At 37.4% G+C, this 144,179-nt stretch overlaps 6 protein-coding genes across 11 annotated transcripts; 3 read left to right on the plus strand and 3 right to left on the minus strand.

The window, feature by feature from the left end:
* The first annotated feature begins 1,785 nt into the window (after nucleotides 1-1,785).
* On the plus strand, nucleotides 1,786-19,507 carry LOC105443856 (alpha-N-acetyl-neuraminyl-2,3-beta-galactosyl-1,3-N-acetyl-galactosaminide alpha-2,6-sialyltransferase). The gene is given in 9 exon segments (XM_030973963.1): nucleotides 1,786-2,018; nucleotides 2,237-2,289; nucleotides 12,808-13,134; nucleotides 13,609-13,726; nucleotides 13,729-13,889; nucleotides 14,578-14,723; nucleotides 15,542-15,658; nucleotides 16,111-16,272; nucleotides 18,293-19,507. Coding segments are annotated over 8 exon segments (1,485 nt in total). The 5' UTR covers nucleotides 1,786-2,018; nucleotides 2,237-2,277; the 3' UTR covers nucleotides 18,735-19,507.
* A 4,621-nt stretch (nucleotides 19,508-24,128) lies between these two features.
* LOC588336 (protein FAM133) lies at nucleotides 24,129-33,006 on the plus strand. The gene is made up of 8 exons (XM_788026.5): nucleotides 24,129-24,260; nucleotides 25,606-25,703; nucleotides 26,423-26,501; nucleotides 26,934-26,999; nucleotides 27,372-27,413; nucleotides 28,820-28,888; nucleotides 29,623-29,715; nucleotides 30,722-33,006. Exons 1-8 carry the CDS (start codon nucleotides 24,237-24,239, stop codon nucleotides 30,806-30,808), a joined length of 558 nt encoding a protein of 185 aa, XP_793119.3. The 5' UTR covers nucleotides 24,129-24,236; the 3' UTR covers nucleotides 30,809-33,006.
* A 2,168-nt stretch (nucleotides 33,007-35,174) lies between these two features.
* LOC105441385 (sodium-coupled monocarboxylate transporter 2-like) lies at nucleotides 35,175-55,674 on the minus strand. The gene is made up of 15 exons (XM_030974515.1): nucleotides 55,088-55,674; nucleotides 47,809-47,874; nucleotides 47,213-47,264; nucleotides 46,244-46,311; nucleotides 45,176-45,330; nucleotides 43,416-43,553; nucleotides 42,678-42,807; nucleotides 41,914-42,002; nucleotides 40,435-40,547; nucleotides 39,623-39,693; nucleotides 39,119-39,205; nucleotides 38,002-38,243; nucleotides 36,902-37,002; nucleotides 36,134-36,261; nucleotides 35,175-35,321 (listed from the first exon to the last, which is right to left on the minus strand). The coding sequence occupies exons 1-15, from the start codon at nucleotides 55,445-55,447 to the stop codon at nucleotides 35,175-35,177; spliced, it is 1,947 nt and encodes a 648-aa protein (XP_030830375.1). The 5' UTR covers nucleotides 55,448-55,674.
* Nucleotides 55,675-58,134: 2,460 nt separating this feature from the next.
* LOC100892294 lies at nucleotides 58,135-61,360 on the minus strand. Its single transcript, XM_003724511.3, has 3 exons — nucleotides 60,906-61,360; nucleotides 59,670-59,785; nucleotides 58,135-58,643 (listed from the first exon to the last, which is right to left on the minus strand). The coding sequence occupies exons 2-3, from the start codon at nucleotides 59,748-59,750 to the stop codon at nucleotides 58,185-58,187; spliced, it is 540 nt and encodes a 179-aa protein (XP_003724559.1). The 5' UTR covers nucleotides 59,751-59,785; nucleotides 60,906-61,360; the 3' UTR covers nucleotides 58,135-58,184.
* A 2,653-nt stretch (nucleotides 61,361-64,013) lies between these two features.
* LOC105443873 lies at nucleotides 64,014-66,873 on the plus strand. The gene is made up of 2 exons (XM_030974702.1): nucleotides 64,014-64,172; nucleotides 64,999-66,873. Exon 2 carries the CDS (start codon nucleotides 65,084-65,086, stop codon nucleotides 66,854-66,856), a length of 1,773 nt encoding a protein of 590 aa, XP_030830562.1. The 5' UTR covers nucleotides 64,014-64,172; nucleotides 64,999-65,083; the 3' UTR covers nucleotides 66,857-66,873.
* Nucleotides 66,874-67,682: 809 nt separating this feature from the next.
* LOC100893512 (titin homolog) lies at nucleotides 67,683-113,013 on the minus strand. 6 transcript variants are annotated; one of them, XM_030973811.1, is made up of 27 exons: nucleotides 112,380-112,994; nucleotides 111,396-111,677; nucleotides 109,450-109,633; nucleotides 108,604-108,786; nucleotides 105,127-105,320; nucleotides 104,272-104,433; nucleotides 103,525-103,629; nucleotides 102,699-102,849; nucleotides 101,515-101,793; nucleotides 100,570-100,764; nucleotides 99,595-99,870; nucleotides 98,386-98,592; nucleotides 93,892-94,092; nucleotides 91,018-91,124; nucleotides 89,791-90,099; nucleotides 89,041-89,251; nucleotides 86,793-86,852; nucleotides 83,194-83,598; nucleotides 80,638-80,790; nucleotides 79,605-79,817; nucleotides 78,321-78,398; nucleotides 77,597-77,910; nucleotides 76,436-76,465; nucleotides 72,825-72,887; nucleotides 72,016-72,227; nucleotides 71,259-71,431; nucleotides 67,683-70,739 (listed from the first exon to the last, which is right to left on the minus strand). In XM_030973811.1, the coding sequence occupies exons 1-27, from the start codon at nucleotides 112,506-112,508 to the stop codon at nucleotides 70,321-70,323; spliced, it is 5,295 nt and encodes a 1,764-aa protein (XP_030829671.1). In that variant the 5' UTR covers nucleotides 112,509-112,994; the 3' UTR covers nucleotides 67,683-70,320. The 6 variants fall into 6 exon arrangements, with proteins under 6 accessions (XP_030829671.1, XP_030829669.1, XP_030829668.1 ...); XM_030973809.1 differs by having other exon boundaries at nucleotides 72,825-72,929; nucleotides 89,791-90,096; nucleotides 112,380-112,993; XM_030973808.1 differs by having other exon boundaries at nucleotides 72,825-72,929; nucleotides 112,380-112,992.
* Between the last annotated feature and the right edge of the window lie 31,166 nt (nucleotides 113,014-144,179).

The raw sequence follows: 144,179 nt of genomic DNA on the forward strand, positions 1-144,179 counted from the left end.
AAGAAGATGAGAGTGACAGACTAGTACAATGCATCTACCTCCAGTTCAAATTGCCAGGTATTTGGCAAAAGACGAATTCTTTCAGATAAGGCGTTGAATAATTGAACACTTGAATAGATAAATCCCTTTCGTTTAAAGTTTGTTTGGGGTTTTTCTAAAGTGAGCTTATTATCAGAATTCCGGAGCCCGTAATTAAAGTGTATTCTTTTAGAGAAATGCGTTCGCATAATGACTTAGGAAGTAAATTGTTTACTAGTTTAAAGATCAGTGGTAGGGTGTGTTTTGTCCAACGTATTTCAACCGTGACGGTCAACTTTTAGGCACACTCCCGTCCAAACCAAATCTGAGCCCCCCCCCCCCCCCCGGGGGGGGGGGGGAGTAACACCTCCATCATGTGATATAGGGAAAGGGGATCAAATTATTAGTGGTAATTATGCGAGCGCATTGTTTTGTAATATATAACTAATTATACGATGTGAGGTTGCGATATCGTCAGTATATTAATCACTGTATATACCTGAAATAACTTGACCTCTGTACGGATGCTTAATTAAGCCTCTTCCCTCATTAATTAAAACCCCCTTGGACAAGAACCTTTTTTCACATCATCTTCGCCTTCATTTTCAAGTGCAATTTCTTTCCCATGTTCAAAAAAAAAATATTCTAACCACTTTTAGTTTTTCTTTTTTCAAAATTTCAAAATGGCGGGCCTTCTTTTTACAAAGGAAGAAATCATAGATTTGCCCCACAGCATCACCATTGTTTGCCCTGTTTAATGATTGCGTGTGTGTTTTACCTCGATTCTTATACTTCTAATTGTGCTATCATGATCAAACGTTGTCATGATCCGTATTCAGTATTCGTGCTAACAGTATCAACCTCGCCTGGCTTCCATGCCGGGGAACCCATGGGGAGGGCAAATTAACCATTCCCGGGATCACTAACTCGAATGATCTAACCATGATCTAACCTACGCCCCACGAGACGAGGGCTATCTGTTTTCCCCCAAAAAAGAGAGATGAAAAGGGGAAAGGAAGAAGAAAGGAAAACCATATGAGAAGGAGACGCTATCGGAGTACCTTTTATCCGGATTTTCAAAGTAATTGGAAACGCGAAACATTCATGAACACGAGATATTTTTGTGCACGATTGAGGAAAGATTGAGGAAAGATATACCGCCGATGGATGTTTGTTTTGGCGAGGAGTCGATACCGAAAGCCCGCCGCTCATTTAGCGCGAAGTCTGGTGACTAAATCCACACGAATGTTGCCGACTTTTTCGTGCTTTTTGTGTCTGGCTGAATGAATGTGGCGCCTAGGTGTGAAATGGAATGTTTATGGTAGCGGTTATGGTCATTGCAATGAATTGGGAAAAGGTAATGGGATATAAAGGCGCTGTGTGCTTTGATGCGTTGATCGCTTGGGTTCAAAGGCTGTGAAGATCATTCCTGCAGCCGAGTCATGGATAAACGACACAGCTCAAATGTATTGCAAGGATATTGTAAGGATGTAGTACGATCTTGGAAATGTTATTCCCCGCATGGATAATAATGAATTCTCTTTTTACCAAATGACGATGTCGGCTCCGCTTTCGGGTATGAATAATAAGGATTGCAACTGGGGATAATCAAACTGGCTAGCTGGATAATGACGTCATTGGACAATATATAGGCTGATCGGTCCAATTCTAAGACATGATTGTAAAGATGGCCTTCGCATGAGACATTGGATGAACAATGATCTTCCTGGACAGACTTTGATGTTAGACCACGTGTGTACGGTAAGATCATACTGGATACAGAATGGTCTCTGAACCATGAAGCCTGCCTGGTAAAAAAAAATGTGTCTGCTGATTTTACTAGCTTTATACGATGCGACTTGCTTGACGTGCTTCAGGAATCCATGTTGTGATCGAGAAGTTAGAGAAATGCAGGATTAAATGATTTCCCGAATGTTTTGGACGATTGTTTCGTTCCCGTCACCCATTTTGAGTGTGGTCATCCTTAACATGCTGAATTGGTGATTGAAATTATACTTTTTCTTACAAAATATTCTTCAAACTGTTTTCAGAAATGAACGTTCTTAGTGGGTGAACGTTCTAAATCTTGAATGATTTAAATGAAGAAAAAATGATCGGATATTTATACCGTAATTGTATAAGGAATTGTGATGAAAAATGTTGATAAACTTCAACTTGCGTCAAACTGGTAGAATAATGGATTCTATTTTCATTGCAGAAACTATCATCCTCATGAACATCGGCATCTGAACCTACATCATGTTCTGGAAGGTATGGAAAATGATTTTAATTATTTTTTAATTACTTCTACGTTTTGCCCTATTTCCATGTAAAATTAAACCTAGGATTTAACATTCGTGTAAAATATATAAACGGTATATTTTTATTGTTATAAGCACGATATCAGTAGGCATACTTCTTTACATGCAGATGTTCATGGAACTCATGATTATTGTAAGTTTACAACAGCAATGATGTAGTATGATTGATTGGAAAAATACGAGATAGTTGAGAGATGTTATTGGTATGTATCGGCCTACTTAAAAGTCTTCTACTCGTGCATTTTTGCATTACGGTATTAGAACGAATGTACATTTCAGTTATTCCGTTACCATATCATTATGCATGTAGAACTTGATGCTTAAAATAAATACGCTATAACCTTTAAAAGTATGTGCACTGAGGCTTTAAGAGTAGGGCCATGAATTTTACCCTTGAATAATCATTGAATTATAAGTTAAAGGTACTATGTCCCTTTTGCAGCCAACATCAAATTCTGTAAAGTTTGCAGGAATTATGAATATATCATGTATGTCCTATTTGTGAAATTTAAACGTTAGCAGTGTCCTAATATTCAAATTATGCAAGGAAACCCGTTTACTTGCTAGACTTCACTGTCAGACACTATTGAGTGACTGACTGGCTTTTCTTCTTCTTTGGTAATAACATACATAAAATGAGCTGTATAAAGGGTACATTAGCATTTGTCTACATCAATAACCCACTTCTTGTGATGGCCAAAATTAAACTGATTGAATCTTTGCACAGCATAAAACGTATGACCATTCGGTACAATGGTCTGGAAATCAAGACTATTACTTATTGGCTCTATAGCTCCTAAGTCGAGTTGACAACTAATAATCGTTATTTTCCAATTTGAAGACATTTTTCAAGCCCCGCCTTGTTTAGGGAAGTTCTAAATTAGTATCATTTTTCAAATGCTGTTGGAATTTAACTTTTTTTTGGGGGGGGGGGCCTGCAAATGGGACATAGTACCTTTAAGTGAGAGAATGGAAGAATAAGACATATATACTAGGAGACGGAAAGGGAAAGGCGGAGAAAGGGAGAGATAGAGAGAATGATGAAGGGAGGGAAAACGGAGAGATAATACTAGAGGCAGAGAGAGAGAGAGAGAGAGAGAGAGAGAGAGGAGAGAGAGGGGAGGGGGGGGGGGGGGGGGCATGCAGACATAGAGAGAAATAATGTTTTCATGATGTCCCGTTAGGCAAGGCTCTTCGACAAATTTGCCCATGCCGAGTCGGTGCGCTGGCAAACACATGAAGAAACCAGCCGGCGTGTCAATGCCAATTTGTCCCCCTGTCTGGCCTGTGATGAAACTGTTGCCTGGAAGTGATCGACAACCTCACACCAGGTTCATGTTCATGTTCATACTTTAAGGGGGAATTGGAGAAGATTGGAACAACAACTGCCTGGAACAGGCCAGGAAGTGAATGTTCACACTATTGATTAAAAAAAGGAAAATATTAGAAAAACAATAGTCTGGGAAAAGCCAGAAAGGGTATCGTCAAACCACAGTAGAACAACTGGCCACGCTTGCACGCAAAGAAGTCGGATAACATTAATGAAAACGATGAACGGGCCAGGAAGAGCATATGTTCAGATTCACAGGAGTATATTAGAACATCATCGTCAATAATTAACATGCCAGGAAGTGCAGGTACATGAATTCGGAGAGACCCAACTTGGAACCGCTCCTCTGTGTCTGTGGTAGTGATGTATGTGTAGCTACGAGGAGGAATGGTACCGTCACCCCACCTCCACCCCTCTCTCGATCAAGAAAGGGGTAAAAGAGAAAAGGAACGAGATGAAGGAACGGGAGGAGAGGGGGCTTGAAAAGAAGATGGAGCCCCTTCCACCCCCCTCCTTTGATTGGCTTTATTGGTTCTCTTATGATGCAAGGATGCCAGTTCCCCCTCAATGGCTGGAATCACGCTACCCCAATCGTCTGTAGAGTAACGAGAAACAATTCCAATCATTATCAATTTCATATGTCTAAATAACAGTTAGCCTAGGTTAATAAAAAATTGTTAGTTTTTTTTTTTTTTTGGGGGGGGGCATTATTATGACCAGAAATTCCAGAATTCATACGATCAACTATTGTTGTCTCAAATCTGTTCAAAGAAATTGTGCACATTTACCAAACGTTTACTTGATAGCAACCTTCGTTTATCTGTTGAAGTAAGCTTCACGAAATTCAGATTTTGATTTGAAGTCGGTCAACGGGGGTCTTAATATTGATACCAACATGACCAATGTATGTAGATGTATGACGTTAGTCATATCCGAGATCCATTACGATTTTTTAAAACGTACGATTAGATTGATGACGGTTATTACATGCTAAAACGCTAATCACACCACACCCATAACGCCAAATGGACTAGAAGCATGACTCTCATTTATGTGATCAAACATATAGAAATAACTATGTCTGGATATGGTCATGGACAGGTCACAAGTCAGACACAACATGCGTTGACTGGGATAAGAAATGTCCCGCTATTAAAGGTGATGGGACATTAAAGGTATGAAACTGTATTTTGAAAACAACTAAATTACAACCATCCCGACTAATACAGCAAGTGGGTTCATTGTTAAACAAGCAAAATATATGCCTTCAATACCAGAAATCAAAATTAGCTTAAATAAATATAGAAATAAGAGAGGAACAAGGGAGGGGAGAGGGATGGAAAGAAAGAAGGAGAGCGGTGGAGAAAGAGAGATGGAGATGGAGAGAAAGAGAGATGGAGAGAGAAAAGAGATGGAGAGAGAAAGAGAGTGAAAGAGATGGAGAGAGAAAGAGAGAGAGAGTGAGAGACAGACGGGACGTAACTAAGGTGAACAAGGGGTTTGTACTTTTGTTTACAAGCATGAATGTTATAGTTCGCAGCCTTGCTCTGATCTTTTCCGTCATAATGCAATTCATTTATTGAGAGATATATTATTATATTGGAGAGTATAGACCTACATTTATTGCTTTATAATTGCTTATATACGGAACGTTCAATTGGTTACAAGGAAATGTAAAGAGATACATTAGGAGATACCTTAATTGGCGTGTAATGTTTGTTATATTTTTGTACCGAGTTCCGAAAGCATTTGATTTTCCCCCTAAGAATCCATTTCATAATACATGTGTGCATTAATTTTGCAAACTAATTATCGGTTTAATAGTTCTCTGTTTGTATATCGCGTCTCACATAGTTAAGCATTTTGTATGCGTGCTTCCTAATAAGCTCTGCATGTCGACTATTATGATTAGCCAAGCCCTAGCCTATAGCTACCACGTGGAAGGGCGTAAAGCGTTCAAGGAGTTTCTATCTACCGGTACCTATTTACCGTACCTGGGTCGAGTGTGGCAATTGTAGATGTGAATGCCAGGCGCGGATCCAGGGGGGGGGGCGAGCGGGCCTTGGCCCCCCCCCCCCCCCCCCCGCAAAAAAAAAAAAAAAAAAAAAAGAGAGAAGAAAGGAAAAGAAGGGAAAGGGAAAGAGGAGAGAAAGGGAAAGAAAGAAGAGGAAGAAGAAAAGAAAAGGGGGGAAAAGGAGATCGGGGGGGGGCGAAAGGGCCTTGCCTCCCAGGCTGTTGACCCCCCCCCCCCCCCCCCCAATCAAAAAAATAAGAGAGAAGGAAGGAAAGGGAAAGAAAAAAGGAAAAGAGGAGATACTGGCGTACCGATGGGGGGGGGGGCTTGGTGGAAATCAAATTCAAACGTGGTTTATTTCTAATTCCACAACGGTGGATTACAAATAATGCTGATATGACATAATTTCCGAGATTTTTCCTCACTTTTTAGCACCGAGCTCCCCCCCCCCCCCCCCCCCACTTTTTTGAAAAAGTATATTAAAGAGAAATAATATAGAATGAGAGCAAGAATGAAAGAATAGTTAACTGCCAGTGTTAAAAAATAATGAGGCATCAAAATACGCCCATCTGACCGTGATTAATGCCTAAAACCCCTAAGCCTCCGGGGGCTCTGCCCCCTGGATTCCACCTAGGGCCCTACGGCGGGCCCTTAGATGATCATCTGACGGTAATTTAATGCCTCAAACCCCTGATTTTTGGCGGCTCCGCCCCCTGGACCCCACGCCAAATAGTGACCTGCCAGTGTCACAAAATAATAAGGTATACAAAAAAAATGCTCATCTGACCTTAATTAAACGCCTAAAACCCCTGAGCTTCCAGTGCCGGCTCCGCCGCCTCGACCCCACCAGGGGCCCTAAGACGGGCCCCTGAATGCTTATCTGACCGCTTGCGGGGTTAGACAAGGTATCAAAATGTGTTATCTGACCGCAGACGCGTAGCCAGGGGGGGGGGGGGGGGGGGGCGGTCCCCCCAAATCGGAAGAGGACGTAGGAAGAAAAAGGAGCAGACAAAGAACATCTTTGAAATTCAGACAAGGATTAACAGTATAGAGAACGGTACAACGCATCGGCTTCTTTCTCTCATAATCTTATGAAACGCCAAAGCGTCGCGCAGGAGGGGAGGGGGGGGGGGGGGACTGAATTCAGACAAGGATTAAAAATCGAGAACGGTACAACGAATCATCTTCTTTCTCTCATAATCTTATGAAACGCCAAAGCTTCCGCGCTTCGCGCGGGAGGGGGGGAACCTGAATTCAGACGAGGATTCAGAGGCGAGAACGGTAATACGAATCTTAAATGGCTTAATGAAACGTAAAAGCTTCCGCGCTTCGCGCGGGATGGAGGGGGAACTAAATTCCGATGAGGATTATTTTCGAGAACGGTACAACGAATCGTCTTCTTTCTCTAATGATTTAATGAAAATTAAAAGCTTCCGCGCTTCGCGCGAGAGGGGGGAACCTGAATCTAGACGAGGATTAAGAGTCGAGAACTGAACAATGAATCGTCTTCTTTCTTTAATAGTTTAATGAAGCGTCAAAGCTTCCGCGCTTCGCGCAAGAGGGGGAGGGGGGAGACTGAATTAAGACAAGGATTAAGAGTCGAGAACGGTACAACGAATCGTCTTCTTTCTCTAATGATTTAATGAATCGTAAAAGTTTCCACGCTTCGCGCAGAAGGGGGAAAACTGAATTCAGACGAGGATTAAGAGTCGAGAACTGTACAACGAATCGTCTTGTTTTTCTAATGATTTAATGAAACTTAAAAGCTTCCGCGCTTCGCGCGGGAGGAGGGGGGAGGGAGAATCTAAATTCAGATGAGGATTATTTTCGAAAACGGTACAACGAATCGTCTTCTTTCTCTAATGATTTAAGGAAATTTAAAAGCTTCCGCGCTTCGCGCGGGAGGGGGGGGGGGGAGGGGGAAACCCAAATTCAGACGAGGATTAAGAGGCGAGAACGGTAATACGAATCTTTAATGGCTTAATGAAACGTAAAAGCTTCCGCGCTTCGCGCGGGATGGAGGGGGAACTAAATTCCGATGAGAATTATTTTCGAGAACGGTACAACGAATCGTCTTCTTTCTCTAATGATTTAAGGAAATTTAAAAGCTTCCGCGCTTCGCGCGGGAAGGGGGGGGGGAACCTAAATTTAGACGAGGATTAAGAGGCGAGAACGGTAATACGAATCTTTAATGGCTTAATGAAACGTAAAAGCTTCCGCGCTTCGCGCAAGAGGGGGAGGGGGGAGACTGAATTTAGACAAGGATTAAGAGTCGAGAACGGTACAACGAATCGTCTTCTTTCTCTAATGATTTAATGAATCGTAAAAGCTTCCACGCTTCACGAGGAAGGGGGAAAACTGAATTCAGACGAGGATTAAGAGTCGAGAACTCGACAACGAATCGTCTTCTCTCTCTAATAGTTTAATAAATCGTAAATTTTTTCCGCGCTCTGCGCGGGAGGGGAAAAATTAAATTCAGACGAGAATTATTTTCGAGAATGGTACAACGAATCGTCTTCTTTCTCTAATAATTTAATAAAACGTCAAAGCTTCCGCGTTTCGCGGAGGAGGGAGGGGGGAAATCGCCCCTCCCTGCACCGACCCCCCCCCCGCATTACGTCACTGTTGGTCACTATTACGTACCAATATTTGGCTCGCATAATTTCAAATTTGGGCCCCCCCCCCTAAGAAATCCTGGATCCGCGCCTGGTGAATGCTTTCCTCATAATGCTCATTAATGACTACCGAACACTACATTAGGATAAAAGTTGTTCTTATGATGTTCACCATGAGGAAGAGGATTTGTTGTATTACAGGTAAAAAAGACAGTAATACAAATAACAAGAATCTCCCGGGACATTTCCGGATTGGCAACGTAGCTGTCAAACTGTCAAAAAAATTGAGTATTGTCTAAAATGTTTATCCATGTTCTGTCCCGATACATCAACACTCCCTTGACATATTTACCCTTTCATTGTGGAATAGGAAAGTGCAAGAGAGGGTGAACCAATTCACATACCTTCTACAGCTTAAAGGGCATACTAATGAGAGCAAGGGGTGTGGGAATTGTGGTCATGGTTTTCAGTATAATATATCGAGAGAAACTGACTCAAAGTAGTTCATATTTGTTTATGAAACGATTTACAAAGTAATGAAGCTTGCTGGAAATTGTATTCACTGAAAATCACATATCCCATAATTGTTCAGACATGGGACCGCACGTGTCGTGTGTCGGGACATTTTCATTCATTTTCTTACTTTTCATTGTCCATTACTCAGTCATTATATTTTTTCTACTCAAATCGAAACCCTTCATTTATACTTGTGAATATTTAAAGTATGTTTAATTAGTTATTGTTTATTCATTTGTTTGTTATTTATAACCATAATGTAAGCTTAACTTTAAATAAAATTGAGAAGAGAACAACGTCTGTCAGTGTCTGTTGTAACCGCATGGAAAACATAGTTGTATGATGAAACCCCTTGTTATTAACGCCATTTGATATCAATGTAGTCTTGATTATGACTATGCACGTAATTTGGAAAGGCACCTAACCCTCAGCGTAAGGGTGTACAACATTTGAAATCGATTAAATTTTTAATGCGGTGATTAAATGATAATTCCCTTCTAAAAACGGAATGTTTCAATTAATTGTAATTAATTAAGAGCTGATGAACGTCATGCACCATTATCTAAATGAAAAGATAGTCGGTAACCCTTATGGAAATGAATAGAAGAACTGCCACAGACCGGAAAATAACATTAAAACTAAGGGCGCTGGCGCAGTTATGGGGGGCAAGGGGCACGTGCCCATCCTCACCCCTCTTTTAACTGGCAAGCAGAAGGCAAAGGCAAAACGAAAAGGAAGTGGAGGCAACTTAAAACGGAGACGATATAACCCCTCCCACACAAAGCCCCTGATCGACGACGTTGTTAATTCACCGTTTAATTCAAATAAAAGACTGCAGCCCCCCCCCCCCCCCCAGACGCCAGTGGCCCTCAATAGCTGAGCCTATACTCCAATGTCATTTTTAATACATCCTCAATTCACTGTTCGTTTCAATACCTTATTGACCGAGGCATATGCCCTATTTGCTTTGATATTAACATAAAACTGGCCATCTCCCCTACCAAAATATTTTCGAGAATGAATTAAACTGCAGCAGGACAATAGCATCTTTTAAAAGCATTCATTCTGTGACATCATTATCCAACGCCCTCTTCTTTCACTACTTTCACTTACTGCTTCCTCCGATCCCACGAATAACAAATTCGACTTGAACAGTTCATTCGTTTCGGAAACACTTCAGTTTCACTCCTGCTATGCCTCTGCATGTCAAAACAAAGTTTAGCTTGAGTGGTTTGACGGAAGGATACAGTTGGGGCGTAATTTTCCTTGAACAAGTCATAAAGCATTTATTAGCAACAAAGTGCTTGTAGGAGCTTATACACCGTGGCTCATGTGGCATATAATGCAAGATGAACTTGAAAATGAGTTGTTTGTTTACACTCTGTAAAACTGATACCTTTTTTCAGTAAGCTTTTACTTTTTCATGTTCTTCAAGAGTATTTTGCCTGGTCTGAAGAAGCGTCAAGCAGTTACAAATGAAAGCTTGCCGAAACAGGCTATTTCCCACTGATTATGAAGAAAAAACAATGTACCCGTTACATCACCGATCAAAATGAATCTCTTCAATTATGTAGTTGAAGATTAATCTATTTTTACGTTTAGACTTCATTAGTTGCATCATTTTCCGTAGCCATTTCGTCGGAATTTTGATTTCAATAATTTAAATTTGTATGGAATGAAAAAATTGATGCTCGGTGTTCCAGATAAAAAGTCTACGCCAGGTTTTTACCTAGTTCGCTTTTTTTGTACAACCACCAAAAGTGGCGCAGCAGTGGGGCTTGGGTTCAGCCACGGAGGGAATATCATAAGGGTGGGTGTGTGTGTGGGAGGGGGCACCTGTCTTACTAGGTAAATTAAATTCGAAATAACCTGGTCTTTGAGAGGGTCAAGGGGTGGAAAGGGTTTCAACCACACTTTTGACTTTGCTTACCCCACTACCCTCCCCCACTCCCCCTTCTCTCTCTCTCTCTGTCTCTCTCTGTCTCTCTGTCTCTCTCTCTCTCTCTCCTCTTTTTGGCGCCAATTATGACTGGGAGGGGTGGTATTGAGCACGTGTCTCCAATCAGTAGCTATGCAAATTAATGAACAGTTGCAGTGACAGCTTATATCCATGGTCTGATGAATGACATCACCTAATATGCTGTACGATTCGTCACTCTAATCTCCCAGATCTCTTAACTCTATCCAAGTCTCTTAACAACGTCACGATCACGCTCCTGTCTAATTGGCACACGCAGGAAAATTCAAATTACCATCCAATTTGTCCGAATGACATCACGGACAATATGAAGGACATCGCGCACCTTGCGTCCCAAATATGACTAAATATGAGTTTTAAAAATAAAAGGAATACAGATCATTAAAAACTGCTTTGATATTGTACATTGGCATTGAAAGAGTACGTAATGTAAATTTATTTGGTAACACTGTCTTTCCGTTTTGTCGGTTTAATTGTATAAATTTGTTACGTTTTCATGTAATATTGTTGAATGTGTATTTTTAAAAAAAGAGACTACGACAAACACCTGAAGAAAAAGAAATTTGAAAAAAGAAAGAAAAGTTTTTTTACAGTGATAAAGAAAGAAACTTGTGATCAGAGTGTGGACTCTTTAGAAGAAAAAAAAACTGTATCTGGCTGGGATCCTGATCATCCCGAAAGTATAGTAGCCTAATATCGAAATCGCAGCTCACACCTTCTTATCGGAGAGAGGGTCAGATCGGCTTCCAGTTGGAGACAGGTCGTGCGACATATACGCGATTCGCAGCCGATCGGAACTTTTCTTATGGAATGAAAGGGATCACATCCACCTGTCATTTCGAAATTACTATTCATCATCATGACGACTCGAGACCTCACAAAAAATTGCATTTAGAAGTTTCATATCTCATGCCTTTTCAGTTTATTTACAACTCCAGTCGTAGTCTCACTGGTCTGTTCTTAATTTCAGTAAACTGTGGGGTAATTTAGACAATCATTGATTCATTGAAATTGTCTCAATACGAATTTCCATTATTTATGTTCTTTGAGATGTTTGTGTGGATTTTTAGGGGATTTATTCAGTTTCTTCAAATAAAGCTGAGGTCCCTCACAGACGTTCATTTTAGCTCCCAATAGTTGACTATACAGTCATAGTAGAAAAATAATCAGAAATATATTCAGAACATGATGTGAAAATAAATATAATCAGTTGCAAAGAATAATACTGATAAAAATATAAAACATGCCAAGTTTTGCCAACAAAAAATACGTGCATAGGGCTATATTTTTTTTATGGTAATTCATTCAAATTCTGATATGCGTTAATCTAAATTCCAATATTATGAGTTTCACATCTCAACGCGCTCTATCAAAGACGGTAAACCGACTCCATTATTGGCCAGCATGGCCATGCATGCATTGCGGACAGAGAAAACAAATTATGAAATTTCAGAAGACGGAGGTTCGGGTATCCATGAAGCTTGTGATTACAATTTTCTCGAAAGATGCATCCTTTGATAGGAACTGGGAAGGAACGTCAATATCATAATTGAATTTATAAAAACATACAGCTTAGCGCGGAGCCATCGGTCGTTACCCCAGCTTATAACGGCGTATTACCAATATTTGACTGAAAATGTGCAAAGGGTCACTTTTTTACTGGGGAAGCAGGACCAACTCTCCCCCCCCCCCCCCCCCGGCCCGTCTCTTTCTCTCTCTCTCTCTCTCTTCTCTCTCTCTCCCAGTCTCCCTCTCTATAATATTCCCTCATGCAGTTTCCAACCACTCGGAATTGTAAAGGCCATATGTACGGTAGTGTATAATAATAAAAGATCGAGCACTCGTCGATCATTTTCACAATACCTTCATTATCATTTTAATAAACGGTCGACGTGGTTCAATGCGATTGGATGGGAAGCCGGCGCCTTATGAGACTCTGGAAAAAATTTGAGATTTGATCGAATGGCTTTGTTTTAATGTTCTATCTGTTTATTTTTCTTCCCGTATCCTTTCAGCGTCCTTTTCAGTTCTTGGTTGTCACGGCAGCCTATTCTTTCATCCTCTCTCTCGTCTACGTCACACTCATTTACAAACCTACCGGAGTATTGACCGAGCCCACCTCCAACGACCACCCGCGTACCATGCGACAAAAGCTGGAGTCGCGACGAACACATAGGAGCAACACTCCCGTATTGCAGACGGATTCGACGCCGAAATCAACACCGAAATCAACACCGAATTCAACACCGAATTCAAAACCACACCTGCCTACAGTCAAACCTGCTCCTCCAGTCGTTCGCAGGGTCCAACACGAGGGGTATATTGACATATTATCAGGGGAGGTAAGGATATAAACACTGGAAGAAGTAAAGTTAACACCCTATCAACCATCCAAATGACAGTATCCTTTCAAACTTCTCGCTTCCAAGACAAAAGAAAGAAAAAAATATAAAAACATAGAATATTGTATACCTAAGTCTAGTTGTCGAACCAATTTGAGAGCCAGACAGGTACTCTTAATTATCCATTTTATTTGATTAGGCACTTGCGAGTTAGGTTTGAAATGATTAATTAGATTTTATGTCAAACATTGAAAAGAAAATTCAAATTACACCATCTACGGGGATATTTAAAAAATGGATTTGTTATTTTGCTAATTTTTCATTCTAACAAAATTATAAAATTACTGATTTCTGCATTGATCCTCATTATACAATTATTGTAATGAAATCAGTATGATTAATGAGTTTTCCACAGTGATCTGCTTAATAACAATTTGTGCACCCCCCCCCCCCCCCCTCCTCCCTCTTCCACAGCCCCTCCGACTATTCTGCAGCTCATGCGCCGTGGTGTCCAGCTCAGGGCATCTGCTCAACACGAGCTCGGGGGCCGAGATCGACGCGACCGAGTGCGTCTTCCGAATGAACAACGCTCCCGTGAGGGTTTCAAAAACGACGTCGGCACGCGGACCACGCTGAGGTCGATCGCCCACGTCAACCTTGCGAGGTCGTTCGAGAAGACGGAAAAAGCGCGCAGGGAACTGCTCCAGGATGTGGACACGAGGAGTGAATATCTGCTGATAAATTGGATGAACAGGGTAGGTGTGCAGTAAATGGTTAATTTTTAATTCAGACTCCAACAAAGTAAGGCTTACTTAAAGCCTATTTGCACTCGTTTGGCCAGGAGGGGTTAGACCTCCCTGCATGGTCACTGGCAGGTGGTCATCTCATCAAATCAGCTCTCAATTAACACAAGAAAAAATGGACCATGGGGGACCAACGGGTAACGCTTAGATATTGTTGGCCATATAGAGGGCCCAAGTAGCTACAAGAAGCGCAGTCCCGCTTTAAAATGGATTTGTCTGCCCAATGGATTGTTCATGGTTTCTGTGCCTGCTGACATCTTTTTGAATATCCATCCCCAGTCCAGAGCTCCGTCAAATTAAGATGAAAATTCCAACTTATTAAGATTAAGAAGGAGAATTTCTAACAAATTCAAGTTTCAAATCAACGATCCTTTGTTGCTAGATTGGGGGTTGATGCTTCATTGCACATATAAGATTCGTTTTTCACAAGTACGTAAAAACTTTAGGTAAGACAAGCAACACCAAAATCACTAGAAAGTCGAAAGGACATTATTTTTTCATTGATTTGATATTCTATAATAACACTGAAGAGCAGTAAATAAAAGCCAGAGGTTTCAAGTGCAAATATGGAAAGATATATAAGAATCCTTAAGAAACTTGTAAAATCACACTGTTTATGAATTATTTGCCATTTTTACAGGTTAATGTTAGGAAACTACAAGACCGTGAGTACCGCTATGCAGTTCTTCTTGCGCACCTCTACCCGGGGGTGAAGTTCTATGCTTTCAACTCGGATCAGATGAGGTACGCGGAAAAGGTCTTCAGAGACGAGACGGGCCTCACAAGGTAACATCTTCTGGCAGACATTTGTTTTAATCTTTTCACCATTCGAATCCCATTGTATTAAAATAAGTTTGCGAATGAAAAGGGTTTGTGGTGCAGAATCGAAACCTTTGCATGTGAGCCTCTTTCTGTTGTGTATAAGTCAAAATCCATTTCCCCTTTCACTGTTGCCAAACAAATAATTTGTCGCTATTGTCGGATCACTGCCGATACAAATCACGTACCATGACGATGAATATGTGGGTTTAGGTGAAAGTTAAAGATGTTCAAAGAGATCAGACAAAGAATTATTGAACTAGAACTCTGAGATAAGTTGGAATGATCTAGCACCAGCATTGTCAACAAATGATTTATATCCCATCAAAATGATCATTGCTAGTGCTACGACGAAGAAGTATACTCGTCATAAAATTTACTATAGTAATTAACATATTCAAATGTATGGGTTTTTATTTTCCTGAGGCCCTTACAACAGTCAGCATACAATTCAAATATGTTAGTAAACTGGGCTGTTGACTTCGAGTTTTTTGCTTGTTTGTTTTTTCCTCTCATTTTGTTATATCATTCTGCTTCAATAGACAGGACAAACATATTCAAATGCATGGATGTTCTTTTGGGGGGAGCTAGTGACGAGTTATTCCATTAACCTGTTATTAATACATGAACTACAATACTAGGAATCCAGTCTGTATACATTACTTTTCGCTATGTCGGGCAAGCCTCGGCAAGCTTGCATGTTGTCAAGAACAAGCTTTGTTTAAAAAGTATGCATCAATTTGAATATGTTAGTAAACGGTTCTATTCAATGTATGTTCTTTCAGACAGCAAGCCAACACCTGGCTCAGTACTGGCTGGTTCACCATGCTTGCCGCTATGGATATCTGCAATGAAATCACAGTCTACGGAATGGCAAATGATGACTACTGTTCGTCTACCAGGTAGTAGAAGTAGTAACAAGAGTTTTAGGTAGCTAGGGGAGGTGTGAAGGCATAATGATTCGCCTATTATTTCAATATCAGCACGATCGGAAAGACTTTTGAGAACTCACCTTAAGGGCAATGTCAATACTGTATTGTATATCCCATGCAAATCATGTTCAGCTGAGATTACACAATACATCATTTTAAGTTGATATTTGAAAGTCTGTTTATCATGAATTGCATACATTATAAAAAGACATACGACTCTGTAAATCATTATTGAATATCAATATAATTATATCAATGTATGGATGGTCAAAGGACGTTTGTGACGTCGCAGAATTCGAAGAACTCCTCATGTCACACATAATCCATCTACTTATCCCCTTTACCACCACACCTCAACTATACTCCTTGTTTAACGTTTTTCTGTGATCATTTTTTGTTTTGTATTATGTTCTTGTATTTAGCAATGAATCCCGCAGAATACCATACCATTATTACGAACCGAATGGCATGAAAGAGTGCGCCTACTACAACATCAGTGAAACACGCCTAGATGGGGGTCATCTCTTCATCACGGAGAAAGCTGTGTTCAGACGTTGGGCCTCGAAACATCGAATCACTTTCAAGTAAATGATTATCAATTATCTTAGATGTATTTTGAAACGAAATACATCGGTTAATTCCCTATATCACAACCCTTGAAAATAATGTAGATCGGAACGTCTTCTAAAACTGGGATGGAATAAATGACCCTTTATGAATACAGTGTGGCGTGTGGAAACATTTTGGAAAAACTGAAAATTGTGTGGAAAAACTGTGAACGAAAACAGTGTGATGAATTACTACTACCGTTATACATGATGACCCTGTATTAAAATAGTTTATAAAAATCTGTGAATACAGCATGGGAAAATGTCCGATGGCAGTGTGAAAAAATAAATGAACACAGTGTTGAAAATTGGGAACAAAAGTATGAAAAGAGTGTGAACATATTGTGGGAGAGTGTGATCACAGTATGGAAAGAGTGTGAACATATTGTGGGAGAGTGTGATCACAGTATGGAAAGAGTGTGAACATATTGTGGGAGAGTGTGATCACAGTATGGAAAGAGTGTGAACATATTGTGGGAGAGTGTGATCACAGTATGGAAAGAGTGTGAACATATTGTGGGAGAGTGTGATCACAGTATGGAAAGAGTGTGAACATATTGTGGAAGAGAGTGATCACAGTATGGAAAGAGTGTGAACATATTGTGGAAGAAAGTGATCACAGTGTGGAAAGAGTGTGAACATATTGTGGAAGAGAGTGATCACAGTGTGGAAAGAGTGTGAACATATTGTGGAAGAGAGTGATCACAGTGTGGAAAGAGTGTGAACATATTGTGGAAGAGAGTGATCACAGTATGGAAAGAGTGTGAACATATTGTGGAAGAGAGTGATCACAGTATGGAAAGAGTGTGAACATATTGTGGAAGAGAGTGATCACAGTGTGGAAAGAGTGTGAACATATTGTGGAAGAGTGTGATCACAGTATGGAAAGAGTGTGAACATATTGTGGGAGAGTGTGATCACAGTATGGAAAGAGTGTGAACATATTGTGGAAGAGTGTGATCACAGTATGGAAAGAGTGTGAACATATTGTGGAAGAGAGTGATCACAGTGTGGAAAGAGTGTGAACATATTGTGGAAGAGAGCGGTCACAGTGTGGAAAGAGTGTGAACATATTGTGGAAGAGTGTGATCTCAGTTTGGAAAGAGTGTGAACATATTGTGGGAGAGTGTGATCACAGTATGGAAAGAGTGTGAACATATTGTGGAAGAGAGTGATCACAGTGTGGAAAGAGTGTGAACACAGTTTGGAAAAAGTGTGAACACGTTGTGGAAAGAGTGTGGAAGAGTGTGATCACAATGTGGAAGAAATGAACACAATGTGGAACACTGAAGACATTGTAGACAGAGTGTAAACACATTGTGGAAGGTTGTGAACAGATTGTAGAATGAGTGTGAACACTGTGTGGAAGAGTAAACACAATGCGAAAGAGTGTGAACACATTGTGGAAGATTTGCACATATGGTGGAATGGTGGAATAAGTGTGATCACAGTGTGGAAGAAGTGAACAGGAAGACTGTGAAGACATTGGGGAATGCGTGTGAACACTGTATGGAAGAGATGAAAGCAATGTGGAAGTCTGTTAAGATATTGTGGAAAGATTGTGAACACATTGTGGAATTAGTGTGAACACGGGAAGAAGTGAACACAATGTGAAAGAGTAATCACAGTTTGGAATAGTGCGAACACTTTGTGTAAAGAGTATAAACATTTGGTGGTATGTGTGTGAACATATTTATTGTGGAAGAGTGTGATCACAGTGTGGAAAGAAAGAGTGTGAACACAGTGTGGAAAGAGTGTGAACACATTGTGGACGACTGTGAACACATTGTGGAATGAGTGTAAATACTGTGGAAGAAGTGAAAACAATGTGGAAGACTGTGAAAATATTGTGGAAAGAGTGTGAGCGCAATGGGAAGAAGTGTGAATACAGTCATGTGTTGAAGGGTATGTTCACAGTATGGAAAGAGTGTGAAGACAATTTGGAAAGAATATTTCCAATCACTATTTCTTTTCCCCTTTTTCCCTTTTTTCCCAGGCATCCATCATGGGACATTGGACCGGAATCAGCCGAACCACTCGATTCTCCCTTTCTACGAAGATATCGTCAGTTGATGAACGAAACAAATTACGCCATCCGGAGCGTACGGGACTATGTCAGGTTAGAGCGGGAAGCTCGGCGTAGAGTCCAAGCCGAGGAACGCACGATCGAGCTGAAACACGGAAATGAAACCTTCATCATTGAAAAGAAACAGTTGATGCAGAAAGTCCTAGAACTTGTTCCCGGGGCCAGGCCCATCACAGGCAAAAAGCCCCAGCCAAGAGCGGGGGCGAAGACCCGGAAAGAAGAGGTCATAGTTCACAAGGGACGACCCAGAGATAAGAGAAATAACTCGAGGAAAAAACAGAAACAGAAACTGAAGACAAACCGAAAAGTACGGAACATTATGCGCAATAATAATGAAAAAGTAAAAAGATGATAGCAGGACAAGCTAATATCCTACGATTGATACCGTCCAACAGTTTATTATTCTATATTCTTATAGATATCTTTAATGCTCTCTCGCGAAATATTGGACATTCTTCAAAACATTTGCTGCAGAGATGAGAGACAACCGTGGTGTTGTGGTTCATTAAACTGACTTTTGATTGAGAGGTTGTAGGATCGACTTCCTATCCGATGTTGTATGTTGTTATACTGTATAATAAAATATTAGGGCAATGACCTAGAAAGTACTTTGAACATAATCGTTAAGACTTTCAAAAATCAGCTCATAGCAATTTGTAATAGATAAAAATGTTGCGTCATATTTTGTTGTTGAAATGTGCAAAGATGAAATCGAACATACTTTTTATATAGGCAATACCGATAGGCTATATAATAGCCGTTGAATTGATTCTTGAAAGTGTTTGTGATTGGGTTTTTGTGTGTGGAAAGTACAGAGAACATGATGGGCTGTTGAGCAGAAATATATTAATATTTTGAGCCAAGGCGCTTTTGTAAAAGAACATAACTACGACAAGCAAAATATTAATTTCAGCCATGCGCAAGTGCAAAGATATTTTAACCATGTTTTTGTTTTCTTCCATTTTTTTTACTGTGTGTTCCGAACTCAACTAAGATGTAATTAAATGCGTATAATTATCATGGAGACCAATTATTTCACGAATTCACATAGTTTCCTGGAAATTGTCTATTTTGTCAAACACAGTGGCGGATCCAGGGGGGCCCGGGCCCCCCCCCCTTGAGAAAAAAAATCATGTAAAATCACGTGATTTTTACCTTTTTGGGGGTTGGGCCCCCCCCCCCTGGCGCTCAAGTGGGGGGTGCAAATTGAATTTGTTTTGAGGATCAAAAAAAAAAAATGTGCTCACTACCCCCCCCCCCCCCCCCCCCCCCCCCCCCCCCCCCCCCCCCCCACTGAGCGAATTTTTGGCCGGCGCGATTTTCAAATTTTCGGGAGCAAAAAAAAGAAAAAAGTTGGGCCCCCTCCCCTAAGAAATCCTGGATCCGCGCCTGGTCAAACAAGTTTATGATTACGTCCTATCGCTGGCTCATTATAATGCATATTCAAAGGTTATCCATTAGATAGACTTTAACTTTTACCTACATGTTTGTAACTTGATATCGACAAAATAGAGTTACATTTTTTGTTATACTGTTAAGAATAATGAAATTATTAACAACATTAAATGCGATGACAATGTGCTATCAAATGTTCCTAGCAAGGTAAAGTAAGATTGGTTTCAAAGTTTTCGAATATGGGCTTATCATTTCAGATTAGTGATTACTTTCAGAATATCTTAATTCATAGTTCGGTCATGAGTGTTAATTCATGATCTATACAAGGGCATTTGAAATAATTGATTTTAGCTGCATTTTTAAAAACAATATTTGTTGGTGGCACGGAGTTTTTTCTTTGCAAATAATAGATTTTTTTTTTTAAATAAATATAATGCTTCCTGGGAGAAAAATCAATTTTTTAAACATATTTGTGGCTTACACACAGTAAATCAATCGATCTTATTTACTGGGTGTAAGCCACAAAATTATGTTTAGATAATAGATTTTTGAAGCATAATGCATGTATAAATTGCAGCTGGCGTACAGACGATATTCCTTACAATACAGCAATGTTTTTTAATGCACCTTTATTCAATAAAACACGATTACTGCTTGTAATTGACTGGTTCACATACACTTTAAAATGAATTTAAGATTTTTCATGAGCGAGATAGGCCCTTTTCTCTTAAAAGTGTTTTAACGTACTTGAAATGTTTTTTTTGTATATTACTGAAAACCTGACCCCAAAGAATAAGTGTACTGTGAATATAAAATGTATTCCTGCCCTTTGATGTACAAAATTCCTTTTTTTAAACGAAAGTGTACAGGAAATTGTGTGAACGGAAATATTCGTGGCATGATGTAATGCCTTTTAGCAAGACATGGGTGCATGCAACCATATTCTTGATAATGTGACATACCAGGCGAACTTGCACATGACTGTATCATGCACCAAGCTTTAGTTGGAAAGAATGTTAACTTAATTACAAAACATATACTTTTCATTGAGGGAAATCAGAGCTGAGAAGGATCAATTGTAATTTGTAAAATATGTATTACGGGAAATAATATTGTAATCATTTTTTTTTATAATACTGAAATATACATGAAGCAGTGGGTAAATCTATTTCATTCGTGCGAACCTTCATCCCAGAAGAGCGCCAACTTAATTTGTGTGCAATTTGCGTTCTGAAAATTGTAGTACAAAGAACAGTAGCAGGTGAATGAAATACTTCATCATACATTTACTTGATAACCGACTTCGCATTGTACGTCAGGTTATCAAGAATATGGCGACGCACATGTCGTGCTGAGAAACCATACATTAGGCTTGCTAATATAACTCTCTCATATACACTTTAGTGGGGAATCATGTATAATTGGCAATAAAGCTATTTCTTTGCGGAGGTTTCCTTTAAGGGCCTTTAAGCTGTCTGAGTTGTGCAAATTATACATTATCCTTTCTCATTAACATAGCATTGTAATCAGATCTCGTCAGAACTTAATTTGTCACTAATCAATCGCTCGTCTGTCCCTCAATTTTGTACATGAAGTGAAAATATATCAAGTTAATGTTAAATAATGTTTACACGGTGCGATCTTGCATTAAATTCCGCAGTTCGAATAGAAATTTGCTATATATCTTTCTTTTCTTTTTGTTTTCTTTATTTGTTGAGTTGTTTTGCTGTCTGGAATCAGGTTTGTGCTGAAAAAATCAGCTGGGCTTCGCCGCACTGACGAGAGATGGGGCTCTAATATGTAATCCGAAGTTTCTTTCAGCCGAAACGGAAATGAAATCTAATTTACCTAAAATTCAATAAGTTTGATTACATAAAAATTTATAATTCCTAAAATGAGATAATTGATGTTCCTTGTTTGACTTTTGGCAACGTGACAAAAACAGGGTTTTGAATTGATCTAGCGGCCAACCAACAACTCTCTGTCTCGCTCACAAACCAATTCTGAAATGTATGAAAGAACCCCGCCCAGGTTTGAAGTTTTGAGTCTTTCAATTGTATTGTATACAACTATTTTGTCAAAGAAAATTTGGTTCTATATAGAAACACTATCATGTCTAGAAAACTTGAAGATGGTTATTGCAAGCAAAAGTGTTCGCATAATTTCTCGTCATCTTTAACATTATACTACTTCATATTTTTATAATTAACATATTATGCGTACTACCTTCTCTTTATGTTTATATTTAAACGAAATCAAACTATCGACATACCACACTCTACAAACTATGTTTTGCTATTCTCTAAACACAATAAACATGTAAATAATGATAATTATTTTTTATGTTTTGATTATTATATTTCTCTTCATGTTCTTCCCAAAGTTACAAACTAATTACAACACAGTCATAATAATACAAAAGTGATATAATATATAGATCATCAACGTAAAATACTTAAATTGTTAAACTAAGTAAAACTAAGTTAAGCTTAAAGGCGTGGTAATCCTTTATATAACTTAATGATTCCTATATTCACAAATGTTGGGGATGGGATTAAAAAAGATGTATGAGGAGATGACAGGAGGAGATGGTAAATAGAGTGATAAGGTGATGGCTGTTATTTTCTTATTTATTTCATATTATAATTACTGTTCATAAATAATCAGTTGGGTACCGGTCATGCGATTACATTCAGAAACTGTCTGGAAGAAGTTGAGACAGGTTAATTATGTACAATTCTATATCATTGATGTTCATTTGTAGTTTAAAGATTTGAAACGATAAAAATGAAAAGAATTTGGCTCCGTCGATCGAATAACACATGGACTAATATACACTACTACATTGGACTACACACAAATATTGTTTGGTCCGAACTGTTCAGCCATTTCTCGTCATATTTCAAATAATATTAGGGCATTTGAAGAGCAATTCTTTTCAGGGGACATTTTTACTATGCTTTTTGCCAAATGGACGTACAAAGAATGAGAAAGCTTACGAATTAAACTTTTCTTCTGTACTAAGTCAACTTTCCTTTTAAGATTCGATGAAATACATGAGTATTTCTTTGGTCTTAGCTTGGGTCTTATCGCCATCGCTCTTGTCGGTTCGTACGTGTCTCTTTCTTCAAAATCTCCGCCGGATCTCCATTTAGGTACCATTTTTCATGTCCAGATGAAGTTTAAGTAGATTAAAGTCGTTAGTTTAAACGACTTCCACTTCATCTACTCCGGGCTAATTGTTCATGAGGGGGTAGGAGAGTGAGTGGATAGAAAACAGGTTGTGATTGTCATAGGGAGAGACATAAAGAGAGGAGACAGCATACAAGTGATTTTAAGAGAGAGATACATAGAGAGGGAGAAGAAAAGAGAGGGAGTGAGATGGTGCTAAAAGAGAAGGATAATAAGAAAGAGTTGGTGCACTCATATTAACGAAATGTTTCAAACATTATGCAATGAGTGAAAACGAAGGATGCACTTTATGGGTACGGAATATAAATTTAAAAGTAATAATATTTACCTACCCATTTTCAACTAAATATGCAACGACGGAAAACGGTGTTCGATTTATAGTTTTCTTGCAAAAGAAAAAAATATTTTGCAAAAGTTCCCTTTGGGAGGGCAAGTCAGTCATTGGAGTTTAGTGATTTAGAGCGAGCAACGCCCCTGCTCATACATTGTTAGATTTTGAAATTAAAAAAAATGTTTTATTGCATGACCATGTGACGCTTCTAGAAGGTTGACGTCAGTTTGAACCAGGGAGGTGAGACAAATATGACTTTTCCAGTTGCAAACGATAATAATCTTTGAGACTTCGGTTAAGCAACAAAAGAGAAGTTGACAGCGAAACCTTGTTGAGAGCTAGACATACAAAACTGTGGGATTCGAATATAGCTTTGGAGGGGCACTATTCGGTGAATGAAATTATACCACAGTTGGGACACTTTCTCATCGAAGAAGGGGCACTGTTCTTGATTTTAGGGGGAGATGGTAAAAAGCGGCCCCTTTCATCCTTTGACCCACCTACTTGTATTAGGGCTCCACAGGGCAGAGTAACTGATAGAGCATGCATACCTGGCAGGCATACTATAGTTTTTAAAGTAGTATTGGTATTTGTGATATCAAGGGGGTCAATATTTGCATACCTCAGGGTCGGATCTAGGATTTTGGAAGGGGAGGAAACCATCCTTTAAAAATATGCGACAAAGAAATAATATTTTCCCCTATTAATGGAAAAAGTTTCAGAGAGAAAGAGAAGGCACTGTAAATTGATTCATGATCTCACCACGTCTGAACCGGTATGGGTATCCGTTTATGATATAAAGAGCGATCGACCGGATATTCGAAATCCGAAATCCGAAATCCACACGGTTTTTGTAAAGCCCTTTCGGAGCAAAGGTACGTCCACGGAGTGGCAAGACTTTTCTGCTAAATTTCAGCAAGATCTGTCGACTGAACCATGGGGAAGAGAGATACAAGAGTTGTAAGATAATAATTTTTTCAATGATGTTCTTTTTATCCTTTTCAAATCATTACGAATTGTCTAACATGGCCACAGTGCGCATTCGTGGGCTTGCAACTGCAAGTTCCATTGGCATTTGCACTGCACTCGGCATTCTGCATGAATGTGCATTTAGGTCTAATGTTAATAAATTACTGGCGATGGCGCTGTGGCGTAGAACGCGTCCAAGGCAAGGACCAGTCCAAGCTGTGCACGTCCTGTCATGTTTGCTGATTGAATTTTAGTAATAATTTGTGAGTGTGAATAAGTCTAGCCCTGGGTTAAACAGTTGTATACACTATACTATCAGTACAGTAGGGGCGCTGGTCCGAGAATAAGGATCGTCTCCATAAACCAGGATGCCTCCTCAAATAGATAAGGTTTCATATTTTTTGATCGGTTCGTTGATGCATTTTTTATTGACTTTGTACAGAGACTTTCACATTATGAGCGATAATCCTCGGGGAGACGGACAACCCATAAAAGTTGACCGTGATGTAGGGTTATTTTCTTACGCGGAATCCATTTTTAGCATCGCCAGCGGGTGGTTAGGTAACCCGAGACCCGCAGAGCGCCGATGAAAAAAAAGTCTGCGAAAATGCAGGTGATCCTTATTTCTGAGGACGTATTTTTTCCGTGTGTACGAGGATATCCTCGTTTATGAGAACGATCATCATTCTTGGACCAGCGCCCCTACTGACTATAGTATAGGGCGCTAGACCTAGTTCAAGATCATATCCAGACTTTGACCCGTAACTCCGGCATGCATGGAGATACTAAAAGTAAAACATACCCAAAATCAACTAAATCTCCATCAATTGTTCAAATATAATCATGATCAATAGTCATGATTTGAAATTCATCATATTTCATACCTGTTTCGTGGTAATATTTTAATATTTTTGGAGTATTTTCCTAGAAACGAAGACATAATATTTCTACACTTTATCACAGATTTCATGACAAACCGCTGCACGATACAATTGCATACCGTACCGACGGTGGGGTGCGGGTGCGCATGCATGCAAAAAGTTAGCAACCGTAATGATGATCATGATCATCATAATGTGAATTAATTACATGAATTTAATAAGGATCTGAGATTTATCATGGTTAGTGCTATTTGATGCGTACTTTTTGTGAAAATCAAAGGCAAAAGAGAAGGCCTCATTTTTTTGTGAATGTCCGAACACACAACCCCCCATCTTACAATTTAGTGTTCTTGAAGGCTTGATGCATGGTACGTTTAGAGATCCATAAACTTGAGTTGTACATTTGAAGGACTAATCATTAATTTCTTTGATATATTTTTTCTTCCTATCAACAGGCGTTTGTAAACCCGATAGCTGCAGCCAGAGCATCAGGGCCTCGACCCCAAGCTGGTCCCTCAATCCAGGAATACTTGAGTCGCCCAAGACCAACCTGGTAAATTGTTTTCTTTCATAATTCATATCAAGTTTGTAGATTTAACCCAACATATGCAACTGCCTCATTTCCACAAGGCTTTCGAAGGCTATTTCTCCAAACCGTCAAAAGTCTAACTTCTCGGAGACCCCCTTGAAACTTGTGTTATAGAATTAACGCGCGTGTCTATGGGATGTCCACGCACTTAGACTTATGACAGTTTTAAGAACTGACCCAGTTCGTCACAGATATAGGTTGCAATAGGTTTGAAAGTTAGGTTATCCCTTGATGGTTTGGGTTAGATACAGTGTTTGGTCCAGGGTTGAAGTTAGGAATCCGAAGATGACCTTTTATTTGTAAGGATGGAGACTTGGATAAAGACACATGTTTTGTTTAGCATCAATAACGTGTCATTTTTGTTTTTATCTACAACAAAAAAATTCTCCCAACAATAATAATGATAATAATAAAAACGGTGCTTATAAAGCGCTTTCCACAGAAGTCTCTGAGCGCCAACTCATGATTGTTTTGAAAGAATTCATGTCTAAAGTGCCCCCTTATCACTCCGGACAAAATACTTCACATATGTACTCCTATTCAAATTATTTCAAATTAATAGCATTCATGTAATTTTGTGACTTGTGACTTTTCACTGTTCATCGATCATTACTTGAGCAAGAAATTAAAGTATGAGATTTATTTTGTTACCTTGAATTTTCTTCTTTCTTTTTGTTATTCAGGGAAGAATGGCAGGAGGAACAGAAGAGAAGAGAAGCAAAATCCAGCAGTTTGGCCTTTTGGGAAGACAAGATCAATATAGTAGGTTTATAATTATCTAGGAACCTATGAAACAATTTGCTTTACAACCAGTCAATTTTAAAACTTGCTTTAGTGATTTGTTAGTGGTCCACTTTTGCTGCAAGAAAGTTTAGCGTATCGCAAGATTTCAGTGTTGTGTTTCACTTTCAATCATTTTGCAGTATGAAACCATCATGAATCTGGTATATTCACAAAACTGATTCAGGATTTGCATTAATTGATAAGACAATTAAAGTTCCAGTTGTCTAAAACGTACTGTATAATTAATTATGTACATTTTTATCCTATATGTATTTATAATTTGTATGGCATTACTGGGTCAGAAATTTTAGTGTGTGCTAGTTTTAGAGATCTTGAAATAATGTCTCTTTCCTTGGCCCCAACCCATGAGAATGAACAATTGACATTGCTAATGTGTTTCTAATGTAACAGAAATTCAGAGAAGACTTGAGGAAGACTAGAGAGAAGCAGCTGGGATCATCAAGCAAAGATAAAAAGGTAAACAAAAATTAATAGTATTCCTTCAAGAAGCAGTACATGCATTACATTTATCCATGTGTTATTGTTTCCACAATATTTGGAGTACTCGTCGTTTTTGTTTTTTGTTGGGAGGGGGGTGGGGGGGGGGTTGTGATAAAATGTCATATGGAGTGTTCTACCAGTATGCACAATTTTATTTTAAATTTTTCATTAAAAAATAAATACTTTCTAAGCAATCTATTCAGTGAACAAATTTTTATGTAATAGTATCCACTTGTGTGTGCTAAGGAATTGTTACAAACTTAGACTGAAGAGTTTGAATTCTCGGGATAAAGTGACAAGTTGACTATTTTCAAATCATAATAATCCATGTTTCCTTGTTTCCTGCAGGAAAAGAAATCCTCAAAGAAGAAGAAAAAGAAACGAGAGAGGGTGAGTGAAGTTATCAAAGATATATGAGATTCTACTAAGAAGCACTTGGACATTATGGAACATATAGAACATGTCTCTGACAGAAGTTTAGAGTTAATAATACATAATAACTAAATGTTTATTGCCATACATGTATGTTCAGAAGATGCAACCTAGTGAAACATGCGTTTCCCAAACCAAAAAGTTCAAATTTGATTCTCGAACTGTAATCCTTCTGGCAGGTGAATATATAAAAAAAAAAACTATTTTCAAAAGACAGGGACTGAGATATTATAATCTTTTGAAAGAATAACATTGCCAGTCGTTGTGGAAATCTTGAAAAGTAAAAGATGTGAAGGGAAATGGAAATATAATGGTAATACCGGTACATTACTGTGACTAAAAGGAGACAAATATTGTCAGACCATTTAGGCTTATACTAAGGGTTATCCAGGATAATGCCATAAGATTTAAGATTCAAGATTTTATTGTCCATAATATAATACAGAAATTTGTTTTCCATTGGTGTAACATGTAATACATAAAACATAAGACAAAACATGGTGTCACAGAATAGAATTATTTGTTGTATTCTTTTTCCTTTGAATAGCATCAGTTGGCAATGTTGTCCACTAACTGACATAAATACTGTAGGGTTCGGTGATCCATTATGTGAAACTTTGAAATATTGTTCTCTTCAATATTTAGCATACTTTGTATTTCACCATTTTAAAATACATTTTTCTGTATTTTTCAGATAATAAATAATTTAAAGATTTTGATCTGCTCTGTGTGATGAAGAAAGTTGTTGCAAAAAAAAAAAATGAAATTCATATATCCTGAAAATCTGAACATCCCAGTAAACTGGAGCTCTCAGAAAAGTTGAAGGAAGGCCTGTGTGAGAATGACTGAGTCACTGACTAATTCCTCTCATTGGCTGTCGGTTTTCCAGAAGGCCCACGAATCGACATTGTCAGTCTCTTTTTCCATCCGTCTCATGTGCTGTAGTAGGAGAATTTTCATCATACATCACAACTCTCAACACACTGATTGTATGGAAAGCTGTCATGCACAAATTTCTTGCTACTTCAAGCATGACTACGGCTGCAAAAGTATAAAATTTCCGGGAATGACATTGCCTAATTAAAATATCCGTAGATTCAAAACACCTTACCAAATATTGATGATCTTGATGTTATTTCACTTGAAAAAGAATTTTCTACCTAGTAAACGAAAACCAATGACGATTTGTCAGTGATGTTGAGTTGAAATTGCAGGTCCCATATATTGCGTTTTGGGTTAAGTATGAATCCCCCCCCCCCCCCCTTTTTTGTGTGACACAATCTCAATGATGCTCATTTAGTTATATCTCACTCTTCCCCCTCATCTCAACTGCATCCTGTCAAACATCCTCTTCATGGTTCAAGTCTCCATCCTCATCCTCATCATCTTACCAATCTTCTGATGACAGTGATTCTGAGTCTGAAAGAGAACAGGTATGTCTAGCATCTTTTAACACTTTGGTTGCTTTCTTCGCCTCCCAGCACAGTCGGTCATTTGCCCCATGTGCAATTTCGCACAAAACAATAGGTACCGATTGGCCAAAGGAGTGCTTCCAGTCTTGATTTTAGCTCCATGAAAATATGCAGTTAAATAATCTTGAATCCTTTGGTATATTTGTCCCCTTATAAATATAATGGGGCACATGGATATAAATTGTGTGGCAAATAACGAGTTCTTCTATATTTCCTCCTTTTTTTCCTAATCAAATTGCTTGCAAAAGTTAGCAAAACTAGTCATTTAAAAAAAAAAAGTAAAATCTTTAAGACTCTTTCAGATATGACACAGTTACCCCCACAAAAAAACCCAGTTTTCTTACGTGTAACTGAAAGGTAACTGCAACAAAGAGCATACAAGTATTAGTATTCACAGAGCTCTTTGCTATAAGATGCAGATATGTTAAGCATGTAACACTTATGTCACTTAAGTGCCATGGTTTACCCCTTCATATCTCACCATAGATTTATGTGTAATTTACTATATATATATATATATATACCACAAAAAATACCTATCCCTGCATAGTGTAATTGTAATGATGTTTTCTTTGTTATCATGTGACTGTGGCATTCACTTCAATTTTTTCCCCTCTTTCTCCACACCTCCTATACATACACCACACACAAAATCACCCATCCGTCCTCGTCCTGGTTTCCATGACAACCAACAGAGGAAGAGACGAAAGAAGAACAAAAAGGAGAAGAAGAAGAGAAAGCGGAGACACAGCAGCGATGACAGCAGTGACGAAGACAGAAGACCGTCGGTGAGTCTGAAAGTTTGTGGATTTGTGTGCATTGTGTTAAAATAAACAGGATCAGGGGGTGTTTCACAAAGATCCTAAGTTGAACTTATCTTTAAGTCTGACTTCAAAATTATGGAAAGCCGTTAGCCTCTTTGAAAATATTTTGTAAAAGTTAATTTTTAAAGGTATAAAAACTGATTCAAATCATTCATAATTTCTATCATAAAGGAGATTTCATGTTCTTGATGTGGAATTGATAAAAGTCTAAAATACTTGAATTTTCACTTTTGAATATATTTTATTTTAAGGATACAAATGGCTCTCCAGAATTGTTAAGTCCAACTTAGAGTTAAGTTTGACTTAGGATCGTTGTAATTAAACTAAACCAACTTTTTTATAAAAAGTAAGAAATCACCTGCTCAAGTGCATGAGAAATTAATATTTTCCTGCATTAATAGAGGTATTTCAAGTCTGATTTTGCCTACCTGGTACCCTCTGGCTTGTAGTAATATGTAGATGCCTGAACGGAAAATAATATTCACAATATACATGTATTTAGATGAAGTAAATGTGTGGAGACGACATATATCCAGAGTTGGTGTCCGATTCTGTAACATGAATTACCCAAATTTGCCCATTCACCTTTTGGAATAGGGATCATCGTGTTCCAAGCATACTGTCTGGGGTAAATTAGTGCCAAATCATTGCAGTTAATAATAAAGCGACATATTCACTTATCACATTTTGTCTATAAATAAAGTGATCCAACATACCTCCAGTAAGATCATCTTTTTTTAGTTTGAAAAAATAATTTTAGAGCTACATTGGATCCTCATTATAAAGATCTCTGATATAACGAGACTATCTGTTACAACAAAGTGAATTTGCTGGTCCTGCTCTTTAGCTTCGTATAACAAGGTTCCTGATATAACAAGGTAATTTCCACGGTCTCAAGGATCTCCTCATAACGAAATTCCACCGTCTTTATCTAATGCCATCTTTTTATTTCCTTCTTCTCGTTACGCAGAAATCTAGAGAGGGGAAGAAGTCGAAGCACAAGAAGCATCGTAAATCAAAGAAAAGGAAAGAAAGAAGTGCCTCCCATTCAGATTGATTCTTAATTCATCTAGATGTATGATGCTGCCTTTCTTTGCTAAACAACATATTAATGTAAAATGGGCGATCCAACCTTTGTAAATGGATTATTTTTGTGAAAGCAGAAAAATGAGAGAAACAGAATGGCAAACGTTTGAAATAAATTAGGAAAAACAATAACAAAAGTTATGAATGAATGACATGTGAGGTCACTAAATGGGTCTTCCCTAAAGAAAATTTCCTCCTGAGCGATACATTTCGAAAGTTGAAGTTTTATGTATATTGATTACAACTTTCAAAAATTCATACCTTTCTCATTGTTTGTGTGATTTTTTTCTTATTTTCGCCAATCTGCTTCTCTGATTTTTCTGTTTTCTTTTAGATCAATTTGCTTTCATGGTTGGAATACAGTTCCAGTCCGATACTATGTTGTATTTTTTGTGAAATTATGTAAATATGGTTATCAATATAAGAAACATGTATGAATGAATAAGTTGTAAAAAGCAACTTCAATGTACATTTAAAAAGCACTATTTTCTCCGAAGAGTGGTATACTGCAATTGCTGCACACAGATTAAAGGTTGCTGTCAAGAGTATGACATGGTGTAATTGCTTTTCTTATTTCATCAAATTAATTTATCATATTGAGGTCACTCAGTTTGTTTCCTTTTTCTTTTTTGGTTATTTTGTGTAAAGCTTTCTTCTCTGCTAGTCTTGAGTTATGGATGTTTTAGTGCAGTTACATGCACTCTTTAACCTGTCTCGCAATAGTATTGCAACTGTGTACATAAATTCTAGCTTTTTTATTTTTTATTTTTTATGGGGCTGGTTCTCTTATAGATGTGATGTTGGAAAGAGGAATGTAATGTTATGGAATGTAATGGACTAAGAACTGCTTATTATCTTCAGAAATTTATGGACTGAGAGCTGCTCATTATCTTCAGAAAGTTATGGACTGAGAGCTGCTCATTATCTTCAGAAAATTATGAGGTGGAGGAGTGGGAATATTCGTCGCAAGTAGGCTTTTCAATTTCCCGTAATTGCTTTTCATCTACAAGTCTAATGAATTTATTTATTTTACAGCATGAATATCATGAAAAACAGAAGAATTGAGTTGCATCCTCATACATAAATCTTAAGGTACAGGGTTGAAGTTGTGCATTTATTAGCCAATGTCTCCAACAAAATTCAGTATTTTCTTTTCCAACCATGTGACAAGTTCTGACCTTGATCATTTTCATCAACATTATTTCGCATGATATGAGCCACCCTGAATACTAAAGGTCCTCGGACAATGTATTGTGAGTTGAAGACAATTTGCAAAATACAGCTGTATTAGTCAAAGATTAGAGAAGCCTTGAAAGGCAAATACTGCAAAGAAGTATTAACGGACATTAATTAAATTTCCTTATGCCATACGTCAGAGGACACTTGTGTAACTTTTGTGCTGTTATTGAATTTTTATGAATGTATATTTTAAACAGTGTATTGAGTTTTGAATTATTCCATTGAATTTAATGTAAATTGAAGTCTTTTTTTATTTATTCCCTTTAAGGTTTCACTTTCACTGTATTTCACATTGGTTTAAAATGATGAAATCATACATGTATTCTGTTAATGTCAGAGTCTGAGCTTGAATAATTCTTTTTTTTAATTAGCATTAACAACTAGTAGTTTGTACAAGCAATACGCATTGTGTTATTTAATTTCAAAGTTTGACATTTCATGGTAGTTTTCATAGTCCTGATAGATAGTTATTATTCTGTTGGTCAAAATGGTCAACAATTATTGATTTTACTTCATATTTTCTAGTGAGAGACTGATAAAGTGAATTTTGAATATTAATGAGCTCGGTCAGTTGCCTTCTTGAAGTAAAACAAAATGTAAATATAAAAGAAAAAGAAATATAAAAAATATACTGGGCAGTATGATTTTGTACTATTTTACTCAGTCTAGACAAATGGATCTTAAGTGTAATGCATTCGGGCTTTGTAAGAGAACGAACTGATATGTTTTAAAATGATTCATTTGATAATTGATTTTGTTAATATATTTTCTCTTCCTTTCTAGAGTGGTATTCTTTCTTTTGCAATCATGTATAAAATGATGGATATTTGCTTGTACTCAATACATGGATATTATTATGTTGTTGCATGATATGAATATGCGATTTTGTAAATAAAGTGAATTGCTAAATGGATTTGGAATATTGGAAATTAACAGTGAATTTTGTTATTTTGTTTGCCTGACGAATTTGTTGTAATAAGATATGTGGGCTGAAGAATTATTTTCAAATGATTAGAGGATAACAACAACAACAATTTTGACTCTCTTAATGTAATAAACACTGAGCAGCATTTATTTCATAATCAAAGTAGACAGTGGTACAAATAGATCATAGGTATACAGAGTTATGGGATATTGCCAAAGCAGGGCATAACACATAGAACATAAAACGTACAGTTGTACAGATACGATACATGCATGTAGTTCAATGAGATAAACTATATGAGGTAATTAACATTTCAGAAATATTGATCAAATGGAAATAATTTGCATTTAAGTGTAGTTTTTATCATGAGAATGATGTGGTGAGTAACTTGGGAGTATTACATTACATGCATTACAATGAATTGACCGAGTGCGATAAACTACAGAGTGAGTCAACAAAAAATTTACACCTATTATTTTTAAAATCATCTATGGACAGTAAATTAGTACCGGGTATACATCTTATGAAAGAGTGTTTTATCCCAAATCATTTGGTATCATTTGTGTGTGGTATGTAGAGTATAGGGTAGAGTCGGTGAGAGAGAGGCGACATATGCTTTCGATAGGTACGAAAGTTCTGGAAGAAAGTAAAGAGGAAAGATGGGGAAAGCAAAAGAAGAGACAAATATATATATATATATATATATATATATATATATATATATATATATATATATATATTAGATAGCTTAGACAGATACCGAGATGTGATTGGTCCAGAGCTCGTCACGTGATATCAATTGCGAGGATCCAATTTGTTATATTTTCCTGGTTGGTTATATTTTCCTGGATGGTTATATTTTACCGGCTGGTGAAAATTTTTTTTCATGAATTTTTTTTTCCCTTGAAATTATATTTCCACATTTTATTTTTTTCCCCAAAAATGCTTTTTTGGGTAATTTTTTTTTGTTTTGAATTTATTTTTCTCCAAAAAAAATGTTTTTGGGGGGTAAGAATTTTTTTTTTCTCAAAATTTTTTGTTAATAATTTTTTTTGTAAGGTTTTTTTTTGTTCTTGAACTATCTCGATTATTTTCCCGTAATTTTGATTGTTCCCCCCCCCCCCCCCCCCCCACGAAAAAACCCAAGGCTATCTAATATAACAGTTATTGACTGGCAGGAACATTCTTTGGACCTGAAGGGAGTTATATTTTCCCTCGTGACCATATTTTCCCTCAGCGCTGCGCGCTTCGGGAAAATATAACCACTTGGGAAATATAACTCCCTTAAGCGGTCCAAAAAATGTTATATTACACCCCTAGCTGCCAGTCAATAACTGTATAATATAGGCGTGAAGAAAATGGTCTAGGAACGTGAGACTTATATATATATATATATATATATATATATATACATATATATGTATATATCGATGGTTTGTTAGGATAAAAAAAAACACAATACTGTCATGTATTGTTGAAAACATTCCGACAAACTAAATTATAGTGATGCCAGCGATTTTGCTTTGATCCAAAAAAAAAATCATCCAATACCCGAGTCAAACCAAGGAATCCGACAACAGACCGAATACACGATACCACATCACCCTCAATGACCAAGAATACTGTATGTCGGTTCGGAATCGGTTTGGAGGTGTGACTTGGGTATGGTATCAATACATGAGTGGTCATGTACCAAAGTGAGACAAACTTTAGAAATACACTCGGGTAAATACTTTTTTGATAATGATAATTAGGTCTTTTAACACTTATAGTCAGGTGGAAACTCCCAACAATTTCCAATTCTAAACGAATTTCTAACTTCAACATTTGATCCAACACTATATACAAAACGCTTTCACTCAATCAAACCTAAATCCCTAACCCTAACCCTAAAATTAATTACCACATACAAACAAAACATTTGAGAATAGAATGGCAATGTTAGAAGTATCTGCTCAAAAAGAAACACGATCGGGTAGACTCTCGAAAATTAATTTAAAGGCAAGTTCAATATCTTTGTCCATCATCTACATGTACGAACATTACAATGGCGTAGAGCACAATCCGACCATGATTTCTATTGGATGTGCAGTAGGGTCTCAAAATTGCCCTTGTGTTGGTTTCTCGAAAGTCTGTGCCACCATGATACACGCCTTTTGATGAATCTTTCGTTCTATTGATGCGTTTCTTTGGTTTCGACAGGTGGTTCTGCAGCATGACTATTGGCGTTGATGTCTTGCAGGCTTATTTTCGAGTAGACATCCCGTAGCTCATTTGGCGACTGTTGTACAACGATGACTTTGTCCCCATCATCGACATCCTGAGAAAAAGAGAGAATGGGGGAGTGATAGAGGGAGAGAGGGAGGGTGGGGGTTATGAGAGGGAGAGAGGGAGGGTGGGGGTTATGAGAGGGAGGGCAGAACGAGAGAGAGAGGGGAAAAGGAAAGAAATAAGAGGAGATCGAGAGGGAGATAGAGGAAAGAGAGATGGGAAGGGAAAAATTAGAGCAGGGGAAAAAGAATGGGAAAGAGAGCGAATTATGGAGAGAAAGGGGAAAGAAGGGAAGAGAGTCAGGGAGAGAGAGGGGGGGGGGCAAAGGAAAAAAGAATGAAATAAAGAAATACATGCAGATTTCTAGAAGGAAATAAGTCTTGATGCTAATAGTTTTACAATTTAGTCGCACAGTTTTAATTATTAACCACATTGGTATGTTGACCAGAGTAAACGTGGCCTGATAATTGCCTATAGCCGTATGTATACATATTGACAGATATATTGTCATAATAATAATAATAATAATATAATAATAGCCTAATAGTCCACTCCAAATTTTATTAAACCGAAACGGAAATTCTTTTTGCCCAATTGATCGTGAGCCCGGCAGCCACTGAGCAGCGCCAGATCGACGTTGCTCTATCCCTTATTGTTTAACGCCAAACAAGGTAGCAACAACTCCCATCTTTTAACGTCTTTTGGTATGACGCGGCCGGGGTTCGAACCTACGACCTCCCGGTTGTGTGGCGCTCTACTGACTGAGCCAACACTCCGGTGTATGTCATCGACATAATACCGTCTATATTAATTGATGGAATTGACTGATTCTTTTTCAAGAGAATAATTGTGTCTTCTTACATCTTGGTAGTTTATTTTTTCTACACCACAGCGTATCCATTTCTTAAGGGATTCAGGCAAACAACAGAAGACGGCGTCTGTGATGTTATACTTCAATCGAGCATCAACCGAATCGGGATCAGTGAAACCTAAGGATAGGAGAACAAAACGCAAAGAGAGGGATTTTTGAAATTTACATCCAAATTTCAAAAAGGGATACTTATAATGGTAATTATATTAATAATAATAATATTTATATTATTATTAATAATAATAATAATAAGAAGAATGATATTCATATTAATAATGATAATGATAATAAAAATACTGAACAATAATAATAACAAGAAGAAGACGAAGAATAAAAATGATTAGTTTGATATCCTTTTCCAGTCAAAATTATTATTTTCTGAAATGAATCGTGCGCTGATAACGCTGGAAGGAATAGGTAGGGGGAATAATTTCGGAAATTGAAGTTTAGTTTGATATTCAAAGTCGCATGGGTACTGGGAGTATACTACAATGCATTGCAAAATCATAATACATTTATAAACAAACAAATAGATAATTAAGACGTATCGAACTGCCTGAAAATTTGAACATAAAATAAATAAACATGATTAACATAAAGACAAAGAGTAACATTAATCTGGATATCTAACGGGGCAAAAAAAATATACGTCATATTAATATGCGAAGTGCGCTTTGCAAAAACTGACTATTATCGTTAATAATTAATACAAATCATTCTTATTTAGTTATTTAACAAATATATGAAAACAAATTTACCAGTTATTCGACTAACAATCATCCCAACCGTAACACAGACCAAGGCGCCGATGGGTGTGTAGTACAGAAAGGAGATTGCATACAGGTTAGTTATCGGCGGTCTGCAAAATAAAAAAGGGGAATTCCAAGACTACATTTTTCAGAAATTGAATATACAGAGAACAAAGCAAACACTCTATTTATTCCATGTAAGGTCATGTGGATTGGAAAAGAAGACTTTCGGGTAATAGTTATTTAATTTTTGTTCTTCTTTTGATTACAAACAGAAGAAAAGTTAAGAAAAATACAGTTGTAAAAAAATGTCAATATTCAATTTAATTTACTTTCCACTTTGGAATATAAACACAGACAATGAGATAAAAGAGGTACATGTACACGATAAGGAAAACAGACAATAGAATTAAGGACAATGTGACTCATGACCTATCGAAAATATAGAACTGTTAGCAAGCTTTCGATATAAAGTACATCTTATTGTAAACAAAAATGGATATTAAATCTAAATCTACTTCATCGAAAATAATCTAACAAATATGGCGAAAAGTCGGGAAAAGACATTTCAAACGTTCCGGAAATATTAGTTGTTTTTGTGTTTTTTTTCTTAAAAAGATGAGAGTAAATATTGAGGGAAATTGAAAGACTAATGAAAAGACGAGAACTGAAATGTATCCGTCTTATTCAGTGGCGAAGCTACGAGGTTCGTGAGCGCACTTGCAATGCCCCCCCCCCCCCACCACCACCACCTCTTATTGAATGGCCATTAAAAGGGAAGGCACCGTCAGAAGAGGTGTCGTGGAATAGTGGTTATTTAACTTGACTCTCAACTCAATTGTTTGGGGTTCGAATCCCAGCCCGGCACCGATGTCCATTAGCAAGCCATTTATGCACATTTTATCATAATTATAAATAATGTTGACGTTAGTACCTTCTAACAGCTGGACACTTGCTACGCCACTAAGCCTTAATATTATAATTACTTGGATTTTTACATCTATAACTTATATTTGTTGTTATCCTCATAAAAATTATCATCCATGTTTGTATTTGAATTATTGAATTTGAATTTGTATTTGAATTTAAACAGTAACTGACAACATTACCTGTGCGGAGGGTCTACCCCCATCGCTGTTGGCGTAACTAATGAATAGCCAGGATCAGCCGTTGCGTCAGTATACATTGACGCATCAGTCGTTGCGTCAGTGTACATTGAATTCGTTGAGTTAAAACTCTCACATCCCTCCACCGAGAGGGGATATTGACCTCTGGTAGAGGGGTAAAGAATGGCGCCGACCTTTAACCAAATGTTAAAGAGGATACTGCATACCAACCCAGCGATAGCCCCCTGGAATAACGGTGACAAGAGATATATAATGGTAGAAGCTATGCCAATAACGAAATGTAGACTTGATTAATTGTAACAAGTGATTTTTTTTTTGAAAAATTAAGAAAAGGGAAAATAACATAAGAAAATTGTGAGTTAGACTTTCGGCTGTGACTGTTACACTTACAAGTGATTAGCTGGAAGTTACTTTAGAGACACACTCATCACCATCATCATCACGAAAACGAACATCAGCTTTATCATCATCACCATCATCATCATCACCAGGGATGGCGATCCCGGGGTGGGGGCGGATCTCCCCCCCCCCCCTCAATTTTTTTAGGGGGATCGTTTCTCCCGGAAAATTTGGAAAAATGCAACAAAAAATGTATAGCAAATACTGACTCGAGAGCGCAACACACTTTTAGGCTCTAGAGGGCCCAAGAGTGCAGCGTTTAGACTAATAAAATGTAACAAAAAAAATTTCTCTCGGTCGCTACACTCCCTTGCATATTAATGTCCTTCACTATGCCCCTTGTCCCTCGTATTTCGTCCCTCCCGGTCATGAAAAAAATCGCCGTCCCTGATCATCACCATCTTCATCACCACCACCACCATCATCATCATCATCACCACCATCATCATCACCACCATCATCACCATCATCACTACCACCATCATCATCATCATCATCACCATCATCATCATCATCACCATCATCACCATCACCATCACAATTTCGTTTACTTGTCATTTTGTCTAATGAACATTTAGGCAACCATCCATATGGTATTATAATAATTTGATCATTGATTGTAATAATCATCAAATGATTATTATACCATATGGGTGGTAGACGAAATGGGCATTAAACAAACTCGCACCACATAGCCTACCTTGTAATTGCAGCGATGCATGAAAATACCTAGGATGAAAACACCCATAGTGCATCCAGTGAAAACTCCGTCAATACTCAGTACGAGCTATAAGAAAGGAAATAAAAAAATACAAATGAAGATTAATCAAAAACTCAAAACTTAGCACTACATTTGTTTCCATCCGAACCCATAATATCCCCCTCCCCTCTTTTCTCTCTCTCTCTCTCTCTCTCCCTGTGTCCTATTTTAAATATTAATCTTTCCGCTTGGCCTTTTTTTATTCTCAAAGTTTCATACTGCTCCCTCTTCATTCACTGTAGCAGATATTATTGCAGTAAAAAGGTCAGGTAATCTTACAAATAGAGGGGGAAAAGATAATTAATATCATGGTAACGCTATCTAAAACGTAGCCGCTGAAAACAGGTTAACATTTTATTTAACTGCCTGTATTTCTTTAAAGTGGTTGCCTCATGTCCAACACAATTTAGAGGACACTTTTGTCTCACAATTTGTGTTGCTTACCTGCAAGATTCCTTGCCCGAGTACGCTTGCTAGAAATGCGAATCCAATGGCTAGAATACCGTATCCCAGAGCTGGAGAGTAAATCACATTTACCAAAGTTCTTATTCTCTGTGTTTCACAAATCCTACCTTTTTATTTTATTAACATCGTTTATTTAATCTTGCTGCTTATTAATCAAAGATTCTGAGACAAATCTTTGAGAAGGAAACCGAGAGACGACAGCGCTAAATCAACTTTCTTATGCGTTCATCATAATAAGATACCATTTCGGGACAGTACATAGTATATAGGCCTACTTACACTACAAAAAGAAGAGAAAATAAAACAAGACTATTTAACATCATGGCCATACAAAATACTTTTCAAGCGATTATCCATGAATATAATGTCCCTAATAGTTCAGGAATCGAAGTACGAGCAACCAAAAGGACCTCATTTTATAAATAGAGACAATCATACACTCTCCTCATTGTGTTAGATTACTTCGATTCATTTGTATTTGAAATGATAAGCCCTAATTATTGCACCGAAAGCATTTTCCTATAGATAGGGCTGAATAACAGCAGAATCCACATTTAATGTTAAATAATGCAAACCTTAAAGCATATCTGTACTAGTTTAAAGGAGGGATTAGACCACCCTGCAAGGTCACTTGACAGTTGGTTATCTCATCAACTCAGCTCTCAATTAACATAAGAAAAAGAGGATCATGGTTGACCAATGGTCACCGATTAGGCATTCTTTTATATATAGAGGGAGCAAGTAGCTAAAGGTAGATCGTCAGTGTAAGCAGGTTATAACTAATTACCTACCCAACATCTTAGTTATCTTGACGTAGGTTTGGGGTCGCATGTTTGGCCACATGGCTTTCACGCCGTCTTCAGCTGCCACGGCGGCTAGAGAATTGATGCCTGATGAAAGAGTGCTGCGAGAAAGAAAAAAAATGTATTCATTTATGATGACATTATGATAATACATAACATTTGATAAATTTATGAAAGACACACAGAAATATAATATTTCAATTTGTTTAAAGTAGATGAATAAACCGTTATTTGTTATTTACAAAACAATATTGCACATCCAAAACGCATTGGCGTAATATTACGGGGGGCACTAGGGTATCTGGCCCCCAAGAAAAAAAAATAGATAGGGGAATGGAAGAAATTTAAGAGGAGCAAGGCCTGCCCGCCCCCCCCCCCCCCCCCACCGATGCTAGTGGCCTTTTAATATCTTGGCCCACACTACGCCATTGTCGAAGGATTCTATAAAGTAGTTTTATCCAAATCAAAAGTGATACCCCAAATGCATGAATGTTTTTTTTTATTGGAAGTTTATGATACTGTATCCATAGCACAGTTGACATCCATTATCCATATGACGTATAGGTTCCATAAATATTCTAATCATTTCACGATTTAGTCATCAACTAAATTGTTATTTGAAAACTTAGCCGAATATACTTATGATGGGCCCTGACCTCTGGCCAATGATGAAACAAAATATGCTCTACCCACCAAAGTCTACCAATAATGATAAACAATAGTTCTGAACACGTACTCGGTTTAAAGAATTATGTAGAACTTTGCAGGAATTGTGAATATGACATGTATTTATATGTCCTATGTGTGAAATTTAAACGTTAGCAGTGTCCTAGTATTCAAATTGTGCAAGGAAACCCGTTTATTTTCTAGACCTCCCTTTCAGACACTATTGAGTGACTGACTGACGTCTTTTTTTTTCTTTGGTAATAACATACATAAAATGAGCTGTAACAGCATGAGCATTTGTCTATATCAATAACCCACTTCTTGTAATGGCCAAAATAAAACTGATTGATTCTATGTGCAGCACAAAACATACTACCATTCGGTACAAGGGTCTGAAAATTAGACTATTACCTAGGCGATTGCAATCACTTATGTCGATTTGACAACTATTGGTCGTTATTTTCCCACGAAAAGCCATTGTCAAACCCTTTCGTTTTGAGGGAAGTTCTAAATGAGTATTGTCAAATGCCGTTGAAATTATAACCTTTTTATTTTATTGACCTGCAAATGGGACATAGTACCTTTAAAGCTTATATGTACTAGTTTATAGGAGGGCTAAGACCACCCTGCAAGGTCACTGGACAGGTGGTTTTCTCATCAACTCAGCTCTCAAATAACATAAGAAAAAGAGGATCATGGGGGACGAATGGTCACCGATTAGGCATTGTTTTCTATATAGAGGGAGCAAGTAGCTTCAAGTAGGTCAGTGTGGCTTTAAGGTAGCGGTTAGATTGGTCTTACCTAAGTGAAGCGCTAACCACTGCAGAGAGAAAGAGGCCTGGTAAGCCGGGCATTTCAGCGAACAACTCCATCACCATCAGTGGCATAATCTTAGTAAAATTAAATGAATAAGAGATGATAACGAACAGAAAGAGAGAAAGAGGGTGTGGGAATGGAGGTTATGCACTAGTAAAATGACTTTCTACAGTAACAAGACAGTAATGATTTAATGTTGTGGAGTATTGTGATTCAATTAAATATCTTTCAATAACGATAAAAATATAATGAAAGATCAGAATGTTCTCATAAAGTGAAATATTTCAATGTATGATCGTAAAATTTTAATATACACAATGTATTATCGAGAATCAGAAAGCCCTAGATGTCAATACGTCCTAAATTCCTTCCATTTCGGAAACTGGGAACAAATCAATATACATAACGGAACAAAAACAAAGAGCAAGTCGATTAATAGCTTCTCATTACCGATGAGGAAACTTGTAAATATATATATATATATATATATATATTTTTTTTTTTTTTTTTTTTTTTTTTATTTTATTTTTTTTTGGGGGGGGGGCTCTAACAGCTGGAGCCCTTTTGAAAACAATTTGGCATACGTTTTGTTCACAAGTCCAAGAATGCCACCCTTCCCCCTCCCTCATGACATTTTTGACATATTCCTTATGACTTCGTTTTAGCTTGTCAGCACATATTTTAGAATATTGTGTCCCCTCATTTTACAAAATCCTGGATCCGCCCCTCCATTCAAATCTAATATCTACTTGATCCTTGTTTGTTACTACGCCATGCGTTAAGGGGTCACAGTTCACGTAGTAGGCGTACATCACCACGCCAGAGAAAATGCAGATAAATATGACGAAAACTTTGGTGATGGTTGCCAAGATGATAGCACTGAAATAATAATTTATGAAAGAAAAGAAGAAAAAAATCTCTGTTTCACATTTTCGCATCCACCATTATCATCGTAATTATGAACGGTAAATTGGATGAAAGGCATATTGTGTGTGATCGGACAATATTCTAAAGTTATTAATACTGAGTTAAGATTCCAACGTTTGATAATTGAGATTTGGGGTAAAATTAAATATAGTTTGTATTGCACGAAAATGAAATGAACCGAGGTGGCAAACATGAATTACAGACATTGTTTTACGTACAAAATAACAAAGGGTATAATCGGCGCCCTGAGGGACACCGAAATGAATCTGTGGCCGTCGTAAAGTGTTTAAACGATTAAACTTTCAATATTTTGCTTTTAATTACTGAAGATTTTACTTTTGGGGTTGTAGAAACAGGGGACCAGCCTAGATAGGCCAATGACCTTTTCTGGTCCCTCACATCCCTACTCCACCCATTAATCATTTTTAGTGTTACTGTTGTTGTTGTATTTGTTCTTATTATATTTGATATATATATTGCATTTTGTATAATTGTATTTTGAAATATATATATATATATATATATGTATACTTGAAACTGAGCTTGAACTTGAAACTTACTGCGTTGCCTTTTTCAGTGATCCACAAGTCAGCATCCTCTGAACGACTACTTGCCCCGCACCAGTAGCGAGATTCCATGAGGTATAACCGACCAACATACTCCAGACGCTATAGAGAACCCTGGGATCAGCACTTATCCTGTCAAATAGAATATGAACATTGCATTCAACTGATATCTATTTAGTCCATTATTATTATTATTATTATTATTATTATTAATCTTTTTTCTCCATGACTCAATCAAAACATGGACAAATGCTTACATAAAGTTAATATCAAATAACATTTACATAACAATATAACATATAAAATGTAACTTATTTGGAATTATACAATATTAAATTCCGATTAGTAATCAAAACATTTTTGGATGAGCACAATAATATCATAAATTACGTCAAATTGAAAAATCCTCTAAAAAGTAGAGCTTTTATTTGTGTGGATTAATCAAAAAAGGAAAAGAATGGAAGAAATAAAGAAAGAAAAAGAAAGAGGAAAATTATCACATGCCAGTCTTTAGAGTAGGCTAGTAGGCCTATAATTTTATGGAAATGAGTATTTGGTTGATAACTTCTCAGAAAGTAAATTGTTGCGATGACTATTGAAGTTCCTGGCTTTTAATACGTCTTAGTCCCACAGTTCTGATCCTAATATATGATACTTTACTTTTATACCGTTGGACTAACAATAAAATATTGGAAATGTCCCATTGTAAGTCATATGAGTTCAATTAAAAGCCAAAACGCTTAGGGAACGGATTAACAAACTAACATTTATTACTAGAGAGCCCCCGCTTCTGTTTTTCTTTTTTCTCTTCTTGTTTGTGGTGGGGGTGTTTGTCATTTGTTGTTGTTAATTTTGATAGTTTTGGATTGGACAGATTTTACCCTTACGGATTGATGCTTATGAATTTAAATAAAATAAAATCTTAACTGACTGATCACATTTACTCCATGAAAAATTGTATTTCTAAAGTCCATTAACACATATTTATCAACAATACTATCCTTTTAGTCACTCATTACAAAAAAATCAACAAACTTAACGATACGACTTAAAGTAGCCATACGAAGAATCAAAAGTGTTTTGAATTGATGCAGAACTCATATCATTGCGAAGGGGAAGCCTTTCTGATCAAATACAACAACTCTTTTCTTCAGAATATGTTTGGGGCCCGCAGTAATCAACTCTCAAAAATTTTAGTTTTGAGATCCAGATTTTCTGCCCTTAATCAGCGGTCCTTTATAGAGCGTCAATATTTGTGACGTCACAAACGGGACACGGCTGGCTAGCTGCAGACTGCTACACGGCACTGAGCTGTTTGTCCAGTGTTTGACGTCACTATTCAGAGCTCGCTACGCTCGTGTGTTTGGCTTACGTTCAGGGGCGTTTAGGGGTCTAAGAAGGGTCTTGAAAAATTGCATTTTACGCCTTTCCATGATATCTATATGATTTCTCAGCAAATTATTCGTGTTTTTCGAGAGAAAATCGTTCCATCCATATGTAATTTGTTCTAATTATCAGTTGTTAGTGAATTTTCTTTGTGTAGCTCCTTTAACATTAAATTCTATATTTGTTGTATTTGCTTTGATACAGCCTATCCCTTGTTCCGATGACACAATAATGTTCGAAAACTCTATAGCCGCGGAAAGGGGGGAAAAGTCGAATTTAATATTAAGTCTTTTCGTTAAATTTGTTGATTTTTTCTTTAGAAACGGGTTAGATGGGTTTAAAAAAAAGTTTAAGAAATGGAATCTTACTCGCGAAAGTGGACTCGGTTCCCCTCCTTTGTGATTTCCCAGACTTTCTCGAGACCGCCGACTTCCATGGTTCCTTTGATGATGAAGGCAATGATGCCGATCATGATGACTACCGCCTGCAGTGTATCTGTCCATAGAACTGCCTTTATACCGCCCTAGGTAAATAGCAGAGATAAACAACAGTACGTTAATTAGATGCTGCGTGTAAGTGTCGGCTTAGTACGTTAATGTTACCAATATTTATGATTTGATTTGATTTATTCATTTCTGTATGATTTTCTTTTTCTTTTGCATTTTTACAAATATATAACAAACAAATATTGCAAATTTACACATGACAAAAGAATATATGTAGAATAAAGTAAGGCTGGGTGTAACTAAACGAGAACATCAAACAGGAGGGTTGACAAAATAAGCAAAGCTTGATAGTATGACTACCCTCAAATAATACATAATAATACAAACATGGAGGAACAAAATATTGGTAAAAGGGGGAAAAGACAGAAAAAAGAAGAGAAAAGAAAGAGGGGATGCATATTAATAGCTGGTTACAACAATAACAACAACAACAATAATAATAATAGCAATTATAATAGAATTGCCGAAAAATGATTAAACATACATGTTCACATTTCATCCTGTTGGGCATTTTGATTAACATTCTGTTAACAGGTCCTTTTTTAATCAAAATCGAAGATAATAATTAAATGACATGTAAAAAATCATTTGAAGATAACAGGGTCGACGTAGAGAGATAAACTGATCATAACATTTATCATAGCTCTCTCTTCCTCTTCCTCTTTCTCTTTCTCTTTCTCTTTCCCTTTCCCTTTCTCTTTCTCTTTCTCTTTTCTCTTTCTCTTTCTCTTTCTCTTTCTCTTTCTCTTTCTCTTTCTCTTTCTCTTTCTCTTTCTCTTTCTCTTTCTCTTCCTCTTCCTCTTCCTCTTCCTCTTCCTCTTCCTCTTCCTCTTTCTCTTTCTCTTTCTCTTTCTCTTTCTCTTTCTCTTTCTTTTTTCTTTCTTTTTCTTCTTTGTATTTCTCTATCTTTTTCTCTTTCTCTTCTCTTACCACTGTAGTATAGAAGATGCAGACGACTCCAGTAGACAGGACACAGGCCCAAAGACTAAAGCCCGTTACTATAGCAATAAAAAGATGAGAACAAAAGCAATTTTAGTGGAAACATTACAACTATAGACCAAAAGATTGACAATCTCAACAACGATGTAGATGTAATAAAATGATGTTTAACAAAATATATAATACTTCTAATTTAATATTTGAAATACTGAATCACATTAAGTTCAACATTATGAAATCCAGAGACGGCTATCGAGGATACTTGGTCAATTTTCCCCAAAGAATTGTCAAACAAGCCCCCCCCCCCCTAAAAACAAAACAAAACAACAACACCAACTAAGATTTAAACCCCGCATAGCCCCTTCAAACATACTCCAGACTGGCACCCAGTCTAGTCGTCTTAAAGCGTATCTGCCATAGTTTACAGGACGGATTAGACTGCCCTGCAAGGTCACTGGACAGGTGGTTATCTCATCAACTCAGCTCTCAGTTAACATAAGAAAAAGAGGATTATGGGGGACGAATGGTCACCGATTAGGCATGGCTTGTTATATAGAGGGCGCAAGTAGCTACAAGTAGTGTAGTGGGCCTTTAATAGTCTCTTCCTTTCCCTCTCCTTCTCTGCATATGTTAACAGTATTTCACCAACTACAGGCTCTTTCTTCATCAGCAATTCAGTCTGCTCGGGTCTGCAAAGTCTGGCAATGATGGTATAACCATTATTTGATTTCATGATTGTGATATTCATTACAAATGTGATTTCAACTTTGAAACATTTGGAAGAAGGAGGAGAAGCAGAAGAAGGAAGTGATGAAGAAGGAGACGATGTAGAAGAAGAATTTAGATCGAAAGAAAAGAGAAAGAAACAAAGAAAGATAAAAAGAAAGAAACAAAGAAAGATAAAAAGAAAGAAACAAAGAAAGATAAAAAGAAAGAAATAAGTAAAGGAGAGTTACTGACCTGCGTTCAAAGTAAGTGCCGGTGCATACATTACAATCCCCATATAAAGCACCTATGCAAGATAAGAAGCACGATGGATTTATTTGATAATGTGTACGAGAACATTATTATAATTATATTGACATAATTGCGAATCCTACCAAGAGACCTTATAAATTCCAATGGAAGTACATGTAGTATTTTCCATTTCCAATTTTAAAATTGCAAGGTCAGTTGAATGTCAAGACATTGAATATTTGCTCTTTGTTTGCTTAACAATAAAAATGATATCTAGACGACATAAATGGGAGACTTAGGACTTTTGTCAAATGTTTATAAAGATGTTTTATGTCCTTACTGCAGCTAACACGATGAAGATATTGAACAGAATAATGATGAATGAAGCAGCAGTGTTAAAAATAAATAGGGTTTTTTTTTTTTTTTTTTTTTTTTTGGGGGGGGGGGGTAAATTATTTACATCACTGGTTTCATCATCATGGGTTAAATTCTTTGTCATTATCATTAGCTTATAATTGTTATTATTATATTCATGAAGATAAATAGTACGATATTGATTATAATCGTGAAGATCATGATCAAGGCACATTATTACTGACCGTCTGAACGGAGAAAATGAGAGTCACACACCGCCTTAATTCTCGATTAAAACGCAGCTCCAAATACTATAGAGAATAAATAAAAAAAAACATTATTAGTTCAGTAGGAGGAGGAGGAGAAAGCGAGAGAGAAGGAACGGGAGTAGTATAAGAATAGATGTAGTAGTAGTAGTAGTAGTAGTAGTAGTAGTAATATAACAATAGACGTAGTAGTAGTAGACGTAGTAGAAGTAGTAATAGAGTAGATATAGTAGTAGCAGTAATAGTCAGGGACGGATGTAGCCGGCGGCTAGGGGGGGGGGGACAATTCGTGAGAGAAAATTATTAGTCAGAGGCGCGGGCAGGGGGTGGGAGTCTGAGGGGGTGAGGGAGTAATTGTCCTAGGGGATAGTTGTCCTAGGGGTAGTTGACTGGGGGTAGTTGTCCGGGAGGTAGTTGCCCCGGGAGGTATAGTCGTCCTAGAGGGTGGTTGCCTTAGGGGGTAGTTGTCCCAGGGGGTAGTTATCCTAGTGGGTAGTTGACTGGGGGTGGTTGTCCGGGGGTTTTTGTCTTAGGGGGTAGTTGCTCTAGGTGGTAGTTATATGGGGGGTAGTTGTCCGGGGGGTAGCTGGCCGATATTTCGCTAAGTGGGGGGAGGGGAGGGGGGGGGGGGGTAGTGAGCACTAGTGAGACACAATCTTAAAGGATGTTTTCCTGTAGGTTAGGACCCTTAGCTATCAGAATGTGGTTATTTGCCTTAAAATTGGCTGTGGATGGGGATTCCATGACATTTGCTCCGGCGACAATTGCTCCGCTGTAAATTTCATACACTAATCGAATGGCTAACTTCAACCCTGGATTCAACACTATACCCTACCCTAAACCTAACCCTAAACCTAACATAAAACCCTATTGAAACCCTAACCCTAACCCTACATCTTAGACGAAATAAAGCCCGGAGCAATTGTCGCAGGAGCAAATGTCGTGTCACCTGGATGGGACCACTATGGCTATTACCATGGTAACGGGTTCAGAACATTAGAATTTAAAAAAAAATGTATTTATAATTCAGAAAGTGAAAAACGCTTTGTAAGAAATGTTAGTATGATGTATTTATAAAAGCTTCTCACTTGATTAACACTGAATTGCGAGTTGTTATATGTGTCGGTCATGTTTGAAAATGACCAAGCACATCTCGAACCAGATGCAAATAAGGGTAAACTTAAAGACGATAGTTTATGACATATTGTCTATTGTCATGATTTTGTACTCTACTTATTCCTGCCTTATATTTTAATTGATTTAAAAATATGTATTCTAATGTTTCTTCTTTTCTCTATATGATATTTCACCAACGAATTGATAGTTTGGGTACACATCTTAGATGTAGTATAGCAAAACATCCCGGGCACATGACGTATTGCGATAATCAGGATAATAAGAATCAAAATGATACAACTACTACTAGGCCTACTACTACATGTACTACACTACTGTCATTGATGCTGATGATAATAATGATATATTAATAATGATAATGATTATAATAATAAAAATAATTACAATCGTCATCTTCATCATACAAATCTTTGTCCGATTCCCATTAGTCATACCATGATATACGGACCGGCACACTATTTGTATCCAGGGCCGTAGCCAGAGTTTGATGTTTGGGGAGGGGGGGGGGGGCACATACATGTAATTGATCGACGTCCTGGGGAGGGGTCTAAAAAGTTCAACCGAACTTGGATTTTTTTTTGGGAGGCACGTGCCCCCCCCCCCCCCCCCCCCTCGTGGATACAGGCTTGTTTATATCATGTCACAGTATCGTAGGTGAATAAGATATTACATGCGGCAGGGCTTGTAACAATTTGAAAGGAATATTCTAAAAGGAAATGCTTGATTGAAATCACGTGGTGTAATGATGTTCACGCTGGTAGGTTTTATATAAAAAAATCATTGCATGATCAGTGATAGGAACCTGAGGAGCGTACGTGCTTTGAAGCTCAAAACAAATGTTTGTCAAATAGATTCTTTAGAATAAAATTACAATGGAAAGCTGTTTTAAGTGTAAGCTTGTCCAAATTTGGGTATTACTCCGTTCCGCCATGATACAGTTTGCAACTAGAAGACCATGGAATGGACGTGAAAAATGCAGTTATTTTTCCATTTTCATGGGTTACCTCCTGTTACCACACAAATGCACTATAGGTAAGAGCGATCATCGGCATTTTGTTTTAATCAGATAGGCCTAAAACACGAATTAGGGCTAGTTCTGATATGAACACGACCCACATCTCGGAGCATGGCTAGCTGAACCGCGGGGCCTTGGCCTATAAGTGAGTGCCCTGGGTCCACTTCTAACTCGTGTTTTATCCTTTCTTTCTACCCTTTTCCTTTCCTTTCCTTTCCTTTTGTAAAGGGGGGGGGGCGGGCCCGTCGCCCCCCCCCCCATGTATCCGCGCCTGTTAATAGTCGCGGTTGTTGCAGCAATAATGCTTACAAACATATGATTTAAATAATCAGTTACGAGGAATTTTGTGATTTGAAACTGGTCCGATTTTAGTGCCTTTGATGGACACGTGAACGAAAAGATTGGTAAGAGTAGTAGTACATTTGCAATAAATTTGGAGAGCATTTATACATCCTTAATCCTGGACCAATTCGAAAATATTCAGTGCTGGAATAAGAGGCTTGGTCGTTCACAATTCCACCCCCTTAAGTAATCCTGTCGCATTTCCTGTATAACCTTCACACCATTGTCCCTTATTTCGATTAACGAACAAAATTAGTACCGAACTGCACTTTTTGGGGGTATTCGAAATAACTGAAAAAAATTGCAATCATAAAGAAGATTTTTGAGTAATTGCTATGAGGCGCGCCGGAAGCAGTTTGGGATTGAGGGGGGGGGCAAACGTTCCAGGGGGCTCACCTTCAAGGGGCAGTGGCGTAATGAGCAAACATTTCTGCATTTCTTTTTTTTTTTTGGAGGGGGGGCGGTTTTTTTTTTTTTTTGGGGGGGGGGGCAAAAATGCGTTTTGCCCCCCACTTTTTTGATTGGGGGCAACTGCCCCCCTGCCCCCCACTTCCGGCGCCTATGATTGCTATTTATTTTTAAAGAAACAGCGAGAATAAACAACCTTATGACCCGTAAGAAATAATAAAGATTATATCAATATTTGGGTAATTTTTTTTCTTCTATTTATCCTCTTTCGAGGGACTTTATTAGTTCATATCATAAAATAACAGCTATTTACAACAGTGTTTAAAAACAGAATTCATGCAGTTGTAACATATCATACATATAGTACAGAACATAAAACTAATGTGACATAATCACTAACTAAAATAATGAAAAAATTTGTGTAACTTTTGTAACTTCGTTTGTATCGAATTTCTTTTGATTACATTTCATATTGCGAATTTCCACCTTTAATTCTTTTATCCAATATACAGCATGTTTCCTATGCTTTTCACTTCCAAAACATTCTCTAATATAGTTTCTATAGATAATAAACTGAGCGAAGTTTAAAATAAGATTGACAAGATTCATTTCTCTTCTCTCTATTTAATGACCTATTAAAAGAACTTCTTCGTCTAAAAGGATTTTAAAATTAAACAAAGTATCAATTAATTTGGATACAATCTTCCAAAAAAGCGAAACCTTCTTGAAAGCCAGGAGAAGGTGGTTAATTGTGTCTGGAATCTTACATATATCACATAGATTATCATTTTTAATCTTCCATTTACATAAATTGTCTTTACTGGGCAATATTCTATGAAGATATTTAAAATTAAACTGCTTAATTCTGTTGGCATTTATAAAGTAAAATTTATAATGGAGCACCGTTTTCCAGTTAAACTCATTGGGTAAATCAAAATAAGCGTTCCAAAAATAAATGCACGGCAGATCCTGTCAATTTTTTCTAACATCAAATTATAATAGTGTTTGGCTTTCATGACCGCTACATCAATGGAGTCACCTGTTACTATTTCTATTGTACTGGATTCCACTGCAGACGGTGGACTATTTACATATTGTAACCTATTACGTAACTTCTGCAACCAAAAATTCGGAAATGCACTTTTTAACTTTGCCAATTTGAAGGCGGAAAGTAATTCATTTTCTTGAACATTAATACAAATAGAATCAACTTCTTTCCAGATACCGTTTACTAAGACTTGTTTCACTTTAAAAATATTGTTTCTCATCCAGTTTGGAAAATACAATAACTCATTCATATCTTTAATATTGCTATTATACCAAATCATTACATTTTCAATATCTGTTACTTTAAACATATCAATATATTTTAATTCAGCCCAAGAACAAAACATGTCAACATAAAAGTTAGGCAACTGTTTTTTTCTACAAATACGATACATATCGCTCATTTTGCAATTAAAATGCAAACAAAGTGGCAAATCCCCAATTTTCTTGATCCAATATTTAAACAAAATTTGCCAAGCACTTTGTTCATCTCTTAAATATTTATGAATCCATGAAAGACGGAGTGACCGGCAGTTTGACTCTAAGTCAATCATTCCCAACCCCCCCCCCCCTTCTACTTCAGGATTGTGACAGATGTTTCGTTTCACCTTTTCTGTTTAAGAATTCCATAAAAATGTGTAAGCCTTTTTATTTATACGTTTAATTATTTTAGAAGGGATCGGAACTGCCGTGGGAGTATGTACTATCTGAGACATAACTAAATGTTTAATCACAACAACTTTTCCGTACAATGTAAGTTTTCTCATTTTCCACAAATCCAAGGTATTCTTTATTTTCTCTACTTTACTTTCCCAGTTTAAATATTGAACGTCAAAAGAATTTTTACCTACATAAATACCAAGACATTTTATAGGGTCTTCGGTGAAATGTAAATCTTTAACTTCATCATCATTTATATTTAGTTTCATAAGATTTGATTTGGTCCCGTTAATTTTTGGTCCCGCATGTGCTCCAAACAGTTCTACTTCTTTCATTATTTCTTTAACAAATTTAACAGATTTAGTAATAATCGTCGTATCGTCTGCATATTGAACGATACGTATATCTTTAAAATCAGCTTGATCTTCATTGAAGTCTGGGACTTGCATGATTCCCTCTATTTTGGCGTTTTGTTTAATTCTATTCCCTAAAACCTCTGCAATTATTATAAATAAAAGTGGAGAAAGTGGGCAACCTTGCCTAACGCCTCTGTCTATTGCAAATTTGTCGGATATCCAATCAAAATTTAAGACACGACCATGAGCACCGTTATATAACGTTTCAATCCATCTTAAAAACGAATCTTTAAATTTAAGTTCCCGTAACAAGGACAATAAAAAAACATGACCAATGGTATCGAAAGCCTTTTTGAACTCCAAGAACATCATAACAACTGGTTTGTTTGCAAAAAGACAATAATCAATAGTATCCTGAATTAGTCTGGTACATTCAGATGCAGAGCGGTTTTTTTAAAAAACCAGCCTGATCCTGTGATACAAGTTTATATATAACTTTCTGTTATCGTATTGAAAGAATGCGAGCTGCAATTTTATAATCAATGTTTAACAGCGAAATAGGTCGCCAATTATCTAAAACATTTTTGTTACCTTTCTTATATAATAGAGTAAGGATAGCTTGACTTTGTGTGCACGACAATTGTTTTTTGTCGTAACCCTCATTCAGACTGTCAATTACCGTATGTTTGATATCCCCCCCAGAAGCATTTATAAAATTCAACACTGGGTCCATCGCTTCCAGGTGATTTGTTCAATATTTGGGTAATAGATCTGAACGTACCGTCATCATAAACCTTCTGATAGATAAAAGGCTATAAAAGATTCTATTCTCCCTGTTGCAACTGAAATCTATAGTCTTCGTTTTATGGTGGTGTGTACGCTTTTAAATAGTTGATCTGGAATTTATGAAACAATAAATGAAGATCATCATTATTTGATATTTTCTTGCGTTAAACCATTGTGATATAGAAGTAAACGAGTTACATTGATCATTTATGAGAAGTTATAGTATGTACTCCAAAGTCTGTGTTTATGTTACTTTGCATTTTTGATATGTCTGGACATATATGTTTTTTTAATTTTTTATGAACTACATGTGTAAAATAACCAAAATAGAACTTGTAATTAATATTATGCACTTCGCATTCTGACTATCGAGATATATTTATTCGTAACAGGTGAATGAAATAATTCAGAACGAGGCGCTTCACAAAGGCAAATACGTACAGGCGCGCACGCAGGGGGATGGGGTTGGGGGTCGATCCCCCCTCAATTTTATTTTAAATTTTTAGAAATAAAAAATATATAAAAAAATTGTGCTAATGGGTGACCCAAAACAGATGCTCTTAGAGAGAGAGAAAGTAAAAGATAGAGGGGTAGAGGTTTTAAATGAAATCTCACCCACCCATTCCTCAAATCTTAATAATTTTGTATTCATGTATTTTATACTATGTCATTAAAGCAGGAGTTCAAACTTCTTCCTTTCACCAGAGAAATGCAACAACCCTGACTTTGATCAAAAATGTTCCCGCAGAAATTGCCCCTAGGTTTTATTTCGTCAAAGATAAAGCTTAGACGGGTTATGATTAATGTTGGGGGGTTGGAGTTAGGCCAAGGGTTAGGACTGAGGTTAGGCAATCATAATTATAGTTAGATTTAGGGCTGCCGATAGGAATTCGGCTGATGTGACGAATTACAGCGGAGCAGTAGACCTGTTTATTTATTTATTCAAGTATTTGGAATCAAGTCTGCATACATTACTCGTAGCTATGTCGGACAAGTGTCGGGCAAGTATCGCAAAACTGAATCAACCTATACCAAGCACTTTCATTGCGCTTTTGGCTTGTGCATGACCTAAAGAAATAAAACCAGTTTACTAACATATTCAAATTTACGGATGTTTCCTGCCTGGGACCTAGTGACGAACGATTTCATTAACGTGTTATTAATGATTGAACTACTATACTTGGAATTCAGTCTGCATACATTACTTTTTGCTATGTCGGGCAAGTCTCGAGTAAGCTTTCAGGTTGTCGAGAACAAACTTTATTATTTTAAAAAAAAATATGCACACAATTTGAATATGTAAGTAAATCGCTCTATTCGGCAAACATGTCATAGCCATAGTTCGAACATGACTTCCATTGGCAAGACGATAGGGTATTAAGAAGACCCATAAGCTGGTTTTTGTTTACATCTTTCTTCACGGTTGTGTTTGTCTTTGGATGATCTTGTGATGACACTTCATCACATCATAAACATCATATCACGTCTAATTGAGAACACAGCTCACCTTATAAACACTAATGATGCGAATTCTGAAGTAGATGGGTAGGAAAAGCCGACAGAGAAGGATATTTGCCAACACATACGTCACCAAAACCCATGTAAACATGGTCCCGTAGATGTAGATCTCGGCGGGTGTCCCGATGACGGATACGGCCGAGATATAGCTCACGGTGATGGACATGGCGACGGGGATGATGCTCATCTTCCGATCACCGACCAGGAACTCTTCCGCAGTCCGTTGTCGACCTCCGGAAAACGCCGAGAAGATGCCGATGAGAGCCGACACGAGGAGCATGACGCCGAACACGACATAGTCCCATACTCCGAAATGGCGAGCCACCGAAGATCCTCCAGTTTGATCCATTTTGAAACGATGTAGAGATGCCTAAAAAGCACACTTTTCTTTGCTTTTAGTTGAATCCGCGAAGAAATTGAGCAACTTTCTGGCCGCGAGAAGCTACTCCTTGTTCTGACTTAGTGAGCTGTTACTACAGTCTGTAGTTGACAACAGACGCGTTCGAGTGTGAACACATTATCATGCATGGACTGTTTCCGTGTCGCGCGCCCAATCAGATGAGAAAATAGGGACTTTTAGATTGAGTGGACGAGAACACGACGAACGCCGACGGATCATGCGTGTCAACGTACTCAACTGCCCATGTTGACTACAATTAGAAATCTTAGATTGCACTCGACGATAGACATGCATGCAGGAAGTAACACTCACTATGAACATGACTGGAAAAAAAAATGTGTAGAACAGGTGTCACATGCATATTCACCTTTTTACATAATAGCAGTGAAGGGATGTTCCTTTGTCTACCTGAGGAACTGTATATTTTGTCCGCTTTCTTTGTCTGTCATATTCATAGTACTATGAACATGACGGGCAAAAGAACATCCCTTCACTGCTATTATGTAAAAATGTGTAGAACAGGTAAATATGCATGTGACACCTGTTCTACACATTTTTACATAATAGCAGGGAAGGGATCGATGTTCCGTTGTCTACCTGAGGTCGATTTTTGCACTCTCGCAAACAATGCCTCATGATCATCCAAGTGTACACACATACCACACAAAAATGGTACCAAATGATTTGGGATAAAACACTCTTTCATAAGATGTATAATAATTTACTGTTTATAGATGACTTTTAAAATAATTAGCAATTTTCTAGGTGTAAACTTTTTTTTGGACTCACACTGTATAGAGGGCGCAAGTAGCTACAAGTAGTGCAGTCCCGCTTAAAGAGAAGAATATGTTTTGGTTAGGATGAAAACTAATTTGTGAGCTTTCTCTTATGCATTTTTATCTCATTTCATTTTTCATAGTACAAATTCCCATTGGAAGGATTGCTCTTCAAAATGACTAAAAATAGCCAAGAGGTTTTGGCCAAACATTCGTGTTTAGTGCCATATATCAATTTCTGGGTGCCTTGCATGCGATTTTCGAAAGACTTTGTAGTTTACTCTTCACTTTGATCATTCCAAAGCCAAAACTTCTAACCTGTATTTATTCATTATTATGTGCTACATAATCTTCCTTTCCCAGTTGCTTCCAGACATTTTCTGAATTTAATCGTATAACCGGTACTCAACTCAATATTTACGAACAACTTTTAAGAAATATATATTTAGCTCATTTATAGAATACTTACTCGCATGTTTATTGTATTTGAAGAATAACAAAGCATTGTCTGTAGTATGTGATATTACTATACTTTAATCTTCATAAACGTAGAAATATAATGTGGACTTCAAAAGCAAAAACGGTTTTAAAACATCAAAGAGAATAAACTACACATATTATTCAAAATATATACAGAATATTGGGATAGTATTACATGCCTGTAGGCTCCCGGGACGTGACATCAGGATGTAACGTCCCCGAGAGCCAGTATAGAAACAGTCATGATGACATGGATCTTAATAAAATGAAAGATAATCTTATTAAAAAAAATAACACACACGTCATTTTGTTCGGGCATTAGTAATTCTTACCCTTAAGGTACCTTGTGGTGGTAATTCTTACTAATGCCCTCACAGCTACTAAGCATTCTCACCTAATATCCTTTTCTTGAGTAAAGACTGGTAACAAAATAACAGAAAATCTGAGACACTGCCTGTAAGTCTTCGCTGGAAAGTTGCTTGAATGTTTCGATCATTCGGGAATCGCATACAAAAAGCATTGTGGTAACTGCGCTGACCAGGCATTTTCTGTACCTAACACGTGATTTTGATAATGACCGGTCATTGTCAAATTTTGTACACGTAAACCAATTGGGATCTCAGCAAAATGTATTATGCGACCCGTTACTCGGGGAAACGGGCACCTTTCATAAAAACTATTGACCGGTAGGCGGGCGGGCATCTTTTAAAAAAAACTATTGACCGGTGGGCGGGCATGGCTAAAATCCCGACTCAAATTTCGACCAAACAGATAAGTAGATTTATTCAGCATACTAAAGAGAGGTATATAATAACATTTACATTTTCAAAATAAATTTACAGTTTGCATCGTATTTGTGTGTCTGTTTTGGCCTTTAATTCTTATAGTTTTATCATATTAATTTGGTGCGATATAACAAGTGATATCTACTTCAAGTATTTTGCGTAAGGTGAAATTTTGTCACTGTGTCGATGCCTCATGGTCTGTGTCGTACCTTCTTTTTTTGTTTTGCCGTAATTTGTCCGCTATCCATGTAACGCAGCCCCTGTATTTTTATAGTAAATTCATTAAATTCATTAAAGATGATTATGGTAATTGTAGTTAGGCGCCACACATTAATGCAATCAAAATATGTACAAAATGAAAATATCATCAGGGAGAGGCAATATCTCTCCGATATTTCTCCAAGTGGAAGGCTTTTAATACCCCCTAAATTTCAATTTTACATTTCGCATGATTATTCAGGACCTACATCTGGATTCATTAAAAAATTATCATTGCTTTATCTCATTTAAATTCGGTTACTTCCAAACTCTAGCAAAAGTCGAATATGTAGTTGTGCGGGGGCCTCCAAGGACAAAATGCATGTAGCCATGTTTATTTATGTTGTAAACATTTAATTCAGTACAAATGATATACCTTCTGCATTATTAAATTAAACTGTTCTTACACGACCCTCTGCGGTCTAGCAAATGCCCAACTCGCTCTCCTAATTTCGCACTACCCAGTAGTTGCCATGACGACGACCTGGGCCGCCTTGGCGGGAATAGCATAAATTCCATCACTTTGCCTTTCTCATCGGATCGAATCTGCTCTTCCCTGCACTGTTGGTTAACGATATCCCGAAAGAATGTGATGCCATCGACAGAGCTTCCATCCTTGTCATCGTCGTCGTTGTCGTAGCCCGTGTTATCGTGGTCGCTGACCAGGCCCGATGGGTCGAATACGGAAATGGTAGGAACAGGACGTAGTGATGTCGCATCGAGAACCGGTTCTGGTAGGCGGGGCTTCTTTTTAGTTGAGCTAATGACGTGGCGGAAGAGTTTAAACGAAGAACTGATGTCCCTCAAATCTTGTTGTATTCGTTTATGTTCCCTCTTCATGCCTTCCTGGTAAATGAATAAATAAATAACGAATTGATAATATATATTGATGGTAGTAGTTATCTTTTAAAAACACATGTCGGATTAAAAAGTCAGGGGGTTCTAAGAAACAAGATGATAGTGATGGTGGATGGCTTTCCCCTCCTTACTTAGAGAGAAAAGGGGCAAGCATTTTTCGGGGAACCCCCGTCTCCCCCACCCCCCCCCCCCTGAGATGGCATGTCAGAAAAAGATCCGCCCCTATGCGCTTTGGATAACCTTTAATCCGCCTACACTGCAACAAAATCAATGTATAAATATAAAAACTTGTTTGTTTGGTGTATTCACCAATAGAAATCCAACAAAATTGACCATTGCAGTCTACAAAGATTACATAATTACATTGCGCAGGCCATGGCGACGTCTTATAAAGAGTTTCGATTAGTCGGAATCAATCGCAAGTCCTCTAATCAATCGCAAGATTGCAGTCCACTATCTCTTGTGTACATAGTTGCGATTGATATCAATCGCAACAGCTTAAAAGACGGGTCCCAGTGCATGTACTTTGGCTCTCAATATCTTATTGATTACGTTGTCTACTTTGTCAAAGAAAACCTCACTCTTAATAGACAGCTTGTAAAGTATTTAAATTCTGTGTTGGACCATGGACCAGTCAATTTAATGTTTCATCGGACGAAGTGGCGGAATTGGGGGAGGGGGGGGGGGAGCGGGGGGGGGCAATCAGCCGATGCCTTTTTTTTAATCGAGCTTAAGGTGGTATACATTATGTGCACTAAAGAAAAATGTGCCTGAATTCCCACACCCTTTATCAAAATTTAGAAATTTCGACACAAACAGGAACCTGGACAAAAAATGTAACCCTTTTCTTTTCTTTTTGTGTGAATCACCTCATGTAGATCTTTTTTTTTAATTTTTTTTTTTTTTTTTTTGCCCTTCAGAATTTTTTTCGGAATTGTGCCCTCCCTCCCCATTAAAAAAAATACCTGGATCCGCCCCTGATAGTGAGAATCAAACACAGACGCTTTCACTCACGAGATCCGAACGTAGGTTGTCTATCAATGCCAAATCATTCGCAACACAAGGACTGAGATGGAGTCTTCTGCCGGCCATCATCAGCAGGATTAGAACTTTATAGGAGGTCTCAAACACTGTTGGAAAATAGAGTACACAAATAGTACAATTTTCTTGACCATATTCGCAGAAAGCAATGTTACAGAAATAACGAAACTGAAAGTAGAATTGGAAATCATTGCATGAAAATAAAAAAATTTCAAACATGATTAATTTCAGAGCAAAAATATTAATATGCCTTAGAGCAAGTACTGAAAATGGAGTAAATTTAAGCGATATAAAAATATGTTGGATACGTACAGAATAATGTAAATGTGATGTCTGGCAATGTACATGGGTCATTGGTATTACTTTTCTAAATTTCCAATTATGATAATTAAACTTTATTTTGTCCAAACCTGTCTCAATTAAACGTGATCTTAAAACTGACTACCGCTGATACAACTTAAACATAATTGATAATCTAAACTAATTTCCACTCATTTATAGCATCGATGGTTACGATTATACTTCCAAACAATTAAGAAGGAAAATACCACTAGATCTCTTACATCATATCGAGTAATACATGCTGTAAACATGTTAGATACGGCTTAAAATACACGAGCGCAACTACAGTACTTTCGAAAGACTAATTCGAGGGCGATTTCAATACCCTATTGTATATCCTATATGAATCATGTTCGGATTACATTATAAAATACGGATTAAAGGTTAAAACTTGTAAACAAAATATTAAACAGTTTAAAATGTTCTTACCATATATGCAAAATACGCAGTTTATCTTACATTTATTTTCATGTATTTTCAAAAGACTAATCCATAACCGAAAGTATTGTAAAACAAAAAAGCTATGCATTTTTTAAAACAATGTTATTCAAGAAAATGAAACATGTTTTATTTGAATTATGTAAGGATGCTACGATGTTATTTCAATTGATTGTGTATGATTGTTTGATTTGTTCAAAAACATATGTTTATCAATAAATTACTTTTACCAACAAAAAAGTGTTCAGATTACGTAATACATCATTGTGATGTCCGCGCATTTATAACAAATAACATTACCTTTCGTTTATTTCTCGAAAGTAATTTTAATATAGAACTTACGAACTTAGTATAAACACCAATAATATGATCATAATGGACCAGGTAAAATTTGTTAGAGTGATACGGGAGGAAAATATTGACACTTACCCGACCGCCAATCCTTTGATTCGATATGAAATTCCAATTAATCCTGATTTTCTATATCGGGATCCGTTTTTTCCGAGAAAAAAAAAATCAAAAAACAGGCATGTATATTGATGAACGTTGTGGGTTGTGAACTTAACAGACGTCAATAGTGGGTTGAGAGTTCAATGATCCATGTTTGCATGCGGCGGGAAGAAATGACAGTGTTCATGCAAATAATTTCAAGTTTAACGCGATACAGTCTGCAGCAAATGTAGGAAAAAAATTATCAAATGTAGAATTCCGTAATATGAGATCTCGGTGTTTTTTTCAAACTGGATTAAACGCTCTATTCTGGAAGACTTGTTGTTATGAGCAAGACACGTAGAACGTGAAGAAGATCTGATTGACATTACAATGTGACTCATCTCCACCTCCAGTCTTTATTCCTCAAGGAGTATTTTGGAGGACTGTCTCCCACCTACCAGTCATTAGCTTTCAGACTGTCTTCAGACGTCTGAGGTGCTCCGAAGCGAAGCATCTTCATATAATCATGTCTTCTCGTGTAATAATAACCCCTCCCCGCCTCCATCCCGCCTAACCGCAGATCACTTTAATTACCCAATGCTTTGTATAGATCGTGTCGTTATACATCGACTCTAAAGCTTTGACAAGAATCAACCACACCTTCACGGGTAATATATCGCCCCCCTGTGTACCATAATTACACCCTCTGCGGCGCCAATCAGAGGCATTTTCGGAATCAAAATGGTACCCTACTTCAGATCCTATTATTTCATTTGGACGTTATCTACTTAACTCGTGCTAAACAAGAGTCTAGTTCTGTTATTTATATCCTTTTATCTCAAAAAATAGGAATTTGTCTTCTTACATCCCATTCGAGCACGTTGAGTAAAGGAAGACTTCGCCGATTACAGTCTAGACTGAGCGGTTCCTTATTAGTGTTGTTTGGTAAATAAAGCTATGTTTGTACTATTTTGTAGATGACAAAGTATTTTTGATTCGTAATTTTCATACTTTCCATTTGCCTCAAAATTTCAGCTACATTACTTCATCATGAACGTTTAACAAGACATGATCATCTCGAGTCACAAGGCTATTATACGAAACTATATAAAAAAAAATGTAAGTAAACGTGATTAATGCCCCAATGACAGTGTCAGGATATGAATGAATATTTGTCTGGAGTACCCCTGATTGTACGTCTTAAACAGTCACCTATGTCAACATTTTTATTTTTTTAGGGTAGAGTGAAATAAAAGAAGTTAATAGTTACTAAATTCAAATATGTAATAACATATTCATGGCTACCTAATCTATATAACTACCATGTTGATTTTAAAAAAAAAAGGGGGGGGGGGGGGTAAGAGGACATTTTTTTTGTGTGTGTCCCAAAATTAGAAAATTTGACCGATCGATATTTCGTTTCGTTGAGGGGGGGGGGGGGGGGTAAGGTCAGCTTTGTTGGGTCATCCATTACCACAATTTTTTTGTTTTATTGTTATTATTTTTTATAATTAAAACAAAAAAACAAAGGGGCGGGGGGTTCCTCCAAAACACACACATAAAACAGTTAAAGGGGGGTTCAACCCCCAACCAACCCCCCCCCCCCCCCCCCCCCCTGCGTACGCGCCTGCATACAGGCTAACATAAGATAATTTTCACGTTGGCAAGGATGGACTGCGTAAATTAGGCCTATCAAACTGGCGTTGACTATACAAATACAACGAATCCAAACAATGAAGAAATTACTGTTATTTCATGTCAACGCTTCAATCCTTCTTTAGATTGGCGTTAATTGGATATCGGTCATCATGACTCGCATGTATATATATAAATCCTTGTATAGGCAAAGGCCCATGAAATCCGTCTGACATCTCTATATTTCTTTCTTACGATGTACATGCATGTATCAAAGCATATCAGTATAGTAGCAGGTAAACGAATTCATGGGGTGGAACTGCAGGGTTTAATAGCATATGAGAGTCGTAAAAAGGAAAAATGATGACCCACTAATTATACATTGACGTAAAATCGATTTAATGAACAGTTATAGGATTAAAGTTATACGTTCTCGTTATATCAGCATTACAGACCATATGCATGATGGTAGGATAAATTTGATTGCATATCGATTGAACATCTCTCTCTGTATGCCAACAATGGCGATTGATTCATCCACTTTCAGGATCCGAATCATTGTTACCCTTTTATCACTTTTATTTTTCTAGTGTTATCATGGTTGTTACCTCTTTTGATCTCTAGCGGCGTATCTGAAGGTGAGGGGGGGGGGGTGGGGAGAGGGCATATGGGCAGTTGTCTCAATCAGACGCCAAAGGAGAGAAGAAGAGAAAATGAAGGCGAAGAGGGAAAAGGAAAGTGAACCGCCTCCCGCCCCCCCCCCCATCCCCACTTACAAAGCATCCATCAAGTCAGTTCGATTGAAAATAATTACAATACTGATTAAGATTTAACCTTCATTTACCAGTATATCATCAAAAAACAGTTTTACCATGCACCTCTGGAGGAGAAGAAGAGGAAGAAGATGAACAAGAACAAGAAGAAGAAGAAGACGACCGAAGAAGAAGAATATTAAGAAGAAGAAGGAAGAGGAAAATGATTAGAAAAAGAAAAAAGGGAGTAGAACAAGAAGAAGAAGAAGAAAAGGAAAAAGATTATGCTCTAGCAAATTAGGAACCAAACTACCATTTAACTTTGCAGTCATTTCAATGTATCCATAATATAAACCTACAGTTCATGCAATTCAATGAGGCCTATACCTAAAATTATCTTTAACTCTAGAATTTGTTTACTTTTGTTACGTAGGCGATGTATAAAGTAAATATGTCTATCCAGTTCAACTCATGCGTGGATCGTCACACGTACAAAAGAATGTGTATTTTGCGAAAACGTTCAAGAATGGGGAACTTTGTTTTCGTAAGGAAGGCGGAAGTGGTATACTGCATTTTCATTTCACAAAGTTATGATTTTTGTTCTGTTCAGTCAACTACAAAAAACCACCTTAAATATTTGAAGCAATTAAAACAGCGCTAAACGAGAAAGAAAATATGTACACATAGGGGAATGAATTATTTTTTGATTTTTTAGATTGAACTTTGGAGCTAATTACTTTGCCAGTTATAGTCTTGTGAAACTCCGCTTATCGAAATAACGCATTGTAGCGAACATCATCAACATGTATCCTGATTTGATGTTTCTACTGTTCAGCAACCTGGAAATACAGATATCTTTTAAAGAGACGGAACACAGGTAAGTTATGATACCGCGTTTGAGTATAAACGTAACCCACCTTTCCTTATATGTGTCTCTTATTCCACCACAACAGCTAAATAGATTCTTTAATTTGTAATCGAATATTTTGAGGGGGGGGGGGGAATGAAATTCTGCATGTATTCTCCATTTGATATGATCATAGCATGATACATGTATCTCATCCGAAGAGGGTTATTCTAAATGTACAAATCCTTGAAATAAATAAGTACGTATTACAGAGCTTCGAACTATTCTGATCGATGGTAAACTGTATCACAATCTTTATTTTTTTGAATGAAATTCTAAAGTTCATTGGAAATAGGTAACGGATGTTTGCTGTGCTATAGATAAAGACTATATCAGTTTTATAAGTGTACAACGTTACTATTTATACCGTATCCAGACACCTACCCCCTGGACATCCACCCCCCCCCCTCCCCCGCGATAACCAACCCCGGTCAAGTACCCCCTAGGACAACTACCCCATAGGACAACCACCCCCTGGACAACTATCCCCTAGGACAACTACCCCGGACAACTACCAGACAACTACCCCCTAGGATAGTTGTCCAGGGGGTAGTTGTCCTAGAGCATGGTTGTTGTAGGTCTGGGGGGGGGGGTAGTTTCTCCGGGGGTAGTCGTCCTAGAGGGTGGTTGCCCTAGAGGGAGTTATCCTATGGGGTAGTTGTCCTAGGTGGTAGTTGACTTGGGGTGGTTGTCTGGGGTAGGATGTCCAGGGGGTAGGCATCCTAGAACCCATTTGTACATGTAATAAAACAGAATTTGATAATAAACAAATGTATATTCTGCTTCATAATTTCAGTTTTTATTGAAGCGACTGACTTCGGATCAAGCTCTTCAAGAGGCGACTTTGACTCTCTTAAGCATTTCATCCGCATTCACTTACTATGGCATCGGGTGGTTGGGAACCATGTTTCCAGTGCGAGAACTGCGACTGTGCAATTACTTCTGCTCAAAGCTGGTCTACGCTGCAAAGGAAAATAGTATGCCAGGATTGTCTGAGCCATGTTCCATCTGATGCGGGTGTAGATCCGGTGAGTCCAACTGAAACTTGGCGATGTCCGAGACATCCCCAAAAGCCAGTTGAGTTCTTCTGCAGTTCCTGTGGCGCAGCCATCTGCCAGATTTGTGCTATCACACACCACAGGAATCAAGATCATCATGTAGAGGACATCGAGGATGTGGCGCAAAGGCATCGTTTGTCTTGCAGGGATCACCTGCAACAGGTCACAGCTAAAATGGACGCGATGCAGCTAGTCGAGAAGACGGTTGAAGAACAGGCAACAAACCTTGGGGAACATTTTAGAGAGGTCGAGAGGGATATCAGAGCTGCAACGGCCGAGGAAATACGAATATCCAGTCAGGAGAGAGCAAGAAAACAACAGGAAATACAGAGCAGATTTGATAAAGAACTGAAGCGATTCAGGGATGAAATTGCTCAAGTTGATCAAGAAGCAGATAAGATTAAAGGAGAGATTAATATGAGAAGCCAAATCATGCTAACCGAGTTATCTGATGTCAATGACAGATTTTATGCAGCTATGCAAACTAATCAGACATATGTAAAAGATAATATGTCAGATCTAAGGAGCATGCACAAACAGCTAAACGAGCTTCTGAGCTCAGGCCAAAAGCATATTGTAGAGTGTAGCAATGCATTAAAGCAACAAGTCACAGGTGGAAAGACAGATGGAAAGACAGATGAAGCCGATTCTGCAACCTATCTTGCCCAACTAACAAGAAAGGTTCGATTTGTGAGGAGACATGAAAATCGTCTGATTGGTCAGTTGATTGGATTGAACAGATCTTGGGAGCTGAAGCAGAGAATCAAAATCCCAGAATACGTTAAAGATCCACTCTTTGTCACTGCCATTGATGATGACCTAATGGCACTTCTCGACAATGAATCCTCACAACTCTATGTGGCAAGCCTGGCAACACAAAAGACACGTCTGTTCATATCATCCAAAGGTTCTGATGCAAAAGTATGGGACTGTGCCCCACTCAAAAGTGACACTGTTGTCTGTGGTCACTACAACAGCAATTGCGTAAGCCTCTACAGCACCGATGGCATATTCACCAACATGATACCTGTGCCAGCAGGATTCCACAGATTCGTTGCTGTGACCAAGGATGGTCTGATTCTTTCGTCGACCAATGATGGCAGTCCAACTATCTACTTCATTGATCCTGGAAACCGAATACTTCTTGGAAAGATGACATTTCCAGGAAAAACCATCAGTGGCATTCAGACAACACCCTCAGGGCACATCGTCGTACGGACTGGAAATGCAGAGTTTACGGTTGTTGACAGCACAGGCAGCATACAGAGGACAGTGGATGATCCAGACTGGGCTGGGGCACAGTGTGGTGTTGATCAGATTGGGAACAGGCTCTTTGTGGTGTACTACAAGAAGGGGAAAACTTCAATTAACGTCACCATTACATCCCTGGATGGGCAAGTGGAGGAGAAGGACATTGTGTCCTTTGAGGTGTCCTCTAGATCAAACTACTTGTCCAGGTGTGCCATGACTTCCATGGGCAGTCTGGTGGTGTGCGATGGCGACTATCTTCTGGAATACCGCCGGGTGGTAGACTTCAAACATCTGGAGAAGACCTTGACACAAGGTGTTCCCAAGTCCACAAAGTCATCGCAATGAACATGCAATCTGTACAATAGGCGGTAATAAGCATTGGCAAGGTGTCATTTACAGTTTACGTTGTCTGTTTGGGGCCAGAAGGGCATTAACTCATGTACTCTAACACAGATTTCACAACCTTCTGGCTCTAAACATGAAATCTGAATCAGGGGCTACTCAATCTCTGAATTCTAATCTCTGATATTTTTGAGCCAGGATCTTCATTATAATAATGTTCCTAGGATTACCAGAGCATACCACTTTTAACTTTGATATTTTTAAAGCGTATCTGCCATAGTTTACAGGAGGGATTAGACTGCCCTGCAAGGTCACTGGACAGGTGGTTATCTCATCAACTCAGCTCTCAGTTAACATAAGAAAAAGAGGATCATGGGGGACCAATGGTCACCGATTAGGCATGGTTTGTTATATAGAGGGCGCAAGTAGCTACAAGTAGTGCAGTGGGCCTTTAAAACTGTTCAACTAAAAAGCGACTACCCTAAAGCAGCCTACAAAATTCCAATCAAGCACACAAACAGTTCATCGTTCATGGTTCCTCCTTACATTCGTGCTGATCAGACATTTGCCCCTGCAGCAATTGCTCTGGGCTCTACTTCATCAAAGGTATAGGATTAGGATTCGGGTAAGGGTTGCAATTGGGTTCTAGGTTAGGGGTAAGGAATCCACGTAGGTTTAGTGTTGGGTCTAGGATTGCAGTTATAAGCATTCTATTTGTATAGGAAATCAGGGGAAATCGGCACAGAGCAATGTTTGCAGGAGCAAGCGCTGTACAACCTACATCCATACCGTACAGTCCAGGTGAGTTGACAAGAAGTGAACAAAGAGATTTAAAGTTAGGATAATGTCAAATTTATTTCAATTATATCTCTGTATTTCCATATATGCCATGTCATCAATTTAAAAGGCAGGATAAAAGAGAGTAAACCTGAAGCAGACATGAAGCTAGGATTAATGTTATTCTGCCAGTATGGACATCCTTGTACCTTCACTGTACAGGTTCTTAAATACACTTTTCAAACATCTGACATATCTGTGCCATTGTCTTTGGCTAGTGCATTGTGGCAAATACTAGATGCAGATTAACATTCATTTCATCAAGTCATCATACTTTCTGTTGCAAGCCAGAAAATCGTTAGGTCTGTGTACAATTAGCCAAGGAGTTAATGCCTTTTCTGGCTCTCAATGCATGATATTCTCATCCATCAAAATTGTAAAATAGAACCAAGCAATTGTTTGACCTTTGACCGATATAGTTTGACCACTCATAACACCAGAATATACACCAACCCTGTGTTCATGTTAAAAGGACGGAAATGCATTTGATTTGAAGCCAAATCACCAATAAATATACTTGAGGTTTCATATGACACACTTTTATCAACATACACAAACATCTACGAGCATGACTATAGTATAACGCATGCTAATCTATATAAACTATATTTTCACACCACGTTTTGTATTTATCTTATTTTGTCCATGTGAAAGATTATCATCAAATTTCTAGTTCAATTTGAACATCGATTCATATTGCACATTGATTTCAATTACAATTTACACACTTCAAATTACAAGTAGGTGTGCATATAGGTTTTTTAAGATTTCAATGAGATTTGACATTTAAAAAAGTCTCTTTCTGATATACCAATTTTCCTATATACAGGGACGGATCCTTTGCATATACTATCATTCAATCAAACTGTTCTTAGTATAATAAGAGAACAAAGCAGAGTACAAACTACTATGTCGTAATATTATTGTAGCATTATGACATTTCCATGAAATCATGAAAGCACTAGGATATATTTCTTTAATTACCTCATGTTCATGTACATTACATCCAAAAATATATATAGTTCAATATATAACTTCTACATGAACATGCATATGTGTGTAATTATGAATAGATATGTTTCTGCATAGATTCTAAATACCAAACTGCATAGAAGGAAAATATTTGAATTCATACATGTAGCTATCTACAAAATTCATGTACAAACAAATGATACAATTTACGAATTCCGTTTAATGTTGAAACATTTGACTTAATGTTGTATTCATACTTTTGTCTATCAAGGTATGTACATGTAGACTATGATTTGAACTAAAATGAAAATGTCTCCATAAATGTATTGTTCATTCACATGTAACTGAGCACAAATGTTATTATGAACTAAAGGACTAAAAACGATACAATGTAGTTTCTTTTGTTATTATATCGTTTCGTATATCAACATTATGTATTAAAAACTGATGATTTTTTAAACATAATGGCTAATACCAGTTTCTTGTGTCGATAAGTCTAATAAGATATGCATTCACTCCACTGCAAATGTTCAGTTCATATTGAGTTAAAATTGACAATTATTTACATCAATTTCATTTTCCTACATCAAGGGTTGGTGACACAAAGAGGTAACTCCATACTTTGCCAAAATGAGTATTTCATATCAAAATGTTCAGAAAGATGTGGGCTTTCTAGGAACCACAAAGACTTAACTCCACCCAACACCCCATTGAAGTCAATAACTAGTGTAACATAGACTTAACTCCTTAAGGCCCAAGTTGCTCAGTGACACATAAACCACTTTTTAATTTGTAACAGCACCTTATAATTGATCACTTGCTGCGATGATGTGGATACATTGGTGAAAATTCCTTTAACGAGTTCTAACAGAGAGAATTCCGACAACATTTCGCCTTGTTAAAGAAAAATAGCATGGACATGGAAAATATCTCCCCTAAAATATTTGTTCATTAAAAAGTAGTTCCAAATGTGCTAAAAGTCTTGAACAAAAAGAAATCAACGACAACAAAACATAAATTAAGTTGTTTCTTGCAAATTTGTTGAGGCATAAATGGAATGCTTGAAATGTCTGAAATGTTTGAACAGACATTTTGAAATTTGTGTGCCTTGAAGGTATTTACATGTTTAACCTTTGGTCACAAAATTGATGATATACTTTGTGTTCATTGATATAACTATCACATTTACAAACACAGGCAAATGAAATTTAATAAACTGCAATTATCAGAGTCCCCTGTTCAAGCAGAAAATGAAAGTAATCCCTTCAAAATCAATAAATAAAATATGTGTTGATAAATTGCATTTTTGACTTAAATCAGACACATAAAATGGTGAAAGTGTAAAACGGACCAATAGTCAGAGAGTTATGAATGTTCGAAAAATGAGATCAATAAAGCTATGCAAATCTCAAAATTGGCAATTTTGTCAGTGGATTGTGACGTATGCATGGAAAACCCTCCCATTTGTTGTGTACAAGACTATATCACTGCTTTCCGTTTTTCTGATTTGTTCAAACTTTCATCAGAGCTTTTCTGATATTTCTGCTTACTATTAGATTACTATGCCATTAAGATTGGATTTCTGTTTTATGCAATCTAAATGGAAACCCTGCATGAATTATCATTTGAAAGAGTTCTACTAGACGGTCGACCGTTCTTTAGCCATCTCCTTTACTCTCTGCAATCTCCTTGTAATGATCCTTCAGTGAATCAGGGATATCTATCCCCAGATGCTCCAGGAGCTCAAAGTAAGACCAGGTGAACGCCCTCGTCATGTCCTGAGAGTGAGTGAAGACGTTTGCTTCCGAGTGCAGTTCCTTGTTGAACGCTAGCCTCGCCTCCACCTCCTTCTGCTGCTTCGCGAGCTCGATCGCCAGCAGTCGCGCCTTCTCCTCCGCGATCTTGTCTTCGATCTCGCGCTTGATGCGTTCTTCCTCCGCGATCCTGGCCGCCTCAAGTTCTTCGGCTTTTCGACGCTTCTCGAACTCGATACGCTCGGCTTCCTCCATTGCTGCTAGCATCTCAGCCTCGATGCGCATTCGCTCTGCCTCTTCTTTCTTTCGTTGTTCGTCTTCAGCTAAAATAAAAAAGACATTCCGAAGAAGAAAATGTTTAAAAACATGCTTGAAAGGATACAAGTAGAATTGTCCGAAATATACCAAAAAGGATCTTCCACGACAAACATTATGTATTCTTTGTACATGAATGACATCACTCAAATATAGATTCCACATAACAGTTTTCCACATCCTTAAATGGGTCATCTACTATTACATATCATCATAAAATTTAATGCAAAACAAAACATTGAAAGTAGAGGATAAATTGACAGAGTTATTTAAGTCAATAAGATGCACTGTATGTCTTACTGCATGTATGTACAGGTTTTCAGGTTGTGATATATAAAGTGACATATATGTATATAAAGTCACATATATGTTTATCAAGTCACATATACGCATATAAAGTCACATATAAAGTGACATATATGTATACAAAGTATTTATTTTCCTCAGTCAGGATTTAAAATGTCATGTATCTTGTAAAAACAAATATCAGAGAGATGTTTTTGATTTGATATAAAATCTACACGTACCTTTTCTTTTCATATCTTCTTCACGCTTCTTGCGAGCCATCTCCTCCATCTTGCGTTTGTACTCGGCCTGTTGTCTGCGTTCCCTCTCTGCTGCCAGAGCGGCTTGTCTCTTGCGTTCCTCCTCTTGATTGGCCAGCTTCTCTCGTTCCTCTACTGCCCTTGCTGCCCTCTCCCTAGACAGTCGGGCAAAAAATAATAAGCGTTTGATTGTGAAATGGGGAAAGAATACATTTCTCATTCCAGAAATATAATCATAAAATGTCCCTCCATGTGAGTTAATTCAAATCTCAATAGGATTGATGCAAAAGAATAAAATCTCATAAAATAGACTTGAATACGAATCATCAATTTGGTGGTTCTTTGAGTGTTTCAGACTGGAATGCAAAATAATTGGAAGTCCGAGTGATCAAAACAAAAGATCAAGTGATTTAGCTCCTACAGTATGTGTCTTGTAATGATACTTGCCCATTTTCATGAAGTAACATTATACAGCTTCTGAAAGTCTATCATGCTCCCAAGTGTAGAGGCTTTTCTATTTTAAATGAATCTGTTTTTGCAAGAAAGTTTAAATCAGATGGACTAATCCCACTAATTCCTGTCTTTATGGACTAATCGCATTGAAAGCAACAACAATTATTTTGTATGTGAGGCAGGCAAAAGCTTTATAGAGCTTATTACATGTACATTGCCTTTTTTATCACATAAGTGTGAAGTAGCATTTTGTGGTAGACTTTTACTCTACTCCAACATTTCTTACAGTGCTTCTGCCTCCTTCCTCTTCTTCTCATCTTCGTACTCCTGCTTGATCCTCTCCGCTCTCTCAGCTTCCCCTTGGGCTCTCTTCTTTGCCTCGTCCCGGTCTCTTCTCTTCTTCTCCACCGCTGCTTTCCTCTTCTCAGCCTCCGCGGCTCTCTTGAAAGCTTTGGCTTGGGAACGAGAGATGCTGTTTGGTCCTTCGTTTGTTGAATCCTTCAAGATACGAGATGTGAGAGGACAAAGATATGATGTTAGCTAGTAGACATGTTTCATGAACATCGACCAATCATCGGTTAGAAAGCAAGTCATGTACCGTCAAACCTGCTTCAGTGACCACCCGTCTACAATGACCACATTTTTTGTTTCCCTTGAAAATGGTTTCTTAACATTGAAACATGTACTAAAGGAACCTGTCTAAAAAGACCACTTTTTGTGTTTCCCTTGGGTGGTCGGTATAGACAGGTTTGACTTTACTTTGTATTTGTCTTTAAAAAAGTATACATGCAAAGACATCAACCCTTCTCCCCTTTAAACAAATACATTGTACTCCCATCCTACCTAGCTAGCAGGATTATTACTTAGGCAACTGGGCACCTGGACCATCAGTGGACCACTACCCCTTGAAAGGAATACAAGCCATATTACAGGTATATTAAACCTTTAATATGTCTTGAAGAGATGTCCTAGGGGGTAGTTGTCTTGTTGGGGTGGGAGGGGGGGGCATTATCCAAGAGGAGGGGGTCTGAAGTTGTATATATTAAAGACATGGTTTTTCTAGATCATTTCTCATTCCCGCTTCCCGGCACTTACCTCTGTGAAGTCTGTTATCTCGGAGTAATCCTCGCTGGGTGCAGCCGAGACCGATGGCTCCAGCTTGATTTCATCAACAGGGAGTTCAGGAGGCAACGAAGGAGGCTGCATGTGTATAAAGATCAACATGTCAATGAATCAGAAGGATCATCGCTTTCATTTACCGGTAGTGGCAAATGGATACAAGCTGTTTAGTACAGGGAAGGGGAGGTACTCATGTATATTGTAACTATGTATGGATCAAGGACATTTTGTTCAGAAATGTATGTGTACTTTGGAATGTGGAATGTGATTGTGAAATTGTGAAATTTTCAAATGAAATGGTAAATACTACACGACGTGAAATACAGTGTTCAATTAATGGTTAGGAGGGAGGCATATTTGTACGTAACTTCTTAGCTGATGATGCAGGGGAAAGAAGCTGTAGAATTTAAGAGAAGAGAGTTGCAAGTGTCCTTCAATAATGTTATTTGCATGTTACTTTATTCAATGTGAAATGAATTGATTAATTGAGGCTGTATCAGCACATCTACTGCATACAAAAATGGGGGGTAGTGGGTCTGCTTGGAAAAATTGCATCTAGCTGGAATGCTGTCAAGTCGAGTGGAGAGCGTGCACTCAAAGTGCTGTGTTCAAGTTGAATCCATTGGGAAAGTGCTTGGAGCGGTTACTTGAAGATGGAATCGATCTTTACTTCAAAGTCTGTTATTGCGATTGAATGAATTAAAGTGAAAGTAGAAATGCATTTATGATGATGATCACTATTTGCATGTATATTACAAAAATGTATGTAACATTTATAAACTTTACAAGCTGTAAATAATACATATGAATGAAGCAAATTTATTAATTTCATCCTTTTATTCTTTTCTCTGCTATCAAAATACTATAACTTATATTGCACAAGTAATTACCCTGGTATTTTGTTGGTGGGTGGGGGCTATTTAATCTATATTTGTTTTTTATAATTTTGCGGTATTTCCTAGAAAACTAGACTATTTTTCTGTTATTTTTTTGTGGAAAATTCACAAATTTTTTTAGGCTAAGAAAGATGGAAAATATATTCAGAGTTAAAAAAAAAAAAAAAAAACATAATATCTGTGCTGTTTTTTCACTATTTGTCGACTACTTATATACTATTTTATGTTAACTAGAGTAGAGGGGAAAATCATCATTTCACCAAGGTTTCACCTTGACTTGTTCAACAAACTTCCTATTGGAGATAGCTTTGAAGATAATGCCTGACTAAAGACATAATGCACAAAATGACAGAACTCTAGCACAATTCTAGATTACAGGCAGATACAACTGGGAACCTTCTCTTATTATACACTAATTTTCAACTCACCCAAGTAATTATGCAAATTTTTTATCCAATGAAATGAATGCAGCGAAATGTCAGAGATAAGATGACAAAGATGATATGATTTGTTATTTGTGTTTTTTTAAGTTAAAAACGTGCAAATGCTTTCAAACAAACGTGAAGTTTTCAAGTATGACATCGAATACTGAACCATGCCAACATTATTGCAATGATGCACATGAAACACGTGCCACTGATAAACACTAATGTGTAAATTGATTATGATTATGGTGTAAAACATGTGACAAACACTGATGATAATGTGAATGTTAGATGAAGTGCAGAAAAGTTTCAAAAATGACTATTGCATGATGGGTTTAAGACAGGGCTGTCAACTTTGGGGAACTGCTTTGAGGGAGGTCGTATGCACATTTTTGTTTTGCTGAATGGTAGTAGCATATGCAAGATTTTTTCAAGGGGGTACAAATTTGAAAAATCACGCTGAAAATTTCGTAACGACTCACCCAGCCGCTGAGCGGGGGGGGGGGTAATAACACATTTTTTTTTTCTCCCGGCTTTGGCTTTGGAGGTTTTTTCATGAACCGGGAGATTCTACATCGAAGCAGGAAAGCGGGAGTATGAGCTATTGGGACGGCAGGAGAATGAGCGTGGTGGCGTGAGACTCCCTCCAAATGCGGAAGGGTTGACAGCCCTGGTTAAGATACTGATATGTAACATCTACTGTGTGGTGAGGTGGAAAATGGCAAGAATGGCTATGGAAAACACAAGTTTAAAACTACAATAAAAAGAAACTTGGGTCATACAATGTATGCATGAGTGCCAGAGGAGTGCTGTACAGAGCTAAATTTACCTAGTACGTTTATCTATTTCTAAGACAATTTTTGACTGGATACCATACCTTTTCACAACAAAAACTCAGGATTATATACATGTACACTTGATTTATACAACTTCAAACTTGAATAAACAAAACTACTTGAGTTTGACAAGACTAACATCACAATGAAAACACTACATAGTGAGTTGCTACCATCACGTTATGAACATCTACATTTTGTATTATAATTATATCTATATTATTTTGTTTAATTACAATACAAATACACATCTAACTATATTTATGTATCAAAACACAACAAAATAAAATTACAGAATTTCTTTCTTGTTTCCAAAGATTAGAATTTTAAAGTAAGTATTCAATCAAAATACAACCCTAACAAAACAGCATATCAAATGTGCACCCAAGACAGTACACAAGGTGAAATTTGCAAGAATTTTATCATTTTATATTCTACCTGTCAAATTGTTAAAACATCTTACAGATTTAAAATTGAAAGTTAACAAAATTTATAAACGACTGTTTTTCAGTAACATAGCATTATTTCCCTTTCTTCTTTAAAAATCTCCTCATTCTAAGGTAATACACCAAATGAAAACAAAATATATATATTTGGAATTTTCGTAATTCGCGATTAAAGTAGAAATGCATGCATTTCAATGATGGTAAAATTAAATTTATGCAGGATTAATATTAAAACAAAAAACATACATTATACAAAACATAATACCAAATATCTTTTAAAGCATGCAACATATACACTAAATGATTAGAAATTATTTTGGAATTGACTTGCTTTGTGATACATTATCAAAATAAATATTCTCAGTCTCATTAAATGTAAATCATGATATTATCTTTTTTATAAATATACAATAAATCTACAACATAATATATAAATTACACCTCCTAAATCTTTTTTGTTTTAAATATGGTAAGCAAATGTAAACGTATAGCACTGTATTTGCCATTTTACCTACAGGAGATTTAAATTGTCTTGTTACTGATTGTAATTCCTATAATAATTAGGAGCTACATAGGAGCTTGTTGTCATTGTAAATAGTATAGGTCCCCAAGTAGAAAACAAAACAAATGAAAAACCCCTTTAACCATAGACTCTGCCATTGCCCAGCCAGCCCCCTCCCCCCCCCCCCAAAAAAAAAGTACTGTAACTCTACCATATACTGCTGTCTGTCCAGCCAAATTCTTTTAGCAGCTTCTTCTATCATTTTCTTGTTTTTCATCACATCGCAGTAGATGCTATTTTGTATAGTAGCTGCGAAATGCAAATTTGTCTGATTATTTTTTTGTAATATAAAATAAAAATAATTTTTGAATACAGTATGAATTCTCCTGCTAATGGCTTTCTACCATCAAAATGAAAATATTTTCAAGATTGCCGGCTGATACATGTATTATTGATATGGAAAAGCGAGTTGGTATACATACCTGTTCCTCTTCATCAGAATCGGAGAATTCCTGTATGAATGCAAAGTGAGTGGGTGTGGAAAGGAATGGCAAATGCATCAGTGCAAATGGAATGATTGTAAAACATGAAAATGAAATTGACATGATCATATGCATTCATACCGTTGCATGACCATGTATGGAATTACAATGTTAATTAATTATTCTCCAGATGGCCCAATACCTCAACCCTCCATTCCCTGTCTCTGTTTCTCTGTCTCTTTCTCTCAGTTTCGACTCTCCCTGCCTCTGTCTTCTTTTCTTCTTTTTTTCTTTCTCTCTCTCTCCCCCCCCCCCCCCCCCCCTCTCTCCTCTCTCTCTCTCTCTCTCTCTCTCTCTCTCTCTCTCTCTCTCTCTCTCTTCTCTCTCAACTCTATGTAACAAATTGATGTGCAACATGTGATCATTAGACTGAGTGAAACTTGAACATGTGTATGCAGTACATTATACAATCCATAAATATATGTAAAATCAAAAATGTTTGCTACTTGCAACTTCCAAACACCCATGTTTTCAAAAGATTATAAGTATAATTCAACACTAAAGAAAAATATTTCCAGTTCATGATAGTTTGTTGATTGGATTATCCATGATGTTCAACAAAAGTTATACAAAATGGGCATATTAGAATATCACATTAGACTCCACAAATGACCTTATACAGTATAACATATATAATCCTTTTGTGCTAGAATAAAAAATATGCAATGAACCATAAACAAAGGATGATGAGCTTGGCATGATATATAACACTCAATACAGAAACAATGTATGAGACAAAACATAGATGCTGGAGTATAAGTAACTTTAAGTTATAAAATACAGAAAGACATACAACACATACCGGGTACACATATTCACCCTATCCATGTAGAATAAATTAAAGGGAAAAAGTACAAGACATACAGAAATTATCAACTTTAAGTACATCATGAGAAATGAAAATACATGACTGTGTACATATCTTAACTCAAAACGGCGATGATTTGACATATCCAACGTACAACGCAACGGAATATAAACCAAAAGAAAATTAAGAATCAGAATGGAATCGTCTGTAACGAAGAGAGAAAAGCAAGATAACGAAGAGAGGAAAGCAAGGAGGGACAAAAAGAACAGAAACGGAAAGAGTGAACAACTTACGTCTTGAACAATGATGAACTCTGGAGATTCCGGCGAGGCCCTCCCCTCATCCTCTTCCTCCTCGTCTTCCTCTCCTTCCCTCTCTGCAGCCTCCTTAGCAGCCTTCTCCTCCTCTTCCTTCTTCTTCCTCTCCTCTTCTTCCTGCTTCTCCTTCTCTGCTTTCAATTTGGCCTCCTCCTCCTCGACTTGCTTGTTGTCTTTGGGACTCTCCGATGGTTCTTTGGGCGGCTTCTTGGTTTTCTTGGGCTTCTCTTGTTTCGGAGCCGGTTTCTTGGTCTTCTTCTGGATCGGCTTTTTCTTCTCCTTTGGTGGAGCTATAATGATTGGAAACATTTAAATACAATTTTTTTGTTTGCAAAGACAATTTTCTAAGCTTTTTCTTCAAATCTTTGATGTTAGGATAATGAAAATTGTAAGTAAGCAACCAGGCGGCCGACGGCTTTAGGTCCTCTCCGAGGGACCTGGTAATGAGGATTAATGCTTTACCAAAGGGCACTAGCGCATTGCCTTGGTTTCGAACCCGGGTCACCGGATTACGAGACCACTGCTCTACCCACTGAGCTATCGCGCCTCCTCGCAAGACTCGAGGAGATAATCCTTTAAAAAATAAAAAAAAATTATATTCAAGTTCCAATCCAATGCATAAACCTTACTGTATTACATTCACTGAATTTTCTTTGAACAGATATTAATACGTTTTTGTATAACAGCAATGACCACTCACGCTTTGGTTCCTCTTTCGGAGGTTCTGGAGTCATAGGCTTGTAGAGAAGGATGTCTGCTTTACTGTCTTTGGGCAAACCTGCATAAAACAAACAGATAAAACAATTCAAGAAATCTAATCAGAGAAAACAATCTAGGTGAAACCCATGTACTAAATACCTCATAAAAAATGATCTGTACTCTACTAATCAAACTAGTAAAAGCCTACAGTTGGTCTAAAATCACATTTTACAAAAGGAAAACTTGGACCTCAGACTGACTTCCTTTGTTAAACTTGATTTCGAACAGAAGTCCAATGTCAGATTTAAAGTCTAGTAGAATACAGGCTCATTTGATTTGGCATATTGTTGTACATAAGCTCCCCTGAAAGTACAGATATTTGTATGTTGCCTCATTGGAAATGCACACGTTGGCAGGAATTAATTCCTTGAATGAATTCCTGTAATGGCAGCCATGCTAACATTGGATTAATAATAAATGAGCACCAGAGGTGGCAATGTGCCAGATATGAGTGCTATACAATACCAGAACCATCTGTCCTTATCGTTCATTATTACGATCATTATTCTTATTGTTAGTACCATAAATCTCTGTGTATAAGGCGCACTTTTATGCCGCCGAAAAAAATTGAAAGTCAGGGGGTGCATCTTATACACAGGTAAAAAAAAAATTGATAATAATTTAGTTTCGATTTATGGCGCTATGCCTGGCAATGTCTCCCAGCTCAGTACCAGGTAATCGGTGTGTTGACTCACCACTCTAATAGATCTCAATATGTAGTTTATAATAATAATTCCTCCAATTTTGCTTCGGCGTACCACAAGGTTTTATCCTAGGTACTCTACGGTTTTTAACTTACATTAATGATCTTACACATTCTTCTAAAAACGACATTGTTACTTTTATTTGTGACAAGTTCACAAGCACAAATCGGCGCCTTCAACTGCACCTCGATGTTAAATGAAAGTCCTTCCCCACACGTGTTTTTTCGTTTTGGAAACAACAACAACAACAAACAAAAACAAAACAATTTTTTTTTTCCCCCTTCAAAATAGGGGTGCGCCTTATACACATGTGAGCCTTATACACAGAGAGTTACGGTAATGTTATCAGAAAGAGAAACATTCCTACCAGCCTTCGATGCAGAGGCAAACGAGAGAGAGAGAGATAGAGAGGGTAAAATGTGCTACTTTTTCTATCCAAGCCTAGTGGATCCTATGAAACGGCATAAATATTCATAAATGAATGATACACGCCAATAAAAACAAAAACAACAACAACTTACTGACAATAAAGGCATCCTTGTCTTCCTCGTCCTCCCCATCCTTCCCCTTCTTGCTCTTGGAACTCTTGGAGCTCTTGTTACTCTTGGTACTGGTCTTGGTACTCATGCTGCCCTTCTTGGACTTGGATCCCCTCTTCTCCAGGAGTCCGGTCTCTGCAACTATCTTGGCGAGCTCGTCGTTGAGCTTGGCGTCGGCGTCATCGGCAGGTTTCTCTATGGGAAGAAAGAAAAAGATGAAGTTTGAGAGTTGCATGTTGGGTGAGAGAGAGGGAGGGAGGGAGGGAGGGAGGAAGAGAGAGAGAGAGAGAGAGAGAGAGAGAGAGAGAGAGAAAGTGGGAAAGGGAGAGGGAGAGGGTGAGAGAGAGAGGGGAGAGAGACAGGGAGAGAGAAAGAGAGAAATGTAAAGATGGAGAGAGACACAGAGAGATGGAGGGGAGAGCGAAAGAGAGAGACAGAGACAGAGAAAGAGAGAGAGAGAGAGAGATGGAGGGGAGAGCGAAAGAGAGAGACAGAGACAGAGAAAGACAGAGAGAGAGAGAGATAGATAGACAGAGAGAGAGAGGGGGAGGCTAAAGTAAATTGAAAAGAACATAGAGAATGAAAAAAAGAGAATCCACAGATTTGAAGTAAAAGATGGCAGGAGACATACATATGTACATGTAAAGTCGGAGATCACATTTAGGAGACAAAGACAGTCAGGGAAAGACATAAAATCATCTCAAACAAATTAAGAGAATCATCAATCATGATGATCAGGTATTCAGTAAAATTGAAAAAAAGTAGAGAGGTATTTGTCTTGGGGACCAGAGGATGCAATAGGAAAGGGGAAGATTTGGAGAAAAATGGAGAGAGGTTGGAGGAAACTTGTCATCAGTGACAATTAGTTTTTGTTACAAGCTACTGAAATCCTTGCTTCTGATTGGTTATCAGCAGATTTGTCACTGATTTTTTTTGTAATTTGTCATTGATAAAAGGCTTTGTGAAACACCCCCAGGAATGGAAGAGAAGAGGTTATATATCACTGGGTGCTTACCTGGTTCAGGGGGAGCTCTCACAATCAGAGTAGTCTTCTCCGCCTCTATCTTCTCCGCGACACCCAGATTGGTCATACTAAACCCGAGGGGGCCGCTATCTTTTGCACCATCTCCACCAGCATCTTCTTTCTTCCCCTCGGCTGATTTGGAACCTTATGATATAAAAATAATCGTCACATCATGGGTGAATTTGTAGAACTCACATTGTCTGTTAAGACCCAGAAGGCCTTTAAATCTGCATTTGATGTGAACACACTTTTTACATGCTCAGAGCAGACGACATATTGAAAAGATAACATATCGTTATACATTTAGGTGGTTCACTAGTGCAAGTTTAGTATATGTGTAGGATAACAGACCTTGAATAGGTTATATCAAAAGTTTGCTTCAGCAACAATTTCTCCGGACGTAACTGCATTCATGATATAGGGCTAGGGCCATTAAAACTTGGAATTTAATTCAGACTTGAGGTTGAGGGTATAGCTTTTGTGAAAGTAAATTTTGTGTATTGACCGCAGAGCATTTGACACCAGAGTGTAGGTGTGTTGTAGAACCTTAGAGTAGTCTCTTTCTAAGGGCTGTTCGATCTGCATGGCATCCATTAATGTGAAGTGTTGGTCAACATTGCATTAATTCTATTCTAATGTACTAAATTCCTGGATGAAATTGTAACGCTCTGATTAAATGTGTGCTATATGACCAAGAATAAATATATTGGTTCATTCAATAATACAATATGTAGCGATACGACAGAGAAATGGATGTGGATGTTAAAAGGAATGGCAAGCTCCTGATGTTCCTACAGGAAACAGAGATTGAAATTGGAAATGTTAATCTCAAAAGAAAATAGAATAAAGCTGGAAAAGGACAACATATTTTTTTTTTTTAATTCTGTAGAATTTACAGCACCAGCATCTGAAACAAAAGAGAGGAAGAATAATTCAGTGAGATTAGTTTTCAATGCTCAAACTTGCAGAAATATAATTTTCTATTCTTGTAATCTACTTGATGCTTATTCAACTGCACATGTTTAAAACTGTGTAGAAATATATGCATATATTTCATGGCTGAATTTAGCAGCAAATCATTGTATATCACAACTTTCACAGGAAAATTTTGTTTATCTACCATACTTCATACCTGTGCATCTCTGTAGTAAAGAATAATTTAAACATATATGAAGAAATCTGATATCTTAATGTAATAAGTGTGTTAATTCTCACAACATGACCTCAAAATCAACACAATCAAATCACTCAACCCGTCACCTTGCCGTCACCATACAAACATAATCACATACAAAACTATTGCCGTCATCCCTTTAGTCAACATTAATAGAGGAAAATTGGACATATGTGAACATAATTTTTCTATGTTGACAGAAGACCTTTCAGTAGGTTTAGTAAAAGGTCCAAATAACAAACTTGGGATGTCATTATCAGAGAGGAAGGTATTTGACAGACCATGTACTTCATCATCTAGCTCCAATTTTCTGTCGAAGTAAATGTCATCAACAGGCCTGTCAATCCATTACAAAAAAAAAACATTGTACTACTATGGTTTTCATGGTATTACCATGGTATTAACATGGTACAGTGCTACCAAGGTACTACCATGATACAGAGAGTACTACCATGGCTCTATATGTAGTGTGCTGTAATAATTGTAATGGTGCTACCATCACAGTGCCATGGTATATGTGACATGGCCAAAATACTATGTCCCATATGGTACCATGTTAATTAATCATAATTCGGATGACAGCCCTATTTCTCAATGTCACTGCATTTAACATCAACATTCATTGAATCGACAGTGCAGTGTAAACCATCAACACTCCACAAACTACAAGTACATTTACCATTTTCATTCTTTACTTACGTGTACAGCTCCTTAGATTTGATTACTGCTTTTATCTCTTTTTACTCCATTTCCCTATTTCAAAGAGTGACATATACTACATATTTGTCTTTGATTATATTATCATCATTATGTTAGCACTATATTTTGTAACAATAAACTACATCCTTTCCAGCTATCAGATATCCTATTATATATTACATTCTAAGTATAATTTAGACTTTGCACCAGCTGCCCTGCAGAGTTCCAGTCCATGCAATTTAAATGTCCTTCTTCTGCTTTTTATTCTATGTTTGTATTTCTACCATGACTTTCCTACCATAGTTTTTGCTCTCCTTTTCCCCTTAACTAGTGTGCAACAGGTAATGTCCATACATACATCAGGACTGGCTCTTAAATATTTGACTGAAGTGCTTACCCTCGATCTTCTTTTGACGGTGCATATAGTGCATCAAAAAGTGCACCATATCCCTTCAGAGCATCACTGCAATATGTACTGCACCCATACACACACACCAACAACTTACTTCTCTCTATACTCTCTTTCTCTTTCACAACCGGCACCTTCACCGGTTCGGCCCCTATACTCAATTCAACCTTCTGTGGCGCAGGTACAGGTGGTGGCGCAACTGGTGGTGCCCCTAGGCCCCTAGGAGGCCGTGCAGTTGGCGCTGCGATCACAGCGTTTACCTCACCTTTTGGAGGCTCCACTACTACTGATGGTGCTTTGGACGGTGCCTTAGACGGTGCCCCAGACGATACCCTAGATGGTGCCTTCGAAACTGCAGACGCAGGTGGCTTTGGGGTAAGCAACGCTCCATCTGGCTTATCACTTTCACCTTCGGAAGCCTCCTCCAGTACCGACGCCCGGCTCCTCACCGTAAACGCCCTCTCCGCCACCATCTTCGTCTCTTGTATCTCTTCTTCATCTTCTGTGTCGCCCCCGTACACGGTGCTTGATGCGAGGGACTCGACGATGAACTTCCTTTCGGTGATGTCCTCGACCACCACAATGTCGTGGTCATTGAGGTTGTCTTGATTCTCTATCATGTCGGAAACCTCAGCACCGATCTTCACATTGGTGTTTTCTTCCGCTACCCCTGTAACCAGTGTACATGTATTGTAATCATTCACTTTCTCAAGCTCTTGTGAATTTAATTGCAAATTCTAGTTGGTAGCATGAATTTCTAATCACACATCAGTTGTTGAGCTAAAGGTACAGACTAGAAATATATCCCCTTCAAGTAAAAGATCTTTCGGTTGTTCCTGTACTGCTAAATGTCATTCATCTATTTAAATACGTACATGATTCAAGTACATTGTAAATTTCAACACTGTTTTATTAATTCACTGGTCTATTCATAATACATGTAGTAAAGAGGAACAATTTAATGCAGCATGCGTACACCTAAATAGAGAAACTTTATTATTTGCATTGATGTAAAATTAAATTACTATTTTACCAATGAAATTTGTATTCCTTATTTATTCTTAATATTTACAATTAAAACAAGAAGTTGTATTCATTTATTCAATTTACAAATGGGCCCCCTTCACATACACAGATTTTTCTAACGAGCCCTTAAGGATTGCAAAAATTAACGGATCTTTCACAGATCCTTACGGTTTGGCCACTTTTAAGACTGATTTAAGAGTTGTTACGAGTTATTACCTGCTAATTACGATTATTACTGATTATTACAAGTTATTATGATGTATTTACGACAAAATTCCAAGATTTGTTACGAGTTGTCACAGGTAAACTTACGGTCATTTTACGACCTGTTTACGTGTTGTTACGAGTTAGTTACTGTAAGTATTTAGGAGTCCTTACGATTTTGCAGCTTTTATACTTTTCCCCAAATCGTAAACAGTAAGTAAGAATTTGTTAAGTATTTGTATCGATTTGTGTTATTACTCGTAACTACACGTAAAATGCTCGTAATAACACATGAAAAATCTGCAAAGCCATCGTAACACGACCCAAATGAAATCATAAACAACATGTAAGCACTAGTAATAATCCGCAAATAGTCTGTAAACAAATCGTAAACTAACCGTAACATATCGTTAAAAAGTAGTCATATAAGGTTTCTTGCGAGAAGTTTACGGAAATTTACATACTGTTGCGAGCGGTTTACGATACTTACGGATTATTATGAGTTATTTACGGAAAAATCAATCCATGGACAATCGGAAAAAGATATTTGACATGTCAAAAAAAATTGCCTCTCGTTTCACGGATCCTTAGGGGTATCTGCGAGTTCTTGCGAGTTGTGACGAGTATCTACGGATACCAACAAGTTATTTACGGATGCTTGCGATTGACTACGAGTTGGCGATCTGTAAGGACTAGTTAGAAATATCTGTGTACCTGAAGGGGGTATTATACAGTAAACTGGTAAGAAGGTTATTAATAGAGACAAAACACACGGTTAGAAGTACAAATTCAAAATGTAAACATTAACAAACAATTAACAAAAACATTAGTACTTCACTCCAAAACAAGAAAACATTAGCAATCCCGAAATTGAAAAACTACACATACACTTAACAATGTAAAATTTAAAACACATCTGCAAAAAAACAAACATACATAATACATATCACAAAGAGATTGAGTCAGGAGGACCATGTGGTTATACAGATATACATGTAGTTAGGAAAGAGAATGAGAGAGAATGGAAGAAGAAAATTGGTTCATACGACCATGAACAGTGAAGAAAGAAAAAAAAATCAAAATTAAAATAATCAAAGTAATGATAAAGAAAGACCTACACCTCAAAAAGACATAAACAGACCCATGATATTATTACACTGAAGGAAGGAATATCAGTATTAAAGTTATTTATACATTTAGTGTTAATACCCCAGTTACATCAATGAGACAGACACCAGGGGAATGTTTCACAAAACTTGTCATCAGTGGCAATTGACAGTTTTTGTTACAAGCTAGTGAAATCCTTGCTTCTGATTGGTTATCGGCATATTTGTCACTGATTTTTGTCATATGTCATTGGAAAAAGGCTTTGTGAAACATCTCCCCTACCAACACTAAATCAAACAAATATATCATTACCCTGAACGGCAACAAATTTGGTCGTTTTAAAATTGGTGTGGATTCGGTATACAGGTGTAACCGAGGTATTACTGCTGCTTAGATTAAATTCAAATTTACACAGCACAATGGAATATCCTTTCAATACTTTTCTATTCATTTGAGGTGGAGGCCAGTTACATTTGTAGACTTGTGTGAATAAAAGATTTATAAAGCATAATCAACTATTATTTCTCTTACATAAAAGTTGTTCCATGCATACAAATTTTCATTGTTAAAATTTTATAAAATTCAATATTTTTTTTCTTCTTTTCTTTTCTTTTCAATATCAAAAGCCTTGGTGGCATTTCACAGTCATAAGTACAAGTTAACTGGCAACTCAATGAATTCAAACTGAACACGTGTGTCGATCAATGGGATGTCGGTGAACTTGTACTTACGACGATTTCATGAAATACTGCCCTGGAATACATTGTTGGTTTGGTTTTCTCATTTGTTTGTTTGTTTTGTTTTGTTTGATATGTTAATATATATATTTCATGGGGACAGTTTCCGACTCCTTCAATCATACAAGAAGAATAGTCACTCTACCAGTCCCGTAGATGATTTGTTACCTATGACACAACTGAAAGAAGGAAAGATTAAGACCATCCACCAAATGATTGTTGAACATCTAAAGACAAAACAAGTCAGAGAGTAAAACCCAAGCACCAAGGGAAAAACAAAGACGGCACAAATTAGCTCAAAAATGTTATACCCACTGCACTCTACACAATCAAACTGTTATCCAATGTTACCCCTCAAAAAAAATTAATAGAATCAAATGAAATAAAGGAATAAATGCGATGAATTTTAGTATGAACATTTCGATGCAGAATTTTCTTTAGATTGAGGTTCTAAAAAGTCCTTAGGATATCAAAATGCTAATTTACTGGATACTGCAGGCCTTTCATTTAGAGAAAAGGCCCAGTCATCAGATCGAACACAAGACCTGTCCCCGATTTGAAGCCAATTTGGCGTTTTCTCTGATTGAAAGGCCTCCAATATCCAGTACTTTTGATGTTATCATTCTAATAAACATTAGGGATGTCAGTCGGGAAAACTGAATCTTTTAGGATGTTAGATCTAATGTTATTCCCATTTTTAAAAATATAAATTGAATTGCAGTTGGATCGTATAGTGTGTAGTGGGTGATTGAGAACACTGCATGAACACGGTAAACTGCAAGATACATACGGGATATAAGGCTTTCTAAATCAGCGCCAGACAGGGAGGCTAGGTCATCAGGTACAGAAGCTGTTTTGAAAATTAGCGGGAAAAAATAAAGCAAAGCATGAAAGAAATAAGATCTGCAACTATATAAAGCTAGTCAAGAAATATACAAGTGTTTTCAGCAAACTAGGCGGGGAGGACGATTACGTATAGTACTGCACACACCTGTAAATATGAATTAAGACCGCATAGTATTTTATTGATGTAGGCTCACACATGACAGAAAATGTGAAAATTTGGATATATGCATGTCAAGATATACAACAGATTTTAAAGTACACAATGTTTATATTGTCAGAAGACTAAAGGGGGGGGGGGAAGATTGCTTGCATTTCTTAGAAAGGAAGTCAGGTTATATATATGTCTTTCATAGAGATGGACTGATACATAGGAGAATGCAAGTATTTCATAGATACTGGCTCACAAGGAAAGAAGCCAGTCTGAGGTGAAAAATAAGGGGGACTATTCAGAGCTGGGCATATTTGTAAATTTAAATATACCGGTAATATATGATTGGCAGGGGGAAGAAGCAAAGCAGAATACATGTAGTATGATATTCATGAATGAAACTATGCATCTCACTCTCTGTGGACAATGGTTCATCTTAATAACTCACACAGTATTGCGGAAAATCTGCCTTCACAATTAATAAATCAAAAATAATTAAACGTGAATAAAATGCATACTTGTATATACCATGTGTTCAACATTCTATGTATTGTATTAATTATTCATTACATTGTAATAAAAAATGAATATTAAAAATTATATCTAAAAAAAAAGTAATTAAAAAACTGTCACCTGACAATCCCCATAGCTATTGTACTTATCATGAAAACATCAGTTATTCTTTAGCTATTTGAACATTATATGCCAATGGCAAGTTGATATGGACATTTGATCATCACAGTGTTGTATTGATACTTTCAAGTATCAGAAATGACTTCATTTTCCTTTTTAAAATGAGGTATTTATAATGAAAACAAAATGTATTAAACATCATTATAAGACACACCATAGATATAGAAGCCATAAGCTTGACAGATCATTTCACTTGATACATAATTCTTGACAGAAAGCAGACCCACTCTCGATCATCCAACATCCTATCACTTAATTCCTCTCTCTGCATCACCACCATAACCCCCCCCCCCCCTCCCCCTCCCACACACTATTGCACCCCACATAAAGAAGCAAAGAAGATCCTGAAAGGTTTATCCATTCTTCTACAATACATGCCACAATTCAAACATCACTGATATTATAATGTATGGTAACTAGACAATGCATGTAGTTCATCGATACTCAAGAGCCATAAGAACTGTAGATGACAGCTAGCCTACATTCTGAAATCATCAGATCTGTCAACTGTACTATTAATACTGGAAGGGAAAAATCAGTCGTTAATAAATAAATAAGAATTTGAAATAAGGTTGAAGCATTAGTTTCCGTCTCTCCTGAAAGAAAAGAAATTAATTGGAAATGTCTGCCAAGTCTGCTTTAAAATGCTTAATAAGTAAAAAGGATCAAGCGTATAATTGTACAGTTCATTACAGTATTCATTCATACAAGAATGATTTTGCCATTAGAAGCCACCTTTAAATAGATTGGAAAGAAGCAGAAGGGGTAGTGAAAAATAATATTTGCTTTCTGTCATATTTTCCATTCACAAGTCTCTAACATAACTAGAGACCATTGTGGGCACATCCGTGTTGGCAACCTTGGTGGCAAAGTGAGAAGAAATGTCAACATTTTTATTACTAGAAAAGAAATCAAATTGTTGATTCAGGAACACTATTTCCAAATTCAAGTTTCTTTCCTTGTTGGTTTTTGTTTGGTCAAGTATACCACCTGCTGTGGGCGAAAAGGGCATTAACTCTCGTCTTTAAACACAGATCGACTTTAAGTTGGACTTAACTATGGCAGGCCATTCATGCCATTGGTTGCTCTCACCATTATGATCTTTAGATACATTTTTTCCTTCAATAATGAATTATCAAAAATTGTAAATTCTGTAGATTTGTGACCATGATTTGTTCATCCCATAAGAGACGAATGCCAGTAAATGGTGAGAGCAAACAGTGGCAAGAACTGCCTGCCATATTTAAGTCCAATTTAAAGTTGATCTTAGTCTTTGTGAAACACTCCCCAGGCCCCTCCCACACTCCTTGACAATCCATGAAGCCTTCGACGATCACTGCAACTCGCATACCTTTGAGTAGATGCCGAAGCAAAGTGACGGCAGCCTCCGCCGAGTGTATCCGTCTACTCCTCTTGGTTCCCTTGCTGGACATGTCCGAGGTGACCGATTCTTCGTCCAGGGAGTTCTGCCGACGCCTGTATGGGGCTGACCGGACACGCTCAGGGTCATCGTTCTGGTCAAAGAGCTCTCCAAGCTTGGCTGACCAGATCTCCGCTGCCATCTAAAACACAAATAATAAATTGAGATGGTCATTTATAGGAACTTGACAGTTCTGGAGAGCTCTCCACTAAAAAAAAACAATGGTCCAAATTAACGAGGGGTGGAAACATGTAAATCATGTTCTAAATCATGGGTTAAAGCCCATCTGTACTAGTTTACAGGAGGGATTAGACCACCCTGCAAGGTCACTGACAGGTGGTTATCTCATCAAATCAGCTCTCAATTAACATAAGAAAAAGAGGGTCATGGGGGACCAATGGTCACCGATTATCCGTTGTTTGCTATATAGAGGGCGCAAGTAGCTATAAGTAGTGCAGTCGGGCTTTAAACATCATCTATGTGCAAAAATGAGTGCACATGCAGAGTTAGCATAGATACATTGCCCATTCATTGGAATGAGGACACGTGCATACTTCTGTTACAGAGATTGAAACCATGGTTGAAGATAAGCCCGCTCTCAAAAATTTTAGATTCAAATGAAAGGTAGCCAAGTATACCACCGTCATTTAATTTCAAAGAGTATTTTTCTTTTGAGCTCACCATAGCATCCTTGGCCAGATCACGTCCAGACTTTGGCCTCTGCATAATCTCATCAACAATCACAGACGCTGCCTCTACCAGCTGCTCAAGTTGAGCTTCAACGGAACCGGACCGCGACCTCACGCTCCCGGCGACAGACGCAGGAGGCTCCAGAAGAGAAGAGGTTCTTAAACCAGAATTGTTGTCTCCACCCTCCCCTGGTTCTCCCCCGTTTTCTTCGTTTCCGTCTCCAGCTGCTTCAACTTCGATTTCTACTTCGCTCTCCGAACCGGCCACGGAGCTTCGCCTCTTGGATGACATATCTGCCTGCTGTAATAGATGATATATTTAGCACATTTGATGAGACCATTACAAATTAAAAGAAGAAATTATATCAGAGCAAGCTTCATTTTCAAAGTTCACTTTGAACCACACAAGATTGTAATATGGACCCGGATGGCAAACTTTTCATAAAAATTTAACTTTGTTTGGACTTAAGACAGGCTACTTTTTGTATTCTTTAAACATAAATAGTAAACTGCATTGTGAAGTTTATCCCATGTAAGGCAAGTGATGCCCAATATAACAACCAAACAAACAATGAAAACTAAATGAAAGTTTGTTCAGAATTATCTTTCATAAATGAGGTGTCAAAAGAAGAGCTAGGTTAAGCTTAGTATAGTGAATGAGGCTTGAGACCTCGCCATGGCGACAGTCCCTCCCTCCACTTCTTCTTGTCTCAAGCATCCTCCTCATTTAGGCCAACCTTACTGCTTTCTTACTTCACTATAATACCTTTTCCATGAATTAAACCAAAGGTCTTCCTTTCCCTCATCCATTTCCAGATCCCCTGCTCTCTTCACAGGTTCATTGTCTTCCCATCTCAACACATAACCCATCCATCTCAATCCATTTCTCTTTACCACTTCAACAGATATTATTACCAAGGACATCGGATTCATTGACACACAATGCGCACCATCTCCACTCCCTGGGGAGTATTCCTACCATATAGTCACAGGGAATACGGCAATTACTATAATTCAACATAAATGCTTTCGTCATCCTACCAGCTAGTCCCCATTTCTCCCCAGGGTATGAAGTGGAAAATGTAGATTAATGCCTTTCCAAAGGACAACACACGGTTGTTGAGAATTTGCATAAGATTTGTTACATAACCACCATTTCATATCAAAGCTTTAATTAATTTTTCTCATCAGACTTATAAACTGATCAAAGCCTACATACCTGGTCATCATCCTGACCGGTCACGCTCCCAGTCTTTGACTGGTCAGCTTGACCCGGCCATTCCTCGTCCTTCTCCCCATCAGACAATTGACCGAGCTCATCATCATCTGAAACAAAACAAAAACAAACAAGGATGTCAGGGACTTGTAAGAAAAAAAGAGATGAGACAGTTGCAGATTTTGTTTTACTTGCCGTAGGAGTATGATTTCATCTTGGAGAGAAAAGCTATTATTTGCAATTAATTAACTTTTTCAGTAACTATCATGCACTTCTTGCATCAGGACTGTTTTGCCAAAGCAGAAAAATGGTCACTTATATCTAGATTCTAGTATCATCAAACTCACTTGATTTTCTAGTAAGTGAACCCTGCAGTAAATTTACATTAACACTTGCCAAATTCAATGATCTACTGGAGATGTGGAGTAAGCATTGCATTGATTTTTCATTGTTACACCTGAAAAATGTCTTTCTAAAACATTATTGATGAATATACATGTAAATACAAATCTGTCATTATGATACCAAAGTATTGCATAAACTATGTGCATTTTACATTGCAAAGTGAGATTTCATCTGTTTTCTAGATTCCAGAAAGGGTATATGTATTGCAGTTCAATATAAAGCATAATTAGTAAACCATCTTCAAAAATAGTCTTCAATATTAGTGTTAGGCAGATACATATTTTGCTGTAGATGCATGCACACACACACTTTCTTCAGTTGTAAACATTGCAGTTAAATATTGGAAAAGGAAAAAAAGCATGTACAAAAAGTAAGCATTGCATATTTACTGGCAAAACAAAAACAAAATGTTTAAAAAAAATTCCAATCTGGCAGCAATACAATAAAAAAGAGGCATACGATTCGAAAGTCTACATAATTTTTCATCAATCATAATTTTTCTAAAGTTGTTCATCTTCACAGCCTATCAAAATGGGGGCGGGGGGGGGGGGGGGGTTGTTTCCTCTTGAGGCAGTCAAACATAATAGAAATTAAATGTATAGAAGTATAACAAATGTGCATGACATTAGGACATTTAACAGAATTTACATAAGCTTTTAAAAACCAACTGTGATGAAAAAAATTTGGAGCCTCAACTTGAAATGAGAATTTGGGCTTTGATTTGAATAAGGAATACAAGTTGTCAAGTCATACACATGTACATGTACATTGTTGTATCTCTCTTCTGGATAGTTTATGCATGATAGTATCATGATACATGTAGCATCAAAGCTAGTAACTTAAATGAAGCAAGCAATTTATAAGAAGCAATTGAAGACAAAATGAATCTCCACTGAAGTTATGAACAACAAAATAAAAATATTCTTCAAGTTGCTACCATGAACTGGGACATTTAATAATCGTATTGGCTGAAAATCAGTGTCTTGTTAGGGAAATCAGATTTTCTTATAAAAATTCAGTAGAGCAACAGAGAATGTAGATATGTTTGAAGTATTACTCGTAAAGACCTTGGTACTATTCTCATGATTCCATACTTCTTCACAGTTCTGTATACTTGTTCAGACGGCTTATAAGTAATGACACTTGTTATGGAAAGCTTTGTTTGAAATCATTAAAGACAGACTTCTCTCAAACAAACTAGTAAAAACAGCATCATATGTATATAGCAATATAATTTGTAGAAAGAAAACGTGTACCAAGAAATCATGTGTACTATGAAATAATACACAGAGAGAGAAAGATTGCACAGATGCAATCAATCAGACTTAGCAATGCGTAATCCACATTTCAAAGTATATTTCAAAGGCAAACACAAGCACACATATAAAAGTGCAACCGGCATTTCACAAGCATCATGTAGTTTCAAATTATAAGCGAGCAAAAATTTTGTATGCAGTGATTTAGCATTTAGAATTTGGCATATTTGTTTTTTTCCAATAGCATTTTCTGCTACCTCTTGAAGTTTTGCTGGCCCTCCTGCTGTGTTTTCCCTTCCACTTATAGCTGAAATTTTGGAAGGACTGCATAACATCAAGATCACCTAAATCTTTACAAAGCAACGGGAATAGAAGACAAGGACATTGATTCAACATACAATGTCAAATTTCATAATACGGAAGACAAATACAAACATAGACCAAAGAGGAAAGTTTTTTTTATCCGATATAAATGGTAACAAGAGTACAACATTCACAGAAGTAATATAACACTTAAAACTGTTTCCCAGAGGCTATTTCTATCAGACATCTACACATTTGACATGTCGAATATATGCAACAACCAAGAGGATTACAGGTAGCAACAATATTTATACAAGTACATTATCTTTGGGAAAAAACCTTTCCATGTATGCTATGCCGATTACTTTAAACGAATCGTCTCTTGAGAATCAGAAGGGCATTATCTCTTCACATACGTGTAGAGTTCACGCCAAGGTTAACGCCCTTCTAGCTCTCAGTAGATGATATACACTCAAACCTGGTTTAGTGACCACCTGTCTACAACGACCACATTATTTGTCTCCCTTGAAAATGGTTTCTCATTGAAACATGTACTGAAGGAACCTGTCTAAAAAGACCCTTTTTTGCGTTTCCCTTGGGCGGTCGCTATGGACAGGTTTGACTGTACATGTATAATAGAAAATACAACAATTTAGAGAACAGCTAGGGTAGCGTTTCACAAAACCGTCATAATTACAAGTACAAGACATCCCATTGAGATGGTTGTATTGAAGTTTACATACACACATTTCAATGGAATGTCAGCAAACTAGAACTTACAACGGTTTCAGGTAACAATGCCTAGACACATAGAAATGTGAATATTTTGTTTAAAGTAGGAAGAAAACCAAAGAAAGAATAAATAACGACTGGGAAAGATTCAAAGCGGTAACACATTTTATAGACAGCTCACCTTTCCCAGATTGCAATGACTCTGCTTTGACAGAGCCTTGTGTGGAGGACTTTTTGGAGTAGCTAGGCAAGCTCCGTTTCTCGGACATCTTATCCCGGACGGACTCGGCAGGTTCGGACATTGTAAGGTCAATGACCCCTTGACCTAGTTTGACTGACCTTCCTGTCGTCTTGGTGTCGTCAGCCTCGGATAGAAACTCATCTGAAATGTGAATGATTGTAAAATGATTATTCCTGAAACAAAAGAAGCACTGTAAGGATGATCACTTAATTACAGATTGATATGCAATTATGATTTCACCCTAACTTCTCCAAAAGTACTGGTTATGTTATCAACTGGTTTTAAGGATTTTTATTTTGGGATGATTTTCTTTACTGGACAAATTTGGATAACTGGATAAAATTAATTTCAGTGATTCCATATGCAATATATATTTTTATACATATGATAAAATACTATTATTTTGCAATTTTGTTTGTATTTGTGTTCATTTACTCTTGTAATGTTTTTAAGGATTAGGTGGTAGAACACTAGATATTCTTGTGTAAATTTTAATGATTTATGTATTCTTTTATGAATATCTATCTTTGATGAATATTATACAACTGATTATATTCAAAGAAACTAACAACAAGTACAAATGATATGTGTACATAATATATATGGATGCACAAAAATAAAATATGGAAATGGAAAGAGTGTATGGTGTCTTTTATGAACAAAATTGAAATGACTTCTTTTATCTGTTTGTTTGTTGGTTCAGAAATCAGAATACATCTTTCCTATTGATCAGAAAAAGGTGTTTCCCCAGTATAATTAAAAAATCTTCTGTTAAGAGCTAGAATGGTGCTAATCCTGTGTTGAATGATTCAAGTTATAATGCCCTTCTGGCTCTCAACAGACTATGTAATGCATTAATTGGATGCAAATGTGATTACAAAACGATATCACATTATAGGCGGTGTCACACAGAGGATGAAAATCCGGATTTTAGTTATCCTCTTAATTGCTGTCTGTCATCAATTATCCCTTCAAAAATCCTTTAACGAAGCAAAACAAAATTTAAGGGATTTTTCTGTGTGACACCGCCTAATGATTAGCTCTCAATGACTATTTAAAATGGTAGAAACTTGTATGAATTCAAAATTAGTATGGAATGAGGTGCAAAAAAACATACAAGTACATTTTCAGTGTATGCATGGTATTCCTGGAACAATACATTGAATATAAATGGTTAGAGTGCTGTAATTTGTGATAAAAACAATGAATTGTCTTTCATCAATCTTTAGTTTCGACTGCATGCATGATGTTAGAGTGCACTCCAAACATGCAAGCAAGCGTAAGCGAATGCAAAATCAGCTGAAAAGGGAAAAACAAAAATGTGATTAAAAACATGTACACAAATTGGTGAAATGTGTGATCAATACGTAAATGCAGTATGTAGCATATACACTATGTACATGAACATATATGTGTACTGTGCAGATTAAGATTTATACATGTATATACAGTATATGTTAATGTAGTACATATAACAATGATGAATCCGACTTGCACATGAACGAAAATGAGGATATCCTGATGATGCTGAATGGTATGAAAAATTGGATGAAGAACTGAGGTATATGCAGACGAGAAGCTTGATGGCACTATGAACTAGATGGAACTTCGACTGCGCGCAGTCGAAATGATGCCTCCGTCATAGAGCAATTTTACAAACCAAAACAGAAGAAATTGTTCAAATTCAAGTTCAATTGTAATCCATTAACAGGTTCTCAGAATATCGTGATTACAAGCAATTTCTCATATACATATATGACCCTTTGATCTTTGACCACATGACCCTAACATCTACTCAGTTCATTGGCTCTGCAAGATGTCCCGAGTTAAATAGTAATCCATCTGTCAGTTCTAATGAGAATGCGTTCACAAGCTATTTTTGCATACATAATGAGCCCATGACCTTTGACCTTTGACCTCATGACCCAAGAATCTACTCAGTTCATTGGCTCTGCAAGATACATACATGATCTAAGTTTGGGAGGAATCCATCAATCTGTTCTAATGATAATGCGATCACAAGCTATTTTTGCATGCATAATGAGCCGCATGACCTTTGACCTTGACCTCATGACCCCAAAATTTAATCAGTTCATCGGCTCTGCAAGTAACATACATGACCTAAGTTTGGCAGGAATCCATCAATCGGTTCTTGAGATAACGCGATCACGAGCTGTTTTAGCATACATAATGAGCCCTGTGACCTTTGACCTTTGACCTCGTGACCCCAAAATCTATTCAGTTCATCGTCTCTGCAAGATACATACATGACCTAAGTTTGGCAGGAATCCATTAATCGGTTCTTGAGATAACGCGATCACGAGCTGTTTTTGCATACATAATGAGCCCTGTGACCTTTGACCTTTGACCTCGTGATCCCAAAATCTAATCAGTTCATCGGCTCTGCAAGATACATACATGACCAAAGTTTGGCAGGAATCCATCAATCGGTTCTTGAGATAACGCGATCACGAGCTGTTTTTGCATACATAATGAGCCCTGTGACCTTTGACCTTTGACCTCGTGACCCCAAAATCTAATCAGTTCATTGGCTCTGCAAGATACATACATGACCAAAGTTTGGCAGGAATCCATCAATCGGTTCTTCAGATAACGCGATCACGAGAACGGGACGTACGGACGGACGGACGTACGTACGTACGGACGTACGTACGGACGGACGGACAACCAGAAAACATAATGCCTCCGGCTACTTCGTAACGGAGGCATAAAAACCTATATAGAGAGAGTTTTTTTGTGTACTTTTTCTTCTCAGGTCAGTCGCACGCCGGGACCCTGTCTTTTCCTTGAGCGAGCGCTTCAATTTCCTCTTCCACTTCTCCACGTAGTCCAGGGGCTTCGGTTTCTTGTAGCTGAGAACCTTCATGGATAACCCTAAATCCAGACCACCCATTTTTGGATTGGCAACATTATTCTCAATATCAGATTCACTATCCTTGTCTTCTTCGCCAAAATCGGTCTCAATGATAAGGTCAAGGGCATCCTCAATGACAACGTCAATGACACGGTCAACGGCAGTGTCAATGATGTCACTGATGATGCTGTTGTAGGAGTCGTCAAAGACACTCTTAATGACATCATCAAGAAGTCTGTCAATGGCAGTGTCAATGGAAACAGGGACAAACGTGACCTGAACATCAATGGCAAAAGCCGGGTCATCCTCAACTGTTTCTCCATCATCCAATGGCTCTCTGCTGTTACTAGGTCGGTCAATGCTGTCCACATTCTCAATACTGTCATCACCTGTAACAGAGGCTCCTTTCTCATTTCCTTTATCCAAGTAATCATCATGTTTCTCTGCATAGTCATTTTCCCTGGTATCTTTATTATTTTCTAGGACCTGTACATCTCCTTCAGTTACAAGTACTTGGTATTTGCTTCCTTCTTTGGCCTCGGTCTCTGAATGGTTCCCTTCATTGTTTTGGTTTAGAATCAAAATTTCACTCCCTCCTGCCTCATTTAGACATTCACTTGCCTCTCCTGCTTTTCTAATATCTTCTCTCAAGTTGGGCACAGGGTCATTTCGATGAGCATCATCTTTGTTGCTATTATCATTGATTTTTATGGTCTTGTCTTCCTTCTGCTCATCGATCTTGACGATTTCCTGATAAGTATCCTTATCGAGGCTGCTAAAGGTAGGAGGAAATGCTCCAATAGTACCGGCCCAAATGCTTTCATCATCGGAATCAAAGTTTTCATTAGTAGCAACATCTTGAGTGGAGCAAAGAGAAGGCAGAGAGGCAGAAACTGAAACAGATAGGTTAAGATCATGCAGTTAGTAAAAGAATCAAGCAAGATTTGCAAAAATAATACCAAAGAAAGCATCAAAGTGGAGTTTAGAAGTATAATGCTCCTAAAGAAATATGGTTAATGAATTTAAGAACAGGGTGAAACATTGTGAATGAAACTGAAAGAGAGTGAGCAGGCTTAGTTAGGATAGAGAAAGACAAGATGCAGAAAGGAAATTGGATTACCGTTCCTTCCAATGAGAAGAGCGTTTCCATTTCAGATTAGTTTTAAAGGGATAAGACTAAAATATCCAAACATAGGTCCATCCAAAGTTGCTCCACAGTAATAGGAATAAATTATGGCTTCACCAAGCAGTTATGGTAGTCTCGAGTATGTTTGAAGTAGTTCTTTGGAGGAACTTTTTCATTAGAAATTGATTTTGGTTCCATGCATGGACTCCAGCAAGAATTATCTTACGGTAAGTTTAATATTCAACCATTTAAAGTGCTATAGCACATCTTAAAAGTGCATGGTCTTGAATGTTAATAAAACCGATTTGACACCAAATAAATTATGAGGGCACCGTGCATGTGCGCTTAGCATGCGTCCATATTCGTGCAATAAAACACCGTGCGGTTTGGATTAGTTTTGAATAAAAGAGAATCCACAGTTTGAAACCAATACCGGTTTTAACAGAATGTGCATCATCATCTTCAGGAGAGCCCGCCACATTATCAGTTGAGCCAATGTCCGCCTTTTCTTCAAAGATTTCTTCGGCATCTAGAGTGGATGCGTCGGGAACCTCCAAGGATTCAGATGATTCGATAGAAGGAAGTTCCTGGGATATAGAAGGAGGTTCCTGAGGCGTAGGGGCCTCAACAGGACTTGGAACTGCTTAGGTCAAAGATAGGGTTGAATCAATGAAGGAAGATAGAACAGAAAGACCGTATAAATTGAGAAATCCCCCCAAAAGGAAAAAGAACAGGGAGAAGAGAAAAGAGATAGTTGAATGAAGTTGATTTCGGGAAATAAAACTGATGTTGGATTGAAATTTCTCAAAGGATAAATGATAAGTCTTTCCGGCAAGTGAGAAGAGCAAAAGAGTTGTAGAAAAATATATATGATGGGGAATAATATCAAACATCGATTAAAGAATTGCTCTGTACGTTGGTAAAATACACAGAAAGATTGAAAGAGTTTGTATAAATGCAATAAACATTAAACGAAACAGCTATAAGTATAAATCAATCAACGTGACATGCATACAGTATTGTGATTATTTTGAATACCTTAATAGGTGATTCTTTTCACTTTGAATTGAAGATGTACATGTACAATGCTTTATATAAACAATTAGGACAAAATTTTAAAAAAAAGATGTTGGATTGCCCTTTAGGTGTCAAAACATGAATCGGTCATTCAGAAATCTTTTCTTTTTCTTTTTTTCTTTTTTTACTCCCTCTTTGGGCTGATATTTCTCAGTTTTGAATGCCTTAATACATTTTTTCTAAAAAAACAGTAAAAAAAAAAGGCCTTATCTGTACAAATACAAAATGTTCACATGAATGTATCATTCAAATCAAATTATATTGAACCCCTTAGACAAGTAAGTGAATGGATACAATGTATACAACATCCAAGGCATCACCCAGCCTGCAATACTTTGACTATACTTAAAGTATATTTCAAAAGATTTCAAAAGAGGGCAACATGATATGTACAGTATGTACAGACAAATCGGCTAAAAATGTAGAAAATACTTCAATCAAGTATAACTCATCAAGTACAAAAGGGTTCTTTGACTGTATGCGTCCCCTAAATGGCTTCAAGGTTCTGAAAATTGGTTAGGGAAAATTTCAAAGATTCTGAAAAAATAGACAAATGATGTTTTACCGTTGTCAGCCAGGGAGTCAACAGAAGGGGCGTAGCTGCTCCCCTGCTTTGAGCCGGTGATCAAGAAGTCTCCGCCCTGGTCCCCTAGCAACACGCACCCATGGCTACTCCCCCTGCCGCTCCCCTTGTTCGAGCGCATGCTCTCCCGGAGCCGCGCCGGTACGGAGCCTGCGGCCGGGAATCTGGGTTTCTGATCGCCCACGGGGCTGGCTAGGTTCTCCATGCTGTGGCTGAAGTGGCTATTGATGGAAAGAGCAATGATGCTTTCTCCAGATCCTGAGGAAGAGTGAAAATTTATAAAGAATGAAACATGATCTTAACCAATGAACTAGAAAGGAAAAAACAGTTATAAATGCCGTTGACCTGCTTGTAATTCCATGTATTGAGAGGGGTTGTGGTAAATGGATTGGTCACCAGACAACAGATCACAAGCTTCATGGTTCAAGTCCGAGCCACACTGCTGATATCATTTGGCAAGACATTAATCTACCTTTGCCACTCTCAACCATTGTGCAGTAAATGGGTAGCTGGTAAGAAATTAATCCTTGAAAGTGTTCAGTGTCGTAATGGCAGCTTGGCTAAAGCCAGGATAATGGTTGTATTTTGTAGGTTTCTTGAGCACCCCTGAAATAGATACTTGCATCATAATATTGTGGCTATTATTATGATTATAAATGTACATATAATATTGTTGACTTGCCTGTATCTGTACAGATTTACAAGCATGATACGATGTTCTTCACACTCATATTCAAATAGGATTGAACACAATAACACACTTCGTCCAGTAATAAGGTGCCAAATGTTTCTGGTCTGCAAAGAAGAATTGATCAGTTATCTATGTGTCTTTATCTTTCCTTATTATCAACGGTTGTAGAAGCATTACTTTTTAAAACATCCCTACAAAATTGTTCAATACCCGCTTTCACAAGATTGTTGAACATAAACACTATAGTCGGCACCCACAATTCTTACCTTTACTTGCTTTGCTTACTGCGCTGTCTTTAGACGATGCCTTCTTTGAGGAACCCTTTGTGGATGAACGAGGGCTCTTTATCCATACCTCCTGGTCAGAAGACGCCCTCTCGTGTTCAATGTCCTCCCTCTCGGCCTCCTGGAGGAGGTCATTCTCGTCGATGTCCGCTTTCCAGATGTTCGTTTCGGACGATGCTGGATTTTAAATTATAACAAATCTAAATTATGAAGTGCCCTTTATAATGATAATAACAGTTTGTTCTTATAAAGCGCATTTCAGGACCACAGACCCTCTCAAAGCACTTTACAGATATATATCATTACTCCAATCATCAGATTAAGGCTTCCCCGCACACAATGTATGCACATTCTCTACTCCCTGGGGAGCGTTCCAGCAAGGCGTCATTTTAACAAGCGCACACTTGCTCATCTATCCACATTAATTTTCGCATCGTACCATTTTAAATTATAATAACATTTTATCCAATACAAAGTTGTTCTCCAATTTTGTTATGACAATTATAAGATTTCTAATTATTAAAACAGCTTTTTTTAAAGAGAGAGGGGGAGTTTTCAGAATACCATCTCGGATTTGCATTTGCAACATATGGAGATTTTATAAAACTTTGTCATTTATATAAACATAAAAAGCCTCTTAGTCTGACTCCCTCTAACAAGTTTTATCCCAGAAACAATTGAGATACACACACATGTATATGCTTGTCTCAATTTCTATGTTTTTTGTAACTTTATGATGACAAATTACAGCTTGCAGTTGTGTTTTATTAAAAAGCCACTAAGTTCTTTACCACCATACCTTCTGATAATGAATCAAAAGCTTAAATCATTTCTTAATTTGAACCTTTTGTACATTAACCTAAAATTTATGTCCAGCTCCACAATGATAAAGTGGTTTTAATATACAATAAACTCAAATAGACTCACATTGGACGCTACTTTTTGAAAGCGTTTTGCTACGACTTGACCATCCCTGTGAAAATTTACTCTTCCCACTCAGTAACGGGTGCTGGGGTGTAGGCGGTTCCATTGTGATGACGGGGGGTCCGGTACCCTGCTTGGGCGGAGGGGTAGGCCACATGAAGTCTCCGCCACCACCCATGTTTCCTTCCAATGAGTTCTGGATGGGTGGGAGGGGCTGGATGCCAGAGAAGTTGGCCGGGTAGGTGTGGTACATGTTGTTCTTGACCCTCCCGCGCTTAGAACCTTTAAAAAAAAACAAGACCACACAATGATAAAATAAATATAAATGGACTGAAAAAAAGAAATCAATGTCGCAGATAGTTTTGGGGATACGTAATTTCAAGCCAATTAGTAAGTAAAGTAAAGGGAGGGATTCCGAGAGATGCTGGTTCCATCCTACGCCAATCTTCAGTTTTCAGTGGGACCTGTTCATTGGTTTGTTAGAAAGGGCAACTATGCACAGAGGGTTGGCGGGGGAGCCCCCGTTTACATGGCTGCTGTCCTAGAGTACCTGACTGCTGAAATCTTGGAACTCACTGACATCGCTGTCCACGACAACAAGAAATCTAGGATATCATCATCTTTTGCATACTTTACATTCACTGTGTCTAGGATGACCTTACAGAGGGAGTACCAATGCTATATTATGAAACCTCATAGAGTACAAGATTGAGAAGGAGGGCCATATCAGGCTCTGGGCGTTTTGGAGTTGACCTTGTACATGTTTGGGGTTATGGACTAGGGGAGTGGTTGCATACCCAGAGGCCACTGGGAGGGGGAAGTTGCAGGACAGGGGTGTTACTGTTTCCTGGAGTTGCCTTTCATTGTTTTTTTGTTGAGCATCAAAGCTGGTCAGGGGCAATTACTTTGACACCATTGTCACAATAATGAGGAAGATGAAGTCAGGTTTGATTAAAGGGGGTGTCGCATGGCAAATACTGGTTAGCGTCATCTATGACTTCTTTTGGACAACTGCAGGTAAACGAATAGACTTGATTAACAGTCAGCGCGCTAGCATTCACGAAACAGACCGAAGTTCTCCTCACGATTTGGTTTCGTGTTTGTTGCACGCACGAAAGAAAGACACATCATGCTACACCCCCTTTAACTCATACGTAATGGTCTAGATGACAAAGGGGGATAGTTACCCTGAGGCCATTGAGAGGGTGATGTTGAGGGTGGGGGTGCTGGTGGTTTCTTGGTCTTGCCTTTCATCGCACTGTACATGTCTAGAATGGTCTGATCGGTGAATGCCGTTGAGCCACCAAGAATGTTGGTTGAGTTGCTTGTGATGAGATTCTGCAAGGTCGATCATCAAAAGACAATAGGGCAAAATGACATTTTTTTCTTGAAAACTTGGAACACAACAAAGAAAATAGTATGATTATTTGCTAATCGACTACAATTTGAGATAATGCATGTACCCTGACAGGATGACCCATGAAACCTGATAATTAGCTTAATATACAGACGAACCATTCATAGTTATGTGAGACAAATTGATCAGTTTTCTGCAGCATGGCTTGAAGTACTATATAAAATATATTACTACTGTTTTGAAAATATAACCTTTAACTGACTTTTCGAACATATCACTTTCTGCCCATATCATAGTCCATATGAATACTGTATGAGAGATCAATGTTCCTAAACTTGAAATTGTTATAAATAGAACAGAAATTATGTTGATTTTAATAGACAGTGTTTATCAAATGAAATTTCATATATCAAATGTTGAGGAAACATTTTTCAAAACCCCTCGGCCCACCCCCCAAAAAGATGAATTTAACAAAATTAATCTCGTAGTAAAAGATTTCACCCCATTGGATATGAATTAGATTTTCACACTTTTTTCCAATAGATGCCAGTCCGATGTACCATGGGCTTCAACCACATGTTATGAAGGACATTTTATACAATAAATCTTTAATAGAAGAGATGTACTTTGGACAAGAATCTTTACGATCCACTTACTGCTATGGCTTGCTCCATATCAATGTCTTGTGCATCGGGAACCTGGAAGGTTGGACTGCCGTAGAGCGTCATGTCTGTGTCCGTTCTTCTCTGTTTAGGCTGGCCCTATTCATATGCAAAATATGGAAAATCATATTCAAAGGATTATACAAAACATACTCTTGTGACAATTGCTCAAATTGCATCACATTTCAAACTTCAATCCTGGACCCAACACTATATAATCATGTAAAACCCTTGCCTGGTCATTTTTTCACATGCGATAAAATATGTTTTTTTGTCTATTTTCTCTATTAGCTATGGTATTCCCCAGAAAACTAGACTATTTCTTTTCTTTTTTCTTATGGTAAAAAATTGAAAATAGACCCCAAAAACATATCTGTATGCTAGGGATTTGGAACAAAAGATAGATAGAGAGTATATTTCAGAGTTGAAAATAGTCAAAAAACATATTTGTTGTGCTTTCTTTTAATACTATTTTCAACTATTTTCAGACCATTTTATTTTGACTAGGGCGAACTTCTATCCTTAAAGATATAACCACAATTGAAACTCATAGCAACTTTCTATTTTCAAGATCTGTACGACTCTTATGAAGAGGGCAACAAGACTTTACTTTAGTTGTTAAGCTCATCTCTGTATAGGATATGTTTCAAAGCCTTCCTGATTGATTAATCAAATCAGATCTTTAATCAGATCTTTGAAAAACAATGACGAAGACATTTAATGTAGAGATGATAAACATACCGAAAGAATAGGCATTGGACGCTTCTGACTTGAAGTGGCAGAGTTCTCTCCTTCTTCTTCCATCACCGTCTCCTCCTCTTTCTTCTTTTCATTCTCCTCTCGGATTATCCTGAGATGTTGTTGCTGGTGGAGGGCACTCTGTAGTAGCAGTCGCTGAAGAACCTGTCATGCAAAACAACAACAAACATTTGTTGAGCCATCCAATACAATCTGAACTTGATACAGCAAAAAAATGTCATGTACTCGTGCCTTAATTATCTCAAGCTAAGTGTTCAACAGGTTAAATCAAAGTTTTATTATTTCTTTTGATGATGATACCTATCAATTCATAGGTAAAACATGAAACAATGAGACATAATATAGACAATTTGAGTATGATTTTAGAAATCCAGAAACTGGGTAAAGAAACAAGCTCATTACAGCTATTGTAAATGAACTTCAGGAGGGAAATTTTGACTTGCTTTTTATTATGGACAACTATGCAAACAGTACCTTTGGATACATACTTCAGAGAAGAGATGCATGTTACTTTTTCTGCTCCTGAAGAAATATAGTATTCCTACTTAGTCCAAATTATTGTTCCACACTTAAAGGGGCTGTATCATGGCAAATACTGGTTAACGCCATCTACGACTACGACTTCTTTTGAACAACTGCACATAAACGAATGGACCAAACACTTCGGTTTCACACATTTTGCACGCAAGTGAATACGTAGGCCTACTAGGGTCGCGTCGTCAGTAGTCGTAATATACCTGATGGACCAGAGTCAGGCCACGGGTTGCTACAGCCCCTTTAACAATTAATGGGATTTTTGCCACCCATCAAACAGAAGGAGATAAAGACATCACAAACCTGTCTCTGTTGCTCCTCATCGAGCTGCTCGTACTGGACGGCATGTGGTTTCTGCTCCATGTCGCGAACAATCATAGCGATCGAACCTGGCAAGTTGAAAGGTTTCTGAATCGACTTCTTCTTCTTCCTGCCCTTACTACCCTTCTCGGTGGCATCGACATCGGCATCATAGCCGTCATCGTCATCATAGCCCCCTGGGAATAGACGTTATATGGAGTGAGTCAACAGATAAACAGCAAATACCGGTATATAATTCTATATTTTCAAAGAATATTAGCACAGATGGCACTACTCTGTTAACCTATAGCAAGAAAAACTAGATGGAATTTTGACTGCGCGCAGTCGAAAATGATGCCTCCGCCATAGAGCAATTTAAACAAGTTTGGAGTTTAAATCTCCAGTGGTTCTTGAGATATCATGATAACAATCTCAATGTATGGAATTTCATAAGTTGACCTCTGTGACCCTTGACCTTTGACCTACGTGCTCCAAAATCTAATCAGATTGTCTTCCTATGGTGATACACACTATCATTAAGTTTGAAGTTTAAATCTCCAGTGGTTCTTGAGATATTATATGGTGATACATACTATCATTAAGTTTGAAGTGAAAATTCTCCAGTGGTTCTTGAGATATCGCGATAACGATCTCAATGTATGGAATTTCATAGGTTGACCTTTGTGACCCATGACTTTTGACCTACGTGCTCCAAAATCTAATCAGATTGTCTTCCTATGGTGATACACACTATCATTAAGTTTGAAGTTTAAATCTCCAGTGGTTCTTGAGATATTATGATAACAATCTCAATGTATGGAATTTCATAAGTTGACCTCTGTGACCCTTGACCTTTGACCTACGTGCTCCAAAATCTAATCAGATTGTTTTCCTATAGTGATACACACTATCACTAAGTTTGAAGTTTAAATCTCCAGTGGTTCTTGAGATATCATGATAACAATCTCAATGTATGGAATTTCATAAGTTGACCTCTGTGACCCTTGACCTTTGGCATACGTGCTCCAAAATCTAATCAGATCGTCTTCCTATGGTGATACATACTATCCTTAAGTTTGAAGTTTAAATCTCAAATGGTTCTTGAGATATCGCGCTAACAAACTCAATACAAGGAATTTCATAAGTTGACCTCTGTGACCTGTGACCTTTGACCTACGTACTCCAAAATCTAATCAGATCGTCTTCCTATGGTGATAAATACTATTCCCGAGTCTTAAGTTTAAATCTTAAATGGTTCTTGAGATATTGTGATAACTGTCAACGGGACGGACGTACGGACGTACGGACGTACGGACGGACAACCCGAAAACATGATGCCTCCGGCACCACCTTCGGTGGCTGAGGCATAAAAATATTTAAATAATTTCGGGGGATACTTTTCAAGCTTGCTACCATGAGAGTAACACTCTTCATTTTGTTTTGCATTCAACTCTATGCAAATTTTGTTGGGCTTTTTTTATGACTTTCCGGGCTCTTTGGGGGCTAATTCGCTGAGAGCCCCCGTGTATTTTTCCCCCTGACCTATAATTTGGTATAGATCTTCCATTTGAACACAATTTACAATTAAGGACCTGAACATGAAGATATAAATGTAGTCACGTTTAGAAAAACTATGTATCTAAAGTATTCTACAACCGCAACATACCATAAAATGAATCTTAAACTGTGTAAGCCTTCTTGTTAGGTAATTCTTGATGTTATAGAGATTTTGTTGTAGAGATCAGCAGAGATTAAAATAAACTTTGTTTTTAGTACATACTGTATCGATTGTATAATTATTGTTTGTTTGTTTGTTTCTGCTTGGTTTTTGTTTGTTAAATTGGTTATTTGTGATTTGGTTCTGTTGTTGTATTTGTTGTAATTGAAATCCCATAACTTGCATTATCTTTAAAGGGATCAAATATGCCTACTGTGCCTCGAAGCAAACAATGAACATGTACCGGTATAAGAAACTATGCATCAAGTATAGCAATGGAAAGCATTGTAGACAGTAGCATGTTTACATATAAAGAAATAATTAAAAGGCACTGAAAAAAAATCATGAAATATAATCCAATAGAATTATAAATGTGTGTAGTAGGAATACGGAATGGCAATAAGAACAATTTCATATTGTTACAAGCAAAGCAAAAAATAATATTCATATCAATATAAGCAAAATATAATGCAAAGCATTCAAATTTGTTAACTTTACTTTGGTAAGAAATTAAAGACATATTAAAAAATATAAACAAATCAGTGCAAGTAATCAAGGTTTTTTCATGCAGTGAAAATAGAGGACTAATATTTACACTTTTGCAAACATTAAAAAAAATTAAAAACATCTTTAAGTATTTACTAGGAGCTTGCATCGATACCATACTGACTCCCCCATATTCATGTACATTTTCTGTACAACTTTAGTGTTTTTTCAACAGGAAAACAAAAAAATTAGAATAATATTGTATATTTTATATAGCGCACATACGGTATCCATCATGCATGGTGCCCAAGGCGCTCCAACTATTACCCCGGCTCTGCTAGGCAGCCGATTTCGGCGCTCACAGCATTCAAGGAATTCCTTCCTGCTGGTACCCATTTAATACCTGGGTAGAGAGTGGCAAACGTAGATTAATATTTTGCCAAAGGACATTAGTGCTGTGGCGGGACTTGAACCGCAGACCCTGTGATCCACAGTCTAACGACTTATCTACTAGACCACAACACCTCTAGGTGTGATAAAAATATATAATTCAAAGTGATAGATGTACCGCAAGGGCAGTAACTTTGGTATTTATCTGCAGCAAGTAAACAACAAACAGACAGTGAAAAATATACTGTGCTTAGGAAAATCTGCATTACTGGTTCAATGCTCAAAAATATCAAATGATCAACAATGAAGCACATGCAACATTTATTCTTCTTTAGTGAAGCATATACAGTATATTCTATCAATCTACACAATACATTCCTTACATAATCTGTCATAGATCTCATCCAGTGTTAACGCATGGCCATCTTTGTTTACATTTTGTGAAGAAGAGTTATAAAAACATTCATGATCACATAAACTATATTATTATTTTTTTATTTCTTTTTAGCACTAGATTTTTATACAGGAAATAGAAACTTTCCAAAGACTTGTCATAAAATGATTTTGAATACAACTCAATAATGCATTTCCTACGGAGTTTGACACTCTCTCAATGTTACTACTCAAGTTCACTATACATAACATTTCATTTTAAATCAATTGTCCCATGTTGTCAACTTGAAAAAGACATACGCGTTAACGATATAAGTTGAGAATCATAATTGAAATAGTTGGGCTACAAATCATTCATATATATATGTAGACTGATAAGTGATAACAAAGTACCTGAACAAAAAGATCATACCAGTATTTCATGGTTTCTATCAAACTAAATAAATCACTCATTTTTAGGTCGATTAAAATATAGACATATCCTTTGGTCTTACCTGTATCTGCACCGTCAGGTCGTATCCTGTAGAATTCTAAGCTTTCAAATTCACCCGGTGACATGAGCATGTTACGCGTGACCCGGTATGGCAAGGGAACGAGGGAGAGGTCATCGTTGATACGTCTGTACAGGTTAGGAGCTAGAACGTTCTGCTGGAAGAGATTCTTGTCCCATATATGACCTGGAAATAAAAAATAACAAATGAATTAAAACCAGCCGTTCTCACCTATTTCTTGCCTCTCTTTTATTAAGCAACATACCGGTATGTATATGTTCACCTCAAAGAAGGACACTTGCACATCCCATTCATCCAGTCCACTTTGAATCTGTTGAATATGGTTTCATTTTCATACACATTTTTCATAGAACCCAGCCCAAGATATATGAGATAAAGTCTGTCAATGTGTTTAGTTTCATTCATCTCTCGAATTACTTTTAAAGTGGAGGTGACAATAGATAGATTAATGTTCAAATTTGCATGAAAGAATTTAGTGCCCTTTGATATAAAGCCATCAATCCTTTGATAATATCTTTTCCTAAAATCAGACTGAAAGTGTGGTCTTCAAACAGTATTTTTAAAGCCCAACTGCACTACTTATAGCTACTTGCGCCCTCTATACAGCCAACAATGCCAAAGCGGTACGTGTTGATCCCCGCTGATGCCCTTTTTCTTATGTTAATTGATAGCTGATTTGATGAGATAACCACCTGCCAGTGATCTTGCATGGAGGCAGAATCCCTCCATGCCAAACTAGTGCAGAGGGGCTTTAATAAGAGAGTGTCTCCAACAACAAGTCATGGAAACAAGGCTCCATAAAAATATTAGTTTGTTATGGTGCATTACCTTCACTTCGGAGGTAGTTGAGTATGGAATCATCCCAGCTCCTTGACCAGTTGGCCAGGTAGCGTTTGGCCGAGAAGCCTGGACGGACTGTCTTGTACGGCCCATGAGACCGCTTATTGTGTACAAAACCCAGGAATGGTTGATGGCTTGGGTCGACCTGCGAAGCAGCAGGCTGGAAGGTTTGCTGTAATCGAGATAACAAACATGAATTTAATAAATCAAATGACATTAATTACTATTTAAACAAATTCATGGGAAGTATTGGAAAACATTTCTTACAAGGCATGTATGTTACTTGTTACTTGTAGAGATAATCCCGATGGCAGCTATCATACAGCTAAACTGGGATGTCCGTGCAACGTGCTGGCATAGTGACAGTGCATGGAGTAATTCAAAACGGTGAATGATGTCTATTATTTACAATAAAACGGTGGACGATTATAGATTATTTGACATTATCAACTCTCCATGCAATCTATGAGAAAATGTATTTTCTTTAATAGATCTAAAATGTTACAGTACAGGCAAAAAAAAATGACTGCAACAAATCTCTACATTTAGATGTGTTCAGAGCATTGTGAGTTCATCTAATTCATAATATCATTATTCAAAGCATGCATCAATCTATTTATAATTACCAACTGTGTACCTATGTGTATGTCATGACTATACTTGTTCCACAACCTTATTTAAGAAGAAACATATTCTCAAAGTGGAAAAAGTTCAACATCGTGCAACTAAACTCTTACAACCTCTCAGAAGTCTTCAGTACAAATTATGGCTAGAGCAACTAAATTTGCCTTCATTATCATACAGACGCCATAGAAGCGACATGCTACAAGTCTATAAGATACTGCATGGAATCGACGACCTCCTGTCAACTAATTTCTTTCATCGTACCACTGTCACAGTAACAAGAGGTCACCAGTTCAAACTACAAAAGAAACACGTAAAATCTAAATTGAGGCAGAGCTCTTTTTCACAGAGAGTAGTAAACGAATGGAATGGTCTCCCATCATATGTAGCAGAAAGTCCATCACTCAATTCTTTCAAATCAAATCTTGGCAAGTACTGGTCACTGAAAAAGGACAAGTTTAATCCTGATGAACTATTCAACTGTCCATGTTCATCGTAACTGCACAACGCCAAATTCAACAGTAACCCATTAACGGACACCAAGGGGCAAATAAGTTTTGTATAACTTTATGCCTACTTCCAAGGTACATGTATGATATCCAAGGTATGATTATTTTCATGATTGATATATAAAATTATATCCTGCATACTAAAAATCTTGCAATCTGATTGGTCTAAACGAGGTCACATGATCAATGATAGATAAGTACTCCTTGCGATAGGAATTTTGTACCGTAATTTTTTGCTGCTGCCCCACTTGCCCATTGAATAAGCGTAGCAAAGTAGGTCAAGCAAAATGTCAATGTCAATGTCAAATGAGCGCGCATCGACTGTATTACATGTATTGTATGTGTGGTGTGCTTTGTCAAATCTAGCTGAAGCTAAACTGTCTGCAGAATCAGTTCTTCTAATTATGTAAAATTCACTTTAAATAGACTAATTGTGGATGTGGGATATAAAACAAATATTAACCTCCTTTACTCAGGCAATGTATAACTATCATCGCCTCGTGATCTCGGGGCTACCATCATACCTCGACTTGCGACTCGGGATGATAGTAGCCCCGAGATCACTTCGGCGATGATAGTTTGTACCATTACCCTCGTAGTCGATTAATATTTGCTTAATATAAGATGGGTCTAAAGATATAAAGAGGTATATATATATTACAGTTAGATAGACCTATATGTATAGGACTTGAAAATATGAACAGGATTTAGCTAGTAAATATACCCCTCCAGGCCAGTCAAACATCTAAGAGACCCCTATCCAAGAGTAAAATGTTGATCTTTTAACTCTCTCTGTCTCACCTGTCTCGTGCCGCTACCATACGACAAGACAGCATTGCGTAGATCACTTATTGAGTTGAAGTAGCTCGAGTCCTCGGCCTCCATCGACCTCTTCTTGCCGTCCGCCCCCTCCTGCGAGGTCAGGGCCAGGTCCTCGGCGTAGAGGAGCAGCGCCCCCTTCCTGGTGGTGTAGGTCTTGTGTACCCGCACCTCTCTGGGCGAGACCTGCTTCGACTCCTTGGCCCACGCATGCTGCTGTAAAGGGGGCAGGTAGAATCGACGGCCTTGGATGTTGTGGTAGTCCTGCAAATGAGAAAAAATGGTAGATTTTGTTATTGGACATATAGGTCAAGGGGCATCCTGTCCCTTTCCCTAGCAAATTAATACCAGCTTGAAAATTAATAATCTTGGCTGTGCTGAAGGTTCACAATCTGTTGTTCAGGTTGCATTACATTACTTTTGTACAAGTAGAGCATGTGGGAAAAATGTATCAATGAGAATGGGGTTTCTAGCACTTCATGAAAACAAAATCCTAGATTCTCCCATGTTATCAGGATAATTGGGAACTGTAAAGACTAAAGTAGTCTAGTATAATCCTATTTTGGACTGGGACGTGGGAGGTTGTTTTGGGGTGATGAAATAAAGAACAGTAAATGGGTTACTCATGCGCAAACAAAATTAAGAAGTTCATCTTGTCCATTATATTAATTTGACCCTCTAATTTCTTTGACACATATATTTCATACCCCAAAATGTTCAACAAAAGAAAAAAGAAATTATGCAACAAAGTGATCAACAAACAAGTTTGAAGTTTCTAGAATCTAGTTTAAACACTGTTTTACTAGATCTAACTAAACAAAAATGACTTTACCAATTCTAACTTAGCCTGCTTAGGGCCGTAGGTGTTAGGCTTAAGGCCCTTATTTTACAAGATAATCAACAATGACATGACCTCAATCATCATTGAATCGAACAACATTCAGGATCATGTTTCTACAAATGTACCTCCGGTTCAAGGCAAACTTCCAGCTTTGTTTGTCCATGTTGTTCTTTTTCCTCTCCTATTCCTCGACTCAGTAATGAAAGACCAGGATTGGAAGACTTTGACACTACAGTTGGTTGAAGAGTGAACATGTTTATTTTTTTACAAATTTAGGTGCCCCGAGTCGATCAAGTTGGTCACAAACTGCAGTGCGCGTGCGACTTGGTCAGCCCTAACGGCTGTTGGCCCGGCCCGCTCACTGATAATTGATTGGTGGCATACCCGTAGCCGCCGGCGCAGGGATTGCGACCTTCCCGCATCAACGTCAACGAATTGTTTACTTCCCCTTTCAAATGTTTCTAACTTTTCGCCTTTCTTCTCAGCTTTCAAAAATACCGTTTCTCATACAACCTTCACTTTTCCTCTCCTTAAGTTCTGAGGAGCGATTAATAGTTAAAAGATGACTGAAGAAGTCTCATAACCAGCTGTTTCAAAACTGTTGATAAGTTCTGCTCGGCAAAATTCAGCCCATGGGCACCGCCATATTGTTTGATCACGTGATAAGGTTGCCGTGCAGCGCCTGACGACGTCACGCATATCTGGTCGTATCGAATTTTAGCTCGTACTTCGCACCGAGTAGGTGGTCGTATTATGTTGAACCATTTATGTGGAAGATCATTACATTGCAGCGAGGTAACTGCTAATCGATAAATCGAATCGGGGATACAATAGAAGAATTTCATACGGAAATATCATTCGTCGAGAGCCAGAGAGATATTGGAAGTAGGAAAAAGAGAATATACAACAAAAACGAGGACATCGACAGTGAGCGTCGCAAGGGGTGGTTTTTCTTCTTCTAGCTATAGCTTCTTCTTTTTCTTCTTCTTCTTCTTCTTCCGAATCTTCCTAACCTTCTTATTATTATTATTCTAAGATCTTCTTCTTCTTCTATACTTCTTCTTCTTCCGTCTTATTTTTATATAGTCCTAGTTTAGTAGTCACGGTCAAGTAATATTATTCATCATCATCATCATCATCATCATCATCATCATCATTATCATCATGATTATTATTATTATCATTAATATTATTATCATTATTATTACTTTTAGTATTACCGTTATTATTATTATTATTATTATCATTATTATCATTATTATAACCAGGCGCGTACACAGGGGGGGGGGGGGGTTGAAGGGTTAACCCCCCCCCCCCCCTCCTTTAGCATTTTTAAGTGTATAAACCCCCTAACCCCCCCCCCCCCCCCCCCCACCCCCCTTTTGGTTTTTTTTTTTTTTTTTTAATAATAATAATAAAAATAATAAAAAAATTATTCCCATGGCTGACCAAGGTGACCTACCCCCCTCCCTAACGGAGCAAAAGGTCAATTTTTCAAATTTCGAGACCAAAAAAAAAAAGTGTCCTCTTACCCCCCCCCCCCCCCCCCCCCCCCCCTACCGACTGCAACATTTTTTAACCAACATAATATGCTCTGGATACATTGTATTTGAAGAATAATATTAATGTTCTTGGTAACTCACCCATTCGTTCTCGTTTTCATCTGCCCAAGGTCCAGAGACATCGTCAAGGCTCACCGACGATGCAGGCGGGCATGACGGTGACGAAAAAGAACCTTGCGATGACGGGGTGGACGACGATTCGGACGATGTCGACATGTAATGACTCCACATCGCGGAGAATTTGACATCGTTGACGGACTTTGCTTTCTTGAGCGATTCAGGCGGGGAGGTCTCCCGCGGGATGCCAAGCGGACGAATAGGTAAGGTTTCCGTGCTCCCTGATATTCCGTAAAAAAATATTTAAAAAATTAACAACAAAAAAGGAAATAGATTTTGTTCTTTTTATTTATAATCGGTCATGTTATTCTACATTCTTTGATTGTGCATGAGTGAATGTACCATGGGATATAAACTGATAAAATCCAATCCAATAAGCATATAATTATAAACTTCGGGGAGGAGGGCCGCGGGAGCCTGCACTGCACCCCACCCCCCCCCCCCCCGAGAAATGTTATATCGTCAACATTCGGGCAACTATGAGTGGCAATGATGCCTTTTATATGTTCTGTATCTTTGGTAGTATATAGGCCTATATAGAGTGTAGAAATTGCTTGCTCGCTTCATTCGCTCGCAAATATAAGATACTGCGATAATGTTCCCGTACTATAATGTGTGCAACTATTATGTTTAGGCCTAACACTTCCTGACAATATAGACAACACAAAATCAAAACGAAGGATAAGCCCTTTATAATGGGGATTGGGGAATATGAAACTGACATTGGTTGTGTTTATAAAAAAAATGTATAAATAACCAAATAATGTGAAGTAGCCCAATTAAGATAGAATTATGATAGATATGGCACATACCGTATGCTAAATTCCATTTTTGTTTGAACGTAAAGCCGCCATTTGCAGTCTTTGGTAGAGCCTGTTCAATCAGAACGATATAGAGAAATGACAAAACAGACAAGGTCAAGAGTAACTTTCCGTTCTTCTAGGCAAATAATATTCCAAAGGTATTCTCTTTACGAGTCTATATACGATTAAAGTAAAAAAACAACTGGTTAAAATTTTGGCTTAGAATGTAAAAAAAAATGCATCACTTAAAGTTTCAAGGAAAATAATCATGAATGATGTATATTTTCACTCAAACTAATGGAAATGGTGTAATTAACATCATCATTATTGGAGGAGAATTTGTAAAGCAAGAATCTATTAGGCTAATATCTAATTCATGCCATTTCAAAAGTTAGACAATGCTCTTATGTTATATGACATTCACTTTGATAGGTTGTCGCTTAAATTGATAGATTACATGTGAACCTTTTCTCAAATAGAGTTTGCATATTATACACCAGGTATAGCCTAAGCAAAGATACCACGTTGTGTTTCAATTAAAATGGCGCCTTGTAGGTTTAAATTTTAACCAATGTATTTTGAAAAGTCGGATGATGATTAAATGATGAAAAATTGAATTACTCCGTCGATGTATAGCATGAGAGTAGACATATTCATTTAATGTCATTGCTTATCAATACGTGCAGGTATAAATATGATAAAAGAAAGAAAAAATGGGGGAACCTCGCCTTTTTAGGTGTTGGCCTCACCGGCCAGGCTCCCGGTCCAGTCGTTTGTTGATATACCGGTGTATTCTCCCCACTGCTACCATCTGCCACTACTTCAATCTTTCCATGACGAACGACTCCTGTGCCTCTACATAGGTCCGATAGCATTTCTCGTTTCAAAGTGTGCTAAACGGTAAAACCTGAAAATAAGGTTTTCAATCATGAATATGAGGGAAAAAAATAAACTAAACATCATTTCAACGAATGTACTTTCTGTATTATCTGACTTAATAAGTATTTTACTTTGATCTATCTTTCTGCTTGAAATGCACCCCTGCATGATTGAACTGTGGAGCAACAAAGGATAATTATACACTGTTGGTCATAATGGTGGAATAATTATTTTTACCCCAGTTTAGGAAAGGATTTTTTAAAATTATTTATTTCTAATAGATCTAGATAATGGCATACATTCTCAGATTGTATTGAATATTAATTTGCGAGTGTTTGTTTTGCGTGACTGCTTAATCATGCTACTATGCTAATCAGCTAAGGGACCTACGTCCTTAAGTTTAATTGGCAGTAATGAGGATTAATACCTCACAAAAGGGCCCTAATATATAGCTGATCGACACGATTTTTATCCTGGGGCCTCACAGTAACGAGACTATTACTTAGCCCCTGAATCATGACTGTACGCAGTGTTTGCTAGGGTACGCGGCCCCTTCCACAAATCCCCCAAAACGAAGAAAATGCAATAAATTGTCAAAAATTCATTGCATTTTCCCCCGGCCCCCAAAAGGAGAAATACCTCTGTGTGGACATGCCTTGAACCATAATGCATGGCCACACAGAGGAGTCACGCAAACAAACACTCGCAAATTAATATTCAATAAAATCTGAGAATGTATGCCATCATCTAGATCTATTAGAAATAAATAATTTTTTTAAATCCTTCCCAAAACTGGGGTAAAAATAATTATTCCACCATTATGACCAACAGTGTAGTTAACGCCCTTACGGCTCCAAACAGACGTCCATTATGGCCATTATCATCATCATCGCCATCATCTTAATAATGCTATATAAGTATTTAACAAAATAATGATAACGTTGATGATAATAACAACAAAAAACTAATAACAATAACAACATGAACAACAATGATGATGTTGATAATAATAGTCATAATAACAATAATAGACAATAATAATAATGATAATTATAACAATAATAATAGTTTTAATACTACTACTACTACTATTAATAATAATAATAATATTGATAATAATGATAATACTATTTTAAAATAACTAAAATTAACAATTGCAATAGGAATACCAGTAAAAATTATTATTATTAAAGGACAGAATCAGAATTGACTGAAAGGTAAAAATAGTTTTAAAAGGCACACGGTATAATTATTTGTGTTAAATGCAGGATGCAAGAAAGGCTAACAGAAAGCCTATCCAATACTTCTTAAATGATGATGGCGCCACCACCTTGTTGCTAGGTAACGCTTGGAGATATAGAAATTATCGGCGAAAGCTACAATGAGATGCGGTCAGGCATACTGGCATGAAAGCCATACTAATTAAAACCTCATATAGTTCTACCAAGGTCAATGATTATGACAATAGGCTTTCTCTCTCTCTCAATGAGATTGATATATGAATATAGTCGACTGATAAAGTCCTGTACATTAGGAATGCTATCCATCTAATCCCTTTGGAGTAAAAGTAAAAGGATTTTATTTTGAACATAATCGTGTATATCTAGACCTGCTTCTAAATTATTTGGAAAAATTCAGGGGACAATTCTACCGATTGAAGATGCTTTAAGAGATATAAGTCTCTATTACACTTTCTTTTTGGAGAAATGCGTTTCTTAAACTCATTGTTTTTAATGGGAAACTTTGGATAAGTGTTTTGTACCTCCCCCCCCCCCCCCCCACCCCCTCCAAATGTGTTGAGAATTATAGAGTAAAAAGTGTTTGACCTTTGTTTTTGTTTTATTAAAAAAACTGTATAAGAAGGTCTACAAAAAGAACCGTCTTAATAAAGTTGTTTTACTTTTTAAATAAAATGATATACATGTATACAAAAATGTTCAGTCACATGTTTTAACAATCTTAAAGTCAAGAAGAACTACAGCTTCTAAACTAATGGAATTGCCAATGGTTGTGTTAGTTAAATCTCAACATACCGAAATTATTATTTATGTCCATGATGTCCACAGAACCCAACGTGGTATTTCAAGAAAATCTAAAATTCCCTCTCCAAATTGCACACTGGTAAAGTAAAATGTAGCTCCGCTATGACTGAGTACAGCAGCCTTCAAATGTTCACCTGCAATGCAGGCTCGTATTAGGAATGTGTATGATATACAGTTTTCTTTGGCTTTAAAACAATGAACAAGTGAATAATTATGTAAGCTAGGCCTAGTGCGCTGTTTACTAATTAAGCCTGTATACAAGCGGATCATTCTTTCTCACACACAAGCTTGTCAAGTTCCAATCGTTACGTAATGGGGGTTTGTGAGAGAGTGAACCTGCGTTTTACCAATCCCCCCCCCCCTCTCCATCCCTCCAGAGTTCAGATGAAACTCTCTCAATATGAAAAATTGTTATTTTCAAGTTACATTTAGGCATAAATATCGCCCCTGCCCTCTCTAGGAATGACACCCCGAGGCCTATAGGTCTTAAAAACTACGATAATCATAATTACTCTCAATGACTTAAGCTGATGAAAAAGACGATGACGATGATAATGGTGTTAACGATAAATAACATTGTTAAGATGAATACTTATTATAGGAAGATGAAATTGCTAATGACACTGATGGATATGGAAATTATGATGAGGATGGGGATGATGATGGTGATGAAGATGAAGAAGATGATAATGATGATGGCAGTAACGGGGATTACTTTTATAAGTCATGATAATATGAGCATTACAAATAAATAAAAATGAAACAAACAAAATATGAATCATAACAAACAGTCAAACACTTTTATCATTTTATATTATGTCCACAAACTTACTGCTTAATAATTTGGATACAATATTTTTTTTAAATCAGTAATTGTAACAAACTGATTTCTATATTTACCTCCACATGGAATCCTCTCTTTTTGTGTCCGGTCCTGATGGTAACCAAGGGAACTGCTCACAGACCTCTAAATATTAGGCTCCCAGCCTCCTACGTTTGAGACTGCCAGTAATTTTTGCAGACGAGTGATGTTTACTACTTAAAAACTACGAAATTATTCGCATTTTCCTTAAAAAAATCCGAGATTATTTGAAATAATAGATCCTTTCATAGGTCTTCAAGTTAAAAACTCGAATAGTTGTCGGTTGCCCGCCACTCAGCATCCATTGGAATATTAAAAGCATACACCGCAGTGCTAGATAATGTGTGTATCATAAAGAATGCATCTATAATACAATCAACAGACAATAGCTATTCCATGGTGCAATTTTTATGGAAAAGGTGATGTGCGTTTCGATGGTAAAGAGCACTCGAAAAAGCTAATGTCATCAATAAGCAATTTCTGCCTCGGAGGGACTCGGGGACATGCGCGCGCTGTTCGACTCACGACGCCGTTCGTACTGCCCGATTTTGAACGCCACGCTTTCCGGCATTTACATGTAATGTGCACCATCATCACTGTTATGTGCACATTAATAGTTGTAGTCGTTCGATGAAGAGGGACTCGGGCACTGGCATTTGGGAAGTGGAAACGGATGTTTACGGTCAATTACAGTCGTAACGTCTATGAAATATCGCTTTATCATCATGAGCCTTGATGGAGCATACAGAAAGCATTTTCATTTTTATACGGACAATGAATAATACTTCATTGAAATCAACTTCATCAGTCCCTATGCATGTGAACATGGTGGAAATACAGCCAGGTTAACTATATATTTCGATAAAAGGGTTTCTTCAACATTTTGTTATATAGGTCGATGTGTATTAATCTTAGAAGAGCATGGGCATGCAGTGAAAGAGATGGCCTAGATTGGTATGAAACATTTCATTGAATTGAGAGACAATAAAGTCAGATGAAATATCTTTAGAGGATAAAAGACTTGGCTGCTTCGTTGATGATGAGAAATGTAACAATATAAAAATGGCTGCTAAAAAGTTCTATTATGTCTGTCAAATATTTCTGTTTTTTAATATATTTCTTGTTCTGCCTTGTTATACACGCACGCTATCAAGTGGAAGGTTGTTCCATAGCTTTGGAATTGCCATTACCCCCATCTTTAGAAAGAACATGAATATGACTGTCTGTTACCGTGAGCACAATAATTCGACTACATAAATCTGTACAATCCTTTTCTTCGTTATGCAATCCACATTTGATGAAAATGTCAAGCATGAAATCAGTAAGAACTTCAAAATGCCAACTATCTCCAGAAAATACTTAGTTCTCGACTCGTTGAGCACACCGATAGCTGAGCTGCGTGACGTTGCCATAGCAACAAGATGGATGTTGGGGGTGCCAACGTGGGCTTCAACTTTGCTGAATGAGATCGTAATTGAGATAATGGAAGATAATGGCTCTTGCGTGACTATCTGTTTAACAATTGTCGGGAGATTTCCTGGAATATGAAATTTACCGCCTCATCAAATTGTCAATTGCTTACGTAAAGTCGGAGAGAACTGTTGGTTTTTACTAATCAATTGACAAATAGTCAATATGAATACTTTGGTGAAGTGGGTTTCGAACAATGCATAATTTAATTGACCTTTCTTGTTACTGCATTATAAGCGGAAAAGTAAACACAGTTGTTTCTTTTCCTCCTCCTCCTCCTTCACCACCTCCTTCTCCACCACCACCACCTCCTCCTCCTCCTCCTCCTCCTCCTCCTCCTTCTCCTCCTTCTCCTCTTCCTCTTCCTCCTCCTCTTCCTCCTTCTCCTCCTCCACCTCCTCCACCTCCTCAATTTGTATCTTCTCCTTCTTCTTTTTCTTTTTTTCTTTTCGTCTCCTCCTTCTTCTTCTTTATCACCTTCTTCTTCTACTCCTCCTTTTTCTTTATCATTATCTTCTTCTTCGTCTTCTTGTTCTTCACCTCGTTTTTCACTCTCTCTTTTATCACAAAGAGTAGGAGCAGAAGAAGCAGAAGGGAAACCAGGCGACTACGCAACAAAAAAGAGGGGGAAAAAGAAATGTGACATAAAAAAGGAAAATTAAAGGCATGGGATAGGAATTTGTTGAAGTGCCTTAATTTAATGCATATAGAGAAACCATCTACCAATCGAGCAATCAATTGCACATGAGAGCAACGCATATGAACGTTACCATAGTAACGACTTGAAATGAACAATTGATCGGTATGCTCGTCCACTGTAATAACCTCGGCGAAGTGAACAATAGGTCTACTGATGAACCATGTCAATTGAAATTACTGTATTTTGAACATATAGACTGAAATGTAAGAATCGGTTGTCACGCTAATATTATTTACTCACGTTGTGATTTGTGAATACATAAATTTTCGTCGCTGTTTTCACGAAGTGACGGTAGTGAAAAAAAATTGCATTCACTTTGCGTTACGATTTTCCTCACTACCGTCACTTCGTGAAAACAAGGACGATTAATATTGTCTTAATGTTTTGAATAAATGTCTAGAATTTGGGTATTGAGAACAACTTATTTCATTTATAAACACACGAACGTAATTATTTCACAAACAAACGGTGATTTTTTATTTTTTTTTGTAGTTCATCGCAATATAAAGTCCAATTAGAAAGTGTTCTATTAATATATATTTATAACAACTTAATGTCTTTTTGTTATCGTTACCACCTTTACCTCTCCCTCTTTCTCTCTCTCTCTCTCTCTCTCTCTCTCTCTCTCCCTCCCTCCCTCCCTCTCTCTCTCTCTCTCTCTCTCTCTCTCTCTATCTCTCCCTCTCTATCTATTTATACCCACACAACCACACACGACTTGATCATTAACTTTCGAAACTTGTTTGTCATGCATATCGACATACCGTATTTGTACAAATATTTATTGTTAACACGCCAAACTATGAAATTATGAAAATCAATATGCCCTCATAATTCCATATTACGGCTGAGTGACTCAAGTTACACACATTTATGAAATCATACATCATTGGGAATCATTTCATGATTGAAAGAGAAGGGTTCACTTTGAAGTGTATCTCAGTTGTAAGTCTATATAATGTAATTGATAAACTGAAATATTAATCAAGAAGGTAAATGTGGAATAAAACCTGATCACGAAATACTGACCTTTTGTAGTATTTTATCTGTATTATAAAAGTATATTTTTAGCTGGTTTGAGTATCGTGATGAAAAATCTTAATACTTGTTTCCATTATCAGTCTATATTTTTGCTCGTGATTTTGTTTTATTATGTATTGTACTATTTTACTATTCACTAAGTTGTTTATCGTTTTACATTGTATTACATTTTATTATGGGCTCTTAAAAAGAGGAAGATTTTAAAGGAGAAGTCCAACCTGATTTTGAGTTGGTGATGATAAAAGCAGAAAAGTTCGAGAGAAAAAATATCCAATGATAGTTTCAGTGAAAGCCAACATCGTTACCTTTATATTTTGTTATCGGATTTTTGCTGAAAGTATCACAGATCTCTTCTTCAATTGTTCTGCTTTTATTAAAACCAACTTTAATGATTGACGGGGCAGATTGTGTCTGTATGAGCTTCATGTGTTCATGCTAAAATGTGTAATAGCGCCATCCCTCGTTTGGTCGGGCGTTGTTGACCAATGGCAGTCATCGCAATGTACATGATGAAGTGCATTCATTTTCCAGGGACTTGATTGAAAGTCATTCTACTTCACATTACACTTTCATATCTCATTATATGTAGGTGTGAGTGTGAGTTTATGTACCTTCTTAGAGACTGGGGATCGATTATTAATTTCCTTAAAACTTAATTTATTACGAGAAAACTGCACATACTCACAACCTACGATGTTGTAATTAAATTGTTCTTTTTCCAATTTTTTAAAACCTCATGTCACCCCTCTATACTTTTAAATACCTCATGTTTTTCAGCTTCTTTATTCTCTTCGCCATACATCAGCCGCTATTAATTATCTTTGGACACTATTCTTTGTGGCTGTTCTTGCCTTTCTTACTCCTGTTTCTTCTTGCTTGCATCATTAATTTCATGAGTATTGATATTTTTGTTTTCACCGTCGTTATTCCATTGTTTTTTTCCCATAATAATATGCCTAATAATAATATCGGATATTAATATAGCGCACATTTCCACCATGCAAGGTGCTCAAGGCGCTCCGAATATTACCCTGCTCTGCTAGGCTGCCGATTTCGGCTTACAACATTCAAATAATTCTTTTTCTACCAGTTCCCATTTAACACCTGGATGGAGAGTAGCAAAAGTAGATTAATGTCTTGCCAAAGGACATTAGTGCCGCCAAAGAACCACGGACCCTGTGATCCACAGTCCGACGACTTATCCACTAGACCACAACATCTCTACACCACATTTCAATTTTATTTCAATCCTTTATATATTTTCATCTTTTATAGATTATGAGGAGCGATCAATCATGAACGATTTCCCCCTTTTTCCTCTTTCACGATTCAAAATGTTATTTATTGAAAACATTCATGCCAGGGGCGATCAGCTTGCTTGTAGGGCCTCAAACCTATCGAACAAGACTCCCCTTTACCACCCTCTGGGATCCCCGAAAGGCACGGAACAAGCACTTCATAAAAACCTAGAAGCTGCATCATCACATCATCATCATCATCACTCCGCCACGGGGGAATACATCATTATACCCTGGATGCAAAGCTAAGGCACCGTTTCACGAAACCGTCATAAGTACAAGTTCACTGACGTCCTATCGAAATGCGGGATCCATTTTATAATTCTAGAGAGAAATGGAAGCTCTGGTAAACGTAATTAAATTATTTGAGTGTTATCACAATCTCTGTATTCTTCCGTGAAAGATAGAACATTTATCTGTTAATTCTCCAATATTGCATTATGACGGGAAACATCGAAAAAGTTTGGACTAAACTTCTTGCCACATTTGTGTTTTGTTCCATATACATATTTCTGTATGCAGTACATGTGACTTTCAGAAAGACTGATTCAGTTTCGTATCATTTTGAGGATTCTAAAACCTCACAGTACTCACAGTATACAGTACTTATGTACTTCATAATATATCCTTTTCAATGGCTTCAGGACATTTTCTTTCAAAGTGAGATCAACTCAACTTTAATTATCTTGAACACACAACACACTCGCAACAACCTAGGTCAATTTCCAATGGCATTGCACGTCACCTTTTCAAATATTCAAGTTTCAAGTTTCAAGTTTACTTTACTTTGACTTTATCGAAAATAATTTAAGTGAACATAATGAACATGGTAATAATTATAACTAAACATACAATTTAGAACACATAATGTACATGGAAATAATTATAACAGAGGATACAATCATAAGTATGATAAATACCTTAAAAAAAGATAGATAAAGCGGGGGATCTACTAAAAAGCAAAGCTTGTATTATGCAAGCATTACGAAAATATACGCAATCCGTACAATATTTCTACCTATACAGGTTAAAATTGAAATTGTCCTAGATTTGACGTCTCAGAAATCTTTACTACTGTTTTACGCGCGTTTCAATGGGATGGCGGCGAACTTGTACTTCTGACGGTTTCGTGAAACCGATGTCCTGGTAGTTCCTTGGGAGCTATTTACATCCTCCTTCTCCTGACTCATCGATGAGGTAAATTTGTAGATGATTGTTGGATTATTGGAGGATGTAACTCGTTCCATTCTGCATCCATCTCGTATCTCGTTTCATCCTAAATTGTATCGATGCCCTCATATGAATTTCAATTAAAAGATCGTCCCCATTGCTTACTTCTTTTACCATATTTCATGTTTTATGTTCCCATCTCATACCCTCACCCCTTGTCACTCTCCCCCTCCCACCCCCTCTCTCTCTCTCTCTCTCTCTCTCTCTCTCTCTCTCTCTCTCCCCTCTCTCTCTCTCTCCCTCTCTCTCTCTCCATCTCTCTCTCTCTCTCTCCTCCTCCTCTCTCGCTCTCTCGGTCTCTCTCTCTCTGCCCCCGACTCTCCCTCTCCCTACGGCTATGTCTCACTCTCTTCCCTTCATACTCAAGTTTTTTTTAAATCCCGTATATATACAGTTGAACTTATTTTCTTTCCTCGAAACTTCCCTCTTTCCCCATTTTGCCTCTGATCAGCACATAATCTTTTTTCTTCATACCATGTCTATACGTCCTTAATTTAGGCCTCCTACATTTGCATCGTTATCAGAAGCAATATTTGTGAGGATTTAAAAGCAATCACAAACATAATTACACATCATGATTGAAATGAAAGAAAATTGGGCATTGCGTTTGAAAATAAAATATTCATTTTATTAAATATATATCCTTAAAGACACTTATTGATCGGATGATGATTACCACTTATTGCAAGACTCCTTTTTGTATAGGGAAAGAAGTAGATAATGGTAAGCTCCTCGTCTACCTCGAACATTTTATCTCTTTCTAATTTACAATAATTACTTTTTAAAGTACGAAATACAAAAAAACGATCAGCTCGATACTCCGATTGATTGTATAAAGATACTCGAAGTTTTACGCACAATGTCTCATGTATATATGTATATTTTTATTCGATTTGATATGGAATGTAAAACAAACAATAAATTTATATATAACATCGCAGTTATAAAAGCTTAATTGTGATTTTTTTTTTAAATGATAATTGAGATAGAAAATGTAGTGTTTTTTTTTTAAACAATCTTACATCCTAAATATAATGTTCTTCCAAGTATATAGGCTACAATGAAGCGAAAAACGAACAGCGCATGGTCAAAAAATGGCAATGGTAACAATGCTGTTTAAATATCTCTCTTTCTCTCTCTCTCTCTCTCTCTCTCTCTCTCTCTCTCTCTCTCTCTCTCTCCCTCTCTCTCTCTCTTCCTCTCTCTCGGATACGTTTCTTTCTGGTGTACGATTTCAAGAGTTGACCAAAGGATTGTTACCTTTTGGCCAGAGTCTTTGCACTTTTGGGCTCCGATGATGCTGGAATGCATCTCTTCTCGTTCTCTTTTTTTTTCTTCATTTTTTAAGTAATTGAGGTCAGTTCCCCATAGTCATTTTTCTATTCATTTCTTTTTTATTTATGTATTCGAGCTGTAATACAGTAGTTATGATTTTAATCAGTGCATCGTATGTTTAGTGATTGTGAAAAATAAAAAGTCCATTTGTTCCGATGTACATAAAAAATGGAGTTTAGATTCTAGATATTTTGTTCAAGTAAATTCATATTTAATTAATGAAATCATCTGAAATAGTTTAAAGCGGCGGGGATATATTGGTGTATCAGAAATGTTTAGATATTGATACTATTTGTATATTATATTCTTTTGTTTGTATTTATTATTCGTCATTGTAGAGGTGTCGTGGTCAGTATCAGTTTTTCTTCATTTAAGCCTAGGGCTTCAAATGACCGCTGTTACACACAAATTCATCAAAACCAAACGTGATTATTTATATATATTATTTCCATATAAAGTGTTTTCAGATAACACAATAATTTGGATTAAAAACTAATCAAATGAATTTAAAGTGTAAAGCTAATGCTACTCTGCAGCGCTCAATTTATTGTTGTTTTCCTTTGTGGTGTATTTATGTCTGTTTGTAGACATATATCTCGCCTTACTCCTTGACGAGCAGACTTGAAATTGACCCCAATCAATTAGAATCCCTCTTACTGCTTAGAAGTTCTTCAAGTACTTGTCTTTCGTCTTCATTTCATCCTTCTAATGTGTTGCATCTTCCTGCTTTTCACGTCTATCGCCTGCAGCTTTTTAAAGATATGAGGCTTTAACATATGGCGACACCCGTCGAACGGGTTAAAGCTAGAGTTTTAGTGTCGTTTGATGTCAACGTCCGTGTATATTTGTGTCCAGATTAATCTGCATTTCGATATGATATCCGTCAAAGAAACCCGTTCTGATTTTCCGAGTAGGCCCAGAGTTGTGATTTTGTATGAATTTTAGCCTGCTCTGAAATTTGACAAAACTGTTACCTACAAGAAGAATTTCAAAAACCTTATTTAATCTGAGAACTTGAGATGTTGCAAATGCAAATTCAGTAAATGCATTTGTTTCATACTTGACAAATCTGTTTTATACAATTCTTTTAAATGTATGGGTATATGTTTAGCATAATTATATTATAACAAAATATGATTGGCTTATCCCGAGTATGAAATCTTAGCCTGAAGTTTGAAGGATGATATTCATGAAGAAAAACAAATCTATTTCCAATTGAGAACTTTGAGATGTTACAAAATGAATAAATTGTATGACATTTATCGATTTCACTCTAAAAATGTATTAGTGATTCTTGGAAAAATATGCTTGAAGATATGAAATGTGTATATATATATATTTAATGAATATTTAAATTCTTTAAGTAACGGGTAAGTAACGTCATTTGTAATAATTACCTGAACTTTAAAATCATTTCTCGGTAACTTCTCCACGCTCAATATCATTTCCCCGGGGACAAACATGGTGCAATACGGTTCGTTCCGGATGCAAAAAGTAATGCATTCTACCTTTAAATTGATTGAAATTGCACCAAGCAACCACGCCGGATCGAGCATCGTTTAGTTTTAAAATGAAACGTGGTCTTCATCTAATCAAAGAGGCGCCTATTCCGATTTAACCCTATGAGATACAAACCGATCAAATGAAAATTGACCACCGTCGCTGCTCGAAATAGTTCGCCAACAATTTAGGATGAGTTCCGTGGTATATAAGCTGAGAAAGGCAGTGCATGGCGACACAAATGGACGTCATTGCAATGATGTTGTTTTCCGAGGCTTTTTAAATGATAACTAGTGGCTTTCAAAATGAATTGGAATGTTCTACACGTTTACAGGTCATTCCCGGAGACTTCTATGATGTCAGCCATGTCTATTCTAACATAATGCACTTCATTTCTTGAACTAGATTCTTTAGAGAATGTTTAGTATTCGCTGTTGCTTCATCAGCGCTTTGAGAGCTCACTCAACTGTACCCCCTCCCTATCAAAAAAGAGTTCACTTGTTTCATTTGCTAATGGAGTAATAATGTTTTTGTTTATAAAGGCAATCCCACATACAAAAAAGCTAATTTCTTTGCATGTAATCGTGTCGTATCGAGATTCAAAATTTGCAAATTTCCAATAGCGAAGGGGCGCTTTCTCTCAGCCCCTAGTTCTTTCGTCTAGAACAGTGCCTGTGTTTCCATTCACCTTAATATAACAAACTTCTGAGTTTTCAATGGAAGTATTACGGGTAATAAAACTGAAAAGTCGCAATTACTTTTTATCTGTAAAGTCAATTCAGAATGTCAACATTTATCGACGCCATGAGAATATTTTATGTCATGCTTGTGTCAGAGATTGTCTGTTGCCGATGATTTCGGCCTATGGTGTTATATCGTTGAAAGAGTAATCTTCTAGTTAAAGATACACACGTGAGATTCGCAATGAAGAGAAGCATGAATTAAAAGGGTTATGATTGCATAAGATAAGGATATAATCTGACGGATAAAACGTTGTTGAAAAGAGAAGAAAACAGACGTGGAAGAGCAAAACTGATGCATTAAAATAACTATACTACATACAGATACAAGAATGGTAGGAGCCGGATGCGGATAAAGCAAGGAGTTAGGATTTTCCTTGGATATACCGAGAAGATGTCGTAGAGCTTCTTGGGTATACATCGCTCGCTTGATCAGTACTCTTCAATCTGCATCGTATTACCTGGTTCTGAGGAGCAGGGCTAGAGGAGAGTTGGGCCTGATAATATTTTGGTTGTTGGTACATCGCTCACGCATGAGATTGGAGTTTGGTGGTCTGCCCGAGGCTGCAGAGAACGGATCATCAGAAGAAAGGGGAAGATCTAAGACACGCCATGCCGTGACCCAGAAACGTCTCATTAACCGTTCCATTTACAACCCAAAACAGGCGATGCCTTTTGAAGAGAATACCGCCCGCGTATACACTTCCCATGTATGATCAGAGAAACCCATTATGGAGAATAATAACGAAGGTAACTGATAACATCTAATGGCTGCAAGGGACGACATCACGTTACCATGCCAACCGCTGGCGTAACTTGGAAGATGTAGCTTGCGGGGGCACTCATGTATATTGTCCGAAAAATGAGTGGGCTTTTCTTTCCCTCTTAATTCGTCTCCTTTGTTGATCTCGAGAAGGTTCTTACAGGTATTAATACCCATCGTAAATATCAAACAAACCAAGATCGAACCATAGCTTGAACAGAGCATTTGCTACTTTGTTTCGCTAGATCACCTTTTTTCTACCCTAAGACAAAATATCCATGTTTATTGGCCCCATCCCCCTCCCCCATGAGTGGGATTTCAATTTCTTTCTTTCGAGAAATATTTTTCATTGGTATAACATCAATTATATTCAACGGCACAATACCTAGCTCATGGTATTCTATTCTTTTTTTCTTTCTTCATTTCTTCACATTACGTTTTTTTTTCTTCATTTGATCGTTATTTTCGTTTGTTTATTTATTAAAGTGCTTGTTTTGCTTTTCTTTGATTTGATTTGATTTTTCAGGAAAATGTACGAAACTCCATTTTATTTTTAATAGCTTGTGTTCCCCCATGGAAATAGGTATACCTTACATCCAATTCAGAGCTTACCCATTGCGAGATGACACGGCGATGACATAAAGCTTAAGCTGATCTTCAAAGCCAGAGAATGGCGCGAGGGGGATGATGTTGCTGATTATGGTTTTATGGATGAAAGTGAGGAGGAAAAAAGGGAAGATGGGAAGAGGTGTCAGATCAGAAGGTACCGACTTTTCATCATCCATCATGATGAAGAAAAGATGAAGCACGAAGGAACATCGAATTTCCCCCAGGAACACCCCTGTAAATACAACCGACAGGACGAGGTGGGGTTTGTCTTGGGAGTAGGGGAAAGGTAGCTGATTAGTACATCATTGGCGGCATTTCTAAGAATGGAAGTTTCGTTTAACGAGAATTGCTGATGCGAGATTGGATAGGGGCATTTTTTTGTACATGTCAATGGGCGTCAAACTTTTATATATATTTTTTTTTTTGGGGGGGGGGGGGAGAGAGCATCACCAAAAGTCATTCTGAGAAATGATCTCGAGGTGAGAAGCATAATAATTTTTATGTAGATATTCAACAACGATAATTTGATGTTGAGAATAATTCCATTCATAATATTCATTATTATGGTAGTAGTATCCAAATATAAAGGGAAACAAAACAATAAAAGTAATACTTTCATTACTTTGACATTTCGGTTTCATTTCCTTTCATCTACTTATTATTTAAGTAGATGACACGCTATAAAGTGGATAATGAGAACAATCCTTGAAGTTAAACCAGTAGGATATTCTTCACTCGTCAAGAGATATCCCCCTTTTCTTTGTTCGTTCCTTGATTGTGTTTGAAATGACATCTGAGGCCCATCGACTCATATCGATCAAATACCACTTTGAGTTTGAAAATGAACTACTGCTAACCATCGGAGATGTTCTATGTTCTTTATTCTTTCTTTCTTTATCTATCCTCAAAACGGGCGAATAAATACAGCTGACCTGGTTATTGTGTAAGCAGAGGTGATCGGTAGAACACTGGTAGAAGGTAGTAAACAATATGGCGTTTCATTAACACGCGAGATTCCTGAGGTGACAAAATGAGAGTTATAGAAATAGCGCACAAAGATAGAGGGAGCATGGGAGGTGGGCGATGGAGGGGGCGATGGAGGGGGTGAGGTTGAAGAAAAGAGGTGAACGAGACAAGGAAGACGAAGGCGGCGACGACGATGGTGATTCTGATTACGACGGCGACGACGATAATAGTGATTGTAGTAGTATTCCAATGATGTTGATAGCAAAGATGAGGATGATGACGAGGATGAAGATATGATAATGGTTATAATAATCATCGAGATATACTGAAAAGCTGCACGTAGATATATCGCAAGGAGAAAGTTGTCTATACTTGTACTGGCGGATTTGAATAGGGGAGTGGCATGACCGTACCATATCCTCAATCGCTGAGTACAAAAAAGTACCCCTCCTGTAAAGTTTTCGGCCCAAAAGCCACATGGCAAATGTGATGATCTCTGCCTATGTCTGTCTGTCTGTCTCTCTCTCCCTCTCTCTCTCTCTCTCTCTCTCTCTCTCTCTCTCCCTCTCCCTCCCTCCCTTCATTTCTTTTTTGAAGTTTTGCTCGGCAACTATTTCCCGGAATTTTACCCCCTCCTTTTTTTTTTTGGGGGGGGGGGGTAAATACCGGATCTGTCCCAGCATTCTCGGATCCTGTGACAATGACCCCAAAAATATGTATATACAACTTTATCATGGGAGAGAAAAGAAATACAACACTTGAATATGAGAATAATTTGACTTGAATCAATTTCTATAACTATTACGTGGATTATTATGGATTATCATTCTTCTCTGCTTAAAAATTGCCAGCATTAAGTAATCAACCACAATATTAACACGATGGGGTTTACGAACTCCATTTCCTAATCAAATTTGTGACCACAAAATTATTATTGAGACCACTTTAAAATTTGAAATAATTTTCAGCAATTATTAAAAAAAAATTAGCTGCTGATGGAAAGTGAGCCAACTATGCATTAAAAATTTCGCTAACGCCCACCAAACTCCAGTAATGTTTTTTGGATACGAGCATAAGTTGAACAACCTCGAATTTGATTGGGAATATCAATAGATTTGGGCAGAAATATTGGAAAATATAAATATTTTACACCATTTTCATGATTACTAAAGGGGTATGTAGCCCCATCATCGCCCTTCATATTCTCCCGTTGCCAAGCCGACCAGCATCGCTCCCCGGAGCGCGGCTCACTTCAAAGGCGGGCCCAAAATTGGATATTTTAGCTCCCGAATATGTCGGCAACCGACCCCTTTGAGAATGCAACTTTCACGGAAAACCCTGGCTTTATTACGGGCTTCAGTTTTCTTCTTCGTATATCCCCGTGTGTAATGTAGATTAATCTAGAAGGATTTAGGACCTGGGAGTCGTCGATCCAACAAGTGAATTCCTATCAGATGTTGGTATAATAAATTATTGTTTCATTAAAACAAGATAATGTTTTGATGATAACATGAATAACGCCCATTTTGAAAGGCCATGTGTAGTTTTGGCCTAAGGCCTGGAAACATTTTCGTCAGAGTTAGTTGCATTAAGTTGATGAATAGCAAGATACTAAAAATTGCTTTAAACTGCGAGCATTTTGTCCTCCATAAATTGGATACGTTTTAGGAAATTTAATGAGAGATTAAAAGTTTACATCCTGGACAGAATGCATAGAAGCAGACAGAGATTAACGATAGCCTCGCCTGGAGATACGCCACAAAATCATAATCGTAGCATACAACTGTTGATACAAGTGGAACAGTATCATAACATCCAAACAAGAACTAGATTGTTTTTAACTTCAACATTAAATTTTCGAGTAATTCGTTTAAAATATGTAAAATATCTTTAAAATAAAATGTTAACGTCTTTATTTGAAACAAAGCTGAATAAGCGAATGAACAATCAGAACGTCATAATTATCCAAGAAATTATCGCACGGTTCTGCACAAAATTATCGAAATACTTGCTTGTAAATATGTCGCTAAAGTCGACATCTTTGTATAATCCAAGTCTTCTTGAGTAATGGAAGTGAAAATTTATAATATTACACATATTGGTAATCATATAGCGCATTTTATCCTTCGTTTAAGGTGCTTTATAAATATTGTGTGCAAAAATGTATCTGTTGTATTACAGTGTTAAAAATTGGCAGCACCATTTTAGAAATGTAAATATTGACTGAATCAAAAGCAACGCGTCGGCTTAAAATCCACACGCCCCAAATCTAGATTGGTCATTCGTGTTGGGCGCCTTCTTTCTGGAGTCTTAAGATGGACACCTCACACCTACACACGATGTTTAAATTCAAGAGCATGAAATCTCGGGTAACCAAATATGGCCTATATTTGCCCAGCTTTGATGTGAGAGATTCAACCGACTTCCCTCCAACCAAGATCTCCATTTACAACACGGTTAATCTCCATGGTATATAGCATCTCCACCCATTGGCGGATTTAGGGGGAGGGGGCACATCCGACCTGTACCCCCTTTAAAACCTAATTTATATTTTAATTCAAATTCAAACTTGATTGATTTCAATCCAAACAGATAGGATCATTCTAAAATGTTGTTTATACATTTGATAACAAATTTTAAAGTTATATAAGTGTAGATAACTGAGTGTAAGTGATATACTTCCAGTTCACACGTCCGAAATTGTGCAGACTTGCCCATTTTTTTTTTGGGGGGGGGGGGCACAACGTTTCAAAGCACTCATTGCTTTTCGTCAGTCAATGTTCACAATTTCAAATGGTGCTGTCATTTTAAATACAAGTCGAAACATACCGCTCGCATAATATTTCATTTTCATATTTTGTTGTGCCTTTTTGTGACTTTATTTAGTTCTGCTTATCAACAAATTGTAGGAATGAGGTGCCGACCCCCCCCCCCTTTTTTCAAATACAAAATCCTTGATCCGCCCCGTCTTAGCCGCTTTGTTTTCTACATCAAAATGATATCAGATTCCAGCGAAAGATGACCCGCCTTAACACACTTGGCAATGTGATCCTGTCACAATACAAACACTTAGTCAGGGATGAAATTGAAGAAACTGTGTTAGAGAATCCGCTTTCCCTACTTTTTAGCGACACGCTTTGTCGCATAAAGTAGAACAACCTCAATATTGACGAAAGATTTACTTTGAATGGTTATGATTTTTTTGAGAGCGCGATATCAAAATTTACACAGCTTGATTTACTTGTGAAAAGAGATTACAAGTAAAAGTGTGGAGATATTTGTATTTAGTTTTTTATGTTTACGCTAAATAGTGAATCATGCTTTGTGCATGATTCTGAAATGTGTCTCTTACGGCAGTAATCTTACGTGTATTGTATTTTTAAGAAAAAAAAATCTTTTTAATAAAATGGAGTTTGTAATAAAAAATAAAGTTTTTCAGCTTCTTTCCTTTTTCTTTTGTATAACTCGCGTAGAGCCAGCTCTATATTTTGAAAAGTTAGTATGGACATCATTTTGACAATTATGGTATCTCTCCCCCCCCCCCCCCCCCCATCTCTCTCTTTCTCACTTTCTTTCTTGTTATCTCTCTCCCTTTCTCATCTTCTTTCATCTCCTCTCCTCTCTCCATCTCCTTGACGGGCATGCTTTATTAACTTCCAACTTCCATCAATCCATTGTTTTTTTTTGGCAGTCTCTCTACAAATAAAAAACACACGTTGAAGTCGTAGGTCCCTTGGTTGCCTACTCACACGCATGATTATATTTCCTTTCTCGACATCAAGGGAGAATTAAATTTCACGCATCCTTTATCTTCGATCGAACTATGCCGCTGCTCAGCTCGGCAACGCGGACATTCAAGCCGAAACATACCACTCCAATGACGCGCCATGTTGAAAGATAACGATCACTTTTCCCCGTGACATTTGCATTTCCTAGACGCAATACTATATGAAAATACTCTGGTATAGAATACCCCTGGGGCAGTTTCATGTTGTGGAAGAGTCTAGTGGGGAACGACAGATGATGATCTATGTGGAAGTGATATTTTGGAAGGAAAAGTACTGATGCTATTTAATCTGTTGTTTCATGTATGTTGACGACTGCATGTCGAAATATCTTTATCATCGCATTACATTGTGTTAAATCGGTCAGATTATTCTGTGCCTTTCTGAAAATCAACATTTTTTATGAACATTTGGGAAACTATCATTATGATCATAATATATGGTAATAATTACACGATAACTTATAGGCCTATTCATACTGATGAAACGACAAACACAATTTAATGATTAAAACTCCAGGCAAGACAATATGCCTCGTGGAAGAAGGAAAAAGAAATTACGAGTGGAAAGATGACAATGCTGCAGAAAATATCGGTTTTACACAAGTTTTAACAAATATTAATTTTAAATAATTCAATAATCAAAAACGTTCGATGTGATGAATTAAATGTTCGATTGTTACCATTCACTGTGAGATATCTGCTGAAGATGTTTACTTGTTGGTTCACGAACGACATAGAATGATATATGAGTGTGGGTCTTAATTTGAATTTGGATGCTTAAAAAAAAGGTTTCAATTGATTCGTTTCATAGATACCTCTTGACACTTCAGCTGACGTTTGCAAGCTGATTGGAAATATCTTTTTAGGCCTAATTAAAGAGTGGTAATTTGAGTAAGATCATGGATTTAGACACCTGGTTAAAAAAAATCATATACAGTTTGCAACATCTGAGTTTCCATTTTACTAATAATAATAGAACAATATGCCTGACACTACAATGAATTTGTTTATGATAAAAATAACTTCTGTAGACATAAAAACAAGTTTCCCACATAATCATGACACATGAATACAAACACTCTATGAGATTTAAAAACAAACCTGATATAACATTCCCACACGATGCTTAAGAAATTTACGATGGGGGAAAGACGACCCCAACGGCAGGTCGTAGAACTTGATTTATTTCGTACTTTACAATCGATTCATCACTGTCTGATGCAATGGATGATAATTAAACGTGTACATACATGAGAGAGGGGAAACACGAAGGAATGAGGCGCGAGATCATGGGCGTAAATCAAAATCTGGGGGTGTTTCACAAACACTACGATCGACTTAAGTTGAATTTGAGCTAAGGCAGGCCATTAGTGGTGAGACCACTGGGTGCTCTCACCATTGGTCTCTCAAGAGACGTCACAAATCTACAGAATTTACATTTTTTGATAGTTCATTGTTTAAGAAAAAATGTTACTTAGGCCTACATTGATAACTTAAGTTACATTCAAGACATGGACTATACTCCGGTATAGGCGATTTAACCAGATGTAAAATAAGAGGGAAAAGCCTTAGAAATTGTGATCTTGAGAAGAAAATATTTCCTTCAAAAATGAACTATCAAAAGATTAAAGTTGTGTAGATGTGTGACCATTATTTGTACGTCCCTTGAGAAACCAATACCAAGAATGGTGAGAGCAACCAGTGGTATGAACGGCCTGCCATAGTTCAAGTCCAACTTAAGTCGATCTTAGTCTCTGTGAAACATTCCCCAGGGGTGCAGTGGGAGGAGAAAGGTGGTGCCAAATGCAAGTGCTTCGTTACGAGGCATCTAGCTTGCACTGCAGCCGGCACTGCAGCTTCTAAAGTGATGATCATTTAATTTTGCAAAAGGGTGTAACCATCACGATTTTAAACGAGCAGAATATATCAGAAAACGATCTAACTTTGTTTAAATGCCGAGCTGTGATACAAAATGTTTTATCATATTTAGGTATTCTTAAACATAAATCCGTCTATACTGAAAGGGGGGTTTGGAAGGCGCCCCTCCCCCTCCCTGCCCTTCAATTTGCAATAGCGGCAAGGGAATATAGGAGAAAGGGGATTTGCACAATGCAGTATATATGAATTCGCACTCTGAATCTGAAATTTTAAATGCTAATGCTAATGAACAATAAAAGTGTTTTTTAAATAATTCTGAAATTACAGCTGTAACTCTTAAAATTGCCAACCCTTAGCTGTATTCATGCTAATGTATAGGACAATTGAAATACCTTAAAGCTGAAATTTGTCAAATTTGTCATAAAAATAGTGGTATCCTCGCCCCGCGATTGCAGTAACAATGTCTTTTATTATGAAGCAGGCCATTTCTACTTAAACTGCGACATGTTTACCAACTTTCTTTTGCAAGTTTGTGAAATTGATATGTACACGCAGAGGAGTTATCAGGCGACGATCATGACACGGGGGAGGGAGGGAGGGGGCGTTTATACAAGGAGAGTGTTATGAAACAAGGGATTCAAGAGAGTGAAAATAGAGCGGGAAGTAATAGAAGAGACAAGATAGGGTCTTGTTGCCATCTTAGTTCCTCTGAGTTTTGCCCTGAGTATATAACCCGGTCAGATTCCCTTTATCCGATCATGTCTAGTCCCTCGATGCTACTTCTCTATCTTCGCTATCGCTAACAGAAACCGCGCGAAACAGCGTCCCAGAAATTTATGGCCTGCGATCAAGGCGATTCGATTTATTTTTAACACTTCTTTTATTACCTCACATATTGGATAGAACTCGATTCATTTCACACAAAGAACCACGCAGAAGTTAAGAGAAGAAAACGGATGAAACTTTACAAACCAGTCGCCCTATTCTCTCTTTATAGTTTGTAAGACTTCACAAGATTTTGCAACCGTTGAGATGAAGTTGAAAGTTGGCAAAATGTCGTATCCCTCCCGAAGGATTGTGTTAATGATTTTTTCTACAACTAATTAGAGATACAGTACGATCAAGATGTTGTGTGAGATGCTCACATCACATAACATCGGAGAAAGGAATGAGAGGGGCCGAGAGGGGCCGGGAGGGGGAGGGTGAGTGAAATCAGGTTTATTGAAAGCAAACAAAATCCATAAATTAAAATGTCGTCTGAAATACGGCAAATAGAACGCATTTATGGAACGCCGATGAAGATCGGAAAACAAGATAACCAGGTCGCATGAGAAAAAGAAAGCGTGTGTTATAAACCTCGAAGCAGGAAGTGGAACGTGTTGCTTTAGGCTTACAGCGTAATGAGGCTGGAAAACTCGTCTAAGATATCTTGTTTCGTGCAAAAATAGCAGTTTGAATGGGGAGGGGGAAAGGGGAGGAGTTTGATGGATGGCTTTGTTCTTGTTTAATCTGGAGCCATATTCTAACAAATATGTGAATAGCTCCTACTTGTTAGGAGGGAAAGACACACGAGAGCATTTTGCAATATCGTTATAAATAAACCTGATGAAGAATGTATCATGGAGGTGATGATTATTTGCCTGATTCAGTTGGAAACAGAGGCGGGGTTCAAATTCAAAAGACAAATATACGACTTGAGCGAAACGCAACATTTTAATGATTATTTTATCCCTATGTTTGCACTATAACATTGAATATGAATATTAACATGAGATTCAACCTTTTTAGTGAAATATTTACTTATTGCATGTAATGGTGTCGATTTAGTGCACCTCATTTTTTAAAAATCGACAGCATATTATTTACAATCTCCGCCCGTGCTTGAGTTAGCCCGCCCTCTTTAGGCCTACTCTAACTTCATACAATTATGACGTACACCTAGATTATTGAAATTAGACCTATTGAATGTCATACAGGTTTAATCTTCTTTTCGAATCTGTAATACTGTTGTATACAAGCGATTTTTCATGCCAAAAACATATTCCAAAATTGAATTTGAATTCGAATTTTGAGTTTCACGTTTTCCAAACAATGGTAGTCAAAATAACAGGCCTGTGACGATGCACTGAATTGAAATATTTATGTGAAAGATTTAGGCTTTTTTGCACTTGACATGGTTTCGAAAAGTTTCACACCATTTAATCACGTACGAATGAAGAGCAACACCCTATGAATCGTTTAATCCCGTTCGTGAAGCCAACAAGTTAATATCTTAGCCAGATATCTGCAGCCAGCGGCAATCATAAATAATTCAGACCTTAACGCCTGAGATGGCGACTACGTGCTAAATGAAGGTTACGTGGTATCAGGGGATTGTTGTGTTTACCCCTCAAAATAAGATCGTCTCATCTTCATAGCCTTAATTGAGACAACGAAGTTATAATGTTATTGTTTGGTAATTAGTTATAATACTTTGCAGTATGGATACCGTATTCTATTACCATTGTATTTAGGCTATAATAAGGAAATAATTTCCCGTCAGGAAATTAAGTAACACTGAAGTTTAAAGGAGAAATTTCATAATACTCGATGAACATAAACCACTTTTGTAACCCGGTGAGAAGCGTATTAATGGGGAACTAAGGTGATAATTATTTTGATCAACATTGTGTAAGTACTATTCCAGATGACGAATGTTTCAAGTTTGACGTTCGTTTGTTCCACGTATACATCAGAAAGATAATTGCAATTCATACAAACTGTCAAGTCTGGTAGAAACAATGCATATTTCAATTTAACAAATTCTCAACAAACGGTGTCTGATCTTTCCAACCAAATATTCTTTAGAAAATGGTAACGAACGTCGTGCTATATAGCTATTAGTCAAATTGGTAAAGTCTTACAATCTTAAAGGGAAAGTCCACCCCCAAAATAAGTTTGTTTCGATAGAGGCAGAATAATAAGAAAATCAGGTGAGTGAAAGTTTGAGCAAATTCTGAATGAAAATAAGAAAGTTATGAATTATTGAAGTTGTGATCAATCAAATACAAATTGGCAACTCTGTGACTTATTATACGAGCTCTCCTTCCTTTGCTTTGTGCATAATATTCCATAAAATCATGTTTTCTTCGTTATTGATGACGGAATATATATTTGTTCCTTGCAGGGGGAGTATAGAAACATATTTGCAATTATTATATTTAGGGTGCATGTATGGTTGAAATTTTTCTTGAGGGAAAATGAAAATTTTAGATTTTTTTAGTACTGAGCAAATGGAAGTTGAGCTCGCATGATACGTCATAGAGTTGCCAATTTGTGTTTGATTGATCACAACTTCAAAAATCCTAACTTCCTTATTTTTAATCGGAATTTGCTCAAACTTTCACTGACTTGTTTCTCTCATTTTTCTACTCCTACTAAAACTAACTTAATTTCAGGGTGGACTTCCCCTTTAAACAATATGATCAATTGTAAATCTTCCGTTTATGTGTCTGGAGAAAAGTCTGTCGCTGTCTATATTTTATTGTACCTTAGGGTTTATATGCCATATATGAATACTGATGAAACGAGAGCGGGTATCTGGGTATTCTGGGGCAGGGGGCATATTAACTTGAATAAAAGGTTTACAATATAGGTACAAAGTACTGTCGCAGGGCCTACTTATTTGATTTATATTGATGGTGCGGTCTTTATCTCTCTCTCTCTCTCTCTCTCTCTCTCTACCATATCTATTTTCTTTCTCTCTCTCCAATCTCCTCCCCCTAACTCTCTCTCTCTCTCTCTTTCCCTATCTCTCTTTTCTCTCTTCTCTCGTTCTCCTATATCTCTCTCTACCATATCTCTTCTCTTTCTCTCTTGGGGCACATTTGCTACAAATAGGTAACTGTGTCGCCATCCATAACGTGTCTGCATCACAAAACACTGCGGCTCTCCAAGATAAGCATATAAATCGGTTTAGTAAAATATTTATATGTTAGATTGGAAAGTCTTATGCGGAGAGAATGTTGTTTAAGAATTCGTGGTACAAAAACCTTTATAATCTGATGTGACTGCTGAATTCATCATCATGAATCAACATGTTTTTTTAAACATTTGCTTGTGAGTCTGGGAGCCAGGAAAAGCAAAATAAAACTATAAGCTTTCAAGAAACCCCTAGAACTTGTTTAAATCAACAACACGTATATTTTCAAAAATGCAATACATTATTTCACAGCCATCATTCGTTTTTATCAAACGTTTGTTTCACAAATAATACAATTTGTTTACAAATAATGTATTTAATTTTCCGTGGATTCATTAAGAACTCTACATTATGTCATCGCAATGTCATTCCAAGATTACCTTGATTCAAATTATTTCAATTTACCTTTCACGCCAGAAGTCTCATATATATTAATAATAGTAATAAAATAATAATAATAATACGAACAATTTATATAGCGCTTGTGAGATAAACATTTCAAAGCGCTGTACATATATCAAAATTACTTCAAGAAAAATTAATATTACTAATGGAATTAACATTACTCAAATTACCTAGAAGATCAAATATTACTAACATAACTTAACAAATTAACATTACTTAAATTACCAAGAAGATCAAACATTACTAACGAAATTAACAAAAAAAAACATGTAAATTCCTTGGAAATTAACATATTGTATCATTATATCAATAATAGCAATAATTTAAAAAGACATAATGACGGCATTGTAATACTTATTCGAACTTATTTTATAGTTATTTGGGTTGTTTTTGGAATAGATGAGTTTTTAGATTCAGTATGTTATGATGTATACATAATTTTGTTCGACCTTTCATAACTATTTCGCAGATTCATACTTGAACACTTGAAACTAGTTCTATCGTTCATATTCAAATAAGGCTCTTTACAAATGGCTTGGAAGAGCACTGTTTGTTACAGAACAAAGGTCAATCGATCCCAATTTTAGTCTGGTGTCGGAAATGCTTCAAGGGCCCATATTTTCGTCGTCAGTACGTCTTAATTTAACCTCGCCATAATGCCAGAAGATATTCTCCTTTTGATATCATTCATCAGTTGTGGGATACGATTGGTCAAGGGTTTCACACTTTCACACTAAAAAATCGATGATTTCATATCATGATAAATTTTAAGATTGTAAGCGACAGAAGAGACAAAGAGGGAGAGAGAGAGGGGGAGGGGAGAGAGAGGATAAATTTAAAAAAAAGAGAGATAGAGGGGGAGAGAGGAGAAATAAAAAGAGAGAAAGAGGGATAGAAGAGGAGGAGAGAGAGATGGGCGATATAATCATGCTTATAGATGAGGTTGGTAAAATTGCAGAAGGTTTCAGGAAGTACTGTAGAACAACAAACTATATAACAAACTGGAAAATTGCACATAATTTTTTATCTAAAGAGAGAGAATGAGAGAGAAAGAGAGAGAGAAAGAGAATGAGAGAGAGAGAGAGAGAGAGAGAGAGAGAGAGAGAGAGAGAGAGGTGGAGAGAGAAAATGGGGAGGCACATGACAGAGGCGTTAAAAGAACGAGCACACGTTAATGGAGAGGAACAACTCTTTTAGAGATGGGGGGTAAAGGGTCGGATAAAGAGGAGAGAGAGAGATAGAGAGAGAGAAAGAGAGAGAGAGAGACAGAGAGAGAGAGAGAAAGAGAGAGAGAAGAAGAGGAAAAGAGAGGGGGAGTGAGAAAGAAAGAGAGAGAGAATTAGTAAAAGAGAGGGGCGAGGGGAGGCACATGACAGGATGCAAAAAGGGGTGAAAACTCGAGCATAATTATGTTAATGGAGAGAAACAACTCTATTGAGATGGGGAGGGGCTAATGGTTGGATGAAGCTGAGTGAGAGAGAGAGAGAGAGAGAGAGAGAGAGAGAGAGAGAGAGAGAGAGAGAGAGAGAGAGAAAAGAAAGAGAGAGAGAATTAGTAAAAGAGAGGGGCAAGGGGGAGGCACATGACAGAGGTTTTAAATGGGTAAAAAAAAAAACTCGAGCGTACGTTAATGGAGAGGAACAACTCTTTAGAGATGGGGGGCAAAGGGTCGGATGAAGCGGTGTAAAAGGAGACGCTCTTCCATTCATCATCCACTCCTACCCTTCTCCCGGATGGGCGGGGATTAACTCCGTTTCCACGGCCAAGAAACGAGCCGTTAAAGAGAAGGTTGAGGTTGAATTCTGGAAATGATCTTAAATAATTTCAAACGCTTTCACTCATTCTTTTTATGTTACTTTGGAAGAGAAAAATCAAAGCAGAAATACTGAATAGGATGGCACTTAAACTGGTCCTATATAATTCGAAATTTGATAAGAGATAGCTATTTTTAAACCCAAACAATCATGTCGATTGGTTGTGTAGTCCCATATACGAATATTTATGTGCAGTCCATGTGTTTTATACCTCCATTTTATTTTCGTTTTGATGATTTCAGAACCTCACACTATACATCAATTTGTATGTACTACATAATTATTATCGGTAACCTTTCCCAAATGCTTCCAAACAGTATCTTCCACAATGCAATCGCGTGACGCAGAACTCAACTTGATCTTTAACGGGGGTGAAACGAAAGTGAAGAAAGGGGGAAGAGGGTGACGAAATGAGAGGAGGGAGGAATAAGAAAAAAAATCGAGAACAAAGAATAAACCCATCAATCTCAATGTTTTGAGACGGAGGTCCACGGAGGAAGCTAAAATAAACGAAGGGCTTATGATTGCTATGAAAGCTGAGAGCTCCCCCGTCTGCGGCTTGTACAGGCTCCTGGAGGAGAGAGCGTCTCACGATTTAAAGGTACTATGTCCCATTTGCAGTGAACATCAAAATCTGTAGAACTTGGCAGGAGTTATGAATATGTCACGTATGTCCTATCTGTGAAATTGAAACGTAAGCATTGTCCTTTTATTCAAATTATGCAAGGAAACCCGTTTACTTTCTAGACTTCACTGTCAGACACTATTGAGTGACTAACTGACTTCTTTTTTTTCTTTGGTAATAACATGCCTACGTGTAAATGAGCTGCCTGTATTGGTACATAAGCAATCGTCTACATCAATAACCAACCACTTGTAATGGCCAAAATTAAACTGATTGAATCTTTGCGCAGCCCAAAACAAACAACCATCCGGAACAGGGGTCTTAAAGTCAGACTGTTACTAAATGGATTGCAATCATTAAAGTCGATTCGACAACCAATGCTCGTTATTTTCTCACTAAAAGACATTTTCAAGTCCTTTCGTTTTGAGGGAAGTTCTAAATATTTAGTATTGTCTTTCAAATGCCGTTGGAATTTAACCTTTTCATTTTTTGGGCCTGCAAATGGGACATAGTATCTTTAGAGGAAAAGGTCGGTGTTTGCCAATTATTGCTGTGATAGATTCATATTCATTTTATATAATTATGAAAAGTTTATTTCTTAAAAATCATCATTACCGTATGCCGAACGTTACATAAGTAAGTAGTGATATGGAAGTAATCACATGCCGAAGTAACAAGAACGCGATTAAATACATGTACATGGAGTAGAGAAATTGGGTCATTCTTCTTTTCAAAAAAGAAATATTTAGAGGCTTATAATTTTAATGAGCCTGCTTTTTTCGGGAGTGCAACAACAACATTCATTACGAGAGCAGAATCGAAATACAGAACGCCGTTATTCTTTTCATGAGAAAAGTATTACTTGCAATCATATTCTTTCTATTTTTCTCTTTCCATCTATCTCGCTATTCTTTCGTCCTCCTCAACACTCATGAGTCAACAAAATATGTTTTTCGTTTTCTTTATCTATTTATTGCAGTCGATTCTTTGTTATCCATTGCTATCTTCAAGTAATCAAGTACTTGTATTTCAAGGTTCTATAAAAGAAAAGAAAAAAGAAACAAACAACCGCTCAAAACCAGGATCTATCTTTAACATAATACGCTGTATATTTTGAGCGTGTAATGTGACTATCGTTTACTCAGCCCTACTTCATGGCGCAGAAAAAACGCGTTGCTGAATTCTTCACATCTCCTTGGCTGCATTTTACAACTTATTTTGTGGGGATCGAAAAGAGTCTCCAAATCGCACACTTATTATTTTCGTGCAATAGCAATTTCTCCCGTTTTAATGTGTCACAAGTTCTTTGCTCTAGCTACATGTCATCATAATTCTATACACACTAAGAAATAAGGGTGCAATTGGTTTGCAGATTTGCATTTACCTATACGCGTATTTAGCAGAGGGTACTGCTGTTAGAGCAGAATTGTACCTTTATTTCTTAGTGTGTGTATGTGTACATGGCATATACTTTGTTCTATACCTGCCTGCATATATATTTGTATTGTTTATATGTGCTTTTTAAAGGGAATAAAGAC

The sequence above is a fragment of the Strongylocentrotus purpuratus genome, unplaced genomic scaffold (genome assembly GCF_000002235.5).
Source record: "Strongylocentrotus purpuratus isolate Spur 01 unplaced genomic scaffold, Spur_5.0 spur5_scaffold_7, whole genome shotgun sequence".
In the NCBI taxonomy this organism is placed as follows: Eukaryota; Metazoa; Echinodermata; class Echinoidea; order Camarodonta; family Strongylocentrotidae; genus Strongylocentrotus; species Strongylocentrotus purpuratus.

Bases quoted from the DNA above. Each gene is read 5' to 3' on its own strand.
- LOC588336 (XM_788026.5), top strand. From the start codon at position 24,237: ATGGGGAAGAGAGATACAAGAGTT. The intron at 24,261-25,605 runs GTAAGATAATAA...TCCTATCAACAG, and splicing joins GGAAGAGAGATACAAGAGTT to GCGTTTGTAAACCCGATAGC. The intron at 25,704-26,422 runs GTAAATTGTTTT...TTTGTTATTCAG, and splicing joins AGTCGCCCAAGACCAACCTG to GGAAGAATGGCAGGAGGAAC.
- LOC105441385 (XM_030974515.1), bottom strand. From the start codon at position 55,447: ATGGATCAAACTGGAGGATCTTCGGTGGCTCGCCATTTCGGAGTATGG. The intron at 43,554-45,175 runs GTAAGATTCCAT...TCTATTTGACAG, and splicing joins AACCGAGTCCACTTTCGCGA to GATAAGTGCTGATCCCAGGG. The intron at 42,003-42,677 runs GTAGATATTAGA...AATTTTACTAAG, and splicing joins TAGTAACAAACAAGGATCAA to ATTATGCCACTGATGGTGAT.
- LOC100892294 (XM_003724511.3), bottom strand. From the start codon at position 59,750: ATGATGGCCGGCAGAAGACTCCATCTCAGTCCTTGTGTTGCGAATGAT. The intron at 58,644-59,669 runs GTGAGTGAAAGC...TTCATTTACCAG, and splicing joins ACAACCTACGTTCGGATCTC to GAAGGCATGAAGAGGGAACA.
- LOC105443873 (XM_030974702.1), top strand. From the start codon at position 65,084: ATGGCATCGGGTGGTTGGGAACCATGTTTCCAGTGCGAGAACTGCGAC.
- LOC100893512 (XM_030973808.1), bottom strand. From the start codon at position 112,508: ATGTTCACTCTTCAACCAACTGTAGTGTCAAAGTCTTCCAATCCTGGT. The intron at 78,399-79,604 runs GTAAGTTGTTGT...TGTTTTATGCAG, and splicing joins CAAGGATGCCTTTATTGTCA to GTTTGCCCAAAGACAGTAAA. The intron at 72,930-76,435 runs GTATGTATACCA...ATACACATGCAG, and splicing joins ATTCTGATGAAGAGGAACAG to CCTCCTTCGTTGCCTCCTGA.